This window comes from Python bivittatus, unplaced genomic scaffold (genome assembly GCF_059951505.1).
Source record: "Python bivittatus isolate LINGU-HERP-01145 unplaced genomic scaffold, Pbiv_v1 ctg000020_np1212, whole genome shotgun sequence".
NCBI lineage: Eukaryota > Metazoa > Chordata > Lepidosauria > Squamata > Pythonidae > Python > Python bivittatus.
In genome coordinates this window covers 4,004,079-4,148,257 of record NW_028277030.1, presented here as the reverse complement: position 1 = coordinate 4,148,257, position 144,179 = coordinate 4,004,079, and the positions used below count along the sequence as shown (strand labels likewise).

Here is a 144,179-nt window from a genome sequence, read left to right as displayed (position 1 = left end):
AATCTACACAGGACTGTAGGCTACAGTTTTCTCTGAAGGCTTTGAAAACAGTGTATATCCAGGAACATAAGCCACCAGAAGAACTGCTTGTAACTAATTAGGCTTTAGATGGATCAGACTTTACAGTAATATTGACTATTATTTATTCAATGTATATCCCATCTAGATAGCCATCAGGAAACTTAATTTCACCCAATTGAGTGTCTTCCCAGAACACAGCAAAGGTTCTTGTTTTTGTGGCAATAAACAAATTGCAGAGCTGCCCATGGTTTGCTAGTCACACCCATTTACAGAAGGCACAGTAGGCACAATTGTAGTTCTGTGCCACTAAGCCATATCATGGCTCAAGGGATCTGTGAATGCAGCTCTAGTTTATGTGTGTGCATCTTCAGTTTGCTAGGGCTTCCACAGGTGAAGACCCAGCTTGTTTCATGAACCTGAAAGTATAAAGCTCAGTGTTAGGACATGGAAAACCAGTTTGTTTGATATTTTTAAACCAATTATCCGGATTCATACAAAAGATTCCACTGAGATCAGGTTAATTTATCTGGTCCAGTTTTTCCTCAGATCCTATGTGTGCATTTCTATAAAATTTCTTGTGCCTTTTGAGGTTGTATCATACTGATAAAACCAATAAAGTAGTACCTTTGTAATTTTTAAAAAATCTATTTCTTTATTTTTATTTCTGAGCATTTCTGTCAATTCCCTCTACAGAAATTAGGACAGACGACATTGCTTTGGACTTAGTATTTTCTATGGACCTCATTCCCACATTATTGCAAAACTGTCAGTATTTCCTGTTGTCTTGTTTACGTATCTTGGATGCCGTTTTTCTCTGGTTGTTTTGACTGGGAAGCACTCACTCTTTTAAGGAGATGATCTCTGAGAGCTCGAAGATGCCAGCCACCTTCCTTAAGAGGCTGACTGATACTGGGGGTGGGAGAGAAATGGAAAACTTGGGAGAAAGAATCTGGAAGAAGGTACACCCTGAAATACTATGTAGTCAGTCCTACAGATAAATATATAAAACACGCTATGATGAGCATTCTAAACTTGTGGTTGCCAATTTTCTTTGGAAGCTGCAGTGTGGTAGAAGTGGCATCAGCAGATTAAGAGTCAATCCCAAATCCAGATGACACAAGGCAGTTTTACTTTTAGTGCCTGATTTGGAATAAATATGATATTTTTGTTTGTTTGTTCTAAATAAAGATATTTTACCAAAATTGGCACATTGAGCTTCCCTCCCAACTAGCATTTCTATAATCAGAACCATTACTGAAGGATTGCCTTGAAATTGCTGAAACCCTACAATTGCAGAAAGGCATCTAATTGCATGTGAAGGAACCCCAAAGCTGCTGGTTGTGAAGCAGAAAACAGGGATGGAAAAGAGCAAAAACTCAGTGGAACCAGTTTGGTCTAGCAGTGAAGCACCAGGCTAGAAACCAGGAGTCTGTGAATTCTAGTCCCGCCTTAGGCACGAAAGCCGGCTGGGTGACTTTGGGCCAGTCACTCTCTCGCAGCCCAACTCACCTCACAGGGTTGTTGATGTGGGGAAAATAGTAGGGATAAGGAGTATTAGGTATGTTCGCCACCTTGAGTTATTTATAAAAATAATAAAGGTGGGATACACACACACACACACACACACATACACACACACACCCTGGAAATGTTAAGTGGAGTTTGGGTATGAACAGAAAAAAATGACTAAAGTTATGGAACAATGAATGGGGCTTTGAAGGCATCTGATCATATATATGTAGGCAAGGAGCAAAATATATTGTAATAAAAGAAACAAAGAATGAACAGTTATTTGTGGCTTCCAAAAAAAAAACAAAACAGATGCCACTGTTGTATATTCAAAACTCAACTTTATGCACACATAGTTGTCTAAATGTAACATTAAAATTTTAGAATAATTACAAACTTGTTTTCACTAGGGCTTAAAACCCCATTGACTATTGATCACCAGAGAGTACCCAAGTGTCTTATGGAAAAGGCAACATCAGTGACATGCTCGAATGAAGCACTACAGGAAAGGTTCTGTCCTAAAAAATGCATTTTTAGGGACCAAAAGATTGCATTTCTTGAAAGAAGAGGAATTCATGATGGAATTGCATAAAGTCACAGGAATACAGAAACATGCATGAAATTTAGCCGGTAAAGAAATGCATCAACCGTTTGACTATTTAGTGCTTCAGGAATTACATTACAGGAAAGTTGCAGAGAAAGAATTAAACATGGTTTCTGCAACATTATCAGTTCTTCTAAGTTTCATTTTATACATTTTTCATTGGAGCTGATTCTCTTCATTCCACAATTGCTAAATGTTTCCATACTGTCCAAAATATCTGAGGTATGCACAGAGCAATCTTTTTGCAAAGCATGCAAAACCGCTTTCTGCCTTAAAAGTTATTGAAAGTTCTCATTTTAAAAAGATAGATTTTTATATATATAGTATCTTAAATAAAAAGCCACAAATGAAGCACGTGATGAAATGTGCTGTACCCAAAGTGTAAGGGTTGATCTAAAGTGTCTTTTTCTAGTGTTTCTAGCCAAAGCCAAGCTTTTTTGTCTAAAAGGCAGAACTCTCAGATGCTTCCTTTTCCAACTAAGGAGAAGACTTCCAGCACTTCAGTTTCCACACTGTGCTGTTGTTGGAAATGTCTTCTTGCCATATCCTGCCTCTAAGTCATGCCTCACTTGGAGTGATGACTATAATCTTCTCTTGACATTACGATGTTGTGAAGCATCTTGAGGGTATTTTGAGCAAAGGAATGCATGTTTGGCCACATCTTTGAGCTGACAACTCAAAAAACCTTGCTAGGGCAATATATTTTTCTGTGCAGCTAGTTTCCATACCAAACAAAATTTTGTAGTAATTGGATGTCCCATTTGAACAAAATTGTTTACAAGAAATAAATCATTCCTGGCACTAAGAAAACATAAGACCAGGGACTTGCAAGAGAAGCATCATTTCATCCTTTCATTTCTCATAAAAGTAGCCCTAAACATGTGTCTTCTATTCTCATAAAAGTATGACTTCTGCTTTCAGTCATGGCTGCTTCATATCTATACCCTGTTATTATCATGCTTACTGAAATACATAGTTGTATTTGGCTGCAGTGCACATCTGCAGCCTGAAAGTCTAGTCTAAAGATGCTTTGATTGAGTTAAACTGGGACCAGGTTGGATACAAAATGGCAAAACTCACTTTGTTGACTTTGCTGCCTGGATTTGGGGCTTAAAAAAATCAGTTCATGATTATTATCATATTTTCATTTACTAAAGCAAGAGTGAGGAACCCAAGGCTCTCCAGATGTTGCTGAACATCAACTCCCAGCAGTCCCAGCCATCATGGCTATGCTGATGGATACTTGGAGTTGTAGTTCAGCAGTAACTGGAGTTTCATAGATTTTCCATCCAAATGCTAAAAAGTTTTTTTCCCAAACTGTTAAGAGATTAAATACATATGAAATTAATTGCAAAGTTTCGTGGCTGAGTCAGAAATAATCAGCAGAGAGGGTCAGAACCATAGCACTGGGAATCATCTCCAAGTTATCAGCAAGCTCAGATGGGCTCCCTCAAGATGAACTGCTGCAGCAACAGTTCTGCAAAGTTTCCTCTAGAACTGCAAAGCAGGGTGTTTTCCAAGGGGCAGGAACCCTCACCTCATCCCACCTCTCACCTATGAGATTCTACACACACACACGGCACCTTAGTGTTTTCACTTGCTTTTTTATGTTCTTCCTTTTGCTGTGAAAAACTAACATGGCCTGGTGAAGAGTGAAGTAAGGAGAGGAGATTGGCTGCCTCCCGGTTTTGATTCTCCTACTATTGGCTGCTGGAATCCCATTGGCTTCTGGGCATCAAATCCCTTTGGCTGCTGGGCATCCCCCATTGGCTGCTGGGCATCGAAGAGTAGTAAAAACATGATTAGTATATGGGGTTGGAGGCAAAGCAGGTACCATGTGGAAAAGGCCTGAAAATGATAGATCACTGGAGTCCCTCAGCAACTGAACTCTCTCTCTCTCTGAAATTATTTAGCTCTCTGACAAAGGCAGTGCTGTTATTTTTCCACCATTTTAAATGAAATGATTTTTTACAGGTCTGATGAGAATGGAAATTATAATTTTAAATACTCCCATTAAGCCAGCCATCCTGTTGTGACAATCCAGCTTGAAATTGTGGTGAACTTGCATAGTGTTTTTATGTTATCTGCATTTTTGGTAGTATTTTAATTATGTAATTATCTAATATAATTCATTTCTATTTAATTACTCATTGTAACATCTTATGTAGTTGCTATACAAATACTTTAAAAAGAATAATAAAATGTCACACAAAAGCCTTAATTTGTGGGTATGGAAATGTACTTACCATTGGGCACTTCTATAAATAGCTCTCACATCTTCCATTCCTTTAAAGCTTTCAAGAAACCTTCCTTTTGCTTCACAGAGGTAGCTAGTTAAGAAAAATCCTTTCTTCCCCTATTTTGTTCTTAAATAGACAGCTCTCTGACCTATAAGCCCAATGTCACAATTCTCTTGTTTTCCTCTAGGAAGAGGTAAAGCTATTTTTCAGCTTAATCTGCCTATTTATTTACTTAGAAAACTTATATGGCCACCCAGCTCGCACACAGTGACTCTGGGGTTACAAAGCAAAATCCCCAATACAAAAACTCATCAACACTCACCCAACCCGAGGGCTTCTTCCTGGGGGCTAGCCATTTACTCTTGGGGGCTACATTGGGGGGGGGGCTCATTGCATGCCAGTGGTGCACAAGACTGAAACAAGTCATGCCCCCCCCCATTGAGCATCCACATGGTTGGCAGATGCCAGAACAAATCCTACCAATATGTATTTTGTGTGAGTTACCACTGAGGCTGTCACATCTGCTAATATGTAAGAAACATGGCCGTCTCAAGATTGTCTTAGGTGGGGGTGGGAACTGTTTTTAATATATTAAATAGTATGCCTTATCTGCGCAATACAAAAATTAACTTAGTAGCCAAAGGGTTGTTGTACAAGTATAAGCTTCTGGCATCCTTGGCAGAATACCTCCCTTAGCTTTTGCAACCCTGACTTTAACTGAGATGGCGGCTGCAATGAAAATATCGCCCAATATCAGTTTTAATTCATTTTATAAATTTTACAAAGTTCTCTTTTTCCTACGAGTAAACTTTGTCTCAATGAATATTCAGTAGCCTGGAATATTAGTAGCTGTAAAAATGCAGGTTTATAGAACACAATTTGTTTGTTTTTGATGGGATAGATATACAATACTCAGTTGTTTAATATAGCTTTGTCAAAGTCTTAGTTGTGGGGATTTCTGTTTCTGTCCAGCTCTGGCTATTCGTTGTCCTTGACCTTAAGGGAGTATGAAGAGCCAAAATGACTTCAAGTATCACTCTTGGGGCTGGGCCATATCTGTGAGCCAAGAACCTGAAGTTGGGGACAAAGCCAATAATCAACATTGAAAAGCAAGAGCAAAAACAAGAGTGCAAGATCAAAGAACAGGCCAGAAGAGTCAGAGATCAATTCAAACCCAACTAGGAAGTGCAATGGAGGAGCAAGCCAGTTATATCTAAAACAACAAGCTCAAAAGCAAGCAAGCCTTACATAGAAGGTGAAGACTACTATGTAAGTGGGTGGGGTTGGTCTATAGCCTACATTTATTAATCTGTGCCATGTACAAATCAAAGGCTCACTACACAGGAAAGTTGTATTTGAGCCCAAATGGTCACTGCTTATGCCCCAGAAGTTCCCCATTCATTCATTCATTCATTCATTCATTCATTCATTCTCTCTCTCTCTCTCTCTCTCTCTTTCTCTCACATCAGTCTCTATATGTAAACATATATACACACAAGGGCACATAAAAATGCACATGCATCCATCAAATATAGGGCCTAGCCCCTAGTTTGTTCCTCATTTCCCTCCATTTCAGCTCATCAAGTTCCAGTGAGCTTCTCCTTCCAAATCAATGTGATTGTTGAACAAAAGAGAACAGAATAAGCTTTAGCTTGTCAAACAAGGGTTCTATTGCTGATCTACAGATAGCCCTCGACTTACATCTATTCGTTTAGCGATTGTTCAAAGTTACGATGGCACTGAAAAAAGTGATTTATGACCAGTCCTCGCACTTATGACCATTGCAGCGTCTCCAGGGTCACACGATTGTGTTTTGGGCATTTGGCAACCATCATGCATTTATGATGGTTGCAGTGTCTTGCGGTCATATGATCACCATTTGAAACCTTTCCAGCAAGCTTCTGACAAGCAAGGGGAAACCAGCAAGGGAAGTCACAAGTCATAATCACATGATGTCTCCCTTAATGACCCATAGTGATTCGCTTAATGACTGCAGTAAAAAAGGTCATAAAATCAGGGGCGGTCACATGATGCCTCATTTAATGACCGCACCACTTAACAATGAATTTTCCAGTCCCTATTGTAGTCATAAGTCAAGGACTACCTGTATTGATAAACCCATTGATTTGACAGGTACCCTCGTCCTCTGGCACACTGAACAAGTAAGGCATTCGGTCATGCTCATCTTCAGTGCTTCTCCTAAAGGAGGCAGTCCAGTTCAGAAGACAATTGCTGAGCGTACCATGGCAGAAAGTATTTATCTGAGTGATGCATAGCCCAGTTACCATACAAGGCTTCCTAGGGCTGGAGTGCTGCTAGTTCAACAAACGGGTGATGAATCAGGTTGAGGCACCCTTATTAATAGTTATGATTAATTAATTACTTGTTTGCTGGCGGTTAAAAAGAAAGATTATGTACCTTTTCATCTGAATATCCAGCTAACTTCTACAATAGCCACCAGATACTGAAAACAATTCTTTTCATAATTAGAAGCGAAGAGCTGTTTTTTCCTGACCAATCCGATAGCCAATATAAATATTGGCACATCCAATTTCATGGCACATCTCTTACCATTCTTCCAGTAAAAGAGTTTGTCTGTTGGGTCACTCATGGTAAAAAAAACAAGCAAACAAACTCCAACCATTCTGGTGGGTAAATTTAGTAAGGCAGAAGGAAGTGGATATTATTATTTGTTAAGTGGCTTCTTAGCCTTTGAAGCTGGAAGAACCCGCCTCATCCACCGCACAGCTTGGGTCAATTTCTCCACAGTAGAAATTGTCTTCCTTCAAATGTCATTATGTGAACCCACTGCCCTTTCAACAACCACAAAGGATGTATTTTTCATGATTCTGTAGCACTGTACCAGTTGGATCATGTGGCCATATGAGAATGACTGCCAAAATCCATTTCTGTAATGTCTATGAATCAGATTACTGTGGCATAGCACTGTTGACAGTTTAAGGCAACGTCAATACATGAAAGATAAATCTACTTTATTTGATACAAGTTTTCCTGTAACAACTGGCTTCTGACTTGTGTAATGGACAAGGAAAAATATATTTGTTCATATTAGAGAACTGGGACTTTGGCCAGACAAACAGAATCTATAGTCTAAAAGGCAATAAAACCTAAAACTGGTAGTGCAGAATACCCTTTAAATATGCTATTTTGCTGCAGCTTGAAATAATCTCAGGTGTAAGGAAGAAACAGCTTATAAAAAGAGGTTGTTAATTATGTGATCTCCCATCAAATTCAGGATGAAGTGCAATTTGAAAATTTAGTTCAGTATACAGTTTGTTGTTTTTAAGTAGGCATAACCCTGTGAGTTAGACAAAAAGGTGGGTGATAAGAAATGGGGACTTAAGTCAGGGAAGCGGTCCCTCGCTGGGAGGGATGTACATATGTGTGTGTGTGTGTGTGTGTGTGTGTGTGTATGTGTAACATTTGGCGTAGTAGATGATGTCCCTGGTCTCTGCCAAACCAGCGCATTGCTAGCCATTCGACCCTGTTCTGCTTATGTGATGGAGTTTGAACTCCTGCTGTTTCCCCACCCACCCACCCACCCACACACACACCCACCCACCCACTCACTCTGCGCCCCGACAGACATAAACAAGGATGCAAATCTGTCTTTTTTTTAAAAAAATCAAATCAGCTTATTTATTTTTTTCATTTCAAAATTATTTTAAAATAGTGATGCTACATGGGGGGGGACTTCCATTTTTTGTGTGTTCACTCATTCTTCCATTAATGGCAAAGAAAAATGAAACACTTGTGAATAAATAGTGGACTCTTTAAAAGAGAAGCGCTCCACTGCTTGCTGCCTTTCACGAAAGAGTTAAAATAGCGTTCGCCATTCCACTGAGTGGCAGATCCCTCTGTCCCTTATCGGTTTAATCTCTGTGGCTGATGTGACATCCTTGTTCACACAATATTGCAAAGTAATCGAGCAGGTCAGTGGTTATTCTAAGCTTCACCCATTCCTAATTTCTTCCTTAGCCTTCCTGAATGAAACTTTTAGAGTTAAATGGGTTGCTTATTAGGTAAAATAAATACAGAAATAATGTCAAATTAAAGCAAAACAAAATGGTGTGGAATTAAATTCAGACTGACACTGAGCAAACAGTTCTGGGACGGTATCATTAGATGCTTTTTGAAGTCGGCACGGACAGCTGCGGGTGGTTCCAATTAGTTCCAGGCTGAAGGCTCTGAGCAGCAACGGGCTGTGGAAACGCTGCACCTTCACAGGGAGCGGAGCAGCGCAGCACCACGGATGTCCCGGAAGAATTGCAGGGGGGTTCTGATGCAAAGAAGAAAATATTTACAAAAGAAAAAAATGACACACGTATCTTTGAGGTTCTTGCTGTGTGATGGAAAGGCTAAAGAATAGGCACGTCTGTTTTTTTAAAAAAAATGAAACGTGTATGAAATTTACATACTGCAGGGCAAATAAATATTGATCAGGAAACCCTCTTCTTAAGGCCTTGTGCACTGTTATCAGCATTTCCCTCCCCTTCCCCCCCCTTCACTCTCCAAACCAGCTTTCCAAATGCCTCATGACAGAAAAGCTTCTGTAGTTACATTTGGATTGGTCATTTATAGCTTTTTAAAATGTGTTCTCCGACTTGGTGGATGAAACGCTGAATATTTGCTTTAAATTTAATAGCTTTGAGCTGATGTGAAAGAAGGAAGATGCCGCCAAACCAGTCTCAGAGCTTGCCAACCCAGGGGAATGGGCTTGATATTCAGAGCCAAAGAACAATCTGAGTAATTGAAGCTGTCTCCATCCAAAACGAAAAGAAATGAGCGGATTAAAAACCGTTAGTTTAATAAAAAAAAAAAGAAGAAGAAGAAGAAGAAACATTTAAGGTGCTTACAAATATACTAATGCATTAAAAACATAGGAACTGTAAGTCAAGGCACCTTCTTCATGTTTGCCCTCTGTTATAAAATTTTGATAAATTAATGAATAAATGATAAACAGGAGATAATTCTGCACTCTTTCAGGTTAGGTATTGGGCTTGCACAAGACTTGGCCTTCACGCACCTTAATCCTGGAGCTCTTCTGCTGCAGTTGAAGGATATACTGAAGTTTAAGATGCAGTGGGAACTATTGCCATTTTTGGATGGATTCTTGGTCATTTTGCAGCAGAAATGGTATAACTTTGGTAGAAAGTTGGGCATGATACTTTCTAAAGGACTATAGATGGGTAAGCAGGAACCTCAGGAGCAGTGGACAGCCTTTAATATTGTATCTGCTTTGCTATCACATCAAAAACTGCAATATGGCAGTGTGAGGGAATTATTAAGGGGGGGGATCATATTCATTGATTTCCTTAATTTAAATTCAGTGTATACTCAGTTAATCTTTATTTATCCCTGGTATGCGATTTCAAAAGTCAGTTACAGCTCTCAGCCTCTAAAAAAAACTGCACGTACATAATTTAGATAATCACCCAAATTTGCAGTTACATTTTTAAAGCAGAAATCTGTTAGCACTGTATACAGGAACATGAAAATGAACAAGTGGGGTGGGTTTTTTGCATTTTTCTTTTTAAATTTGAAGGCGAAAAGCTTGCATTTCAGCCAGTATTTTCAGGATCTGTGTGTCTAAAATGCTCTTTCTAGGATGATATAAAATGTATTTTCTTAGCCTTTTCACAAAGTCTGGGCCTAGTCTTTGCTCTGTCTAGCAGTAGCAATCTTTGTTTGGGGAAAGGGATCTATTGAAGTGTCAATTATGGGAACTGGGGCTGTGGTGCAACAATGGATTTAAATAGGAAATGAAAACAAAGCACCATTTTTATGAGTACTGTACACCACCAATGCTTTCTCCAGTCTTCCCAAGGAATGCAGGGGTACATCAAATCAAAGAAAGCGAGAGCCCTGCAAATCCCATGAATTGCTGGGTGCATTTACAAAGTTCAAACAGAAAATATGTTACTAAATGTCACCTTTACCTTGGTATTTTGGCCACCTTTATTATTTTTACATTTTTGTGCTTTTAATGAAGTACGGTAGTCACCACATGGATTCTCTAGACCCAGTTATATATGGTTGGAAAAAGTTGATTAGAACATTCATAACGTGGTTCAGTCTCTCTGCTTTAACCACCCAGGTACTTCTCTGGCTATGCAAAGGGACAAACAGAAGAAAGACAGTTGTCAGTGTTCTTCCTCTAATATTTTATAATGCTGGAGGATTTTCACAGTGCCAATGCTTTCTCCAGTCTTCCCAAGGAATGCAGGGGTACATGATCAGCACGTTGTGCCCAGCAGACCCATTTCTTCCATCTCAGTTGGCAAGAGTAGGGTCTTATTTCAAAGGCTTGGCTGTTCTTTAAAAAAAGAAATTAAAAATGTTATTGCTTTAGTATACAGAAAGAAAGAAAAAAATCTACAAAAAGGAAAGACAAAAGAAAGAAAAAGGGAGAGACAAAAGCAAATGCTCAATTTTTAAACAAACCATTAAACCTTGGCCACGCCGAACAATATTGATCACCCTTTCCATTACAGAGCTACTTCATAAGCAAGCCAAGATTGTAAATCTGTACTGGCACTGCTTTCTCACTGTAAAACTGTAATCTTTTTTTTTTTCTACGCCTCATGTGTAAACCCACAGCTCTTCATATATTAGCAAAGTCTTTTGTTGAATCAGTCTCCTCTAAAACTCATAAAAAACATACTTAATACTTTTTTGTTAAAAATTATGGGAACTGGGGCTGTGGTGCAACAATGGATTTAAATAGGAAATGAAAACAAAGCACCATTTTTATGAGTACCATTGATTTGTTAAAATTGTATATTCCAACTGTTTTTTTCCAAACTTCTTCCAACTAATAAAAGACTACCTTAATAATACTCTTAAGTTGTCCATAAAAATACTGTAGACTTAGGATCATCCAAGGCAAATTTCAGTGTTGATAGTAATTTGAGAGTTTCAAATGTTACTAATAGATCTGGACCAAATTGTGAAATCAGAAGCCACTGTCATTCTACAGTTTTGGGCAACCCAGATTCCACTTGCAAAAATTCAAATGTTTTGTAAAAGTCAGATAGTAAATTGATTTGAATTATTAATACCCATATCAGCCCATACATTTTGAAAAATTATCTGTGATTTCCAAACTGGGATTATCCTAAAGTATACTTTATAATGTGAATAAGGATAAAAATTGTGCTTCCATCCAAAATCTTCCTGATATACTTATGCTTTTAATGACTAAAAGAATCAAGCCTCTCCCATGATATCAGATAGTTTATTAATAATTTCTATTTGTGCAAATAATGGTTTTGGGATTTGTTTGCTTGGATTCCAGAGAGAACTCGAAGTCAAAATGCATGCCAATGATGCACCTGAAAGTCAGGAAAATTACTCCCTACCCCCAAAACATCATTTGACAATAATAATTTTGACAAGGGAGATCTAAGGATTTGTCCTTCCCATAAAAACTTCATAAATTATCCATCCATGTGAAATATATTAAAGCTATAAACATGGGATCCCTCTAAGTATTTATATCGGTCTTGAAGTAATAGTCACTTTTACAACATTTATGTCTCTCCATAAGCATATTGGAATCATTAACCATCTATTTATATCAGCATTAACCTGAGATAAACAGTTTGAGATATTAAAATCTACAATCATTTTAAAAAGCTTTGAGGTAATTATTCCAAGGTATTTTGGAGAATTCAAACACCATGTGAACCCCCATTTTACAGGTTTCCAAAAATACATTGGAGCCTGTAAGAAGGCTTGTTTAATGAAGTAACCTATTAATTTACCAAACTGTTGTATTATATCAATGCAGTTTTAAATGGAACATTCATTATGATCAATTTTAAGACCTGATATACCATTGTGATATAATTAAAGTTTGTGTGCAATCTGAGTGACTTTTATGTCCAGAATGTCTTTCAGTTGTCTGATGTAACAGGCCAGGGGTTCCAATATCAAATTACACTGAAGAATTGATAAGGAATATCCATGATGAATTTAATGAGATGTTTTGATCAAAGAAAAAATAATTCAAGTCAAAAAAAGATATAGTATTCTCAATATCAGGTTGAGAACTTAAACCTGGAGAATATGCAGCAATGGCAAAACTAACAGTATATATACATAACCAGAGTTTAATTAAATTTAAGCAAGAATGGCTTCCATATATATTACATATTATGCAGCAAGGTAAATACAAACATTTAGAGTATGATTTCCAAAGCTTATGCCAACAGATACAGTACTGCAAATTGGTTGGAGTACAAAGAAGGGGGAAGTCAGAAATTAAATATTTTCCTATATTATTTTTAGGGCTGTTTTTCTTTTATTTTTCTTCTTTTTTTAACACTTGTGTACAATAATATAGTGGAGATTTTATCATTAAGGTCAAAAATGTATACTTCTTTTTTATATCACAAAAATAACTTAATACACTCTGCTGGTATCTTTTACTAATGTTATCTTGAGCAAAAATTGTATAACCTCAGTAATTATCTGTTTGTTCATAGATAATACCTTTTTTGAAAACACACCTTTGTTTTAAGTAAAATAAAAGGATTATGAAAAAACTAAAAAAAAAGCACAGAGTTGTTGATATATCTTGTAAAAGAGGGAAACGAATATATCTATCTATCTATGTCTCTATATACTATATTATTGCTAAATAAAGTTTTACATGATAAAAATTGAAATTTTAAAAAAGAAATAATTCCATGTGTAATAATCTTGGCTGACAGATTAGAATATCACATTGTAACTCCAATTAATAAATAAAGAAGTAAATCCATATTTGGCCAAAACTTGTCCACAATTTTAATAGCAACATATCAAAAATAATATTGATATCTACTATTATCTAAGGCCTGTCACAGTTTATAAAGCCAAATAGTGCAGGGTGGACAATCAAATGTAATATTATCTGTAATCTACATATGTGTCAAGGTCACTGTTACATAGCATGAATATTTAACAAGGAAATCAGCAATGGCTTGCACAATCAGGAGAAACTTTACTAACCTAACATACAATCATATAAGCCTCACTAAAAGAAATTAGAACGTTTTTTATTCAAAAAAGCAGCATTATAAACCTCCAACAATTCAGGAGTTATAATAGGATAGATTGAGTAGTTTATGTTATTTCTTGAAGAGATAATGATGCAGGTAAATAATCAGCTTGATCATATGTAATTTTTAGAAGAGCTATATTATTTACAAAAATCTTCCTATCTAAAATTTGAATCAGAATTTAAAAGTCAAGTATAAAATTTTTTAAAATGTGATTTATTGAATCAAAATCATTACGTACTCTGCCCTCAGCTTTCTTCATACTAGAAATTTCAGTGTTTCAATGAAGAAGCCAGTAATTTACTAGGTCTTGTCCTCACTTCCAATAACTTTGCTTTATGTACTTTTCTATATTCTATATCAAGTGCATAGAAAAAATTAAGTTTCAATTTAACCGACAAAAGTTACATATAGTTTTAGTAAAGATTGTCTTGCAAGTATACTCAAAAATTCCTTAAGTTTATTTTCTATATTTTCTTGTTTACATTTTTTATTCTTCTTTTTCCATGTAGCATATCTAATAATTTAATGACACATATATGCTTTAAAATACATATTAAGTTGGTGTCATTTTTCTTGGGTATGTTTGATGACAGCTACAAAATAGTGTTTGCAGACAATGAATTAGATCATAGCAGATATTGTAGGACTTGATTCCAAGGTTTTTCTTTATTATGCTGTATTCTAGTCTGAGGAGCCTGGTGATCAAGTGGGTTACATGGAGACTATAGATTCTGAGTATGTTATTACTGTTAATATCACCAAGCCACATTCTCCACTACATATGCTTTTTTCTGCAAAATTGAGTTGACAGTTCTACCTTACTTCCAAGCTATCCACAGACTATTATAGTAGCCTATGCACTAAAAGGACAAAATAGCTAAGATGATGATGATGATGATGATGATGATGATGATGATGATGATGATGATCATCATCATCATCATCATCATCATCATCATCATCATCATCATCATCATCTTCATGAAGTTGCATGCTTAAAAGTCTTGCTGTGGGAAAGCCACTACAAGTGGTTTTTATATCCTATAAAAACACATTTGAATCCATCAATGTCTCACCTAGTCACAGAGGTTCCTTGGGGTTCCTGTTGCTGCCGGAGTCAAGAGCCCAACTAGAAGCAGCAATTTTAAGAATGCTTATAGATCTTTAAGGGTATTGCTCCTAAAATTCCAGATCCCACTGGTCATTAACAAGCAATCCTGCTAAAATGTTCAGGCTGCAGTTATCTGCTGTTTCAGGTCTCCATTGTTCTCATTCCTACATTACTATTCAACCTGCTGTGCTATATCCAACAGAAGTATACTGGCCTGTTCTGCAGTAATCCATAAAACATCCTGTAACCTATAAAACATGTCTTGAAAACATTCTGTTTTGAAAAGAAGTAATTGAAAAGAAGTATATCTGCCTCCAGGATCAGAGGCACTACAATTTCATTTCCTATTTCTGGCAAACAAAAGCAGGAGGGGATTCTTGTCCTCATCACTTGAATATAAATTTTCTAGTAGTATCCGGTTGGCCACTAAGGTAAACAGAATGCTCAGGTAAGTGGGCCATTGGCCACATCCAGCAGGTAATTTCTTAAAATTTTCTTTTATAGCTCCCTATAGATTATTAGAGTTTGCAATCAGTGTTGAATACTTGTCTAGGACTTTGGTTAGACAGATACCTCTATCACTCTGCCATTTTTTGTACTTGATTTCTATGGTAAGGAGCCTCATCACACAAAAAGGATTTTTAGGGGCAGCTCTTATGTAAAGATTAACAAATGGTTAAAGTTGCTGTTGTGAAAAAACCCACCACACTTATTGTATCACCAGAAGTACATTGAGTGGTATCACAAAGAGAACTCTGAAGTTCAAAAACTGGAAAATATGAATGGCAAAATAGTTTAAGACTGTCAACAGAAATAGAAATATCTAGAAGATAGCTCTTTTGGTAATGTCAGAGATGTCTTTGGAATGTATCAGTAGGCAATTTCTTCAGAGAATTGCATTCCCTTCTCCATACACACCCTCCAAAGACATTGTTGTTGAAATGTTTGGAGGTCTTCAGGAGCTCAGGATACAACAGATGAATGAGTGTGTGCACCACTCTTTTCCCCACCCCAGAGGCACGCCCACATCCCAGGGCCCACATTCCTTGTGGAACACATTCTCCCTTTCTCTGAATCAGCAGAGGAATGGAAACAATGGTCTGTGAGTTGACTGGAGAATGAGACATTCAATTAGTTGCAAAATAAAAAACAGCTGTTGAAATATAATAGTTGTTATTCTGAACGCATGAACCTGAAAAGATACTATTTATTTTATAAGACAAACAACATTTGCCTTCTGTTTGATCTCAAAGAGCATCTACCACTGGAAGTTGTCCGTTCTCATTTAGTCAATTCTCTGCTGGAGTGGGCTGTGCAGAAGCTATAAACACAAAGCAGAACATATCACTTTCCATGTTAATTTGACAGTAAACAATACTAATTTGACTTTGCAGCTGTTTATTGATAGCGAAATAATACATTTCAGTGCAGAGAACAGTAGCCAGTGAATTGGTACTGAATAGTTTATAAAACCCAAGGAGCCAGGTTAGCCACAACCTCTCCGTCTAAGGAATTCAACATGCAACACCATGGGTTTGTGGCTTTCCTTCTGCAGTGTAACAGGCAGAGGTGGCTATTGCTTGACATCTGTAATTTGGATTTTCCTCCTAGGTCTCTTGTTTAGGTTTTACTGTTCCAGCATAGTTCAGCTTCCAGGGTTGATGACAATGGGGAATCTTCCACTGAGTCAGCCTTAGACAATATAAAACCATTCTGTCTGCCATGCAGACTGAAAAGAAAGGGGAGGATTGGCTTAATTTAGATGTTATTCAAATAGTTTGGTGCTGTTTTCCTGTGGATGTATCTTGCAGTGCTCCAGTAAAGTAAGAAATTAAAACGTCCTGTGGAAGAGGTGCATCACTTGACATATTTCCAACCTCTATTTATAGAGTAGATGTTGGGACCTATGATCTTGGATAATATATCAACCTATCCAGAATCTTATCAGATCCACGCATACTTCAGCCAAAGTAGGAAACACATTTTTGCCTAGGTTCAGTACTCATTTGCCTACACCATTCATTGGGCATTGTGCCATAAACCAAAAACAGCTGCATTGCATGAAAGGTGTCTATTGAGCAAATAATACCAGATCATTCAAGCATGTGAGCCAAGTTTTATGTTACAGCAGATAGCAAGTACTTCATTTTTCCCTCCCTTCCCCTGCTTCTCAGCCTCCAGCCAAACTAACCTCCGGGAAATTATTTCCTGGCCATAGATGGAACAAACTTAAACCCAGAATATTCACTGCATCTGTTTGAAGACCAGCCTCTGAAATTTAATTTCTGGAAAGACATTGAACCAACTCTACATATTTAGATATCTGCCTGATAGAAACCCTTCTATTTCCTGAATTGGACCTCTATCGTTGACTTCTCAATGGACTTCAGGGCACTGAAGAGAGAGGAATTAACACGGAATTGGAAACAGGATGGACAGGGCAAGTAGCTCATCAGAGCAGGATCATCTGAAGATTTCTGTCACATGAAGATGTTACCTAGCCGGGTTCAGCACTGAAGAGGTTACCTGGCCAGGTAATGAAACATTTGCAAGAAAACAACCAAGCTCAGAGAACCCCAAGGACTCCACAGTTCAGCCCTGAGCTACAAATATTCTCTTCTATTGATTTCTGTCACAATCAGTTCTGTGATCACAGAGTCATTTTCAATACAACATCATAACTTTTTCTTTAAAAAGAATGTTTGCCAATGACATGTGTTGATGGCATAAATCCATTGAACTCCTGATTGTAACAGCAATAATCAGCAATGACCTCACCTTCAGAATCCTCTTGAGGAATAGTAATTATGAGTCCAGTGGTTAAGAAAGTAAGACAGGAATACAAGCCATTCTTTTTACCCTTTTGTTACATCTTCCATGTGACTTGAGTATCAGCGATAAGCAAGGTGATTCCATTCTATCATGTTTAGTTTCCTGAGTAGTATTATTAGCCATACCTCTGGGATGAAAGCTAAGCAAGATAAATAATCATGCTGCAAATTTATGTACGAGCCAGTAAAGTAGATTTTGGATCTTTTTTCTATTAAGGGAATTCAGATGTTTTTAACTGGGATTTATCCAGAAATTTAACATTGTTTTATCAGATACATCTTTTCAGGAAATTATACACCGTGGAACAAAGAAAATGAGAGACATGCATGGAAATCTCTTGCAATAAATCTATATGTGATCCCTCTATAAGACAACTAAGAATGTGGCAAATATGATCAAAAGCCATAGAAGCTGCCAGACAGTGTTTACTTTCCTCCCCGTTCTGGTGACTGAAATTCTTTAGATTTGCATTTCTTTTATAACAGTTTTGACAAATGTGTCTAGTCCAAAGATACAGAAATGTAACAGTAATCATAGATTTCTTTGCTGTCACTCTCTTCGTGCAAGCAGTTGCCAAGTTGCTGGACTGGAGCAAAGGACATCTTGACATTGTTCAGTGCCAGATTCTTGTAAGGGAAAAGAAGAGACAAAACCTGAACATTGAGAGACTTCAAGTAACCATAATGACAGAAGGGTTTGTGTCCTGTTCTTATAGACCATATAGCAAATCAGTTTGGACCTTATAAGACAATGCTGATGCGCCTATAGAGAAAATGACAGTTTTTTTCCCCTCAGATTCTGATTTTTTTTTTTAAAAAAAAAACCATCATGGGAAAAATCATTACTATGCGTCCTCACTTGTTTTTTTAATATATAATTTTATTAAGAATTTTGATAATAATAGTAAAATCTAATACAAACCAAACTTAAAGAAAGAGAAGAGAAGAGAAAATAAGGATAAAAAATGTGAGAAAAAAGAAAAAAGAAAAAGAGAAGAAAGAAAAAAGTAAACATACAGTATAATAAAGAGAAAAGAAATATATAAAGAAGTGACTTCCAACCTTCATCACAAGTATAAAGAAAGTTCACCCCCTCTAAGGTCACAAACAATTATCTCTTCATCCCATATCCTACCTCTTATCTAGACAAATCCATGAAGCATCATCTTCTGCTCCCAGGGTCATTGGACTCTGACAGCTCAAGGACAAAACAGCCACAACCACCCCATTTTAGAAGGTTTTCTGGATTCTTAATGGATGAAACGATGCTTTAGCCCCATTTAGCCCCTTATTTAGGGCTACCAGGGCCAACATGAAAGAATCTGAGTAACCGCAAGAGATAGGAAGGTACTAGAGGTGCTATCTAGTGATCAGATGGGTTTTTGCAGCCCAGATCTAGTAGACCTACCTCAAGTGTTCAACTCCCAAACATAAAATAGGACTTTTTTTTTCTTTTTGGCCCTCTACAGCCACGGGGGGGGGGGCTTTTTGAACCCCTAGTTCAAGGAATCAATGGGGGACGCAGTCTTTGTCATTCACTGGTATAAACCTCATAGGCCTTCTGTCTGTTAGATTTGGCAGCTTGTTACTAAGGGATACCCCTATAGGACTCTCAACCAGAGTACTTCCAGGCACCCCCTCTACTCAAGTGTTGATGCAGTCAGTGAAGAAAACCTCCTGCCACTGATACTTCCCTCTCATGCATTCGTGTTCCATTTTGCTTACACATGGATAATATAGTCAGAGAGTGAGTCTGCTATTCCATGAAGTTTATGTGACCTTAGTTCTTGGTTAGCCTACAACCATTCTAATTTAATTTGTATCTTTTAAGCGGGGGGAGGGGGAGGAGGGAGATGATCTGGCACTTTTTTCTTCAAAACTCTTTACCTACTGCAGGTTTTAATTTAGCAAAATTAATGGAATACATTAACTGACTGAAACAATAGTTTTCCTCTGAACTCTTCTCAGTGCAGATTGTTGCAGCCAGACAGGCCACTTTTGTAAATGTTAAATATCTATTCCCACATGCATGGGTTCCATCATGTTGAAAAGGATATGATGCTTTAAATATTTTTTTCCTAATGGCAAGCAAACCAAAACAAAGATTATTAGTATCAATTTAATAAGTTTAAATTGGGAAGGACATTATTTTAGAACATTTGGGGCTGAACATCTTCTTTCAAGAATCATTGTTTCTTCAAAGTCCATTATCTGTTTACTTAGATAAACATAGAACATTTCACTGACCCAGTGCAATATCAGTGATCTCATATGTAAAACCTGGATACAGACTGTAATTCCTGTTCTCTGAAATGTATTTTGGTGTAATTCCCCAAAACAGAATTCTGAAATTTCACAAGCTGAATTTAACAGATTTGCAAAATCATGAGGGTGCTCCTACACAAGGATTCTACACCAGTTTAAATGCGACTTCAGACCACTTCTCATGGTTGATATTTATGGTAGAGGATGAGTCATTTGGGTCATGCAACTCTTCTGTGCAATGGCCCTGATTTCATAGTCGTGCTGCATTTCTCTTGAGAAATGAAAGCACAAACCTAAGCATTAATTAGCTTCCTCATTTTCTTTCATATCTGTTATTGTTTTGCCACACTACCTCATACATTGATTGTGAGTATTCCCTCTTCTGTTCTCATATAAAGATCTGAAATCAAGGGCAAGGATAGACCAAAAGTAGACATTTTCTGGGTGGAAATTGCAGGGAAGCCATAGCCCAGTTTTGGACATGGCAGGTTCTCCTTTCCTGCAATTATGAAGCAAAGGGGCTGAATGCTCATCTGTCAGGGATACTAAGGTCCCTTCTAGCTCTATGATTCTACAGTTCAGCATAAGAGATATGCTGGAGTTAACTTCTAGTCCATTTAAAGTTGTTTTCCTGAGATCTGGCTTCAACAGTCTGCAGACATAGGACTCTACTGCTGGAGCTAAATCTGTCAGAACCTGCCCATTGTCTGGAAAAGTGTGTGCTTTGGAATTTTTAGAAAATAACTGGTGCAGGCTATCTCAGGATGCGAAGACCAGACCTAGTGCTATGCAGCCGCTTGGGCCATGTATTTTGCAGGGGCTTGTTTGTTTTTTAATTGAGTGGCTGGATTTCCATCTTGTTTATTGTACCGTGCTATTTAATTTTTTATTTTGTTTTGTTATATTGTGAGCCTCCCAGATCATTTGGGAGTTGGGCGGCACCTAAATCAAATAAATAAATTTGACCAAGCAACTACAGGTAGTCCTTGAGTTACAATAGCAAAAGGGAACGGAATTTCCATTGCTAAGCAATGCGGTCATAAAGTACAATGTCATGTGACCACATCGCTTAGCAATGGCAATCTAGCACTCCCCACTGCTATCATTAACCAAATCCCACTGGTTGTTAGCCAAGGACCCACCCTGATCCAGGCCATTCCTGGCTTGGTCCCTCCCATCCCTGAGCCTCAGTTCTTCCACGGTAAGGACTGCCTCCCCTTCAACTCCCCCCAACCACCTATTCCCCCCATCTCTGCCGTATTGGCTGCCCTGCACCCTGCCTTGTGGGGGAGTAAGCAGACCCAGAACTGTGCAGCTCTGGGGCTGCTTGCCACACTGCAGCTCAGGGGCTTCTTAGCACGCCATGGCTCTGGAGCTACAAAAAGCTCCTGAGCCCCAGTGCAGCATGAAGCCCCAGTGCAGCAGTGCAGCACAGGCCAGCACAGCCAGCACTGTGGCACAAAGCCCCAACCACTCCAGGAAGCCCTCACCACCCTGCACTCCAAGGCCCCTACTGCTATGTACTCTACCACCCCAGCTGACCTTTATCGTCTTCTTGCTCCTGTTGCTGACCAAGTATCCCTGGCCTGGCTCTTCACAAGGCCACGCAAAGCCTTCTTCCCAAGGTCTCATGAGGAAACCACTGTGTACAACTTCAGGAAGAAGGCCTCATGCAGCCAGCAGCTGCCTCACGACGGGCCAGGCCAGGTGTGTTTGGTCAGCAGTGAAAGAAGACAGCAAAGATCAGCTGGGAGTGGCAGAGAACAGGGAGGCGGGGGCCATGGAATGCAGGGGGCCAAAAGGGCATAGATGGTGGGGAGAAAGGCAATGGGGGGAGTTGAAGTGCCCCTGCGATCATAAGTGCAGGCAGACCGCTAAGCACCCAAATTTGATCACATGACCACAGGGGCACTGCAATGGCCATAACTTCAGGGACTGGGCGTAAGTACCAATTATTCTGTGCCACTGTAACTTCAAACAGTTGCTGAACTGTTTCTGTGAATGTTCCTTGCACATGAAAAACACATTTGTCATGATAAGTTCACTAGAGAATATTTCTATTGTGATTAGAAAAATACGAAGTACAATATTTTCATACAATATTTGCTTATATTTCTTCAGAAAAAAATCCTAGGAAATGAATGTATAGGCATGAATTCCAGGGCCAGACCTAGACCTAGATTCAACCTGAACCAGCCTCTGAAGAAACTTCTGAAGAGGAAGAAAATGATAATTCACACATCCCCTTTCTTTTAGGGAACCCTGCAGGTGGACCAACCAAGGAGCCTTCAGACTGGCCCCTAGTAAATCCTTTAGGCCCACCAAGTCTTGTTAAGGTTCATAAATCACACCTCCATTGTCCCGTAGTTTTCCTGTGGGGTCAACTGGACTTAATGGGAGTATTGGAGATATGACAGAACATGGTTGCTTTAAGCAGTAGATCTTTGGGGGTAAGATGGTGAGGCATCCCAGGACAGAACAACAGCACTCACCCTATGCTGACATTTAACTTGCTTTTCCTAGAGCACAGGGGATGTTCTTCTATCTCCAGCATTGCTAATATTCTGCCAGTCCTTTAGCAGCTCAAGAGAACATCCAAAGATCTTACCTTATTTTAGATTTACCAGTTCCATTGGTTTCTGTATCTGAAACTGGAGATGGTGAGATGCTGTCTTTTCTTTCAGATAGCATCATATATTAGGGTACCCCTGAAGTTGGTTTTAAGCTGCCCCGAGCTTCTGAGAGGAAGAGCAGAGCACGCTTATAATGTATAAAATGCTTATTGTTCTATATCTATCCAAATTCATATTTATAAAAAGCATCATTTTGATTCTTACTTACTTGGTTCACGTATTTCCTTGAGATGAATATCTTCACAGATGCCTTACCTTGATGGCTATCAAGCATTTCCATTTTAGGCAATACTTCCCTCAGACGGTTTCCACTAGAGTGCCCTGAGCATGTGCATAGAATTCCCACCAGAAATCTAACTCACACTAGGACCCTGCTGACAGCTTAATACTGTGACAAGGTTCAGTCATGGACAGGAATGCAGCTGGAGCTGGTCTGACCTGGAGTTTTCTAAACAACACACAATGACGATGGAACGCTTGACAAATAACCTTTTCTTGGCTAGCCTGCTTAGATCCATCAGCTCTAACCAGCTGCCATGTAGAGGCCACATGCCACCGTTAAAATGCTAAATTGAGTGGCATGGCCATCAAAAGCTCTGAGAAGGGACACTGCGAGTTATTATGATTGTTTTAATAATGGCCTTGCATTGCATTCCTGCATATTTGTGCAACACTAAATCACCTGGTTGCCCATCAGTGGCCCTGATAAATCAGAAGAGAAATACAAATTTGGGACAGCTGTCAAACCTGACTCTCTACTAACGTATTGCAAAGCTTAAGGGGGCACTGGTGAAGGGCAGAAATCAGCCAAGGGAAGAAAAAGGAGAAGAGGAGGAAAAACAAAATACAGATATGAAAGTGACACATCAGGAGATGGACACAGGCTGGGCTGTTGAGCAGTACAGTGGGATTTGCTGCTGCTGTATGACTGTATCACAGTTGGGATGGGTAAGCTCAAAATGAAAGTGGCAACAGAGAGGTGCCATTTTTAGTGTGTACATGATTGCATGTGAGCATGTAGAGAGCAGTAAAGGTCAGAGCAGTTTTGATGTTCTACCTCAGAAGTAGGATGAGCTATAGGTCCTCCTAAACATTAACTCCATATTGGACCAGTGTTGAAAGATTCCTCCCTCCCTATAAAAAATACCCTGAACCAGGGATGGAACAAGGTTTGAATTTGAGCCTGCTGAATAAGCCAAGAGGCTACATATGGAACTAGCAAATCCTAGGGCCATGAAGGATGTTAGTGATTTAAGATTATGCCTGTTGACATCTGCATCTCAAAAGGGATCCACAATCTTAATCTACAGTAATAAAAAAACCTATCACAGAGAAATAGTGAAGGGTTTTTTTTTATGATGATGGTGGTTTATGTGTACCACTATGGCATTCCCACCTATTTGACTCTTCTTCTCTCTTCTTCACTGTTTCAGAAAAGTTCAGCGATTGCCCTGACAGAAGGTCACAGCTCCTGTTTCCTCATGGCAAAAACGATTTGACAGTGGAATGGATTTATGGAGGGAGGTGGTAGCTCTTTGGCTGGATGTGTTCAAGCAGCAACAGGACAAATTTTCTGTCGGAAATGCTTAACTGGATTTCTGAAAAGAGCAGGGACCTGAAATCAATGGCCTGAATGGTCTCTTCCAATGTCTCCTTCTATGAGGTGACTCACTCCAAATGGGGATGGCAGCAAGATAGCAAATTTGGTGTGAATTGGAAAGAGCATGCATCCTCAAGCATCCCATTGTCATTCTGCCTATGCAAAACCGCAAGATTTATTCAGATTTTTTTTTTTTGCAACACAATATGTAAATTATTTGCATTACAGCTTATATCCTAGAAAACTGAATGAGGTATTATAGTAGCTTCAGCAGAATGGGATTTTGATATTTAATGTCATGGTTTTGTAAGGGATGGAGACTCCATTAAGCCTCTGATACTAGGAGAAAAGTTAGATCCCCTTTGGAATGTTTCCAATTAACAAGTTTGATTTTGGTATTTACTTCCTTCTAATATATTATTGGCACCTCTACACTTTTGGGGTAAGAGGTAGTAACTGTTGTTTTACAGAGCATCCCATGCCTTCTTAAGATTCTTGGCAGAAACCCGTAAGGAGGGTTTTGCTTGACAATTGTCACAAGGAAACAAGAAAATGATCACTCATGTAGAGAACTTTGTGAGAATATATCATGTGGCAGAAAGCATAATTTAGGGATGATTCCTTCTAAGGGGAAGCCAAGTTGAACAAAACTTTTTTGCCTACCACAACAATTGTGGGGCTACATGACTAAAATGTCAGCAATGTTGCAGCCTTCTTAGGTAATGAAAAATCATACTGCTGCTGTAAAACTTGCATCCCAAGAGCCAACACCCAGGAACTTGTGCACTCTTGGAAAATCTCTACAGGGGGCTGACAGAGTACTACCAAAATTAGGGTTGATTGTTCAGTACCATGATGGATAGCCATAAGCTGCATCTCATGGAGCGCTTCTGAAATAATTTGTAAAAACCGTTTAGGAGCATAATGGGGCTTCAAAATAGCATCTACCTGCAACTCTTTGAACAATTGTATTTTTTTCCTGGGATCAAGATGAGCTGTCTCTGGATGCTCTGAAGCCTCTTTTTGGATCTAAATCCAAAGTATTGCACAGCCTTAAACAGAGTAAGTATAACATACTTGCATTGATCTTTTCATTAACCCCATGTACTACATGGAAAGCATAACCATTGAAAATACATGTGTAGGAAGTATGTTAATATTTCACTGGGGTTCTTGCCATTTTTCTTTCTCAAGCATCTACTTAAACTTTCTCTGCTCACCAAAAGGAGGTTAAGCTGCTTTCTGTCAGCACTAAACTCACTGCTAAGAAGTGTCGTGCTACTCCTGGGCCCTTTTGATTCATAGTTCCTTGCCTAGATATAAAGGAGAAAAGTGATATTGTCAAGGAAGAATCCTTTCTTTTAAGAATTCCAGATGATCCACTTTGACTTATTCAGTTTAGTTTAGTTTTTCATTTTTTCTGATAAGAAACCTCAACATAATATAATTTACTGCAAAGCTAAATATTACTGGGAGGAAAAAAACAGAAATGGTTGAAGAAGACTGACAACTGCTTGGTTAATATGAGAAAATAAACCATTTTATTGAAATCATTTAGTGCTTAATCAGGAAAGCGGCAAGTACTGTAAAAATCTCAGTTTTGGAAAGCTCTGTTTTATCTTTCAATACATACATATATATATTGACACTTTAAAAATAGTCCCTCCTTTTTAGATACAATCATGGAAACAAATTTTATATTTAGTTTCAAAGCAAAATGAACTCAGCTGTTCTAAATGTAAAAATACATTGTTTTACTGTTGGATATCTTATTTTTCAAATATATTACTTACAGTAGTTCAGATCTGTCAGATTATAAACATGTAGCAATAGTTTTAACGGCAACTTGATAATCCTTAAAACATCAATGATTTTATTGTATCAACAAGACCAAGCTATCCAGTAATAAAATTCCAATGTGAAACAATGACAACAACAGCAGGTTTGTGGCAAGGTTGATTTCTACTCAGCTTATGTTAAATAATGAATTTAACTTTTGTTCCCTTATTTATTTAAGCAGTCTCTGAATCAAGCTTGATGCTGGTGACTGTATGATGTATCCATGTAGTTTGCTTGACAATAATATGAAAGTTGTTTGCCATTCCCTTCTCCTGAGATATATTTTTAACTACCAGTCTAGCCAACAGCCCAACCTGATCCTTCCTTGCCTCTGAGCCCATTTGTGTGCAAATGTCAGGGCTAAAACCATCCTCTTCTTGTATGCTATCATTATTATGACTCCAAGGGACAGAAATTGTCCAACATTGTGTTACTCCAGCAGGACGCATTTTAAGGGCTCACAGCATTTGGCCATTTCATCTGATATGCAACTAAGATTGGTCAATTCCTTCCCTTCCAACTGTCAGCAGTGCTCATAAAACCACTACCCAAAGCTGTTAGATCTCATTTTATTTTCTTTGTTGATAAGTAACCATTTTTTTCTTATCAGTCTTAATTACAAACAGTAATTTAGAAATGGCTATATATAGCTCAACTGCATCACCCATTCCAGAGCAGAGGCCTATATTTCACTTAGAAGGAAACTTATTATACACAGATACGGGGTGTTCAACTTTTAGCTCTTGGTTTCTTCCTTAGTTTGCAATACATTTTTCAGGTCACAACTTTGCTTATCCCTCCTAAAAGTAACTCCTAACAAAACTATCAGAGAGACATTTTTACAATAATTAATATAAATATTTTAACTACCCAGATTTTCTCCAATTATATTTACTTTTAAGCTTTATAAATACACAAGCTGGAACATGATAGCCAACAGGAACAGGTCTATATCAGCTACAAAAATATTTTCCATTATCAGCCACAGCAATTAATTTCCCCATAATAAATTCAATCCATCTCCCACCTGCTTAAACCTCCAAGTTTAATACATGCTCCTGTTATGCTTTTTGTGTTGTTATAAAATGGAGTTATGCTGTTGTTATAAATAGAAAATATGACTGGTGACAAGTGCTGCACATCACTTTAGAATCAAGCCAACTTAGAACGTGCTGTAGGCATCTATTATCTCTGATTGACTGGTAGCCAATTTGCCGTGCTTACTTTCTAAATAATATTTCATAATGTTCTACAGCAGCAAAAGTTTCACATATGTTGGCAGTAAGGAGGCCTGGAAATTTATTGATAAACATTTTTTCTTATCAGACTTAATTACAAAGAGTAATTTAGAAATATATATATATATATATATATATATATATATATATAGTATATCACCCATTCCAGAGCAGAGGCCTATATTTCACTTAAAAGGAAATTCATTATACACAGATATGGGGTATTCAATTATTAGCTGTTGAGTTCTTTCTTAGTTTACAATACATTTACAATTTGGCATTGCTCAGCAGTTTTCATTAGAGATGGGCCCACAGGTTCCAAATGAAATAAAATACTCCTATGATTAAGTGGCTATTAAGAGAGAAAATTATATTACTAAACTGTATTTTTAAAAGTCCAGAGCCTCTGAAAACAGTATTGAAAATTTCTATTAACTTTGAGCATGCTCAGAGTTACTTCTTTCCATTAGTGTAAAAGACCAGACAGATTACATTTATAGCATTTTTTTTCAAGCTAGAATATCTGTTGAACAATATTTAACATTTCTTGGCCAACTCCTTCATATGGATTAGTTTTGTTACAGCCAAAAAAAAAAAAAGTGCATAAGTGAAGTGAAGAATATTTTCCCAAGAGTATACTATAATTAGTAACTTTTATCATCGTTCAGAGTTTGCCAAGCACTTGAAAACCAACCATCCATATATTTTGCAACTAGAATAATCTCAGTTTAAGATAAGAAATTAATAAATCCATGTTAAGGTGCGATTGTATAATCTCTAAGGGGACATCTCAGATATTCTAGGATTATTCAGAGTTCACACCCTGAGGTAGGAAATCCATGTTGGAAAAGTTATTCTCCCCTGTCTTATTTTTCATGAAACGGACAGAAATGTCCAGTTCCTGAACAAAATCTGTTCCACTTGGCTTCACATTAATAAGGGACATTTTTCCCCCAAATAGTTGCCAATCACACTAAAACACTTATGTCTGTCTCTGTATCATATTTATTTTGTTTTACAGCCTTTATTACTTTATTTCTGTACCTTTTCTATAAACAATGAAACATGTGAATTAATTGTATAATAACAGTGATATTCATCTGCAGGATGTTGGTGTTTCTAAAGTTGTATTAAGATAAGAAATCACTATAATGCTTCAGTTCTGGTATTGTTATAGGGATCAGGAGACTCTAGCCCTCCAGATCTTGCTGAACTACAGTTCCCAGGGTCCCTTGCCCTATAGCGCCTACCACATGCAGTCAGTCAGTTTATTAGAAATAAAGTGCCACATAACTCTCAAAAGTTTGATAGAAATATTTTGGGAAGCCAACCATGGTGCCTTTTAATTTTTTTAACCTACAAGGTGGGAATAGTATATAACTTCTTGTGTTACAGAAGCTGTCTGAAGCTGTTTAATAAACATCTATTATTTCTGGAAAGTTTAGAACATTTAAAAATGGCTGGATCTTATGCCATTGAGGGCTTTCTGTTTCATGCTCCATCTCTCATAATGACTGGAAAATTATTTGGCAATATCCTGATATACCATGGCACCTCAGTTCTTATTTTGCAGTAAATTATTTCTATCTTCCAGCAATCTGGCCATTAATTTTTTGTATATTTCCATTAAAATATTTTAAATACAATCCCATATGTTGCTGTCCCAAAATAAGAACTTCTGGGTTCAATAGGAAAAATCCAAGAAAATACATCTTTTGACATTTTTCTGTCTTCTTGATTTGCCTTTCTGTGCCTGTTTTGCCCCTGTCATGCATTTCAGAAGCAGGGCCCTAAGAATAAAGTCCCATTCTTGCCAAGGTCATTCAAAAGACATCAGTCCCTGTCAGCAGCTGCGCATTCAGTTTGACCACCCACCAGGGAGAAAGCCTTGGTTTGTAGTCCTATATTCTTGTATGCTTCCACATGAGTTAGGTCCTGGCTCGTTTGGAACCCAGTGCTTGAACAAGTCACAACTTTCCTTCTGCATTTGTCTCCCATCGGACAGAAGGAGACTTTCAGAAGATTAGGTCACTAGAGCCATGTGGAGAATAATCCAAATCACTCCCATGCCGAGTGCTTCAGATAATATAACTTGTGAATGGGATGGATTTCTCTCTTAAAATGTACACAAAACCTAATATAATACTCACATTAGATCTTTAAATTGCCTTAGGTTATAATAAGTAAAGTATCTCCAGTTATACTCAAAATAGGTTATTTCAGTTCCTCTGTACTAGGGTTTTGGTTGCTCATTTTACTAAATCCATCTGATAGTGACTAGTGTATGATCTACATACAAAATAGCTCTAATACTTAGTTTGTGAGTATCTTGTATGATTATACTTCCAAAATTAAAAAAAGTTGTAAAATGAAATTTAGATTTCCTGGAACGACAGTTTCTTTCTGAGTCAGACATGACACTTCAGATATAAGTAATCTATTGTTTTCCAACTAAGAATGAAACCCCATCAGAGATAGCATTATTTGCTGTGGACAACGAAATTTCTTTTTATAGAAAACTACAGTTACTTTTCCTTGCTGGTAGTATTTTCTCCTCTAAACAAACTTTACTTTTCAAATCATATTTGGATCAGGGATCTGTGATTAAGAACATTAATAGAGTTGGAGTCCAGTGTCATTCTGCCTTATCCATGATCTTGTTATATAAACTTATTTATGTTGTGCAGGTAGTCCTCGACTTACAACCACAATAGGGACTGGAAAATTCATTATTAAGTAGTGTGGTTGTTAAGCGAGATATCACATGACTGTGACTTGCAACCTTCCCTGCTGGCTTCCCCATTAACTTTGCTTGTCAGAAGCCAGCTGGGAAGGTTGCAAATGGTGATCACATGACTGCAGGATGCTGCAACCATCGTAAATGTGTGACAGTTGCCAAGCGCTTGAATCACGAACACGGGACTGCAGGGACACTGTGATGGTTGTAAGTGTGAGGACCAGTTGTAAGTTACCTTTTTCAGTGCCATTGTAACTTTGAACGATCACTAAATGAATGGTTGTAAGTCGATGGCTACCTCTAATTGATTACTGACTTTGATTAATAATTTTCAGCATATCTGTTACAGCCTCTTGTTGTTATGGCATGGTTTGAAAGTGAAAAATTTGTCATTCAGTAATATTCTTCTTGTACATACAGCACTTTCTTCCACCTATGGGTTCATATTTAACTTTCAGACTAAATACTATAACACTGGACTACAGTAATCATTGTTATCACGGGCTTCTAAGTATTTGGATTCATTGAATATCTCTCAAAATGTCTTATATATATAAAAAAAATATTGTTGATGCAAATATTATACAAGAAGAATATCTAAACATTGAGGCTGTATTAGAGATCTACTTCCTACATTTATAGAGGTCCATATTCTCCTGTTTTTCATTAAGGTAATGAAAGTCATTTATTGAATATATATATATAGAGAGAGAGAGAGGGAGGGAGGGAGGGAGATAGAGATAGAGATAAGATATAGAGATAGATGAATCAGAGTTAATTATTGATGCAAAATAATGTCAGCCCAACTCATGGCATTGCCTCTACTGAGGATCTCAAATTGGGGCAGAAAACCAGTTTGTGGCTCAGGCAGAGCCTTCATAGTTTTTAGGCATTTTCTCTTCACCATTAACGGGGAACCACAGGAACCCTAATGGTCTTATGATGACATCACTGGAGGATGTGAGACTATACTCCTCTACATGTTATCTGACAGTAAGCTCCATTGAACTAAATAGGACCTACTTCTTAGTAGACATTCATAAAAGTAGATTGTAAAAATGCATTCCTATGCATCTTTACTCAGAAACAAGTTACACTGGCTGAGTCCAATTATGGTGTTGGAAGGAGCTTGGCAGTTGGAACTACTGAGTGAGTTAGAAAGTAAACACAGCTTCATGGATTCTCCAAATATACATACAAGAAAAATGCACAGCATTAGAAAGTTGTTCAAATCTTGGGACTGCATATTTCCAGGAATTCAACTTCCTTAAAAAATCAGATAGTGCTATACCACCTTAAAGACCAACAGATTTATTATACTAAAAGCTTTCATGGACTGGAGTCCACTTTCCCAGATGTGTCTGAAGTGGACTGGAGTCCACAAAAAGTATGCTATAACACATCTGTTAGTCTTTAAGATGCCAACATGTGTTTTTATTGTTGTTGCCGTGACAGGCTACAGAAACCCCATGGAAATCCTTGCAAAAGGTGTTTACCATGGAACTTATTTCAAATTCCTTGAAATGTTATGGCCTGGCTTTTTAGATATCCTAGACTGTCAACAGCTCAAGTACTCCATCAGAAAAAGGTGTTCACTAGCAGTTTTTAAGCTAATACAAAAACAGAGATCAATGTGGATCCCAGTTAGGAATGAAATACTGTGTGAAGTTCTAGTGTCTTTGAAACAAATATCTAAGAAATGTTTGGCTACAATTGACATTTTTACAGACATTTGGTCTGCATTTTCTGAAACATCAATGATTAAATCCATATTGTTGGCTACTTTCCCCTCTGATCTGCATCTTTCTTTACATCTTGTGAGAAATTTATGAACAAAGTTATTGTTAATCCATACTGTCTGTCTCACCATTTAGATTCTTTTCAGAAATCTTACTTTGCCAATATAGATAAACAATCTTCAGCAGGATTAACACATACTACTTCACATTCAGGAAAGGAAAGGAAAGGAAAGGAAAGGAAAGGAAAGGAAAGGAAAGGAAAGGAAAGGAAAGGAAAGGAAAGGAAAGGAAAGGAAAGGAAAGGGACATAACAAGGAGTTGAAGTTCTGTCTGAAGTCAATCAAAAGCTGGAAATAAACACATGTTAGAACATGTGTATATTTCCCCAATTACTATCTAAGCCTTTGGGATATGCTGAATTGGGTAGCCATTTTTAAGAAAGCTAGTTCCCCATAAAAATTAGTTTAAATTCATATTTTTAATAGCTTGCTCCAACAAAGAAGCAAAAAAATGTGAAAATAGTACCAGATCTCAAATCAGAGCACTAAAAACTCAAGCATAGTATTCAGTATTTGAATCACAGGAACCATGGTTTACTTAATTATTGGAATGGCATTACAGTAGCTGTTTACTAAACATACAGTAGTGTGTACTGTAGCCAATTCTGACTTGTGTGTGTAAGACTAGGATCTTAACTTTCTCTTAGCAGCATAAAATATACTTCGGGCCTTTAGCAGATAATTGTTGTGGAACAGGATGACTGTAACATAGTTGTTATTAAAAGTAAAAAATAAATATGCACCCCCACCAACTGTCAACATCATTCATTTAATTTAGTTTACCTTTTTCTGCCAGAGGAATAACACTCACACTTTTTAGTACATGCATGCTTCCTCAACAACTGTACACCTAGCAGTTCCATGTTGTTCATGTTAAACTTGTGAAACTGCAATACACAGTTGTTCTCATTCCAATAAACTGGATGAAGGGATGTTTAAATCTGAGATGAGATGAGATGAGATGAGATGAGATGAGATGAGATGAGATGAGATGAGATGAGATGAGATGAGATGAGATGAGATGAGATGAGATGAGATGAGATGATGAGATAGTGAAGCAGCCAGTTTTTAGGAATATTAAAGTTTCTGGCTCAGTTAGTGGACAAATCTGGGAAAATAGCTAAATAAAGAGAACCAGGTGGACAATAACTTATATTTCAAGGAAGAAAGCTTTGACATTCGAGGAAGAGGAGAATAACAGCTAGGAAGTGAGAGAATTAGAGGATTTGGTAGAAATCTTTTGTGCTCTTCACTCAATGATATATTTAGATTTCTGATAGAGTAGAAGGAAGTAATATGTATAAAGTAAAGAGATTATCAGATGTTTTACAGACTTCAGAACTCCTTGTATCAGCAGCCAATTGCATGATAAATGGCTAGGCAAGGCTATCAAAATCAGCAGAGGGAGGGCTGCTTCCAAGAAGTGCTGAAGGACATTTTAAAATTATAGCTAGGATAATAAGCATTCCTTCCATGGCTGGAAGAGCTTCTTCCATTCCCAGAAGGCCTTAGAACAGAGTTGAGGAACTTCCTGACCCTCAGAATGTAGCTGGACACCTGCAGTCATTACCCATATTAGTGAATGTGAAGGAAGCTGGGAGTCCAATAACATCTGAGAAAGAAAAGGGACATAAATTCCCCAACCCTGCTTTCAGTTCAGCCGAGGACCCTGTGAGTAAAAGTTTTGACAAATGTCTTTTCTGCCTGAGAGGCATTTTTGAAGATTTCCCTCCAAAGGGGCTTCAAGGAAAGCTTCAGGGGACAGGAGGAAATACAGACTGCTTAACCTGCCTATGGCTGCTTGTTGGAAGGAAGTATGAGCATTCCTGAGAGTGGGATCAAGAATGAGTGAAACTCTGTTACTACTATAACAGAGAGTTATTTAAGAAAATACATGATGGGAATAGGCAGTTATCTAGTTACCTAGATAACTATGTAGATAACTACGTGCTATCAGAGTTCAAGGGAGAAGAAGTGATCTGAGATCAACAATATTTTAAACCAACAACAGGCAGTGTGGTAGACAAAGAGGGAATCCAGAGAAAATCTCTACACTCCAAAGGTTGGGAGGTACTGAAGAGTCAATGCCACTGACTTTGCATTTTAATCCTCTCTCCTCTGCTTGTTTTTTTCAGACAGTGCTCAAGCAAAGAGGCAGTCTTAATTCCAACCAAAGGGGAGCTGATTCACATATTAATGTAATTAATTTGATTCCTTATCCCTTGATCATATATGGACAAGCGTGTGAACTTTTTGGATTGAATCAATTTTCTTGGTCTTGGGGGAAATAAAAATTATAACTATGCCAATTAATTTGTGTTTTCTCATTTCATACACGCAAGCCTTCACTTGATATCACAAATAATAAGTCAGTAGCCTTAAGTTACAAAAGCCTAACTGATTAGCAATTTCAGAAGTGGAGCTTGGTATTAAAAAAGGAGAAATACTGATATCGCTATTATTTACATTTTTAAAAAGGCCATGCTTATTATAACAGTTTTATAGGATCAACTGTTTCTGAATGCTCATTTGGAAAAGCCTGCAGCATCCCTTCATATATTTAAAATAGAAATAATTCCAATCTGGTTTCTCTTCTTTTTTACATGAATAGATTTTTGTGATCTCACTAGACTTTTCTGGCAATTACTTGTATTTTCTGAGCCAGCTGATTTCTCAGCAGTTTCTCGATCAGGAGCCATTGCCCTCTAGTCTAGCCTGTCTTTAATTTGTCCATTCAGAAGGAAAACTGGAGAGTTCATGGACTTTCAAAAAAGGCATTACAAAGTTCAGTGAAAACAAAATGCTGGATATAAAAAATGGACACAGTACAACTTTATTTTATGCAGCCAAGATTTTGGATGGAAAAGCTCATTTTAAATTATTGTGAATTCCAGAGGAACTTCATTGCAATCAATGGGAAGTATAAGAGAATTGCATCAGAGTAAAAGGAGAAGCTGATGGAATCTGTGCTGTCTTAGCTTGCTTACATAACTGCAATGTTAGGGCTATTTCTCCAGCTACTAAAAAAAAACAAAAAACTTTTGAATCCTTAGATGTTTCAAAGAAAGGCTTTTACTGTGCCAGCTCCATGCCTTATTAATAGAATTTATGGGTGTAACCATCACCTCTCCCATTCACACTGCTTTCCATTGTTTCTATTATCTTTTTGCTTTCCACAGAAATATCACTTAAGCAGAACAAGATGAAATCACTATATACTGTGTTTCATTGCCAGCCTACAGAGCCCTCTGTATGGAAATATCCTCAGGACGCATCACTTTTTGAAGGTTGAGGGTTGTACTTGGTCTTGGGAACACACTGGGGCTGCACTTTTCCTGGACCAGGAAAAAAATATGGCAGAATGAATGAATGAAAATATATTCATTCATTCATTCATTTATTCATTCATTCATAAACACACACACATACACACACATACACAAACACTTAAAATGTAAATTAAGTTAAAACTAAATTAATTTGATAACATTTATTTAATATTATTTTAATCCTCATGTAATTTTTTAAAAATCCTTTCCCACACACTGAAAATTCGAATTCGGAACCAACTTTGGGAGGGGACCTGGGCACAGCATCCAAGGCTTTCAGATGGTCCATGGCAATTCACTTTAGTTTTACATAAAAACAGATATATTTCAATATATCTGCTCCTTGATATCTGGAATTGTGCATACTTATTTATCGCATATATATTCCATCATATATTTTCACAAGACTGGAGAGCATGAATGTGATTTCTTCTGATCTGCCCCTTGAACTTCACAGCTGGCTGGGACGTGAGGCCAGTTTCCTAGTCTTATACACCACATCACTTATGTATACGAGCCTGGTCTCACATAAAACATTTACCATTATTTTACAAACAAAAATCTTTCTTTTTCTGTATGGCTTAAAGAAAATAATAGAAAAATTGAATGTCTCCTTTATTGAAGTTAAAGGAGTGCAAGTGGATGTTGTCCAACTTACTTGGCAGTCCTGCTATATCATATTCAATTTTTTCTCTTGCAAAGTGCCAGAGAATATGAACTACAACCTCTACATTTCATTACAAGAAAATAATACAGTGGTGAGCAATTGACAGAACAAAGCAGTCATTGTCTTAAAGCACAACTCTTTCTGCAAAGGCTGCATGTATCACAAAATAATAAAGTTCAGAACATTTGTGAGATCACTGAATGTATCATGATATAAAATAGGATGGACTGAGGTTAGCTACCAGTGTGAGGTCATTTGTTATATATCTGTCAACATGGAAATGCAGAGACAAAAAATAGCAATGTTTTGGGGAATTCTTATGCAGCATCTAGCATTATTGGGAGAAATCTTGGCATGCTCCTGATGATAGCTTGATTCGGAATCTGAATTTACTTATCTTTTTAAGATGAACTGGGTCCCTGTTCCTTCTATCACTCCTTCTAACATCTCCCAAGTCATGAAAACACATAAACATTTTGAATCACTATTTCAGTGCTTCAGTCTTTGACATGGAAGAAAAGCAGATGCGTGAACATCTCTAACTATAGTATTCACTCAGTCTTGTTCAGTGGCATTTTATTACTTTTACCTAAACATAGGTGGAAAGATTGTGCTTCCAAAGAGGCCTTTAAGCCTTTCTTTTGAACCTGTAGAGATGAGCAACCAGTACCACACCAGATATACTTGGGTTATGATTCCCATTAGCTTTAATACAGGCCATGCTATCTGGGGTGGATGGAACACATTTTGGAAGGCCCTAAGTTATGCTAAATAGTCCTTAAGCAACACTCTGCTTAAGATACACATTTTCTTACCGTCATCCCTATTTTCCCTCCAAATTTAAGGTTCCCAACCCTATTTGCAGTGTATTTGCAAACAGATCATAGTCATTGTACCTGAAAAAAGTTTGCAAAGAAACAAGGTAAAATTATATTTGCCTTTATATTTTTAGTCAAAGTATATGAATAAAATCAAATGCTATCAAAACACCGATCATACACTATTTATTCCAGTTTATTGGTAAATATTTCAGAAATGTTTTTTCCTATCCTTTACTATCCTACATTTTCTCTAGGAAAAGGGAAGGGGTTTTTTCCCTCCCACCACTCCAGCCAAATCATAAATAATAAAACATAATAGTTTGGAGTTCTGCTTGTGCTTTCTCTATTCCAAACTGTCTTCTCCCAGTATTTCATCAGTGACATATCACTCAAGATGCCATCTAGCAAAGTTACCAACTTTATCAAAGTTATCAAATACCCATCCATTCATACATACAAGTTTGAAGGCATTTATGGAGAAGCATCTATGAAACAGGAATTCTGTGGAGAAATGGATCTTGCTGATTCTGATTAGGATTTGCAAAGCCGTTTAGCTACTTCTGCATAAGCTATTTCAATCTCTTTGTCTGCAGCGCAAGTGTTGATGAATTCATCCCGAGCATAAGCATTGCTCAGGTATTGCCAAAGTCTCGTCATCTCTGCTGGGAATTCATAATTTCGGTATTTCTTTGTTACAATCTAGAATGAAGATGGAGGTTTTTATAAAAATTCTTGGTTTTATTAAACACAGTCAAAAGGAAATAACATTTTACAATGGCTTTCTTGAGCTTGACACAAGGATGAATTTTGCCATCGACCATGGTTATTTTTGTTTTAAAGTCACGATTAATGGTTTTATATGTTTATATCTTGGTTTTTAATTTGTTTTTTTATTGGATTGTTATGAGCTGCCCAGAGTCACTTAGGTGAGATGGGCAGCCATACAAATAAAATAAATAAATAAACAAATATACAATATCTATAATGAAAGAATAAGAGCCAGTTTGGTGTAGTGGTTAAGGCATCAGACTAGAAACCAGGAGATGGTGAGTTCTAGTCCTGCATTAGGCATGAACCCAGCTGGACGACTTTGGGCCAGTCACTCTCTCTTAGCCCTGGGAAGGAGGCAAGGGCAAACCACTTCTAGAAATATCACCTAGGAAGCTATAGGGATTCATCCAGGCAATCGCCAGGTGTCAACACTGGCTCAAGGGAACAACAACAACAAAAAAAAGGAAAATAAGAAGGTAGTACTGCTAATATGAAATTATGAAATTATTATAGGTCAGATTTGCTTATACATACATGATGATGAGACCAATATGTCTGCATGAGCAGTAAGGGCGGACAGAATTACAAAACCAGTGTCATGCCATTGTAACCCAGCTACTCTCACCCTTTGTACACACATTGCTGTATCACATGCATGTACAAAGAGAGTAGGACTTGTGGCGCAACAGTGCTTTTGCTACTTTGATGAAACATTAATAGTACAATAAATTAGAAAATGTAAGACTAACCATGGACATGATGTATTAATTTTGATAGAAAAGAACTAAACCAGGAGAGAGTTAAGTATGTGCTTAATTCTGACAATGAAACCAGTAAGCCTTCAAGAGTCTTAACTAATAGTTTCAAATCAGTTTGACTAAATGATAATAGTATTAAATGTTTCTGTTATATATAATTATCTTTATCTATGGAAACCTCAGTAATTAGAAAACACATAGAATGAATACATTTAGACAGACTGGTTTACTTTACATAATTTATGTTCCTGAACAGCATGAAGAAGTGTCTGTGCTGAATTTACTTGCCAAATACCAATGTTAATTAGATGCCTTTTACAAGATCTGAAGTATCTTCTGCCCTATTTACATCTTTACACTATAAAATCCTTTAAATATGTATTGTGACTACAGAATGATAACCATGGTTCTGTATAATTTCAAGTAAACAGGTTTTGCCAATTATTGTGCATCCTCTGTTTTCTTTGATATGCCTCCATTTGCCACTACTGTCTAATGTGTGGGTAAATTGCATAATTTTCACAATAACTTTTATGTTCTCAATCATTCATCTTTTAATTTTTTCTCCTAAATTTCAGAAAGAAAATGCTTCACCCATAGAATGCTTTGAAACCTTTGGCTTATCTTTCACTGAAAAAAGCCTAAATGATGACCTTTGGCCTGTTCCAAAACATGAAGCCAAACCTCCCCCAAGCTCAACTCCTTCCAGATGTGTGGACTTAACTGACAGAATCCTCAACAAGGTCATGCTGGCTGAGAAATTCTTGGCACTGATGTTCACACATCTGGAGGACAGCTAGTTAAGGAAGGCTCTCTTAGCCATGCCAAAATGTTTGACATGACTTTCTATTTTAGTCCAGAATCTGCCATAAACTCCTGTAAAAATAGGTGTTCAGAGATTTTTCAAAATTGTATATCCTGGAAAGGTTATTTCAGTCTCATGTAAAAATATATTTAACTTGGAAAAATATGTTTGAATTATGAAGCTGCATGAATTATGAAGCCAGCATTTTCCAGGATGCTTCACTTGTCAAAAGGGACATAGAATTATAGAGATGGAAGGGGCCACTTAAGACATCAAGTCCAATCCTGTGCAGGACTTCAAACTGAAGTGTCTATAACAAATGGCTGTTTCACCTCTGTTTCAGTATATCCATTGAAAGGAAGCCCACTGCCTCTCTGAGTAATTAGTTCCATTATTTAATTGATCTTGTCACAAAATGTTCTTTACACCCTTCTGTTACTTGAAGAATGTTGTCGTATTCCAACACAGTGTTCTATTCTCAAGACTAAACATTCCAGTTTCTTCATTTTCTCTTCATAGGACTTGGCTACTAGTCCAATGAACATCCCTGTTCTTATCCCAGGGATGAAGAAATATCCCAGCAGAGAGTACAAAATTTACCTGCAGTTCTTCTGTCTGACCAGGACAGAATGTATCTGATGTATCTTCCCAGGTTGCTCAGTTCTGTGCCTCTATATGTTCTGTTCATCCCACATATGATTGAAGAATACTACTGATTTTGGTGATTATTATAATCACCATTATTATTGTTATGTTATTTTATTGCTTTTTAGGCTGACTTTTATTTATAGCTATAGATTTTAGGTGCATGCAGAGAGAGAAACAGAGAGAATTTTCTGGCTCTAAGGCCATAATAAAATTAAGATTAAGAACTATCCCTGTTCTACTTCCCTGAACTTGTTCCAATTTGTTTGGAACTTTTGTAAAGAGTAGTGGCCAGAACGGTATGCAATATTTCAGGTGGACTCTGACCACCTCAAATATTAAAGTGCCACTTCAAACATTAAAGTGCCTCTCTATAGATGTAGAACCTATATTTTTTTTCAGCCATATCACACTGCTGACTCATATGCAGTTTGGAAGTAAAATCTCCTTAGAATCAAGCACAAGTCCAGATGACTTAAAGGACACAGGTATACAGTTTTCTTGGCAATTATATGGAACTGTCTAGACTACAGCCCTGGTGTTCCATGGAGGTCTTCCATAAGAACATTATCTAGGAATTATCCTAGTTAAATTCTGAGGGCAGACAAGTTTCCATCTACAGATATTAAAATGCCTTTCCTTTCTCAAGCTCACTGCTTAATGGTGCAATAGTATTTGCTGAGTGGGAACTAATGGTAGGATATATTTTTTCTGAAGACACTCTTATTCCATCCGTGATAGGAAAAAATGGCTATTTAAATATTTGGATAGGCTTTGGGTAGATTGGCAGGCAGCACTGGAGCCAATTAGGGATCCATAACTATTGCTTTGAAAATCTCAAGTAGGATTAACAGCTGCGCTCCTCAATCAGTCCTCCTACTTCAGTATGTTTGGCTAGTGCCTTTATGAATAAAGTTGCTATAGGCTTACAGCTCTTCAGCTCATCCAAAGGAAACCTAATTATTTATGTAAGGCTATTCTGAACTTCTCTCTACTAATAGAAGTGGAGAACATGTAATATAACTGGACCTTGATAGCAACTAACTACTGTTGGCATTTGATTTTCAGGTCTATAATGAATATGAAAGCATTTCACCTTGACCACATGAAGCTTGGGCAGGAGGTTACAGTCAGCAAGGGTCAGCTCATCCCCATCAAGGAACTTGCGTTTTGACACTCTTTCCTCTTCTGAGTTGCTTGCATCTATCTCTTCGGGCAAAGGATTTCTCAGATAGTCATCCAGCTTCTTCAAAGCCTTTGTTAACCCTCTCTCAAGATCTTAATAATTAAAAAGAAGAAGCCATTAAAATCAACTTTATAGTGAGGTCTGTGGCAAAATGGAGAAAGATTTGAACCAGAATAGTGACAATGTGTAATGGTATGTGGGAATGATCTTGGGAGAAAGGGGGAAGAGATGGTGCCTAGGGAATGGTCAGATAAGAGACAGCATAGCCTGCAGCTGCATAGTGGGTGGTGCAAGAGGCTCAGAAGGGACCCTCCCTGAGTTTTGGGGCTGTAAAGGTGATGGTGGGAGAATTGTACTTTGAGACTTGCAAGATCAGTGTCAGCCTTACCAGGCAAACCAGACAGGAAACACATCCAGATAAGCTAATTCTACTTTATTGTAAAGCTACATTAACAGAATCTTGCAAGTCTGAAAGTACAATTCTCCCACTGTCACCTTTACAGCCTGAGGAGCATCATCTCTTTGCCCGGTCTCCCAAGGTCATTCCCACATACCATTACACAATGCCTGCAATATCGGAGTGGTCTAACCTATAAGCATCCACACTACTGTTGTCATGATTACCAATACTTTGAGTTGCCAAGGAATGAAAACAGAACACACCAAAGTAACATACAAAAAATGTAAAACACATTGGCTATGCAACTTTTTTTTTAAAAAAGTAAATCAAATTCAGGTCAAAACACAGATCAAATCAGTCAAATTGGATGAGGAAAACCTACCATAAACTTCAGTATTTTACTTACCTTATTAATTTATGGCCAGAGCCCAAAAACTGTACACAAGAAGAAGCAGGTTACAAAGGAAGATTAGCAATTAACTCTATAAATATTCTATATAATATAGAGTATATAAATAGTTTATAAAAGATTGAATAAAATAGAATAAAAAATATAGAAAATGTGTGTGTGTACTGACTTTTAACTAGCATAAAAGTCAGACCCCCAAGCTTTCTAATAGAAATTCCAACCAAGCAAAACTTAACTAACTTACAGTTAGCAGGGAATGTTGCATGTAACATGGATATAACTAAGGCTGGTAACCTACTGAATACATCTCTATGGTATTAAAAAGCATTATGTGGAAGCCTTGATTGACCAAGGCTATGATTTTTGTGGAAGTTAAATTCTATGGATCCCTCTGGTGATGACTATAGTATATGGAAGATTGTGAATTGAAATGTAAGAATAGTAAATGGTAAAGAGCATAAATTAACACATGAAATGAAAAAAGCAGAAAATATTTTGTGACTGTGTAACAAAGAAAAATGGGAAGGATGTAACAGTGAAGATGATCTTATCTTGTAGAGTGGAGTTGATGAAAATAGGCAGAGAAACTTTCATTATGAATAAAACAGCTAACTTGTATGTCAGAAAGTAATAAATTGGTATCCTCTAGATTGTAATGGGAATGTATCAGATTAGGAATCCATAGGTTGATAACAATTCTATGTTACAGTCCAGTGAATGATGATTATGGAAGAACCAGAAACTAGTTTTGAGAAAACCTGTTCAACATTCTGAATGAATCCCATGCGGGGGGGGGGAGATTCTGTTAGATGAAATAACAAATGGGTGGGAATGAGAAAGAGAGTACAGATTGGGCTATTTGGAGACCCAAGGATGAATACAAATGGTGATTGGGAGAATTTGCTTAGGAGATGGTTTGTTTGTCTCGGATATAAGCATAAACCTATTAATATATACATATGGCAAAGGAATGGATATAAATCTAAAAGCATGATTGATTTGATTGTTTATGATGAAAGACTGAGGGAACTGGGGAAGAAAGAACCAGGGGCAACAAGAGATTCTGAATGTGGAGTATACCATTTTGTTAAAGTTGCAAGATTGGATCTTGGGAAAAGTTTTTTTTAAAAAAAGAATGAATGAAACTGGAGTGAAAGCAGAGCTATTGCAAAAGGAGAGAGTCTTGAATGAAAAGCATCAAAAGATAGATTAATCTCTCAACATAATGAATACAAAGTAAACATAAAGAAGATGTAGCAGCTGCTTGGAACAGAATGCTCTAGAAGTGCGCAGGGTTACACTAAAGAGAAGAATGAAAAAGAATGTTTGGTGGAATGAAGTGAAAGAGGATGTGGATACGAAAAAATGCCTATAAGAGAACAAATGCTGCAAATAATGAATAAAATATTTTTTAGTGTGTATAGAGAGAACAAGATCATTACAAAAAACTAAAAGAGAGCAAGGAATGGTTAAAATTAAGAGGCAGAGAAAAGGCAGAGCAATTTGATGGAAATAAAAAATGCTTTGGAAGTGGCTAAAGAGAGCTAAACAAGGAATCTTAAACAAGGTGAATGGAATTAAAATAAAAGTGATGAAATTGGGATGAAACTGAAGTTTCTGAAGTTTCAACTGAAGCAGAAAGGAGTCTTTTGGAGATTTATATAAAGATGGTAATGAAATGTCAAAGGATGGAATTGAAACAAATGCTATAAATGCTAATATTTGGGGGGGGGCATGAAAAGTAACTCATAAATGATGTGAAAATGTGGATATATGTAAGCCTGCAGATGTAGATAGTAATTTGTCAAATGCTAAAATACGGATATGGTTTGTTCAAGCAGTGGCTGTGTGACTTGGTTAACACGCGTGTGAGGGATGAATCTGTGCTTGATGATTGAAAGAATGTTGTCACTGTTGTCCTATTCGGAGGGGAAAGCCAAAGTGAATACAAAAACTACATGGGAATTAGGTTGTTACATGTGCTTGGGAAGACGTTTGGAAGGATTCTGATCAAAAGGGTATAAGAGGTGACAATGGGCAAAATTTGGGAAGTGCAGTATGTCTTTATGCTAAGCAGAGGGTGTGCAGACCAAATTTTTGCTCCTCAGTGGGTCACTAAAATGTTTGAATATGAGAAAGAAATTTTATTGTATGTTTGTTGGTTTAGAGAGAATTATGATAAAGTGAATGGGGATAAATTATGGAACATTGCCCAAATATGGAGTGAAGGTTGGTTGCGGAATACAATAAAAGCAATGGGAGCAAAATATGAACTTAGTACGAGAATGGAATACTATGTAAATAAATTAAAAAATACCAGGGAAAGTTGTGTGTTGTCCTTTGGCTTTTTAATGTATTTACAGTATGACAAATGTCAAAATGAATTATTGTAGTGAGGGTAGAGGTGTTTCGGGTGTGGACAGAAACATGCATGTACTTTTAGATGCATGCTTTTTCAGTGAGAATAATGGTTTGCAATGAATGTTACACAGACTGTATAATGTAACAAGGAGCATGGACTTACATATCAATGTATCAAGGACCAAGTAGTTGTATTTAACAGGGAAAATGGAGTGGACAACTGCAAGTCATGTTAAATGTCAAACAACCCTGAGTGAGATGGGCAGTGACTAAATTTGAAATGTAAATAAATAAATAAGTAAAGTAAAGTAAAGTAAAGTAAATAAATGAATCTGTGTACCTTGGTAGACTAAACATGGGAAAATGGATGGAAAAATGTTAAGATGTGCAAATGTAGAAAGACTGTGGATGGTATATGGTCTGTTCTGAGGAATGAATGTTTTTCTAAAGAAGTAAAAATGGCTTCTGCCCACTTTGTTACATGAGAACGAGAGTTGGATGTATCAGGAGAAATGTAAAAGGAAGTTGTATGCAATGGGAATGGGGTCCTTAAGAAATATGCATGGTAAAACAAGGATGGGTTAAGAATGAATGATGCTGAATGAATGTGGACTGAATGCAAGAGCAAGTGATTAATATTAAAGAAGTACATTCAGGTGGTTTGAGAGAATGAATAAGGATTGAATCATAAAACAAATATATGTTCATTCCGCAGCTGGAAAATTTTGCCACCCTACTCTGATCCCCCCTCTGATATTGTACTTCCTTTGAGGGAAAATGTATTTCCACTCTGCCATAAGAGTCAGCCAGCTGAAAATGTTGGAGTATTCAAAATAACCAATCTCCTTCTCTGTGATTTTGGTAGCCTTCTGTTAGAGCCGATGTCAAGACCTATGTTTGTTGTTGCCGCATCAGTTACCATGCCAAGCTTCCCAGCAACAAACTGGCTGGATGTTGTATCCATTCCCTCCTTGCAGAGGCCTTGGGATGTAGTTTCCTTGGATTTTATTACTCACCTACCACGTGCCAAGGGCCTGGATGCCATTCTGGTGGCAGCTGATCTTTTTCCACAATTCCTTCCCTCCTCTCCTGAAATAGCTGATCTGTTTATTCGACAAGTTTTTTGAAACCTTGAGTTGCATAATCATCTCATTTCTGATAGAGGTACAGAATTCATGGCATACTTTTGGAAAACCCTAGTTCAACTATTGGATATAAATCTCCAGCTGCTTTCTGTTCATCACCCACAGTTATAGAAGCATCCACAGGGAGGGGTCAGGGGGGAATTATTAAAGCAGCAACATGCCATTGTGACACAAGCTTATGCTTTATTATTATTATTATTATTATTATTATTATTATTATTATTATTTTATATGGCCACTGAACTCACTCATGGTGACTCTGGACAGCTTACAGGAATAAAAATCCCAAATACAAAACCCACTACACCCACCCCACCCTGCTGGTACAACAACACATTTACACTAGCCACTTGATGGGCTCCGGATCAACCTGGGACCCCCAGGCCCACTCGCAAAACCATCTCTTCAGGGCCTTGTGGAAGAGCATCAAGGTGGGAGCCAGTGTTATCTCTGCGGGGATGATGTTCCACAGGGAGGGAGCCACCACGGAGAAGGCCCTTCTTCTTGGTCCCACTAGATGGACCTCCTTAATAGGGAGGACCCGTAACATACCCTGCCTCCCCAATCTGGTGGGTTGGGCAGATGAAACTGGGAAAAGGCAGTCCTTCAAATAATCTGGCCCCATTTATACATCTATTAAGACACTGCATGCACATATGAAAGGGGTAGAGTTTGCTTTATGATAGCATGATCCTTCTTCCATCACTTTGACAAAATGCTCCAATCCTGCAGATATTTCTCCATAGTTGGATGGAAAAACATAGAGGACAAATGCCACCTTAGAGCAATAATGCCATTGTTGAACAAATCACCAACAAGAAATTGGCCTGATAGTCCACCTATGGCTGAGTTTGCTTACCATAATTGGGTTCATGCTTCTACTCAGATGTTGCAATTTCAGGCCACCTTCAGTGACCGCTCATGCTTGGAAAAGTTGGAAGGCCAAGAATTTACATCCTGGAGCAGGCATGTATAGAGCTTGATTTCTGTGTTTAGCAGTGGGCAAATCTTCTATGCATACATAATTACTATCTTGTCTGCAATAAAGCAACTTGTCTAGCCATACCAGGTCTGTGAGCTTCTGCTGCAAGCAAATTCCCGAGTAAGAGGTTTTGTGTTGGGAAAGATTTATTACTGAGCCAGGCATGAAGTCTGCCAATTCCAGCCTAAATAGAAATTTAAATCCAGATTTCTATGGCTGTAGTCCAAAATTCTATCATTGCCTGACATACTGGACATACTACTGCAATTCTGGGTCCTCAAGACTGCAACAATAAGCTTCTGCCTTATGCAGATTAAGCACCACTGGGATATTGCATCTGTACTGCATTATAGAGTTGTTATTTTTGGACATATTTCAAAATGCAAACTAGGTTTCATTTCCCTTTCCAGGACTGCCTTCTCTTTCTAAAATATGATTATGCAAAATGCCTTCTTCGCATAAAAAGGAGCACTGATACCAAGTGTATTATTTGTTTACCATCATTTCATACCAAACAATTTGAAGAGGAATATGTGATGCTACAATTCTAGCCACTGGAATGGTAATGTTTTACAAAGAACTTTCAATACCATACAATTGATCCGGCATCCAATTCACAATAGCAAGATGCTATATAAGAGTCATGACCAAGGTATCTCCCCTGCCGTGAAGATCCTCATTCATTCATAAACAAACCTGTATTAAGACTGGAATTCTATGTCCATTCACTTGGGCATGATTCCCATTAAAAAACATTAGCCATAATATCTGAATAATGCAATTATTTATCAGTAATTTTTAAATGGAAAAAACCCTGAAAGAAAAAGCCAAACTGAACTTCTAATTCAGATCTGAAATGATGCCAAAGTCTAAAATTAGATTATTAAAAAAAATCTATTGGCTTTGTTGAGGATCCAGGCTTAGAATGATTGATTTCAGGAGGCTCTTATACATAGAGCAGAATCCATAAAGTGTCATACTCATATTCATGCCTGAAGGGGCACACATGGTCTCTCTTATCTGGCTACTAATGAAACAATAAACCAGAAGAAATGGATATTTTAACAATTCTTGAAAAGCACCCAAGAATCAAGGAACAAGCAATCGGAAGCTCCTAGAACCCCTCCCCAAATTGTCCAGGGGTCTGAGCCTCTTGCTCAAGCACAAACAAAAATTGCTACAGCGAAGGCTATTCAGTAAAAGGAGAGGGAGAGGCTCAGCTCTAACACTCAGCCACCGAATGGCATTTTGCCCGGGTTTTTGGATGCAAAGTTTCATTCTGGAGGCAGAAGTTAAGCCGAGCAAAGCATTAGTGTGTGGAGAGATAAAAACTGACAAACTAAAGAGGTCAAGCTGCAGCCGGTGATCTACTTTTTCTACAACTGCATCCTATCCATGAACATTAATGTTTGCGTATGTGTGTGTGTGTGTGCTCACATGTGTAGGTGTATCCTTTCTAAATTTAATTTTTAAAACCTAACAACATTGAAAATCTGGATCAGGCCAAAAACTCATCACGTCCAGGATTCATTTCTCCATCTCACAGTGGCCAGCCAAATACATTCAGGAGGTTCACAGACATGGACAGGCAGCCTCTTCCATCTTCAGTTTCTAGCAACTAACATTTAGAATGGGCTGCCTGTGATTTCAGAGACAGCAGTCCACCTTCAGGGCCCTGCTGTTTTTCACGGGCCAAAAAATGCTTCCTTACAGCCTCTTCTGCAGGAAAGATAGGACTGTGCTTATGGTATGGAGGATAGACCAATTGCTTTAAAATGTTCTGGGGTTGCTAAATGGGGAAGGGAGGCTATTAAGATACCCAAACCTCCTGGAGTTATTGCTATTGAAAAAGTAGAAGTATGAAGGTGTTGGCTACCTTTCCCTCCTGTTAGCCATTCAGCTGGATACTGGGGGAGGTCGAAATCCAACAGCACTGACTCTGGCTGAAATGCATACGCATAAACCACAAGCTTCACCGGGTTGATAGATTTCAATTTTATGAAGAAACTTATGAGCAGGATCAATATGTTCTCACCATAAATGCAAGAAGAAAGGGAGGAAGGCAGGCAGATAATTTGGGGGAGTTAAAAAAAAAAGCAACAGCAACCCATTTTAAAGACTCAGAGTAACCAACTCCTTCCTCCATGCCCTTCCTCCTCTCAGTGTTCTTGGAAAACAAAACATGTTCAGGAGATAGTCTGGATGTCAATTAGAGGGGTAAGCAAAACAAAAATCCAAAAGATTTTTGTGGGGGGCATGTGCAGGGAATGCTCTGCTTGGAGCGCTGGGATTCACATTAGTCCCTCCACTGCTCTGGGAAGAAAGAAGATAATGGCCAATGTGCCTGCCCCCCAAGTGGGAGAGCCAATACATTTTACCGGTGGGGGGGCCTTTCTGCAGTCATGCCAGCCTCTCTGTCTCCCTGGCCTCCTTTCCCATATTTTGAGCAAAGACCAAGTCTGTATAAGAGAATAGGGTTGAAAGAGAGAGAAAAAAAGAAAAACAAAGAAAATGCTCTTTCTTCCTTTCTGTTCTTGAAACTCCTCCCCTTTCAGAGCCTGGTGACCTCACTAAGGCTTGGACCTTGGACCATATAACGCCACGGCCAGAAGTAAGTTATAGGAGGGCCCTGCACTCCACATGTTGTTGCTGGTCATACTTGTCACTTTGAAAGCAAGGCTGAAAAGGGACTGAAGTGTTGCCAGATTCTCAAACAAAAGTGTTACTATCTCTTTTTAGTCAGCTCATAAATTGAATTTTTACACTGACATTCTCCTGTCAGAATAATTTCATTCAGCTGCATTTTTCTTCATGAGCCACATATTAAATGGTCATGATGGCAATGAACCTAAAATGCTATTATGAGAGCAACCCTGGAAATCCTAAAAAATCAATTGGGTTTTAGAATAATAACACCTGAAGAATGAAAGATTTCTCTAACAGTCAGGAAGAAATCATATTATTTTGTTTTAACCTCCCTTCCAAAATCAACTTATTTATTTAACTTAATTTAACTCAATTTAATTTTTGAAATCCTGGCTCAACCATCAGTGGCCCTTCTCTGTTAAGATTTTTGTCTACTTTTGACCATCTGCTTCATATTTCCAGTTGGAGATTGCCAAATGGAAGTGGGATGGGAGCAGGAAATACAGAGCCATGCTTTATACTCCATGTCCTGAAGCAGTGATCAAGAGCGCCCATCTTCTCAGGAGACTTTTAATTTCTTGACAATACCTGGAGGAGTGCACTCTTTCATCTTTACCTGTGATCTGATTCCTTATTACAGTTCAGTTCTGAGGCACCCCTGTTTAACTATTACATACAAAATGAGAAACTTCACAGGTTGCCATCGTTTTTAACTATCTCAGCTCTCAGAAGCAGTTCGGAGACTAACCATGATCGTCTTCCCTTCTGTTAGCTTAAAATTCTATGGAGCACAGAAGCAATGCTTTGCCCCAAGATGCCTTAGATCTGGCAGCAACAAAATTCGTTTCCTCTTTTCTCCCACTCCCTCTGCACAAGAGAAAGAAAAAAACTTTTTTTCCCCTTTATTCTATTTTATTAAATGAAAGCAAAAATAAAAATAAAAGGGAGGGAGGGAGCAAGGAAGGAAGGGAGGGAGGGAGATGGATGGCCCACTAGCATGGGCATTGCATCCCTGCTCATCCCCTGCTAAAAATACAGGAGGGAACTGACTCTGCCCCTTTGTTCAGGATATTGAAGGGGAGCTGCAAATCCATCAAACTACCATTTCCCTTTCAAGACCTGAAATTCACAGCTAGGAGGGAGTGTGAGGCAACAGTTCCATTTGATGGGAAAATTAAGCAATAGCATATCAAAACAATCAGCGAAAGGTCGTTTTGCAGAAGTTTTAGCTACATTGCAGGCGAGCCAGAAATAAATCAGCTCAGTTCTCCAAGAGTGCTGATATTGTGGGAACACCAAGATCTGGAACTGCCTTAGATTGCTGCAGAATCCTAAGGTGGAAGTTGGTTACTTGTGAAAGGCTGAGCAAGCTTTGCAGTACACCTTCTTTACCATTTGGTAGGCCACCACAAAGCAGATAACATTGGCCTTCAGAGATACCTTTGTCCCTAGGTCACCAGTTTACCAGTGAACCTTATTTTTTAGTATAGAGCTAGAAATATTTCTCATGAGGGCAATCCAATGAGCTATTTAGTGAGCCAAAAATAACACATTTCTATTCTCTGGGTGTAGAAGGAGGTTTTGCTACAGTACAAGTGAATTATCCCCAAATCACCAATCTCTATGATGATAGAGGAGAAGGTATTACATTAAAAAGATATAAAGTTAAAATGTAAAATAGCCCCTTTTTTGGAAAGAACAAAGACCCCAAACCTACCAGATAGTTTTCTTTGACTAGATTTAATGGCCCTTCAGTAGAACTAAGGAGGCTTCTTCTAAAAAATGTAAACACTCCCTCAAATGGAGCTCAACATCTACACTTTCCTGGAGGATTATCTGCAGTGATGGTTACTGGCTTCAAAATGGGGGGCACAGCCAGGCAATCAGAGTCCCACACCCTTTTACATGTGTGCAATGTATACAATCCAGTTTCTAGTTTCTCTAGGTTACCTATTTATTTATTGGTTTTATATATACTACCAATTACAGAAAGACTTGTGGCAATTTACAAAATAAAATACCATACAGTAAAAAGTAGAATGGCAATAAGTAATGAAGTATCTAAAAGGCAGCTTACATGATCCAGCCTATGTGCCTCAAACAATTGGCACAACAGCCAGGTTTGGGAGCATTTACAAAATGCAAGGAGGTTCATGTATGGGGCAGTGTGGTCGCCCACAGCACGGAGACATCTTCTCCCTTGACTTCACATGGGGTGGAAATCCTCAGTAGTCCCTCCCTCCAGCCATCTACCAGACAAATCAGATCTTGATGGTAGAGGCCATAAATTACTGTAGTCAGGGCATCCTGAACCAGGGAATTAAAATGTTCTGAGGAACAATGCAATAGAACAAAACCTTACAAGGGTTAGAAACTCAAGGGAGCCTTGACAATGCTTGGAATGAAAAAGTGAACAAAAGTAATAGTGGATTAAACTGTCATTAGAATTCATTTTTAGACATTTGTCTGTGTATTCATGAGCATGAAACTGAGCAAACTCAGGGAGGCAGTGAAGGACAGGAAGGCCTGGCGCAATATGGTTCATGGGGTCACGAAGAGTCGGACACGACTTAACAACTAAACAACAACAACAACTGTGTATTCAGGGACACCTAAGCATTAATTACTTCTCATTATATTCCTAACCCATTCTCCCCCTGATAGAAAAAGTTAGGAAAGGGTTGTTACAGTAGGATGTTGTTTAGTGTTTTTGAGAGAGAGAGAGAGAGAGAGATGCAGGAAATGTGGTAACATAGCATTTTATATAGAAATCATTGCATATTGAAAAGGTAGACCCATCTTTTCCTTTTGTCCCCTAACAACTGGATTAATGGAACAGAAGAAGAATGAAACATTTCTGTTCTTGTTGAAATTGACCAGAGAAAATGGTAAAACTGTGATTCTTTCCTTCCTTTTTTTTTGAAATGGGCCAGAAGGAGCAAAGAAGAAAGGGAATCTACTAATCAGGGGCTATGGTAAATGTGGTCTGGACAGAATATCAGGCCATTGCTATGGCCAAAATAGAAGAATGGGTTATAATAATGGGTTAAGAAAGAGATTTCTTAAACCAGCTTCATTTCTCTCCTGTTTATGTGCAGGAATCCAGCAGTTTAACGCTGCAATGTGGAAAACGCCTCATAATATGCAGATGATATCCAATCTTGCTTCCCCTGGCCATCTCAGCACCAAGAAGATAAAATCAGTTAGTAACAGATTGCCTAAATATGAAAAATTGAATAGACTGACAGCTACAATTTAATTTATCTTGGATGAAGCTGGATAGTCAGTGAAGACTCAGGTTCACAATTTGGATGCATTCTTGGATTTAATGAAGATGCTCAGTATTTTTCTGGTGATCTGAAAGACTTTTAGAAGTTGAAGACATGCTAAGTGTGATCTGGTTATGGTAACAATTATCTTGGCTAAATTTCACTTGGACAACCATAGCACACTCTGTGTGTGATTGTCTTTGAAGTGTGTTCAGAAATGTCAGGGGATCAGTGTGCTGCAAATGGCCAACTAACCTATTACAGGGGAAGTATATAATGCCAATGATCCACCTGCATCAGGGGCTACCCATTTCTTTCTGACCACAGCTCCAGTAGATGGATATGCTCTACAAAACCATTAGGTTGAGAAAAGTGACATTCTTGAAATTTATCCAAGATAAATAAAGGACATACTATATAAAGGACAAGCCACTTTAGGTAGGTTGATGATAAAAAAAAAAAATCATGAGTCAATTTTACAACAAAGTCTAACAAAGGTGAGTACTCTGAATTCAGTGCAGGAATTGCTCCTTATTACAGCTAAGTGTCACGAGAGTTTGTCACGATGGAGACAATAAAGTCTGTCATAAGAGAACATTATTTTTTAGTGACGTCAATACTCCAGAACCATTTTTAAAGAAAGGCAACTAGTCTTCCTTTCAATCTGTAATGATCTCTGTAAATCTATAGGCTGCTTAATTGTCACGCAGAGCCATGTTCAACAAATTATGACCTGTGTACAAAATGAATCATGAATGCTACTACCTTAGCCCACTGATTGATGCTTTTTCTTTTTATTGCTCTTTTCAGCCACACAAAATTTATCCCATAACACATACAAATGAACTGGATGCAATATACAATGAGAGAAAGAGGGAAACTGTTCATAAATATTCAGTCTCACACAAATAACCTGAGATTTCTTCTTCTTTTTTTAAAAAACAAAAAAGTTTAAAAACCAAAACCACCTCTCTTGATCACTTCCAGATTCATTGCATTTGATATTGCATGAGGCCTATTAGAATTTTCTGATATGCATGGAATAACAAGTTGGAAAAGAAACGCAAGGTTCAAAAATAGAACAATTCCATTTGATCAGTTAACCAGATTTCAAAACCACATCTTTGTTAAAGCTGAAACTAACCAACTAATATTCAGATTTAAATTTGCCCCATTCTGGCAAAAATCACTGGTCAAAGCTGACATTTATCCCCAACTCAGCATCTTAAGGTTCCAGTTAGGTTCAGGATGGCCAACTTCGTAGTTTCAGAAGCAGCCAGTTCTCCTGATGTTGGTTGGGAAACAACATGTAGCAGAAAGGACTTTAATCATGGAGTACATGTGCAAAGGCAGGGAAATGTTTTATTTTATTTTGAGACTTCTTCTCAATCTCCCTCCCCTAAATGGAGCAGTTAGTACATATTATAATAGCTTTCTGAGTTATTTTGTATTTTAAGAATTTTTGTTAGAAATATCTTATATTCTATTGCATTGAGCTCTGTTTTGTGAAACACCTAGAATAGTATAGCTGGTATAGAAATATAATAACTAAAGAAAGTGCATATATACATTAATGTATTAAATACAAAATGCAAAAGTTGGGCTATTCTTATCCTAGAACAACTCCCCTTGTAGAGTCAGGGCTACCCAGATTTCTTTGCAGGTCAAACCAATTGTGGACAAGGCTCTGATTCTGCAGCAATGATTATGAAATGTAGGGCTGGTTTCTCCTTTTATAGTCAAGTATAAAAATAAAGCAATATAAAAGTTACGTGTGAACCAGCCTTTAGAAGCTTTTTTACATGCCTTCTACAATGTTAATTAATAAATTAGAAGTTGGAAAAACTGGATAATATTATAATAAGGGAAACTTCACATGTGATGTTGAACACAGATTGTTTTCAAAAGGAAAATAAAAATAATTTTAAACCAAAGATTTCCAGTTCTATTAACTAAAATGGAAAAGCAGGGTGTATTTTTAAGAAAGTGTTTTAATAAGATTGGAAATTTACAATAATTGCAATTATTATGCTCACACACCAGCATATCCACATCAAAACAGCTTAACTTTTTATACCATTTTCTTACATAGGCAAAGAAAATGTGTTTATATGACTGACTGTTACTGGGCATGTTGTAATCCATGGAATACAATGGAGTTTACTTCTAAGTATACAGATTAGAATTGAATGCTACAGCTACTTTTTCCTCCTCCTCCTCCTCCATTTTTATTTCAGATATTTCAAAGATAAAGATTTTATTTTCTAAATTTTAAGTAACCAGATAGCCACTCTGCATAATTGGTTATACGTTTATTTTTAAAAGAAAAGTGTCATTTTAACTTAAGTATAAGGTAAAACTAGTTTTGTGGGGTTCAGGCCAAGATGTGTCTAGCCCAGTTCACTGATATCATATTTTCATAATATGCATATATCCTGGCTCTCTCCATTTAGCACTACAGTCTTTGAGCCTTCCAAAAATATGATGTGCAGCCCCTGGGGATAAAAAGTTGCCCATCCTTTATATAAGGCATTGCCTTAGAAGGAATGATTGACAAGGTCAGCTTTTCAGAGGAAGTGATTACATACTGTATATACCATCTGAGAGAGAATTCAAAAACAAAGGGCTAAATAGATATAATATCAGCAGAGTTCTAATTCATGCATAAAGCAGAGAGGGTAAATTTTTAATAGAAAAAGCATATATGGTGAAGGAAATTGCACTCCCTTTCTCACCCCTCTACCCCCAATCATAGGATTTGCAGAGTTTTTAATAAGTGCAAGGAGGGTTTTCCCATTGGGGCATTACTCAGCAACTGAACAACTTCATGTGATCCCCGTCCAAAAAACAACTTGTCTGGGCTTCCAAAAGCTAGGTTTGCCCCAAGGGATTCCTGTGGAACTATCACTAAGCACAAATTAGGCTTGAAATGGAGAACTATCTGGAGGCTAAAGCATCTTGAGGCAAACCTTGAATTTATTCTAGCCCACACTCGGCCTTCTAAAGAAACTGTCACTAGCAATCTTGGTTTGTTGGTCTGTTTCTTTAAAGAAACCGTGTTTGATAGTTTGTGCCTTTATCTGCTTCCTTTCTTTACACCACATACCAAGTACTAATGCAATAAAGGAAAATCAAGCCCTAAATATAAAGCCGCTGCAATTTATAAATGAAAGATGATCATTACAGCATTCCAAATTAAGCTGCTGTGTGTTTACACAGTGTGCAGTGTAATTTAAATGATCAAAGAACAACAGGGGATACCTTGAAAATCAGGCATCCAAAGAAACTAGAATTTTTCTAAACATGCTAGAGAGAATGGAATCACTGCTAAGGTGTTTGGCCTAGACTATGCTGCCCCCTTGAGTTCTAGCAGCAGGCAGAATTGCTTTTAAATCATTCTGGCAGGGTTTGAAGGGCTCCTGTATTTCACAGGTTTATATTATTTTTAATGTACAAAGAATAAGGCTATATAAGATGATACGGAACCATTAAAAGACATTTTAGGGGATGTTATGCTTCTACATCTTCCCTGCTGGAAACCCAGAATATTTGGCATATAGAGTGGCTCATGCCACTTATTGCAAGCTATGCTCTAACGTACCATTGAAAGGGTTTTTTTATGACTCCATAGCAGATCATACTTCATACTTTTACACATGCAAGAAAGTCACAGGTATATACCAAACTACCTGACAGAGACCAGCAATTACAGTTTTTAAAAAAGCATTTCTCAGTATTGTATCATTAATATTATATCCCCTGTAGTCCAGTTACGCTTCCCCACAGTGTCTTGTATGTGTGTGTGCACGCATGTGTGCACACATGCACATATGTGTGTGTGTTCCTGGGAGAAAGGAAGGAATGGAAGAATACCTGGAATGTATACCAAAAGTATATACTCCTAGCAGTGTCACCCAAAGCATGAAGGTCATCTCAGCTGCCCAGCTAAAGCAAGCAGGCACCTACTAGATATCACACCACATGATTTAAGAAACTGGAGGTAAATGATCACTTTAGTGACAATAGCAAAGGCATCATTTCATACTGCACAGCAGAAGACAATTATAAACCATTCCTGTATTTTACCCAGAAAACCACATGGATAGACAGTATAAAGTGATTGACAATGTAGTGCAGGATGATGGGCCCCTCAGGTCAGAAGGCACTTAACATGCTACTAAGGAAGACCAGAGGCAGATCACAAACTGCTCATGTGCAAGTTCCAAGACAAGTAAAGTGGAAGAACAAAGCCAACCCGTTTCCACAATATGGTCTTCAGCATATACCCATCATTTTCAAGGAGAACATCAGGAATCACTTTGAAGTCCTGAACTTCATAGATAGGGAATTAGAGGAACTGTGAAATGAAATCAAAGAAGTTGTTAAGGATAAGTGTGGAAAGGAACTGCTAAAGACCAAAGTCATGTAGTGTCTGCCTCCTGGTGGTCAATGTAACTGCCAAAGACCATGGAACAGAAGAAAGCAAAGAGGGTATCAGAACAAATGGCATAAACTGAGGCCAGCCATGAAAGCCTACACCAGTATAATGGCATAAATTGTCAAGAAAGAAGAGAAGCTGAAACAAAGAAGGACAAAATCTCAGGAAGGAACCTAACAAAGCATTTCAGAGAACTCTTAGAAATGACAAGAAGCAGTATTACAATGATAGTAACTGATTCAAAGAAGATCAAAGATGGAAGGAATATATTGAAATTCTGTTCAATAGAGATGTCAACATCCAAGATACCTATTTACAAGAACTTTAGTACAGGAAGATGAAATTAGGTCAGCACTCTGGTGACTACCACGTCAGAGAGTTACAGCAAGTGATGGAATATCTACAGAAATATGGCAAGCAGCAGAAGAAGAATCAGTAAAGGTTCTAATCAAAATATGCCAGCAAATCTGGAGAACAACATAGTAGCAAACAGATTAAGAGGTCAGTCTACATACCTATGCCAAAGGAAGAAGACTTAACAGAGTATGTAAACTATCACACAATATCCTTCTTTTCACATGCTAGTAAAATAACCTTAGGACCATTCAAAACAGATAACAGCCTTACATGGAAAGGAGATGCCAGATGTTCAAACTGGCTCTAGAAAAGGCCAAGGAAAAGAGACTTTATTGCTGATGCATGCTGGATAATTGAGAAAGCCAAAGAATAACAAAGAGATGTCAATATGTGCTTCATTGACTGTAGAAAAGTCTTTGATTGTGTCAGCCATGTCAATCTGTGGAATGTCCTTTGGAAAGTAGGAATCCCAGGACATTTCATGTCATCATGAGAAACCTATACACAGGAGAAGAAGCCACAGTCTGGACAGATCATAGTTATACAGACTGGCTCCAGGTCAGCAAAGGAGTGGAACAAGGCTGTATACTCCTTCCTTATTTATACAACCTGTATGCCGAATATATATTGAGGGAGGTTGGATTGCAAAATAATGAGTGTTATTTAAAATAAGAGGAGGAAATATCAATAACCTGTGCTACGTTGGTGACACTACTCTGATAGCTGAAAATGCAAACAATCTGCAAGTTCTAATAATAAAAGACAAGGAGCACAGTGAAAAAAAGGGGACTATGATTAAATAGAAAGACCAAACTAATGACAACAAGTACAGGAACCAGCCTTAGAATCAACAGCGAAGATACTGAAGCAGTGGATAGCTTCTGCCATTTAGGATCAACTATCTACAGCAGATTTCTCTACTATTTCTCAAAGTGTGGTCCAAGGACCCCTCAGGGTCCCCCAAGACCCTCTCAGGGGTCCACAGAATTAAAATTATTTGCCAGCCTATGTTGAAAAATAATACAATATTAAAATCTCATCAAACAATCATGAGAAGTAGTGGTGGCAGTGAATGCATCAATTTTAATTTTTAATACAGTAAATACTGATAAATATAACCCATACAAACAAAAGCTCTTTTGGGACCCTCCGTAATTTTTTAAAAGTGGGAAAGGGTCCTGAGAGAAAAAGTTTAAGAAACACTGATCTACAGTAAAGGAAACAGCAGTCAAGAAATATGCCACAGACCAACACTTGGTAATGAGCAATGAAGTTCTAAGAAAAGACATTCAGATGTTGTGATGTCTCTTCCAGAAAGATCAGAGTCATGCATGCAATGGTTTTCCTGTGATATTCTACGGAAGTGAAAGTTGGTTTTTCAAAAAGCAGGATAGAAAGAGTATTGATGTTTTTGAATGTTTGTGTTGGAGAAGACTCCTAAGAATACCGTGAGAAGAAAATAAACAAAAAGATCATAGAGCAAATTGATCTGGGTTGGGAAAGATCACCCTGGAGAAGGTCTATCTATGTGGTCCTCAGGAGTTGACACTGACTTGATGGCACATCAATCAATCGATAACCATGAGCTCCTGCAGGCAATTTTCTTGTTTGGTTTTATTTTTTTATTGTAAACACCACTAACACCTCATTTGGACTGATGTTAATTTCCATTCGAAGGCAGAAATTAAAAGCATGCACAGAAAACTCAAGACAGGAACGCACTAAAATCCTCCTCCTGTCCCCTTGGGCAGACAAATGCAGGGAATCATGGAAGTACTACAGCAGCTCAGGGGCAGGTTTTTTAACATAGGTCCCAAATTCAACCTCCAACATCTCTGGATTGGGCAGAAATGACTCCCCTCTGAAACCTTTGAGAGCCAGTTAGTGCAAATGGGACTGAGCTGGTGGAACAGCTCCCGATGTTGCTATTACAGCAGCTTAGCTATCCTATTTCCTGGTGGGAAGGGAGGGGTAATGGCTGGAGACAGAGCTGCTGAAAAGCATGTACGCCTTCAGAGGGACACCTTGCCAAATGGATGTTAATCCTTTTGTGAGCACCTCAGTAGGGCTCCTCTCTCTTATCTTTGCTGTCCTGCCCCGTTACCTCTTTCCCTTGCCTCATTTCCATCCCCTTTTTCTTCCCTCACCTTCTCACTGCAGATGCAACAGCCACCTCCATTTCCCCAACCTCTGTTCTGTTCAGTTTTGCATCTTTCTTTCTTGCTGGATGAGGTCTGTGTGTGCACTTGTGTGTGTGTGAGAGAAGGGTTGGTTATGCACTTGTGGATCAGTTAATTTATAAACAGGATATCTCCTTCTGCAGATAATTAAACAGGACTATGTAATTGGAATTAAAAAATATTTATTTGTCCTGGCCTTGCTTTTTTGTGTGTGCAGCCTCTTGTGGTTGTATATAACACATACATACATTCATACAGGTTGTTTTCTGCATACTCTTCCTTGGGGCAATGAGGAACAGTGATAAATTCAGAGTCATTTTCCTTTTGGTTAAATGCAATACGGGCAACATAAGTGCTATAACTTAGGTTCATATTAAATACAGAATACATCACAGGTAAAAATATAAAAATATTTTCAAAGGCACCAAAGAAACTGAAAACTGGCAGCTGAGATTTAAACATATTTATGATTAATGGCTCAAGATTTAGCCAAGGCTCTTATTTATTTATAATTTATGATGCTATGTATTAATTTACCGGAACAGAGGCTATTTTATATATTTAATTTATAATTTACCATTCTGGCTCATGGAAGCTTACATCAATTATCAATTTCATCAATGTTCTCATTCTCTCCCCAGAGGGCCTCATAATTTTTTCCATGTAAGAGCTAAAGAATAACCATAAACCAAAGAAAAGGAATTAAAAATGAAAAACAATTCCTTTCTACACATGAGCAGTTTATTATTAGTTGCTTTCTCCAGCCAAAGCTTTCTGAGAGATTCCATTCATTTTCCCATGCCTACCTATAAGTTTGGACATTCTCAAGTCATGAGCAGGCCAAAAGGGAAATGGATGATCCCCCGAAACCCTCATCTCTTTAACATTGTGTATATGTACTTGCTAGAAAAAGCTTCAGTCTGCCATGTTGTTGTTGCCGTTGGTGTTGTTGTTACCTTCTTAAATCTCAAAGCCGTTCCAAATGCCTTGTGGCAGTCTACTGCTTACCACAAGGATGCCAAGGCAAAGTTCGTTATGGTACTCTGTGAGACTGACCCCGGAAATAGAACCCCAACCCCCAGTAGTGCTCCAGGAGGATCCCACACTATCAAAAATTGCTGAGAGATCAAACAGAGGCTTGATCTGTTTCTTTCCCATAGGAGGCCCTCCATCTGTGCATATGTATATGTGCATATGTGTATGTGTGTGTGTGTGTGTGTGTGTGTGTGTGAGAGAGAGAGAGAGAGAGAGAGAGAGAGAGAGCGAGAGAGAGAGAGTGAGCGAGCGAGCGAGCGAGAGAGAGCGCTATAGGCCTTGACCACCAAGGTGAAAAATGTGGCCAAAAAAAGACCGTCAACCAATATGTAATTTTTGAATTGTCCTCCTTGTTTTGACCCTCTGGCTCTCTCTGTTGCTTGCTGAATAGGATCAATGGGGAGAAGGCTGCCATTTTCGTGTGTCTTGTCCCTCTGGCCTGGCACCGGACATGCACATGTGACCCTGAACACTTCACCTTCATAAGTCTTTCGTTGCTGTGTTCTGCTGTGCTCAGACACTCAACAGAGAATAAAACACAAAAGTCCTGAAAAATATTTGGGTGGGAAGAGGGAGAAGAGACATCCATGTTTGTGCTTCAGTGATTCAATTTGGAAAAATGAATGTTTTGCAAGGTCCGAAAATCAAATCCGTACACTGAAACCTCAAACTCTTTTCCTGAAAATAAAAATGCTTAGGTTCTGACCACCTTAATTCATTATGCACACACTCCTCCTCAAGGTTGCCAAATCTAAACCCTGGCAAGGATCCAGTAGTGAATTTCTCCAGGCCCAGCTCTTTTCATCTCAGGCTGTGGTGACAGGAGAAATTGTACTTGGTAGAATTCCCCATTCCATGAAACTCCGAAGAGTACAGCCCTAATTAGACCTACTAACCCAACTTCTAGTTATCATAAATGGTTTAGGAAGCTGATAACTGTGATATACACTGTGGCTCAAGCACTGCACTAAGCCAGAACGAAATTGGTTGCCTTTAGCTTAACACGTTGTGTGAATCTGGATCTTGTGGCTAACTGAACAAGCCATAGTTCAAACTAATCACGGCATAGTCCCATGCGTGATCCCAGTAACTGCTTAATTAAGGAAGTAGCATAAGCAGAATCTAAATATTTGTAGAACAGTATCCTTTAAATGCATCCAAGTCAGCAGACCTAAACTGGAGTAAAGCTCACGCAAGTACATGGGGAATCGTGTCCCACACCCTTTGGCCAGCATCCACACTTTGCTCTATATAGCAGCAGACAATTCTTCCCTTTCTGACATGGCCACAAGATTTGTTAGAACAACATGAGGAGAGGGGAAAATTTTAATCCAATGTTAATTAATGATTTAATGTTCTTTTATTTTGAGGCCCTTGATTTGAATCCAGGCCAGACCTGAAGATTCCTCTGGTCAGACAGCTGGAAATTCCACTGAATGAAATCATGCAGGTGGTCTTCCAGTTCAGTTTGCAGTGAAAATAGCCCAGTGAAATACCTTAATGAATGCGGCCACCCACACTGGGCACCCTTTAAGGTAATTTCAGAAGCAAATTGAAAAACAGCCTCCAATGAAATCAAAGGGCTAGTTCTCCAAGCCAAGGTAAGTGCAGCATTAAGAAGAATAAGTCAACTGGAAACAACTTGTTACTATATACCTTCCTCCTTAGCAGCAAATAAACAGTATTTAAAATATGCCTGATAAATACAAATAAGTTGTAGCTGTTCAGTCTATTTAGTGCTGTTTTAAAAGGCTACATTTAGCTGCTACACCAAGATTACACACTTTGGTCTGCTAACTGTAGCAGCAGAATCAAATCAAGGATATGAAAGGGTGAATTTTATTGTGAAAACAGTAAAAGCTATGTGGGCCATGCAGCAAGATGGGTTTCAGCTGATTCTGTTAGTCCTACAGCCCCTCTCCTTCATTCTCATTTCTCACCGGACCTGCAAGTGGTATGCCAGGCCTTGCTCCTTCAAGGGGGCTGACTGAACCTGACCTTAATGTAGCTCAACATTCACAAAAAACTGACCTATTACTGAGAAGTGGAAGCATTTTCACTGCATGTGTGCATGGTGTTATGTTCTTCCCTTAACCATCTTGATATTTTTATTCCATTTTATTTTTTGGACTTTCTCAAAATTCTGCTACACATCCATTCTCCTCCTTATAAAACAATAATTATTTGGTTCCCAGCTGGATAGAAGGAAAATCATTTAACCACTGTTAGTCTGTAGTGTGGATAGTTCTTAGGTCTATCATACTGAGAGCCAGTTTGGTGTAGTGGTGAAGGTGCTGGCCTAGAAACCAAGAGACTGTGAGTTCTAGGCCTCCCTTAGCCACGAAAACTGGCTGGGTGACTTTGGGTCAGTCCCTCTCTCTCAGCCCAACCCACCTCACAGGGTTGTTGTTGTGGGGAAAATAGGAGGAGGAAGGAGTATTAGGTATGTTAACCATCTTGAGTTTTATATATAAAAAGGTGGGATAGGAGAAGGAGAAATCAGCTGACATTCTAAGAGAAGATTCTGAGAAACCGATTTCAAGTAGCCTCCTGTTTGTATCTTCTCAGAATTCTTTGTTCTTGGATCAGAAATGAAAAAAAAAAATTCTAGTTATGTCAACCACAGCACTAGGACTATATAGAGAATGTCAAAGCATAGTCTATGATGGTATGTGGTGAAGATCATGCCTTAGGAAAACCTGTTATTAAAATGATTTGGGTGATGTTGGGGGTAGACGGAATCAAGTTGGCTGTAATTGAACTGGCTTGAAATAATAAATATGCACACTTTCTTTAAACACAGCTTGCCACAACTTGAAAATCTGGAATCAATTCCTTCACTTTCAAGATGCTTAAAAGTTGTGGAACTTTGATATGTGTTTGCTTCTGGGTTTACAGTCCTAGCCAAGCTGCTCCAGACCTTTCAACTTGTATATTTCAAGGCAGAAAAGCTAATCAAACAAAAGGGAGAAAGGACTGAAAATCCAGGAAACTATTACATAAATTCCTGTAGACCTCAACTGAGCGAAAGGAATTTTATCATCAGCAGCTACTCCACACCCCCATTTCTCCTTCTGAATGTCTACCTTGGGATCTTGGTCTCTTAGTCCTCTATGCTCTATCAAACTGACTTCCAAAGCGAGTGTCTGTCTACAGCCAGTTTTCACCCCTTGCTATCAGAAATTCTAACATGGATTCACCACCACATTCATATTATTCCCATTTGAACAGAATTACGTTCCTTCTTCTACCATCTGAGGATAGGGGTGCTTAGAATGTGCTGAGAATTTGCCAACATTCACAATTTCTTCATGAAAGGGGGTAGACAAAAATTATAAATAAAACATCAAATAATGCAGAACATGAAACTGACAAAATCCTTCCTTCAACCCAGGCAAAAGAGGAAGCCATTGGCAAGGGAGTTGTGCATGACATCCTCCATTCTCAGCAGCATTCTGCCTCTATCAGGATAGTTTAAGAGCCCCCCACAACAGTTCATAATCTGTTTTAAGCAAGGTTCCCCCAAAGGTCTGGTTGGCTGAGCGGTCATTATTCTGTCACAACCCTACAGTTGGTACTAGGAAGAAAAGTAGCTTAGAAATCTAGCAATCAAAACCTACATCCAAATTACTGCAAGAAAGCAGCATGAGAAATGAACAAAACTAAAAAGATGATTTGCAAATGCCCACTACATTTTGACAAATAAAAATATTTTTTTTCTTTTATCTATAACATATACTATGGCTACGTGGGCCAACTAAAAATGTCCATTCAGTTGACCATTTTCACATACATAGTACACTGCCAAGAAGTGAGGGAGAACAAACAGGTGGTAGTGTCCACACTGAGAAGGCTGAGGATTGGGGAGCAGAATGCATACACTGGACATGAAGAAGCTAAGAGAACACCAACTGCTAATAATCAGAGAAAAACAGCATCCCCGAGAACGGCAGATGATGCAGTTGCAGCGGCTTCTCCTCTCACAACTTACTGTTATTGTCCTGCTGCTTTGTGTTTTTTATAAATGCAGAGAATTTGGAGAATATATCTATGCCTGCAGTATTAGATTCACGATGCTTGGCTGCAAGCTTAGGATATCTGCAAAAAGAGAAAGTTGGTTTTTAAAATAATGTTCCCGAGAAAGTAAAAACAAGACTTCACAAATACATGCACACTAAAAAGATACACTATTAAAAGACACGTTTTGTTCCTGGCAAGTGCTGTTTGAACATGAAGTGACATTTCTGCAGATCAATTATTGTTTTAAAACTGCTTCTTATCTCAGCATGTCAGCCTTACAGGACCCCGCTGAAAATGATTGGTGCCACAGGAAGCCAACCAGTTTTAAGTCACACCACCATGGTTTTATGACAAGGTTAATTGCACCAAGGCTTAAAGTCAAAGGAACCGAAGAACTGTAATTTTACATCAGAACAAGCCATATAACTTCAAGTGATATGGAGGAGTTTGGCAGTAAACAGCTTCATTTCATTGTAAATGTAGCCCGTTGCTTAATTCCCTCTGGAGAAAATCAGTCCAAGCTATAATAGTCCTTTTCAGAGTAACAATACAGAGAGCAAAGTGGGGCTTCCAGTATGTGTGCTCTTAAAGAGATGTGTGATTAAAGCTCTATATAGAAATAGCATGCTGAAAAGTGCATTGTAGTTCTTAAAAAGTTGCCTGTGGGCTGAGGATCAGAATCTTCAAAAGATTAATCACTTTTCAGCATCTGCCTTCAGCTACCACCAAAGACTATTGAATAAAACTTTGCAACTTGCAACCCTTGATATCAAATGCATCTACTCTACAGACCATACAATAAAGTGCTGGTGGGTGATGTCATGTTATATACTTGGGGAAGAAGTATCCCACAATGCAGCATTACATAAATACTCATATTTACATATGCTGGGTCTAATATGCTTGAATGATGACATTCAGCTACTGGAGAAGTGAACTAACTATGTAGTCTATTTAGATGATAGAATCTGAGTTTATATCTCAGTTGGAGGCCCAGTCACTATGGTTTAATTTGAAACAAGATACTGCAGATGAAGATTTTTGAAAATAGGAGACCTCATGGCTAGGGTTTCTGGCCATCAATACAAACTCAGATAAATATGAGTTCATAGGATGCAGAAAGGGGGAAAAGGAGATGGAGGCTTAGAATTGTAACCTGATTGACAAGCTATGAGAAAGGCAAACTAATTATTAACAAAGGTACTAGTACATTCATCATTTACTGCAATATGGCGCCTGGCAATCTTATCATAATTCTAATAAAATATTCTAAAAACAAAGTTAATGTATCTTACTTTGGAGGTGAAAGGGTTTCCTCCAAAAATTCCTCAATCTTGTTGACATCTGTCTTGACTTCTCCGTTAAAAGTCAGGAATGGTGGGTGGGTTCCAGGAGCTAAATTATGTAAATCAGCTGGCTTTCTGGGGAAACCAAGAAACATACATTAAGAAAACTTTAATCACGTATGCTGTTACTGGTCATATTATCCCCCTTTTGCAATAATTCACTTCTTTGTCTTTTTCTGGGTGGCATATCTTAATAAGCCCCATGTAATTAAAAAAAAGTAAGATTTTCTTATCATCATGAGAAAATCAAGATTCCTAATAAAAATGGGAATAAATTAATTTCAGGTCATTACACAAAGGTCCTTCCCAAGAAGGCCAAAAACGTATAAAATTACTTTAATTGATAACATTTACCTTTTCAGGTCAACTGTGGTTACATTGAATACAACTCCTTTGAGCCAAAGTATCATGAAAAGACGCTGTGAGAATGGACAGTTCCCAATGCTTTCTCCATCTATGCCAGCCTGGAGATAATAGGAAATCGAGATGAGATTTAAACAATCAATTGCTTTAATTAAGAGAAAAAAAAGGCTTGGCTTAAAAATAAAAGCAAGCACTGGATTCCTCTAAGATAACTAAATGGATTCCTTTGATTAATTCCATTCTGTGCATATAAATCCATTTTTTTCCAAACAAAACTCCCACTGGTACAGAGGTATAATTACACTTCATTTCCAGCCAATGTATTATAAACTGGTAGTGAGCATCCTCAAGACTTGGAGAGACTGGATAGGATTCTGTAAACAGCTATTAAGCATTAGGCTTGAAGTCAAGTTCAGGCAAAAGAAATAAAATGAAGGGAAATTAGGCTTTTTAGAAAAAGAGAGAAAGAGAGCATTTGTTTTAAAAAACCCTACACAAATGCCAAGACGTTAGATGTCTACATTGACCAGTAATTGTTGCTACTTCCAAGCTGACCAATCATTGCCATTGCTGTCTGTTCACAGGTCCCTTTCCCATTTCATTTGGCACACGGGGACCCCGGGAGTGGCAAATAAAAAACACTTTGTCCCCCCCCCCAGAAGACAGGAAAAGAACTTGTCATTTGTCACCCCCTCCCCTGTGTGATGAACAATTTATTGATTTGTCTAATGTCAACAGAATGACAATCCTTTGACAGCTGGTGTCTGAATGTTGCATGGATTGTAAACAGAAGCTCTTGGAAGCTGACCAAATAGGAGTGGCGAGGGAAAGAACTCTGATCAAAAGAGCAACTGAGCCCCTGGAAAGTAAACGGAAGGCTTGGGAACCCCGTCAGCGGTTCAAAAACGGTGTCAGAATGTGAGGTGGGGTGAGGAGAGAGAATACTTGAATGAGCGCTTGAGCTAAGTAAGCCTATTGAAGGCAAAAGCGATGTGGTAGAGATAGGCCAACATATGGATACATTCAGAAAGGTGGAGAAGAGTCCCTTGAAAGTTCACGCAAAGAACCCCTCTCCTCTAGGAAGAAGAAGCAGTGGGACATGTCTGGATGTTTGAATGATGGTACAAAGAAGAAGGTTCCTGAGGGGGAAAGCATCATGAAAAGACATAGGAGAAGCACACACAAATATTAGGGTGCATGCTAGATGATTCACCGGCACAAATAAATTGTTGTATATGGGGCATTGTTGTGGTGTGGTAAAACTGTTGTTAGGAAGACCTCCCTGTTTGTACTTACACTTCTGCATCCTTACTCCTGCCTGATCCAAGCTCTCTCATGACCTGAGATCATGCCTCTCTTCCTGCCCTTTGGATTTGCGATGCTGTTAGGAACCTGCTCCACCGTTTTGCTAATTCACTCTTTTGCTAGTGCTTTCGGCTCCCAGCCCTTTCCCCACATGCTGCATTCTCTCTCCTTTCTCCGGGTATCATCAGTCTGCTTTTGGTTCACTGCTCTTCTCCCTCTCTGTCTAATCTGGCACACCCTCTGACTTGTAAATTTTCGCTATCACACTCTATGGAAGTTTGCTAGCTGAACATGCACTGCCTTTGTCTGAAACATTCTTCTGGTTCTCATGAACACGCTAGCCCTGTCTTGTTTACTAATACAATTTTGTACTGATAAATTGGAGGTAGAATTGGATGCTCAAAGCAAAATTATTAGAAGGATCTCTCTTTTATGTATCTTTTTCTCCTTTCAAAGAAAACATGTGGTTTTATTATTAAATATTAAAGGCAAGAAAATTAGACAGAGGTCAGTTTGGTCCATGAAAGCAGCAGATCACGGGCTCAAGAACAGTAAAACAACAACAGTAAAATAAGACAAGGAACATTTGTATTTTTCATTCAGTTGGACCAAGCTGTATTTGAAATATTTGATCCTAGGTTTTCCAAGTTATATTTTTTCTTTTCTTTAATTATATTATTGTAAAACATACCGTATATAATACATTATATTATTTTGATATAGTGGTATTTGTACAGTATTGTCTAAAGATTATTAACACTCTAATGTTTAGATAACTTAGGCCACTGAAGATAAAGAAGAAATATTAAATCAGTATTAATTATTATTTAAAATGACAGTGTTAATGAGCATAAGATTATTTAGCTCTTTCATTTGGAACGGAATATAACATTTTAAATAATGTTGCAGATTGCATCAAAATATAATAAAAACTTCTCTCTTAAGCTGATTACTTAGTATTAAGGTCTTCATTGTATTGTTACTTAATATTACTTGAAAGTTATATTCTAATTAGATATAGCACTGTTGAAATCCTAGCAAATAATAAAAAAGTGTGATTTCTAATACGGAGGAAAAAGCTTAATCTTGCTGCAGGAGCAAAATCATGCAAGCAGATTGTCATACTGTATGGATTGGCCAAAGACTGTTTAGGAATAAAGAAGAGAAAGGTTGGAAAAGTATGGCTTGAACTTCTTTATATATATCCTGCATTTTCTATGTTTGGTTCCTCGCCCCCCACCCCCAACTTTAGAATTTATAACAGTCAGAGACCAGCATACAAGTAAAGCGCATAACATATTCTAAGTCAAACTCAAGTTAGTTAACTTCTAAAATACTGTAAACTATTGACATCTCAAGATAGCAAAAGGACATTTGGTAACATTTTCTGTATCCTCAGAAAACAAACAAATCAACCCAGAGTTCTCACTTGAGAAGACCCAAACAACCAGGCTCAGATTATCCTACTCTGGACACATTATGTGAAGACCTAACTCCCTGGAGAAGACTTTAATGCTGGGAAAGGTGGCAGGAAAGAGAAGAGGACAAACAGCAGCAGTGTGGATGAACTTGGTTACAGTGGCAATGGATGCACCACTGGAAGACCTGAAGGACCAAGTTAGGGACAGGTTGTCATGGACCATCTATGTGGTCAGTAAAAGTTGACACTGACTTGATGGCACGTAATCAATCGATCAATCAACCTACATACTTATCTGGTGATATGCACTGAATTTTAACCAAAAAAAAAAACACCCTGAATTTTAACAAAAAAGAAAAACGTATCATATGTAGATCTCAAAAATCCATATAGAATGGGCATGAGCGATAGCATAACTCCTGCAGACAATTTCTTCAGCTTTAGGTGGGCAAACGTGTTTGGAATTAGAGATGTTACTGTATTTTTCTTCCAAGATCACTGAGGGTAAAACATTGGAGTGGGCCAAAGAGAAATCTTATTCATGGTTTGTATGGAACATATTAAACAAAGAGTTGGCCAGAATACAGTATCTCCAGATTACCCTCTACCAGGGACAAGTGAGAGCCTGACTTTGATTTTTTTGGAAATCCAGTATCAAATACCCATTGTTTTATAACAGCCCATGCCTCTTGAACCCCAATTAAGGATTAAAGCCATATTAATGTGGATTGTCCTTTTTTGCTTTCTTTCATAATGACTTAGAGCTACCCTGCAGAGTCATTTATGCAAAGGATCATACACAGGCTTGTTATTTAAAAATGAAGGTTATCTTGTTGGCTTCTCTTTGGTTGTTTTGTCAGACATCTCAAGTTCAAAACTAATGAGGAATTTTTAACTTGCTGAAGATAACTTTATATAAGACCAGAAATCAAAGAACATCAGGGTTGGGGGGGGCACTTATGCTGATCTTTGATCAATTAATAAAATTTGATTTGATTTGATTTGAACTTCTCCAGATTTGGATAAAATTTACTTTCCTGTATGCCTTTTCTTGGAGAATGAAATCTGAACGTTTCAAAAAGGGGTAGGCTTTTTTTCTATAAACATCCATTTGTTTATTTCTTTCCACAGTAATGCTATGCATCTCTGTGCATTCAACATACACAAAAAGTACTCAGCCACCGGCAGGCAAAAACTGCATTAGTACACTATTATCATCTGAAGCACTGCTCTAGACAAATTTAACCCCAAATTTAAATCAAATGCAACTAGGGTCAGAAGGATGAAGGAAAATGATTTATCTAATTTTTATACAAGACAATTAGAAACAACAGCAAGTATAAATATTAGAATACAAGGTCTTGGGAAGGATTGAAGAAGATTACACAAAGCTACTTAACTGCTATCACTGCCACAACTCTTTCAAAGTTTCTGCTCCTAGAAGAGTCAACTCAGCTAGGAACAATTCCTTCAGACATATTATTTTATTGACCTTCTCAAAAGGACATTGCAGAGTCTTAGTAAAGTTATGTTCTGAAATAGTGGCTAAAATTTGTGGGGAGTGGGAAGACACTGTGGAGTCCTTGGTGCTCTCTGGGCTTGGTTGTTTGCTTGCAGACATTTCATTACACAACTAGGTAACATCAGGCACTATGATCTTGCCTAGTCAGGTAATAAGACATCTGCAACCAAACAACCAAGCTCAGAGAGCACCAAGGACTCCATAGTTCAACCTTGGGCTACAGATATTCTCTTCTGGTGGGGAGAGATTCTTAAACCAGGTAGTCCTTGTCAGAGAGTTTGATTCCTCATGGAGAAAAAAAAGCATAGATTTGTCTTATTGTGGATTCTCAACTCAGTCCTTGAAAACACTGTGGTCTGAGGGTTCTAGAAGAGGTCGAGCAACATGTCCTAGATGGAGACTTACAGAACAACAGGAGCAGAATTTATTACTGCTGTAACATTTTTTTTTTCCACTCCTAAGAATGTTTATGACATCTTTGCTCTTCCTCACCGTAGAGCATTTACTCTCACCAGGCTCCATGCTTTATCATCAAGGTCCTGGAAGGAAGGTAAAGTAACCTTCCCTTTGAAGACCAAATCTGTCCCTCTGTAGAAGGTGCGCTTGAATCAGTATTACCCATTTGCTGAGCTGTCTGTACAGGGCCCTCAGAATTAATACCACCCCTTGTAAACTGCTCTAGTTATTCTAGGAAACAGAATACATTTTTCCTATCAGCTGATAAATCCTTTGAAAACTCAAAAAAGATAGCAAAATATATTATTCAATCATGATCACTATAAATAAACTTGGTATAAATAAGATCTGATAGATTGCTTTCTATGTTATAAGGCAATTAATTACACATTTTACCTTTTAAACACTTTAGTTTTATTGTATGTTTTGCTGTTTGATGCCTTAAACAGAATTTTGGCCTGTAACCATAAATAAATTTGAATTGAACTGAATTATCTGGCTGCTGGTCATCAGACTACATTCTTCTCCTCTTTCCTTGCTCCCCACTTGATATTTTCTTTCTATGGAGAGCTGAGTGGCAGTTCAGAAATATGTCGAGTGGACAGGAAAAGAACTGAAAAAGCACCCTTTGAAGCCCTGAAATGATTCCAAAGCTTTGATAGAAGACATATTGGAAGAGGGCAGAATACCTTTGATGTGTCCACTTTGGTTCCTAACTGCGGCTTCATCCAAAGCAAATGGATACTGCAAGTAAAGGTGACTGTGTGTCAACTATGAAATGTTTTTTGGTATTGGCAGCCACAAGCTCATGCCAAGGTCAAAGCATGCCGGTATATCCAATGCTCTGTCAGCTGCAGACCAAAGGGATGGAAATGAGGATAGAGAAATGTTTGTGTTCCTCTACTCTCTCCTAAAATATAGATCCCCTTGCAGGAAAAGAGAGATTGATTTAGGGCAGCTCTCATGCTGTCTACATTTCTCTTATTTGGGGATGTGTCAGGAGGCTGCACAAGGTTCAGATCCAGAGCTCCTCCCATCCTATCCAGGGCTCTGGATCTCCTTTCATAACTTTCCAAGGTTGGAATTTTCCAGTCTCAGAAAGCACCAGTTGCAGAAGGGAAGAAATCTCTAACCTTGGGGGGAGCGGGGGACTCTCCACTGCTGTGGTCTCAAAAGCTGAAGAATGGCAGCCTAGACAGCATTACCTGTTAATTCTCAGCCACTGAATACCAATTGCTTTCAACCATTAAACAGTATCAAAAGATCACCCTTTTATATAGCACTGTAGCATTTTTCAAGTTGCATGTTGTTTAATTGCATATACATGCAGGTACACTCCTGTCCAAAAGTTGTCAGAAAAAGAGTGTTAAAGAGTTTCTATGGGAAAGGGAAAGCTGCACCCTTCCAAAACATCTGTTTCAGGAATAAAGTGTGGGATACATCGTCCCCGCCCACCACGTCATTTCTTTAATGGTGTAGAATAGAGGAAGGATCACCTGGTGTCCTACTTTCCATCTCTGTTCTGCTGCTGCTATGTTCTAAAAGGATTAAAGCTACAATAACCAAAAGCTACTCCTTTTGCCACTGTCCTCCTAATTACTCACAGTACTGTTCCCAGAAAGTTCTGTGGGCTTTTGACATGGATAGATAGAGATAATGTTAATTCTTGCTATTATTCATGTCTTTCTCTCCCTATTTTTACTTGCCCTTTTTTCCAAATCTGCCAGTTAACTGCTTTTTATCTTTGCTAATATTTCATAAAGAAGCATCAAGTTATAATTCTGCTAGTTGAGCTGAGTGGCACGCACCTTGCTGTGGTCTGGACGTAGGGATTGACTAGGAGTGTGCTAGGTGCAGACGAAACTGGAAATTACCCACAGTAGTTTTCCAACATAAAGAGCCACCACTGAGCAAGAACCTAACAAACAAAAGATCCCTAGCTCCAGACAGCCATTGTCTGGGACTGAGGCTCCTTTTCATCCCACCCCTTATATAAACCAATGAGGTTAGTAACCTTTCTCCCCCTGTTTACACCCCTCCCATCTCTGCTTCCAGGAATGTTCTCTGCACTAATTCGAGAATTAACCTTAAAGATTTAGCTCTAAAAGGAAAGGCTTGTTTTTTTTAATTATTTTTCCAAAAAGGCCCCTTGGGTGAAGTGAATCTCTCCCATTCACAAGAGCAGTGTCGCTCCCATTTGAACAGATGAAACATTAATGCTAAATTCTTGCAGAAAAAATGCAACCGATCTGATGGGTGGAAAATCTTCAGTAATTTTGCTTGCAGTTCACTGTGGAAGATTGATGGTTGCTGCTTGATTTTAAGAATTGGGGGTTAATATTTACTACAGTTTAGGTTTTTGTTAATCAAAGTAATATTGCAGGCTATTCAGAAAATAGCCTGGATTTGAACACTTTCTCTGATTGCTGATTACCTGCCTGGGCTGGGAAGTGAGACACTGTCCTTAAGCAGTCCTTTTTGTACTCCGAGAGTCAGTTCCAGAAGGTGGCAGCAGGAGACCAGCGCAGAACGTCATGGCATCTCTCCTACGGATTCTGCCAGTTCAACCTCCTCTTGTCCAAAGATTCAGGATGAGGTGTCAAGAAATTCATATTGCTGATAGCCATGCTGCAGGGGCCGGGGGGCGGGGGTTCAAATCAGGGCCTGATGCAACGGTTAAACTGTTGAACTAGTGCTAGAAATTAATAATAGGCCAGAATGAGGGCTAATATTAACTCTCAACATAATATTAGCTCTTAACATTCCATTCCATTCCATCCTGGCTATGCGATCAGGCCTGGGGGTCCCAGGGGACTGGGGAGATTTTACGTTGGCTCCCTTATTAATTTTATCCCCTCCTGTTTTGTGTGTTTTTTCTGTTTTTTATATGTAGCTATATGTATTGATCTTTTAATTGTTGTACGCTGCCCAGAGTCACCTTGTGTGAGATGGGCAGCTATATAAATATGATTAATTAATTAATTAATTAAAAAAATATATATAATTAAACTCAAAGTAAAAATAGAAATTCTGTTACTAGGCTCAAGCAGGTTTGGGGTAGGATTGCACTCCCTTAGAAAGGTCCATAGTTACTGAAGTTTTATTTGGAATTTTAAATATTTTATTTAAACTCTTCTAATAAATACTTTAAAGTAATCAACAACATTGAATTAAGATGGGGTAAGGATTAACTCCCTAAGAAGGGAGCAAGGATTGTTATAATTGGGATTAACAGGTATAAATTAACCACCCTTCTTTTTAGCTAAGCTAAAAATAATCAATATAGTGCTTTATACACAGAAAAATCTCTGATACAGGGTAGCAGAACTGAGTCCTATGAGGAAACAATCTCTCCTGTCCTTTTCCAAAGACTGAATTATACCGTGTTATAAATAGTGGAAAAATTGAGAAGATTTCTACAGATTTAAAGATAACAATTCTAATACTATTCAAGGAAAACAACTAAACACTGGAAAATAAAAGAGACGGAAGACAATACAGTGGAAATTTGCAACCAATTGATTGAATCAGGCTTTTAAGACCCATGCAAATAAAAAGCAGAAGTATAGGGAAATAATTTATGGTAAGAAAATAGCACCAGAACCTATAGGAAATGGCTACTTGTTCTCAATTATTTATGGACCATCTCTCATCCCCTGCAAATACACAACTGCTGAAGTTTCCTGCTGAGACACTGAGTTGAAATTCATACTAGTTTTCTTCCCCTAGAAAGCATAAATAAAGTTTTCATTTTAGAAAAACTGATACATCATTTTATTTTATTATTTACAGTTCAGGCCAACTGCAGTACAGTCAAAACAGTGGAGCATGTTTTGACACTTGGTGAACAATGGTAGACTGTTACAAAAGCAGGATGCTTCAGTACCTCACAGGTGAAGCAGAGGAACAGGAAATTAGAACAGACTGTGGTTTCCTCTCCCTCACCCCCACCCCCATCCCCATTTCAGCAGCAAACTAAATCCAAGGCTTTGGGAAAGAATCATTGCATGTATGATTCACTGATCTTCTTCCTCCTTGCATAGGGTAACTTGCTGTTTGGAGTGTCATGGCAGTCACCTGTCAAATATTTATTGCAGCTACTTCACAGCCACATTGAAGAGATGCAACTCTGAATGGCAGGTTTGAAAGGCTGCTTTGCAAAGCACCCCTCCAACTGGCTTGTACAGCCCTAATATATACTCGGATATATACTGTATATAGATTTTCCTCTTTGGAGAAAAGGTGGTAAAGTAAAAATGAATACTTATTCATAAGTATATCCTATGTTTTCATGTTTTTTTTAATGTTAGTCAAAGGATGTTTTCAAAAGGCATTTCAGAAAGCAAAAAGTAAATTGGTCTAACTGAATTTTGCCATGGTGGAGGGGCAGGAATTTGGGCAACAATTTTTCTATTGCTTTCTAGTCCCCATTTTCCAAGCACATTTTAAACAACTGTAGGGGGTGGTCATACATACTTTGCAACTGCTTGGAGTATCAATGCATGCTTTGTATTTTAAAAAGGAAGAAAAACAAAAAGGCTAATTTTAAACACAGTGTAAATTGTTAATATTATTAACTTCAACCTGAAGGTCACTTTATTACCTCAGTCCCAGAAAAAGTCCCAGTGTCCCTTGGTGAGTGACTGGAACTCTGGTGATTATTCAGTATTTATTATTTATGAATTATTATTTTTATACTGATTTCTAAGAATTCTCTGCAGGTAACAAAATTATATAAAACAAAAACATCATATAAAAGCATCCTTATCCTCACTAAACCTGGCATTTTATTACATGAGCTTCTCTTCAGCTCTTCAAAACTCTGCAAAATAATTACGCCTTCAGTGCCCTCCAGAAAACTGTCACAGGATGCGCCATTTGAATCTCAGGAGGAAGAGCATTTTGTCATATACAGAGAAGCAGCAGGCTCTTGTTCCTCCTTCACCGATCTGATTTGAGAGTGAGACTCTTAGCAGCTCCATTCTGGCTAAACGTACTGGATGTGTTTCTACTATTTGGAGTAGACAGTTCTTCAGATAGGGTTTAACCTAGCCTTAGTAGAAAGCTCCTTGCCTCATATGAACTACAGTGTGACAGGGTAGCCAGGCATAGAAAATTATGCTGGAAAATCTAGATAAAGGAACCAGATTCTCCCCCTACCCAAATCAGAATAGCTCTGAAGGCAATGCCCAGGGATCAGAAGAGAGGAGCTGTGTCCACAGCAACCTAAAGTGATCCGCTGAGCCTACCCCCACTGGGTCATCTGACCACAACACTAAGTAGCTGGTGACGCATGCCAGCTTCGCCAGTTTGTTGCTAAGCTGGCAACAAGCCTCAGCCAAACTGCTTTGGGTTGTTGCCTAAAAGGTCAAACATGCTTGAACATCAGAACAGCTAAGCACAACTGCCTCCAATGTGGGTTGGGGATGAGATGATGGCAAGGTCATCAGGACATGGCAGAAAAAAGTGGTTGCCAGGTCACATTTATATCATAGTTAGGTGCAAGTGGGGAAAGGCTCAGAGACCCATGGGCAATCTCTGCAAAAGAGTTAATTCCGAATGGTCCAAAGAACACCTATTTGTAAGAAGGAACAGAAAGGATGACCATTGTGATTCTGCACCCCATATCACTGCGATGTGGATATCACACTTTAGCTGGACAACGGAAAACCTAGTGTCAAGAAGAGGCCTAAACATCAGCATTTTCTCTATAGGTTAAGTAAGTACACAGTGGGCATTATTGTCTTTATTTATTGTTATAATTTTTACTTTAATTTGAAGATGCGCTGAGTTGCTAAAAAAAAATCACTCTTGATATGAGAACGAATTGTAGGAGTGACTTTTGGCAGAGGTGCTTCACTGTGGCAGTGCAGCCTTCTTTTGTCTCACAAAGCAACTCTGGAATTCACGACCAGCAGCCTTGTAAAAAAAATTATGCACATCTGAAATTCAATTAGTGTTTAAAATCCCAGGGCCTCTTGCTTTGCGAGCATCCTTACAAATATGAATGAATCTCAGTCACATTTCCATCATTTTAAATACTATTTTGGACTAACTGAAATTAATGGCAACCAAGTACTGAAATTTAACTCTGAAAATGTAATAGGAGAAGATACTGAATTATTTATTGAAATTCCATGACACTGCTTGCACAATTAGAAACAGCCTGAATGTGCAGCTATTGCAAATACTGAAATAGAATGATTTATTTACAATCAAACAAGCATTTAATCTGGCATCCTTATCTCAAACATTTCCTCAGAATTCTATCCTGATTTCACTGTAATTTGCTTTAGACAAACTATGTTTCAGCTTTGAATTCTGAAACCTAAAGGTACAATCCTGTTGTCCCTAACATGTGCTGATTTAAGAGCCTTAGGAAATAACATGGTTTCCTCACAATCTGTTGCCTTTCAGATGGACTTCAAGTTCCAGAATTCTCAAAGGCTTGGAATTCTGGCATTTGAAGTTCAGCACATCTGAAGGGAAATGCCAGATTGAGAGTGCAATGAAAATTATGTTTTATTGCAGGAGATATGCAGGTATAGCAGCATGGATAAGTTCATAAACTGTTACATTTGGCATATTATCACTGCTAGCACACTTGCTCTTGTTGTTTTTTTTTAATTAATTTTTATTTTTTTAAAATTTACAGAATAAAAACAATACAAGTTTAAAGAAAAAAGGAAGGAAAAGTTTAAAAAGTAAAAGAAAAGTGATAGGTAAATAAGAAATAAAAGAGACAGAAAACAGAGAAGGGGAGAGGAGGGGAAGGAAAGGAAAGGAAAGGAAAGGAAAGGAAAGGAAAGGAAAGGAACGGAAAGGAAATTAAAGTAAATGAAAGGAAAGGAAAGGAAAGGAAAGGAAAGGAAAGGAAAGGAAAGGAAAGGAAAGGAAAGGCTTCCAATCTTCTTTACAGCAGTCATAAAGGCATTTATATTTTATCCTCTCTCTCTAAGGTTACATCGTGGCTCCCTTCTTTCCATAAGCCCATAAACAAACAAACAAACTCATAAATCACAAGGTCATTTTTTCCCATTTTCAGCAAAAAATCCATAAAGGGTTTTCAGTCACTAACAAATGTAGTTATTGTCTTTTCTGTAATCAAACAAGTCAGTTTTGCCATCTCTGCAATTCTGTCATCTTCACCAATCATTCCTCCATTGGGAGTATTTCAGAGTCTTTCACTTGTTCTTGGTGTATTATTGACAAATAGAGTAGTGCTGTAGATGGAACAGAGGAGGAGCAAGCTTATGCCAAATCAAGCCTTGGCTGTCCTAGTATCAACCCAAAAGACATCAGGAAATGGCTAATACCAAAGACAGTAGAGAAGGAAAGATGAATACAATAAACATCAGTGCTCCTCACAATTTTTCCCCATTTCCATCAGGTATGATCTGACATTCAAGATTATTCTCAAACTGTGTGCTTGATCCTTGAGACTACATTCTTGTTCAGAACAAATTGAACAACAAGATCTTTGCTCATTTCTCCATTCCACTTCTATTTTCAGTCTATTAGCACTCCTCCAGTCCACTATTAATGTAACCAAGGTGTTCAGAGATAGCCTTGACAAAGCAATGGTCTTCTCTTAATGGCCATTAGGAAATCATTAAGAGAAAGTAAACAACTCATTCCTGGGAATGCAGGGAATGTGAGACTCAAAATAGCCCTGTCTTGATTCTGTTTGGCATGAGGGGGCAGAGGGAAATTCTGGCAGGCTTTCAAGATTCTGTTATTCTTCCCTACAACAATAAAGTAGCATTCCTGGAATCCTTGCACCGGCTGTTTCCTGATTTGGTCTACCTCAAAGGGCTGACAGCTGCGCCCATAGAACGTCCTTTGGCCTGCATGCACCAGGCAGATTCCACTTAAAGCAGACAGTCCCAAAGGTAACAAAGACTTGAGACTTAGAGGCTTTATAAGTAATCATTAGCATTTCAAGTTGGTCTGGAAGCATACTGGCAGCCAATGGAGCCCCCACAATATTGTTATCACTCTATCAAACTAGTTTGCACTGGTCAGCAGGCAGGCAGGCAGTTGTGTTATGTATCAGTGTAGCTTCTGAGTCATCTTCAAGGAAGCCCCATGTAGTGTAAATGGCATGTGGAGATGACAAGCGCATGAATCATTTTAATCAGAACCTCCTGATTCAGGAAAGGTTGCATCTGGTAAACCAGCCACAGTCTCCAACAGGTGCTCTATTAGCAGCAGCTGTGAGTCCAGGAGGACCCCCAGATGGCAGAACCGCTCCCTTAGGGAGACGATCGCCCTATCCAGAGCTAAAGTTGGAATTATGCTAGATGAGGAATTAAAAAGCATTTGGGAATTAATATTAAACAGTGCCTTTTCGCATGCTTTTACTACCCATGAGAACTTTCTACTGCACAACAGTTCCCTGTTTAAATGTCAAATGATGTTTCATTGCCCACTAAAAGATCCTATAAATGGTGCTTATGTAATCACCTATAACAATGCTCATTTCAATAGCAACACAAAATACATTTCCTCTTCTGATATTCACCTGCCTCTCCATAAAATAATTTATCCATTCAGCCACAAAAAAAGAAAATACTAGCACGACATGCCAGTTGACTCTCACAAAGGGAATAGAGATCTAGAAGAAAACGGTTAACAAAAGCCAACATTCATCGAGCAATTGCAGCGGCACTCAGAATAAGCAGGTAAGGTCAGGCAGACCCACAGGTATAAAGAAAAGCTCCTGAAAGATGGGCCACAAAAATAACCGTAAGGATTAATTGCTTTTAAGGACATAAAGCATAAACACCCCGCCATGCTTTCTAAGATTACAATAAAGTGTACAATGATGATAAAGTGTTTTTAGCCAAATATTTTTAGAACTGCTTTGGGCTCCATATTTTACATTAGAAGATAAGCAAATTGTTTAAAGAATCAGTTCTTTTCCTTTTATCAGCATTTTCAAAATATTTACCTTGCTTTTGTAAAATAAATGTTATCCAATGTTGTAACCAGGAAGAGGCTAGTTAAAACATTCTGCCGGCTCATGAGAACAGCACTGTTCAGTTATCCAGAAATTTGCCATGAGCCTCCAGACTTCCCTACTAAGATTATTTCTATTTTCCAGTCCCTCAAATGCCATTTGAAACCAACCCATTGTCATCTTCACTGCCACTGACCTCAAAACATTGAGAGTAATATGAGCCAATTGGTCCTTGTGTCTAGGTGTCAAACGGGAGAATGCAAAGCATTCAATCAATGCTCCACCCCTGTTCATGTTTTAGTTAACGTGGTGTGAATTTGCTCAGAAAGGACCCATGTGGAAGCACCTTAAGATAGCTTCAATTTCTCAGGCTCTGTTGATCCCTACTTAGCAGCCTCACAGAGCTCCATTTCACTGAATTCAATGGGAACTTCTCCTAGGAGCCAGATGTCTGACCAAAGATGTTGCAGGCTCCTTGTTTTATCATATGTTATAACATTATGATTATGACATGTTTAATGAACATGAAGAACCAGATCATAAACCCCCTAAAGTGCATAGGTACCTTAAGTGGATACAAAGGGCTGCAGAGACTTACCCTCTAGATGTTGTGAACAGTGTGGAACTAGTGTGTCTGTCTTTCCCCACCTCCTGGTCTTAGTATGTCTTAATTGGAATAAGGTTGTTCTAGAAAGGAATTTTTGGGATTGTCATCAATATTTGAATGAATTCTGGCAGCCGTGAAAAAGAAGAATGACGTGCTAGACAATATAAGGGAAAATAGTAAAAATAAAGTGGCTAGTATATTTCTAATTATCCCATTGAATATTAAGGAACTTTATACTCAAGTAACAATTGAATGTGACCTCAGACAACCTTTTCTTGTTGCTGAAATTTGGATGGAGTAAATTATCTTCTCAGATTATATACAGGCAATCCTCATTTAGCAACCACAGTTGGAATTGTTAATTTGGTTGTTCAATAAAATGGCTGCTAAGTGAAACTGTAACTGTGCTTATGATCTTATTTCAGCTTTTCTTTGCTTTATAGATCTGTGAAGATTGTAAATGCAAGGATTGGTCATAAATTTACTTTTTCATCACCACTGTAACTGCTAATGGTCACCAAATGAGGCAGTCGCTAAATGAGAACTACCTGTACATCAATTGATAATCCTCTAGGGTCGGTTATATTATACTGTAGACTGTGTTGATTTATTTCATGTGCATCACCTACAGTTCTTACAATGACTGGGGTGGCTTATAAATTGTTTCAAGAAATAAAAATAAATATATTTGAGTAAATTACATCACTGGGCAACCTTTAGCACTGTAAGAGAGAAAAATATTGTCAGTGACTATATTAAGGGTTATGTACTCTGCCAGGTTGCCCCATCACCAGTGTGGGCCAGCAACCATTTTTGGAGGGCAGAAACAAGCATCACCTTCTACTCACCTCCCACCCACCGACTGTGCCTGTGACCCCTGAGCATGTTTTCCTGCATTGCTTTCAAAGCAGTGTTTTCCTGCTTCTGTCATCTCAAGAACTGGGTCTGGTTGGCCTGCTGCACTTTACTTTCTCCTAGCCAGGCTGCGTGTTGATTAGCTACTTCCCAGTGGTAGGAACGGCCCCTCGCCTCTTCTTCCTCAACAGAGTCCACTGCAGCCTTTGCTATAGCAACCTGCCTCACTAGTCTCACAGTTATCACATCTGGGCACGTAGAGAAACACCTGCTACAACAAGCACGGCAGTGGGCTTCAGTCAGAAAAAGCAGGAAAAATGCAAGAAAGGGATTTTTGTTTTCACTTTGGTTGTTGTGCCTGCATATACTGTGTGTGCATTTGGATGCTTTGATTTTGTGCACGTGTGTCCATATGCATGTATGTATGTATGTGTGTGTGTGTGTGTGTGTGTATATGTGTGTGTGTGTGTATGTGTGTGTGTGTGTGTGTGTGTGTGTATATATATATATATATATATATATATATATATATACACACACACGCATACACATACATCCACACACATAAAAGTATGTCCAGTAAGACCCACTAACAAGAAGGAAAGCAATCGGCCACTTCCTTCCTGAACAGAAAGGTGGGAGGGGACAGCAGCAGGGGAGTTATCCAATGGAAGGATGCGGTAGTTTTTGTCTGGATATATACACAAGATACCTTGTAAGCATCGCAGCCTGGACAGAATTTTCTTAAATCAGTGTAGAATCAAGCTGGCATCAGCATAGGACAGGAACAGCTTAAATGTGCAATATAGACATGCCCTAAGATTGATCTCATTTGTAGCCGATTTGTTAGCAGTGTGAAATGCTCACCTTTCTGAATGAACAGAATTATACTCTGTTATCAGGATTTAACATATTGCAAGCCTTTTTCCATTTTCTTCACATAAATCTTTGGCTCACTTACAGTCCAGCATGTCAAAAAGCTGGACTCTAAAAGACTCTGAAAGTTCCCTTTTTCAAATGCAAACATGACATGAAAGGGTATCCAAGTAATAAGAAGAAAACCCCATTTCCAAGAGTAAATAGAATTCAAGACTGAATCTGAGTACTAGGAAAGAAAAAGAAATCTGCTGGAAATTTCTTTGAAAGTGCAACGGCATGATCCATCAATATGGATGCAAGCGTGTCACAGACACGCCCTAGTAGCGCCTGTTGTTCCTGGCCCAACATTTTGTACAAAGCAATAAAAAAGTCATATGCAGAATGGCCTATAATATGGATGCTTTAAAACAGCAATACGTATTGCTGGTGGAAGGAGAGAAAAAAATATATCATAGTGGTTAGGAAAAACATTTATTAGTGAAAGTTGGGTTTTCAGGAAAGGAAGGTTTGAGGAGAGATTTTGCTTCCATTTTCGCTATTTTCACCTTATCTTGTCTATTTGTTATGTTTGAAACCAGGCAAACCCTAGAAAATCGTCACTATCCTTTATGGGGGTGGGGGGGGGGAGGCAACGTTGTTTCCCTAAACAGCAGTTAAGATTGACCCCAGTTCCAGGTTTTGACATAACAATTAACCATGATTAATTGCCAAAGGTAGGAAAAGCTTCTAATCTCCTCGCTGCAGCTGCATCCAGAGGATACCTGAGCCAAGGGTTCATGCATGTCATGATAAACCACGGTTCAGTGTTACATCTGAAAGAGGTCCTTGGATAGACAAAAAGTCATAGGATGTATTAATTATACTGACTAATGTTAATTAGTTTGATTAATGAACTAGGAATTGAAAAAAAATGAATAAAACTTATTATTGTGTTAATGTCCTCCTTCTCTTTCTCTCTAGGAACAACTACATGTGGATATAAATTGTATCAAAAAGACCAGTTGCCCACATTTTCTATGCATCCTCTACTAAGCTTTAATTCCTGTTCCAGGGGCAGGTCATGACAGCAAGATTTTGCTGATGGAATTATTAGCTTTTTCTTATTGCTTTCTTTCCTTTTTACGTTATGTTAAAACCACATTCAGGCACCAGGTAAAGGAAGGCCTGTTGAGACGTAAACATGATAGCAGAGTTCACACGCTGCACTAAGTCAGGGTTACAGAAAAAGGCACAGCTAGCTGAGTTTCATATCCTAAGCTAAACTCAAACCACATTATGGCTTAATGTGGTATATGAATCCAACCTATTGTTTTGCCAGACCAATATGTTGTATATTGAAAGTTATAATATTGAAAAGTTATATATTATAAAAGTTAAATTATAAAAGTTAAAGTGGGCACTCTGTCTCCTACAGCTGTATCATTCACTTGGAAACAATATAAAAGTGGTTCCCTGCTGCCTTCTTCTGCAATGTTTTTCCAACTTCCCTGTCTAACCTATGGTCCTGCGATTACTGGGTGCTTTCCCATCCAAATATTTTTTAGCTTTTTTTTCTGATCAGTTCTGCTTAGGGTTTTTTGAAATCAGCCAAGGTCAGTAAGTTAGAAATCCATATAAAGAGCAATAATCCAAATAACCTAAGCATTTAAAAAGCTGATTGTAATATTTTATAAGCAAATTGCTGATTCCATTTTCCCCAAAACATATTTGCAATTCCCAAGATTTGCACCTTTTTTGGGGTATCAGTTATACTGCCCATTGATCACTGTTACTAAGGATTCAGAGGTGCTGATATTTTTAAAACATGCTTCAGATCCATTAATTCTTGAATTTTTGATTTGCTCCAGAGGACCGCCTAAGCAAAAGGTAAAGATCCACCTGGCTAAGAAAGTTGTCACTTGCTGACCCTAAGCTAACTGGAACACTAGGAACAACTCTAGCTGGTATACTAAGTGTAATTTTCTGCCAATGTCTCTCTGATTGTTGAGTCACTATGGAAAAGCTACCCTAAATATTTCTGAACTACAGAGAAATGGCAGGAAAAAGTTCCACCTTTATTGGTAAATAGACAAACTGTGGATCACAACCCAAGAAAACATCCTCCATCTAATACTAACATGGCAACTTCAAATCCCCTACATCTCTTGCACATGGAACTTAAAATAAAGCTGTTTCATTTTCTGTTCAATTTTGTGCACCACATTAGTAGTGAGGTTCAGTTTTGGAACCCTTATTGTACTTTAATTCCTAGGTAAAAGTTCTTCAAAGGTTTTCAGAGTTGCCCAGTGGGGAAACAGTGAACTGAAATCAGTTTCTTTTAATAATAATAATAATAATAATTTAAAAAATGATCTCTGCTACATACATCATTCTCTATTCAAACACCCAGTATTATTCAAGCATGGCCAGGTACTACTCTTTTCAAATCTGTGTGTATGTTTGCAGGCATAGGAGGGGATCTTGTAGCAAAGCTGGGCAATAATGTGCAGGTACTCTTGAACAATTCTTCCCTTGAGGATGTGCCACCAGTCTAGATCAGCTTTGCCACATGTTCACTACATGTTCATTACAGTGTTCAGTATTTTCTAACATTAATTCAGACATTTTGGATGACATGCCATGACCCACAGTGGCATATTTATGTCTGCCATTTATTTCAGTGCGGTTCTCAAGTCAAATATCATGTCTCCTAATCCTGGCATTGCCAGTCAAGCTGGGGTGGCATTCAACTGGTTATTCACTGAGCTACAGTGCTTCTTGCTGATCCTCCTGAATATTTTGGGAGGCAATGTCAGATGATCCTGGTGACATTTACTGTTCTGGAATGACTCCTGCAATCTGTAAAGTTACACACATCTCCTTGTGACATTGACTAGAGCTTTACTGTCATCTCTGTGCTATGACAGTAAACAGCCTGAAGTGAGGAGGTAAGTTCATGCAACACTATCAAGCAAGCAGATGCATTCACATCAAGATAAAATCCATGGCAGCCAATAACAGTTGTTGCGGGAAGATGGAAAAGAGCACTGGATTAGGCAGCACCTCTTGGTGAAAGCTCTGAAGCACTTCTTCACACAGCACCGGGTCAAACTCAACTTTATACCACAAGATGTGATGATTACTATCAGCTTGGGTACTTGTAAAAAAACAAACAAACAAAACAGACAAACCCATCGAAGTCATCATAGTGGCTACCCACTATCCAGTTTTCTTAGAAGAATCTCTTCTTGCATTGTGTCTGCAACTTGGCTTCAAAGAATCAGAGCTAGGACACAATCAGTCACATTTTTCTCACAATTCTAAAAGGGTACCAGAATGAAACGAAGTGATGTCATTCAAATAGGATAAGCCACTGTCTACAGAGTGATGCTTGTAGATTATTTGGCAATATTTGACTACTCAGTTGACTAGATTTAGCTTCTCTAAGATGGCCCATCAATGAGGCAAGGGAGAGAGAGCATTACTTTTAGCTAACATTCTCCAAGGTCGCCGTTGTTATAGCTAGAGGTTTTGTTGGCTGGTTTAGTCTAACTAAAGGTAAAATTTATCTTTTAGTTTTGCTTCAGTGCCAACTACCAGCCGGCCCAGATTTATACCATTATAATAGGAGCAGCTTTAGTTTCACTTGTAAGGGGCTCTTGAAAAAATGCTAAGTAAACCACATAAGGTGGCCATTTATGTATTGGCTTTGCTTCTTCAGTGGGATTCTTGCAGTTAGATCCAAGCATACAAAAATCCACAAATTCTTGGTGTTTGTTGCTTCTAAATGCAGCAGTACGGAACCATTTCTATATGTGTGGCCAATCTGCTGGCTTCAATTTTTTTTTTTATTTCCTTTGAACACAGTTTTATTCTGTATTTCAAAGTTTTGTATCTCCTGGAAGGAAAAAAAAGGGGGAGGGACTCAGCAGCTATATATAACAATAAGAAAAGGTGAGCTAGGAGTATTAACATATGATTTTTTTTCCATTGTAGACACAGCTAGCTGAGGGTAACATCTTGTATGTCAATAATGATAACTAGCCAGAAGTTCTCCTAGAGACATCAGTGTCTACCAAAATGATATTCCTCAGCCAGCAGAGATATTTTGTACCAATAATTCCATGCTCTTCCTTCTGCCAAGAGGGAGGTCATAGCAAGTTGCGTACATCACTTGAAAAGGAGTTCTGTATCCCTTTCTGTACATCTCTGCCAGTGGTCATGTTCATACGCTAGACAAGCACAGCTATATGCTATGCTTCTGTACCCCTATATATGCCAATAAACTCTTACTACAATAGTGAAATACAACAGGACAGTTTATTATTTATTAAGCATTTTTTGTAGAATAAAAGAGAAACCAAAAGAAAAGAAAAAGTGCAAGAAATAAGAGAAAAAGAAACTAAAATTTAAAAAAATATAAATGATTTCAGACCTTCTTTTCAACAGATAGTTACAATCTTATTATTCCTCTTCCCTCTTAGATGTTATACAAGTCCCTTCAGCCTCATATAGCCATGAATCTAAGTATGCTTGGAGCAGGATATAAAACTGGACACAGCTCCATACTGTCTATGCAACTGGTCCCATTCTGTCATCAGACTTTAAGTGCTTTTTCTTCTTGCCTGTCCCAGTTCTTTCTGTTCCTTCCAACTCCTTTAGTAGCTTTTAGATCCTTGTCGTAAGAAAACCAGTGTGTGGTGTATAGGTCTTCCATCTATGGCAGGCAATATACCACCAGCACATTCCTCCCTTTGTTTTGTGCAAACAAAAATGTATTTCTTGAAGTGTGTATATGCCAGTGATATAAGGAAACTGAGCTTTCAGTATGCAAGACTCTTGGAGAATTTCACTGGTCAGGCTCTTCCTGCCTGAGCCATCTTAGCTCCTGCCGTAGAGGGCACTATGCTGTTCTGTTGCCAGAGATTTCATGGGAATAACTAACTCCCCATTGCATGGAATGGCTTCATCCTACACTTCTGGGGTGGCTGTGTGGTTAGAGACCAATATGCATCTGTGGGTTTATTTTTAGGATTTATATCCCATCATTCCACCACCAAAGAACAAAAATAGAAACAACAATTGAATTTAAATCATAGGAAAGACATAAGAACAGGATAAAACACACCAATGCCAGCAGTATAACCAGGACACAGTTTTATCCAACTCAGCAATCAAGCCTGCTACTTACTTAAGGCCTACCTAATCTATATGCTGCTAAAACTCTCATCTGTTTGGTTGTTTGTCACCTTCAATTGGACAAAACGGTGCATCATAGGGCAACAATTTTTCAACCAAGGCACCTCAGATGGGCTAACTTACAGAATGTGTCCAAAATCCAGCACCCATTATTCCCTTGGGATTGAAATTTGGGAAAGTTGCTGCCACTTCAGTGTCACTGCACTGCTGCTTCAGCACCGCTGCCACATTCAGCAGTGGTTACATGATCCTCCTTTCCAACACTCCCTGACAGCTTCCCACAAGTCAATGGGGAAACCAGCAGGAAGTCTAAACTTGATTGTGGGAGGATGTGCAGGTGGGGGAGACTGATGACGGAGGGAGGGAAGTAAGGGAAGGAAGGAAGGGAAGGAAGGAAGTGGGAGGGAGGGAATGGAGGAGGAGGGAGGGAAGGAAGTGGAAGAGAAGGAGGAAGGAAGGAGGGAGGAATGAAGGCAGGGAGGAAAAGAAGGAAGATTTCTGACACTCCCTTGCAGCTTCCCAAAAGGAAAGTCAATGGGGAAGCTGGCAGGAAGTCAGAAGTCGCTCCTGCTCCCACTGCTTTTTTGCCTGGCTGTGGTCATTCTGTTTGTCGGTTTAGGTAAGGAAATATCTCTGAAACAATGACTCAATGGGTCACAGGTTGTCTAGTTTTCCTTAAAAGCAGGGGGTGGGGGGGTTGCACATCAGCTGAAGGGTGGCGCAGAAGGAGCTTGCCTGGCCTCTTAATCAATAGCTCCAAACCCTAAGCACTGCCATGGCAAATACATTATTCACAATGTCTGACCAAGAGAAAGGACCAGGCTCGAAGAGGTTCAGGACTTGGATTTTTCCTCTGGAACTAGAACTATGTAGATTGCAAATAGGCTTGAAATTAATATCGGGATTTTGACCTTATGTGGTAACACAGTTCTCCAAGGAGCAGAAGCATCTGCACCATCCCTGAAATGGGTTCTGCAAGGATAAAATGCTCATATGGACATGCAGTGGGGAGTATTTGCATTGTTCTTGTGGTTTACAAAGTAATATTTAGATTCAGTTCACCAGCCTTTGCGCACATATGATTGGAAATGATACTACACATTTTGCACTCCTTCCTCATATTCTGAATGAGCTAATTTTTCCCCTTATCTGCATTTTCTCCCTTGCTCTTCAGCTTAGAGGGCAATATACTATATACCATCCTTGTTGTTTTTCATTGTTGTTAACATTTTTATCTGAAAACGGTTAAAATGCCACGAAGTCTACACTTCCAGCAACGCTCACTATTGTCCTTGTTGGTTATGCTGCCGAGAGAAAAAGTTCACAATGTCTGAAAGATCATAGGCTTTCTCTCCCCTCACCGCCCCACCCCGCCCTTGGCATGGTTGCCTTTGTCTGACAGCTAGCATTTTTTATTACCTGATGACTGGCGACGTATGTGATAAGAGCTTGCATGTGTAAATAGGTAATCAGAAATATATTGTTAAAAAAACGTTTCACTTTACCTCAGTTGGCATTTTTATATGAGGGAGCAGTCTGCATAATCAGCTGCCACTATTTACGTTTTGAATAAAATCAGATTATATACGTGCAAGTGTGAGCCCGTTCCACGTGTCGCATTGCTCTCCATGCTAATGCAGTAGATGTTTGACTGCACACATCAAGGTTTCCCTCCAGCATCCTGCATGGCTCCCTTGGGCAGAGGTGTGTGATGCTAAAGGCTTCTAGAGTGCCTCAGGCTCTGCTTCCTTTCCCCAAAGCAAATTCAGAGAGGAAACCACCGTGGCTGGCCTGGCATCCGAGCGAGGATACAGCACGGGAAGCAACAAAGACTAAAGCCAACAGCAGGAGGGAGAGCAAACAAGAACAAGGAGGGAAAAGGGAGAAAGTCTGCACCAAGACACAACAGGACACTGGACGCCGTGAAAGTCAGCCGGGCCACAAGGAAAGGGCTGCTGACTTGAGAAAGTCTCACCTACCTTGACAAAGAGTTCAATTTCAGGGTCCTTTCCTTCTCCATTGGTAAGAGATGAATCATTCATTTCTGATCGCCCCCGGCAAGGAGTTGTTCCCCTTGCTCTGCAAAGCAAGAACAGGGTCCAGGGCCAAGAGCAGCCCTGCCTCCTTTTCCCCAGAGGACTTGCGAGGCTTCCTGCTCCTTCTCTACACAATCCCTTTGCTCCTGCTCCTGCTTTTGAAACTTCCACTAACCAAGACAATAATTTTCCTAACAATGAAACGGTAAACAAAATAAACCAGAAAGGACAAGAAAGGCAAAGCAGGAGAAGCTTACATTGGTCTTGGGAGCAACAAGTGCTACAGTGCTGTGTTGTGTTTCTGAGTGCTCATCTGTCAGAGCTCTGGCTCATGCTGCCAGCCCAAAATAGCCCAGTGCAAGAGAGGAGGGTGGGGTTAATGCACAGCCCGTGGTACCTCAGCACAAACCATTTCTTTTAATCCCATCCTGTCAAAATACTGCTTTCTTGCACTCCCCTTTTCAGCATTCTTGCAAGCAGCACTTTTGCCGAACAGTAGGAGAGCCTTCCTCAAGTCTTCATTTATTCCCCAAACACATTCAGTTGAGGTAAAAAGAGCTTGATTGCTCTGATGGCTGCAAACGCAGAACATTTTCCTGGCACAGAAAGCTAAAAGCCAAAGGCCTCACTCGCTCCCCAAAGGGTGCTAATTGAATGCTGCTATCAAAGAGAACCAAGACCCAAAGGTCCAACTGGGCAGTAGGGAATGGAAGGCAACGCGAATGGGAGAGAGGGAGGTAAGCAATTACACCCCGGATTCACAACAGCCAACTTAGAGGTGAGAGATAAGGCACCCTCATGTGGCCACACTTCCACAGCATCCCATCTGCACAAATTCTTCCTGCATTCATGATTTGTAAGATTAAGTCAATCAGTTCTGAGTGATTCCTTCAGCCTGCAATGCTCCTGATACTGGAAGAGGGGCAAACATCTCTGCTCCATCCCTTCTTTTTCCCCAATCAAATGACTGAGCTCTGAGGCAAGTTTCCAAGTCATTCTCCTTCCCTTTGGTGGCTGCCAGTAGGGTTATGAGATGTAGGCTGCAATAATTCAGAGTTGGAGCTTTCTGTCTGCAAAAACAATTAAGCTTAGGGTTACGTGGTTTGTTTTTAAGGTGGGGCTGCATTTAATTGTCTAAAAAAAGCTCCTTATCACTGTCCTTCTTTTTGCTGTGCCCTCCTTTCTTAAGGCATTTTAATGGCCATTCTAAATGGTATAATGAATTAATACGGTTTCCTTCTCAACTGATTCCCGGGGCTGAGAGTGGATGGCACAGTATTGCGGTGGTTCTCCTTCCTGCAGGGCCAATTCCAGTTGATGGTGTTAGGACAGGAGAGATCTAGCCCTAGACTTATGTTTTGCATGGACCCTCAGGGCTCCACACTCTCTTCATTCCTATTTAACATCTACATAAACTGCTGGGTGACATCATCTATCAGTGTGGGGTTAAGTATCATCTCAGTTATATACTTTTATCCCTGGAGAACCAAGTGATCCTGCCAAGGGTCTTCCTCAGTCTCTAGAGGCTATGGGGGTCTACATGGAGAAGAACAAGCAGTGAAGCTGTCAGGTTCAGCCAAGAAACTCCACGAGACAGTACTGGAACAGCTCAGTTACTTTATTAGCTTCCACCTGCAAGACAGAATCTCGCCAGACTAACTCTAATCCCAAAGTCTGCAACTAAATACAACGAATTCCTTAGGGTGGTGCCAGTCTCATCCTCTTCACTTTCTCACACTCAGGCTGTGGGCTGAGGAAATGTTTCTCCCCGTGACCCTGAACCTCTTCGTACAAGTCCTCCATCACAGAAGCCTCCTGAATCGGAAGCCTTTCCATCTTTAGGTCTGGATAGGGTTTCATTCCCCTAGAGAGAACTGGTGCACAGCTTGGCTGTCCTCTTGGATTTTCAGCTCCTGATTGAAGAGCAAGTGACAGCCATAGCCAGGAAAGCCTTTGCACAAATCTTTCTTGAACATTGATTGTGCCCATTCCTGGATCAGGAGGCTCTTCTCATAGTCATTCATGCTTTGTTCATCTCCCAGCTGGACTATTGCAATGCACTGTACATGCAACTGTCATTGAAGACCATCCAGAAGCTGTAACTGAACCACAATGTGTTGACATGGATCATTAAGGTACACCAATGTAATACTCTTGCTTTGTGAACTGAACTGACTCCCAGTAGGCTTCTGAGTACAACTCAAGCTGCTGGATTCCATCTATAAACCCCTTCATGACATAAGGCCAGGCTATTTGTGGGACTGCCTATCTCCAATTGTTTCTGCCTATCCCACAAGATCTGAAAGGTTGAGCATGGTCTGGGTCCCCTCTATAAAACAGTGTCATCTGGTGATACCCAGGAGGCAAGGCTACTCTGGAACAGCATACCCCCTGAAATTTGGATGGCCCCAACCTATTTGCCTTCCAAAAGACCTTGAAGATCTGACTTTTCTCCTGAGTATTGAACCAGGGTGGTGGATAAGCCCATCTATGGTGGGTAGAAATGGAATGATTGTAGGCTGGCCTCAGTTACATTATCCTTGTGTTGTGGTTTGTTTTATGTATTGTGTATGCTGTTGTGGTTTTCAATCTTATGTTGGCCACACAGAGATACAATTTGCAAGTTGGGCAGCCATAAATGAACAAGTGAAGCAAGCTGATAGGACTTTTCATGATTAACAAAGTTATTTGCTGCTATTTCCATTGTTTGGACTAAAACATCCTGCCCCCTGTGTGTGTGTAGGGAGAGTGCATCATGAACTAATGGAATTCCCACAAGAAAAAGGCTCTAGCTAGCTTGGAACAGCTACCTCAAAGCATTGTTCAGGTCTCTTGAGAATGGGGTAAATGTCAAGAGTGAGAAAACAATATCTATTCTCTTCATCTCATGCATACTGCTTTAAAAAATTGTACTGGAGATCACTATCCTGCTTTGCTTGTTCTTTGCATGTTCCATTCTCTCATATTATAGCCACTTTTAAAGATGGCTTTTTCTTTTGTTTTTCTTTTTTCTTTTATCCAAAGCCACTGAACTAAATGCACACAGTGAAAAGAGGATAACTTTGCTAGGTTTGCAACTACTTCATTTCATTAAAATGTTTGACAGGATATTACCACTTTAATTTGGAATCCATCACTGCTCTGAAAAAAAAAATGACATTTTTGTAAGATCTCAAGAACAATCTGAAAGCACATCACTGACTCCTGATGGTCCACCAAATAAAGATAACATATGTTTTGCAAGTGATATCTTAGACTTCTCTTCTATAAAGTGGTACCTCGAGTCACAAACGCTTCTGTTCACGAACAATTCGGTTCATGAACAGCACCGTTCGCAAAATTTTGCTTCTGTTCGCAAACTCCACATCGGGTGACGAACAGGATCCGCGGCCATTTTCCCTGCTGTGACACGTGGTCGTGGTTTCCTGTAGGGAGGGGGACTCTCCCTCCAAACAATAACCGCCTCCCCACCCGCCTTCCTGTCCTCCACGCCAGAAGTCGCCTCAAGCAAGGTTAGTGTTCTCTCTCTTCATACTGTACTGTACTGCACTTTGTTTCATATTTTTGTGGTTTAAAAAAAAAATACATATGATTCAGAACGGATTAACCGTATTTATATTGAACCTTATGGGAAAATTTGATTCGGGTCGCGACCAAAATCGGTTGGCGACCAAATTCGTAGGGGTCAGAACGGATTAACCATATTTACATTGAACCTTATGGGAAAATTTGATTCGGGTTGCGACCAATTCGGGTCGCGACCAGAGTCGCGGAATGAATTAAGTTCGTGACCCGAGGTACCACTGTATATTGGTTGTTGACTTCAAGGTTCTATCTAAATGACATTGTTGGAATAAGACATTCAGGGTTTGGGGTCTGATAACACGAGTACATGGATGACATCCTACTTTTCATATCATTACACTCCTCCACAAAAACATATCTTGGCATACTATTCCTATATATAGACATTATTACTGCAATGTATGAACAAGCTGCATCAGAAATATATTCAATTAGACTATACCAATATTACAGGCCCTCCCACCTCTGCTTTACTCTGTTGTCCCTTGCTGAACAAGGTATAAATATCCAGCTCATTTTAATCCTAACCAAACAGATCCAAACTATATTCTGTAGTCTGTTTACTAAACAGAAAGGCTTTTTAGGAATTGCACAGGTCAAAATGCTTATGGGGGTCTATGTTTCCTCTGGAAACAGAATTTTAATTAAGCAGTAGTACTAAATTAGAAATTCTTTTACAATGCTAGGATTCAGCAGTTATCTAAGCTCAGTAATTAAGTGTCTGTTGTTCTTGAGTTCCTCCCTAAGAACTCAAGAACTTTAACTTGAGCAACAACTTACCCTATGCTTTACAGAGAACGTCTAGTAGCCTGATAAGAAGCAAACAACATTCTATTATGACTGCAGAAGAATTATTTAAAAGATTCAACTAAGTCATTACAAAGGCACCATTTAATTGGTATCATGTTGAAAGAATGCTGTTTCTAGCACAATTTACAAATTTCAATAGAATTCACTTTCAGGTAACTATATCTAAGATGGCAGCTTCTTAATCAATATTGAACAATGCTTACACAGATGTTGTATTTGTTTCAGAGGGATTCAGTACTAATTGAAGAACAATAAATCTTTGTTCCAATGTTGCTCACGTGGAACTAACTAAACTGAAGATCTTCTGGATCTTGCTTGTACCCATCTACATGCTAAAAGGATTAATAGAAGGCATGCTGGACTGCAAATCTGACTTACATTAGAAGCACAGTGCGGCACCCTGTATAAATTTCAGAAACATGAGTTACTGCCATTGAGAGACCATCAATTGAGCATGTCAAACTTTCAAGGAGCTTCATATTTTAACTTCCCTTATCAAATTTCAATTCCTCTGTCCATTTTGCTGCTTCTGTTTTCTATTGATGCCAATTCCTGACTTGTTTCTATAATAACAGTGAATTGTAAAAAATATCAGCAAATGTCTGCCACATTATGGTAATAAATTTTACTTTGGTCAACACACTGAAAATAATACAATAGGAAACAAATAGTGCATTCTCAAGTTACTGCAAGAAATAACATCGTTTAGCATAGCCAGGGTGTTGCCTTATCAATCCAGAACTACAAAGGTTTAAAATTACACACCACAAATGAATATTAGGGCGACCTTTTGAAAGGGTTTCATTATAGTTTCTTCTCTAAGGAACAGACAACTGAACATGATCACATCAACCTATTAATAATAAAACAGAACAGCAGCTCTGGAAGTGGAGTTGTAACATTTGTGCAGGAAAGCTTTATTGCATCTAATCTCCCAGCTTTTAATGAGCAATTATATGTGAAAATTCCCCTTCTAGTACAAGCTAATGGGTGTAACATATGCTTATGAATGAATCTGACACATACTCAAAGGGCCTCTATATCCAATAGGCACTATTTTAGAAATTATAGGAATTTTATGGAATAGCAACTGCTTTGATTAATCACTTCGATTCAGTCAGAAATGTACCACTTCTTATGGTCATGTAAGTCATGTCTAAACAGGGTTGATAGCAATTAAATGGCTGCTTTTAAAAAAAAGAGAGAGAGAGAAAGAATTGCACATAAAATTACTGAAAGTTTTTCAGTGATTTCAGAAGCACCACCTAGAAATGTTTCCTGCTCATAGAACTACTAATGGAAAGATATAGCTATTTCTCATTTTTATCTGTAATATATCTCATATAGAAAGAGGTAAGAAAAATTAATGTAGAAAAACTTGACAGGATCATATTGAAGGATGTAGTTAACCTGACTGTCTGTAAAATATTGTAAATAAAGCATCCTAAAGACATGAATATGGAAGTTGCCTCCATTCTGTACTATGTATGTATGTATGTAAGAATTGGGGGGTGGGGGGGAACCGTCGCTTTCATCTTCTGCATTATGGACACAAATTCACTGGTCATGTGCAGTGAATGCACAGGATTGTTATCAATGTATTTATGAAATAAAATGTCAAAAGCTAATTGTTTAGAAAACAATCAGTAACAGATTCTACGGCAGCAACAAAAACTTTGCCTTATGCTCATGACTTTTTTTGCAGCTGTTTACTGTGACAGTTTGCAGAGGGCGCTCTTTTACTATTTTAAAAGATTGGTCTGAAAAAAATGAAGAAATGCAAAGATGGGGGAGCCTACGCCTGGACATTTTTTGTACAGTATGGCCAATTTCTCAGTGAATAGTTTATCAGTAACAGGACTGAGCTATCTCATGTAGCAAATAGGAGTTCATAACACGGAAGGAAGGAAGGAAGGAAGGAAGGAAGGAAGGAAGGAAGGAAGGAAGGAAGGAAGGAAGGAAGGAAGGAAGGAAGGAAGGAAGGAAGGAAGGCAGGCAGGCAGGCAGGCAGGCAGGCAGGCAGGCAGGCAGGCAGGCTCCCTCATAGAAAATGAGCAGCATAGAAATATTGCAATTTTCTTGGAGGATGTGGCAAGCTTGTGAGCCCCAAATTTTGGGATCAGACCTGAGAGCCAGAGAAGAATTCACTGCTTTGTGCCAAGTTAAGATTGCCGTATATGTTTTTTTAAAAAAAGAAGACAACGACGACACTCTGAAGTGGTATGTTTTACTGAAGAGGTTGTGCCATGACAGCAAGATGGCACACAGTCATGGAAAGAGAAGGAAGCAAGTTGGAGGAGGTGGTTGGGAGTAAGGCTGTGCTACCCTCTTTAAAAATAAACAAGCAATCCCAGACATTTTAGTCCTTCTTAAATTCCTGGCTGAATGAGGCATTCAGAATGTAAAAACCGGGCTTGTCTGTGAAATGCCAGGTGTATGGTAACTCTATGCCAACTCTTCTGATCCCCAAACCTTTTTGAAAGGCATAGCAGTCTGTAGTAGAGCCACAGTTGCATTATAAGAAAGGAAAGGATGAAAATTCCTGTGGCTTTTAGGAAATAGGTGTGTGACCACTAGGGCCCCAAGATCTGTGTTCTGGCATGCTGATGGCCAAACTCAAAAAGGAACTGAAGCCATAGCTAGAAATATGTACTTCTTGGCATATAACATTAAATAAAATAAACAGTCTTCTTGAAGTAGTGACTAGAAGTCGTTTGCTTCCAAGAAATCCAGGAGGAGATGATGAAAGCCTAAACAGGCTAGGTAAATAGATAGATCATTGCCTATCTCAACCCACCTCCCCAAACTGAATCACACAGAAAACCCGAAAGCATTCTGTCATCACATAGGGCATTTGAAATGAATGTACAGTAAGAGATAAGCAATCAATTCCAAATTATCACTAAAGCTTAATTTTATATAAAGTTCACCCACAGATATTTTCTTCTTGTCATCTTCAGCCTAAGCTGAATTTCAAGCCTTTTACCTAACCACAGCTTAGATATCAGCAGTTTGCCATGAAATCTGGCACCATTGGCATATGAGAAAGAGATTCTGGGAGCTACCCCAACTTGAGCAGGTTGGTCACCAGTGCTGTCAGTGATGTAGCTCTACTGTAGCTATCAGAAAAACTCTTTCAGTGTCCTAGAGAAGCCTTTCCCAACCTGGTATTCTCCAGATGAACTGCAACTACAGCCGTATACCCTGCTGAGAATTCTCAGAATGGTTACTATATTCAGTATCTGGAGAGCACCAAGTTGGGGAAAACTGAATTAGAGATACTGGTGGACATCCTTCCCTTTTATCATGTACTACCATTGCTAATTCCTGCTGACAAGTCATTAAAGAACACCTGCAAAAAAAAGGGGGGGGGCTCCATGAAACCCATCAGTATCCCTAGCCCTCATTTGCTTTTAAGGTGACTTGAGGGTTTTAAGAAGTGAAACGCGATCCCATTTTGCCTCTCAAAAGCTCTGAATGGCATCCCAAACTGGACCTTGATTCAGCCCATTTTTGGAGAGTGGCCCTCAACATGCCACCTTAAACCATGAAATGAGAGAAGTTGTGCACCCCTGCTTTAAAGGAAATGAGTCTAAGTGGTTTTGTGGATAAAGGGAGGCTGTAGTGGGAGAGGTGTGTAAGTCCAAACTGAATCAGCTTGGAAAATAAACTGAAGAATTGCACTGAAAATAAGGTCATTTCTGAGTTCATTAAAAATAAATAGGAAGAAGCTTGCCCAGAATAAAAGAAGTTGTGATTCTCCATAGGATTCATGTTGCTAATCCCAGAATGTTGGTGGTTCAGATTGGTGTAATACTGAACTATCCAATCTGAAGCAACAAACTCGAGATACTGTAACTCAGTTACAGTGGAGGTGATAAACCAGGTTGGCATCCCAGTGAGAATTAAGCTTGTTCTATCAGTGAATTTAAAATTGTACAAGCCTTGTGGGTTGCTGATTTAAGAAAAGGAAAGCCATATTTAACAAAGCGAGCTACTTTTCTGTTTTTGCTTTATGCATTATGAAGAAACAAACACATACTTTTAATTGTCTGATATACTGTGATCTGGTGGGAACGGTGCTGCATACCTTTTCTAAATGAATTGTCCTGCATGTTGATTTAGTAAGATGTATTACCTTCTTGTTTTCCTTAGAGATCGGACCTTATTTATTTTTAATGACACACCTTGATACTTTTGTGCTAAAGTTTCCATACAGTTTGCCACACTAATTAGTTCATTTTATTTCCTCTACCGAGCATTTCCAAACAGTCTAACATGATTGGTGTAACAGCACATGATTCAAAAGCTTTAATTTTAATGCTTGGGCAATCATTTTATTTCTATTCAGCTCCAGCTCGAAATCATTTATAATTTAAAAATACATTTCACATCTCAACACATAGCATAAGGAACCACTTCAGCCAGTAATGGACATAGATAGCTGATAAACAGTCACTTCAGAAGCTGCAAAATAAATAAATGAATACTACACAGATAATAACAAGGAGCCCAAAGAGCTAAAAAGGATCAAAAAAGACCACCCATCTTATTGTTCCTTGCATACTTTCTGTTGAATCTCTCCTACCAAGAAAATGAGAAATATATCAAAAAAGACATCAATGTAGGTATTTTAAAGCAGGAGTGTGCAGCCTTCCAGCAGCTTAAGCACCATACTAGTCAGTGTGCAACATTCCCCAAGAATGAGAAATGAGTTGGCAATTAGGAAAGCAGTAAGGAGCAGGTAGATACGATTGGAGGGGGGGAGGCAGGATATGTGCCAGGGGGCAAAGCTATGTCGGGTGAGAAATGCAGGGGAGATAAAGTTGGGGGACAGGGGGATGAGTAGATATTGTAGGCTTCACTGGGCACTTTTTGCACCCCTGTTCAAATGGACCATGCATCAACCATATTACAATTTCTACATGACTGTACTTATTAGTATGTAGGAAAATATATTCAAGTCATGTGCTTGGGAGATGGCAAGGCATAAGTCATACGGCCAGGAGTGGGTCTTGCCTTCTGCATCATTTCTTCACCATCACTGTCTTGCACTTGGACTCCATATTGGCAAGGAGTCTGTCAGATGTGTATTTCCAGTCTGAGAAAATTCGTGGGGAAAAGTTATTCTAGCCAAGGCAGAAGCAAAAGCAAGATTGGGGCAAGTAAAAACTTGGTAGTTAAGCAGACAATTGCACTCTTCTCCTTCACAGTTGATTTAGGTGTCAGCCAACCATTCAGAAAAAAATGTAATTTAAAAAGCTTGGCAGAATCCTGTTTGTGTTATCACAAATCATTGAGTAATTCAGAAATAGCACTTCCTAGCAGGTTTCAAGTCATTCCCAATTGAGAACACCTTACAAAGATCTAGAGTGCCTCCAAGAGAGCACATCACTGCCTTCTGGACATCACAAAAAAAAGTGCCAACCTCCAGGTTTTAATCTTCACCCCAAAGTAAGTAGTAACTGTTAGCCATGGTCAAGTGAGAAACTTGTAATGACAACTCCAGAAAAGCTTAGATTTCCAATGCAGTTCCAGAAATCAGGAGGAATATGTTCAGGACACTCAAGATTCAATACATCCATGAAAAGTTGGGGAGTGGCATGAAGGAAGCTAGAATGAGGGCAAACATGCAGGTTGTATTCCACGAATCAGAGTTCAAAGGAGCAACACAAGATCAAAGAATGGTCATGGCAACTATAAGGGGCAGGTTTTGGGAGCCAGTAATAGTTTGTTTTAACCACAGCCTATTGAAAAAACCACAGTAGCTGGATTCACACAGTAATCTATGAACATAGTCACTTATTTCTTCTTAAATTCTTCTCCATAAGCTGATTGCCTTCACCCCAAAATTTATCCAATTAAGCATTTATCTATCATTATGAAAACAAAGGCACACATGAAGTTTAATTTATAAATCTGAAAATCTGTTCCAGGGAGCAGCATTATGATCATCATAAGAGCTGGCTAGTACTGAACATGAGCACATTACAATTAACAAAGTAACTTAGCCATTATGATGATATAAAATCTGCCTTCACTAGCACTATATTGTCAGGCTTCACACCAGAGCTAGGCAATAAATCTGAGCTTTCTGGACCTTTACCTCCTCACTCAGAAGAGGCTGACTTGGCGGAACAGTTAGACACACTCACAACTTCAGACTCTTTATTGCAGATAAGGAAACCATGTGCATGCAGATGATTTGCCCTCTGCAATGCAAAGAAATCATAGCCTGCATGTAGGTTCAGTTCCAGCCCTTCCCTTTACCACCAAGGATGGTTTCTAGGGGCAGCAATCTGAGATGAATCAGAAGCTGTGGGAAAATGATAAATTGAAGTAGCAAGTCAGGTCAAAATCTGGAGGTAGGGTAAAGAAGGAAGCTAGAAGTGAGAAGAATATTTGAGCCGGAAGGCAAGTTAGGAGACAGAAAAATGTCCTAGCTTAAGAACAAGACTCAACTAAAAATAATCTTTCATTTCTTGTCCAAGCAGATCCCATGGTCAATCCAAATGGATAGAGTTGGTCCAGAACAAGCTTGTGGTTGATCACATAGTTTTTCTTTAAAATACAGATGTATTTAAAATATTTTTGCTCCTCTTTTTTAAAGGACTTAAAAAGCATTCCTTCTGGCTCTAATTCTCCTGGCGTCCTCTGAGTTTGGCAGAGGGACAGTTCTATCCAACATGTTGAGATTAAGGCTCTGCAACAGTTTTGCAACTTGAATTAAAACAGGGTTCACGCACTGTGCTAAGCCACATTTTGTTGAATAAAGGACAATCAGCTGGGGTGACACAAAATGCTTGGCTGTACATTATAATTTGCAAAGCACAGTGGCTGGGCTCATACAATATGCTAAACAAAACCAAGCAAACAATATCAGCATACATCAGCATTTTCATTTATATTAATGCAGCACTAAGCTCAGTAGCATTAGTCCAGGTAAGTATTTGCATAGGAACCTATCAAGAAAGCCCAGGGCTTGTAAATTAGACTGGGAAGTTGAAAAGGCAATGCAAAACTTTTGAAACACAGCCAAGAAAACCACATGGATGCATTCATCAGGAATTGAGCTCAGGGGCGGCTTTTTATATGTGAAGAAAGCCAATTTTTAGCCCCAGTGGCTTGCTTTCCCTAATAGAGTACTTTCACTGCTCTGGAGATTTTTATGGTTTAACCATTAGTAAAACAGCAAGTTAGTTCTTGAGATACAAAAGAAACTCTGCTCCCTGTCCAAATGTCCGTTCCTGAGCCAGCAAGAAGGAAAAAACACAAGCCATCAAAGCTTTTATTACATAAGACTTCACTAATTAAATATATAATTAACAGAACATGAAACAAAACAGTAGAGTGTTCAGAAAGGGAGTACCAACTTAGCCTTTACAGGAAGAATGGGATATATCTGCAGACAATGCTTCAGTTAATGTACACATGGCAGATTGGGCTTTATCTGGTTTGGGCTCAGCTGGTGAACCCAACCATTGCAACTATTTATGACTTAGCATGATACATAAAGGGAACAGTATGGCTTATTCAAGAAACCATGGCTTAGCAATGTGTGTGAGCACAGGTTCTTTCTCTCAGCCATCACCCGAAGTCGTTATGAGGATGGATTCACACAACACACTAATATGGGACTGGCTGCCAAGGGGTACACTGATTGGTTTGGGAGGTAGCAAAGTTGCTGGGGCCATTTCATGCACATGGGCAAAGGAGGAATTTGCTGTTTTCAAGGCCTCTCTCTCTTTGTAGTGGAGTCAAGACTATTTTATGCTTGCCCCACACTTTTGAGTGCTTTCTGTCTCAAACTGTCAGGAAACTAACATCCTGCAGTGGAGCTGGAAGGTGCTTTGGAGGTGGTAAATAAAAGGGCCCTGTAATATAGCTTGTTCTATTTTGGCCTAACAAGTCATGTGAAGCCAGCCATCATGTATGCCCTATTTTGTAGCTTAGCACAGTGGGTGAGCTCAGTCATATTTATCCAAATTCCACATCAGAACAAGCTATGGTTTACTGAATAAAATACCATTAGCTGGAATTACACAATGCACAAATCATAACCCAGGATTTACAAATTACAATGCTTGGGTTGAATGAAGCGCTTACACATTTTCTGGCTTAAAAACCCTTTCTGCTCAGGTTTTCTCTCGTCTTTCAAAAATGTGTTTTATTTGAAAAGTAAAAGTAAATAATAAAAATACCCTTGAGTCAGAATTTATGAGGCTAGCAAAGGAGATTTCATTATCACTTTACTTGGCTCTACCTTTCATGTCACTGATAAGACATCAGTTGTCATTGATATGTCAGATCTAAAAAAATAAAATAAAGTTGCCCACATATCATACATCATTTATTTTGACATTTTTAAAAAATCTCTGAATTCATTTAAAATGAAATGTAACTTTTATAAATGTGGTGATACTATCACAGAAGAAAAACACAATATACATGTGCAACAGTTGGCTTTTAAAACAACAAAATGAGGCGGGGGAAGCATCTGTTAACCAAAGGGGGAAAAAAGGAAAAATTATGTTATGTTCAGTTTTCAATGTTCAGTGACAATTACTTCTATATATTTGTTGGCAATGACTTTCAGTCTACAGTACTTTAATTTTAAGCTGTTTAACCATGCTAATGGTGACCAACTCATCTAGAATTATCAGTGCTTAACAAAAACACTGTGCTTCAGATCCTGGTCATTAATTACTGAGATATTTCTGTCCTCCCTGTTCTGCAATGCATTCCAGGTAGTATACAAAATCATATTAAAGAAACACAGAAAATCCTTCAGTACGATAAAGCATATGTAATGCAATAAGAAAGCATAACAAAGGAGGTCATAACTGATACAACGACAACGTTGTAAACTCTCAGATATCAGGGCGAATGAAAACATCTTCCTCATGTACCTAAATTGTTGGTGCATGCTGTATTTCTGAGTATTTTGCCTTTTGCACCAAATGGATTAAAGTTGTGTATGTTATTGGACACAAATAGCCTAGTAATCTGAGCCTGAATTACCAGTTTGCTAATCTTCTCATGAATGCCAGAAACAAAACATCACAGAAAAGAGGAAGCAGCAACTGAAGACTGTTACAGAAAACAGTGACATAAATATCATTATAGCAGATGAGATTAGCAAAAGGAATAGAAAAACAGCATTGCCAATTGAGGTGGAGTCATGGGGAAAAGCATGTAAAAATAATGAGACCCATATCTGTAGCACATGGGTAACAAAAGCTCACTATATGCTGAGAATATGGAATCATCCCAAGCCCAGGTTCCTTCAAATACTGGGTTGTGGTCTCTCAGATTGTGTTCTAGAATAAAAATATTGAGCTTGATTATCTTCAAATTCAATATTTGAACCTAGTTTTAAGAAGAAAAGGAAGAAATCCACTATTTCTTCTTTCTGTAGTCTTAGATGACCCTAACTGTGCAATCTCAGATTGTAAACAGGATTTCTTCAGTCTCTGCCATCTCCTTTCAAATTAAGCCTACAGCTATCTTCATACTGAAACCATGGAGTTGCATGTGTAAGTATCTTTATCAGTACATGACAAGTACTTCATTTCATATTAATATTATGACATAATCAGATTTGTGTAATTTCTTATGTTAATTTTTGTTTCATGTTAAAATTATACATTACAAGCTTATGTTGAAGATTTGTTGGTTACATTTAGGTTCATGTTTTCTCCAGGAACATGAGATGGTGGGAATGCCACTCTGACCTCCAATTTCCCCCTCCCCAGCAATCCTGTGGGGTAGTTTGGGTTGAAAGAGTGATGGACCCAAAGTCACTCAGTGAGTTTCCCTGGCTTGTGGTGAACTTAGATCTCCCCTTTCCTAGTTCAACAACACCTTAGCCACTGGCTCTTTTCACTTGCTTCTTCATTAAAATTATATTCTTCATCTTAATGGTGCTGTTTGGCTTTCTGGCAACTTGCCATATGCAATAATACTTCCATATAATATCCAATGGTGTAATACTGCAGTCGTTTTATCTTTTCTCTCTTTCTCTCTCTCTCTAAACTGAATAAGGTTCTTCACTGTGAAGTTGATCAGATTTGTAGGGGAAAGCCATTGAGAACCAGTACTATTTAACACATAAAGCCCTGTAAATATATTTTACCTGGCTCAGACATTGTATTAAGTTATAAAGTGATTTGTTTGGGTTTGGCTTAGTGGGTGAATTTAGTCATTGTGGCTCATGAGCCACAGTTTAGTCTAGCATAATGTGAGAACTAGTCAATTATGGTTTCTTCAATAAACCATGGTTAAACAAAATAGGGCTGAGTAATGTGTGAACTACGTCCCTGAAAGATAATGACAGTCTTAAAACAGGTGAAGCAAACTGCTCCTTCTTTGGCCAGGGCATGTTTTGCCTTTTCAATGATTCTCCTTTTGGGAAGAAAGGGGCTAACTTCTCAGGGGCACCCGCAGCACAAGGGCAAAGCATTAATCACACCTTGGCATGGCATATGGTTTGTTAAGGCAGAAGTAGCAATCCATGCGAGCCACATGCAGTCCTGAAATTAGTTTTGCCATCCTCAGAGCCACCTGGGATTGCACCAATGAATGAAGATGCATTAAGAGGCAGGCAGCAATGCCTGCCGCAGGATGGGAGCAGCCCAGGCACTGATCTGGCCAGAAGGCGATCATCAACAGTCAGCAGCCCTGCGAGATGTCGGCATTCTCTCCTCCTGACCTCCTACCCCTGGATGATAATTGCATGTAGGAGCCTCTGAGAAGCAGAAGATACTCAGCTTACTGTAGGTTCTAGTTCAGCAACATCTGAACGGCCTAGTCAATATGCAACTTGAACCTGTAAAATAGTTCAACTCTTGCTAGGAAAGGGAATTATGCCCTTCAGAAACAGAGAGTAAAAAATTAGGAAGCACTTTTTTCTGTTGTTCTTTATATTCATAACTTTAGTAGGAAGTAGTTATTTCTCCTTGAGCAATTGAATAATCAATCATTAACAATATGATGCCTCCATTTAATATACAAATGTTTTGTTCAGTCAGTTAATGTTAACTTATTTTACATAATAAACATTGAATTAGGGATCTTATAACTATTCATGAAATTATGGAAGTATGATCCATGAACAGAGACTCTAATTTGGGAATCATTTCATTTTGTATATAAAACATAAGCCATGGAAACCTTTGTTTATGTCTAGCAAGCTCAAACTTGCCTCAAGCACCCAGAAACTATTTGTTAGTCTTCCAAACAGTCTCTGAATAATGAACTGGTATGATAAAGGACTGTCTAGGTACAGAATGGAATTCAGTCTTATCTCATGGTTATTCCAAAGTAACCAGGAATAGAACTGTGTTGCTAAAGATCTTTATTAATATTGTTTTCCCCCAACTCTTTGGTAAAATATTATATTTATTATACTGTTTAGCAGAGAAATAATCTGAAAAAACATGATTTATTAATTGCTACAGATAAAATGCTTAAGAGCATATCCACGTGACAATCATGAGTTTTAGATAAATAATGTCCTGGTATAATTGAGAAGAAAGTTTTCTGTAACAGCTGAGTAGACTATAAATTAGCATGTGCTTACTGTACTTAAATCTCACATGTTCGGATTATTCTATTTCTTCAGCAATAACCTGAATACTCTTATCATCTCTGAAACAAACCACATTTTATAGAGTTGCACTGTGAGCTATTAAAACATCAGAAATAAAATTTATTCCACTATCAACTGGAGGGAACATTTATAAGTTTTTCAGAGCAGTGCACATTAGTTTCAAAACCTGGACAGAACTTGTCTGGTTTGTTATTTCTTGATGGTAAACCAGCCCCACCCATTATTCTCCATCATTTTTATCCTAATAGTCTATAAAGGTGTTTCTGTTTTTACAATTGTTAATTATATTATGGAAACACTAAAGAACTGAGATACCAAATATGTACCAAGGAAAGAAAATGTTATGCTTCCCTAAAAATCTAAAATGTGTTTCCTTGATGTCACTAACATGAAGCCTTGTTAAATTCTATAGATTAACAAAAGTTTAATAGATTAGATCTATTAACACTTTCATGCATCCTTTAATAGAAATACAGTAAAATGGAGGATAGCCATCACTTTCACATTTAAAAAGGTGATAGAACTTCAACCACCAAACCATTCTCAGCCTTATAGCATAGTGAAAGGTAAACCTGTTGAAATTCCTTTTTCTGCACTACTATTTAGAAGCAGAGGAATTCTGCTTGTACCTGATAACTTAGTTACTATCTCAAATTATGGAAGAAGAACCCAAAAGTTTACCAAAGTTCTACTCAGCTTACTTATCCTGTGACAGAGATTAATCTGTAGAAAAAAAACATATTCTCTAAAACCATGCAAATATCTCCAGGTAATTTAAAGTACAATCCCAGGTATCTCTACTGGGAAGCAAACTCCATTAATTTTAATGGCTTTCTTCAAGGATAGCGAGTACAAGATTGCAGCCAGAGTAATTGTGTATAGAGGAGAGAAAGCAGGATTGCAAAGACACATTCTGCATAATTTATAGAATAGGTCAAGTTCCGAACATGCAGTCAAGGAAATGGCTTTTGCTTATTTTTCTCCTCTATGAGCACCAACAAATCCATCCCCTTAACATCTGTACACTTCTTCTGCAGTAACTGAATGGCAACAAGGGTCTGTTTTTACTCTGAGAATAAGTTAGAAAGTTGATACTTCTTCTCATTCTACACACAGTGTTGGAGAAAGCACTAGATTGACTTAAGTACTGTAAAAGTACATGCTTTTCCAACAAACAATAAACTCAGAAAAGGAAAAAAAGCTACAATAGAGCAGAGAAATGACCTGAAAGTATGCATGTGAAGTTTGTAAAGGTATCACAAATCTCTAATATTCTGAAAGAAGCTTAAATAATATTTTTTTTCATTCAAATATTCAAAATGTTTATCACAAATTTTTGCATGTTTTCTCAATGAATCTTATTTCCTGAAAAACAGAAGTAGAATTGCAATTTTCATTAGCTATGGGCAACTGCTGCCATTTTGATCCTGGATAGGGATGAGGCACATATTATTTCTTATTGGATCAACATGGTAACAACATGCAAGAATATGGTTCAATCCTTCACCAGCCAGAAAAGTAAAATTACAGTCCCATAATGAAAATATTGCTTTTCCCCAATTGTCAAGGAAAAGCTATGTTACATCTGAGCCTACATAATTGTATTTATACCCAGCAAAAGCACTTACCTTAACAATAAGGAAAATCTTATGTTCTTCTTCTGGAAAATTGTTGTTTTCTTCTGAATTATGGTTGCAGGGAAATCTGATAGTTCTAGAACTTTTGAAAATGCTCTCAATATTCATTGCTCTTTCAAATGCTCTGTCCTCTCTATCTTTGTCCCAGTATTGCTGGTCTTCAGGACCATCTTGAGGAGAATCTGTTTCTTCTCCTCTGTCAAAGCCATGCTGGGAGGAACAAGAGTTTTGCTGGCTGTCTATGCTATTCTCACATCTGATGTCCATGCTGTCTAGCATGGCAATTAAACAAGGAGATGGTGAATCTCCACTACTCTGATTAAAGACTTCTTCACATTCTCCTTCCTGTAAATTTGGAATCTCATAAAACCTAGCCTTCTCTGTTTTTTCATATGCATTGCAAAGTTCCCCATTTTCCATGTCAGACAACTCAATGAATTATCTGTTCCTCCGGGAATTCAAATTAAGTTGGCAATAGTGTAGTGACAGATAAAAACCCTGCTTAAGAGCAAGCTGTGCTTAGAATATGCTTTCTGAATGTATAGTTACACATGACAGGTTTCCAGCAATCATTTACAGAGCTTTAAATCAACAAACTGCACATCCACTGAAGACTCGCTCCTTTTTAACCCTTGCACAGTTCAAAGTGCTTGCACTTGTTCTTCAGAATGATTTTGGCTCACATGTTCTCAGCAGACAGAAGGCAGGGCAAATTATTTTCCTTAGTTCTCATCTGTTTTGTTAATATCAAATCTGTGGAGCTTTTTTTCCCCCCAAGGATCATCATTTCTTCTCAAAAAGCACCCTGGAACAATAATTTAGATAATGGAAAAAAAGTGTGGTGACCAGTTTGAAGAGCTTTTCCTAGTTTTGCCAAGAATTTAGAGCTCAGTCTTCATAAAACCTGAGGAAAGCAGCCATAACATGTGAAATTATGATTCATATTTAGCCATCAAAATAATTTCCTATGAACTTAAGAGCTATCTTTCAGAAGCAGTTTTCACTGCCCAGCTTTTGAGGAGATCACTGATACAAAAACGAAGTTTTCAAGTTTCTATTTTTACACATATATATATAAGTGTGTGTGTATGTATGTATGTATGTAGTCACTATCACTTTGAGACAGCAGAATCAAATACAAGACCATCTGGCTTGGGCAAGGAACTGTCTGCCCCCAAAGGTTAAGTAATTCATTGCTAGGGGTGGAGTCAGCAATTTCCTAATATATTCTAGTGTCATTCTGATGTAGAAACTTCACTAGGAGAAAATTGGGATGGCCATTATTTATTATATGTGTGCCTCCAACAGCAATTATATGTGAGAATTTAAGGGACTAGAAACTGTTAATATTACCTTCTTAAAGTTTTTCAACTGGGAAAAGGACTCCATAGAATATATGCCTTCTTTTTGCCACATTCCCATTCCAAGAAACTAGAGCCAGGAATCTTATAATATTATTGTCTGAGCACATGATATTCCAGAAATAATAACGTATCATTTCCCCTGTTGTTATGAATTGTTGTCCACCCATTTAAACTGCATGCATGCCAAATGATCACATATTAATAGGATATTTAATTTAGAGTCAAGACATACAACAAAATTAATTAAAATGTACACATTGGAGATAGCTTAAAATTGGGTTCTTTTAATTGGGAAATTAGCAATCAGAGCAAAGTACTATATAATAAAACCTACAAATAGGCTGACCTGTATGCTAATGCAGCTAATAGATGTAGAAGAGTTTCATAGCATAGAGAAAAGCAATTAAGTGGAGGAAGAAGAGACGGGCCAGCTTTAGTTAAGGAAATAATATGGCACAAAGAATTGGACAGAGTCACAAATAATGTAGTTTGGATCTAGACAGAGAAATTAAATTAAAAAAACATAATTCACAGACACTGGTATACCAATTTTTGCAGTTACCAGTAAGGAGAAACAAAGAAGATTAGAAAGAGAAAGGGCTGGAATTCAATACTGTTTCAAAGTAAAGAGTAAGGGAGACTTTTCTACAAAATCTGCCATAATCTGGGAGTTTATGGTATGGCCCAGAGTTATAAAGATTTCTTAACAATTATAGAACACTTTATGGTTGTACTTTAAAGTACAATCCTAGTAAGAGCACAGGAAGTGGAAGCTTAGGATAAGAGCAAAGCAAAAACTTGTTAGAAAAGGTTCCTGAATTTAGGGGAGTGGATGAACTGAACTGTAACTGCAACAGATTTTTAGGTTTAGAACAAAAGATGAAAGGCTATCCTCAGTGTTAGTATGCTAGCCATGAGTGATGAATTGAAAATTGAGGAGATTTGTACATATTCTTGTATAGGATACTAAGCTTAGCATAAATGAATGAGTGTTAAATATGTTTAAAGGTGGTGGCATTGCTCTTGACATATTCCTTTGCCAAGGCTAGATTAAATGTGCTTAAGTGTGAGGCCTTGATTGTAATAGGAGCTAGGTATAGATGAGGGATGAGTAATAGTCACCCACCAGATGGTTGAAAATAGATGTGGTTGAAGACAGAATAACCATCAGTGAGCAAAGGTACAAATCATAGTTCAGTAATACATGCTCATGACGGTGGAGGGGGGATGGCAACCCATAGAGACTGATACAGAGGACTGTTTTCAAGGCAACAGAACATAATGGACAAGACACTGATCTTGCACACATGCACACAAAAACATTAAGCTCTTCAGTTCAACTCTCCATAGGATTAAACTTTTCCTGGCCACGGAAGGCTTAGCACAGTCATATAGAAAATGAAAGGGGACAAAACATAGGATACCCTCAGGGGAGGATCTAGCAAGGCATATGTTAGCTCTCTGAAGCAAGAGTCTGAAGTCCAACTAGCACATATGACACTGGAGAAACTTTTCACTGCCCAGAACCCTGCCAAAGGAAAACTACGTCCTCTTCTGTCTCATAGCATGATTGACTTTGGGCTTGATGACTAACTTATTTCTACATTTAGCATACTGGATGGTAGATCATGACTAGAAAACTATGGATTTTGGCTGGATAGCAGAGGAACCAGACAAGGTAATAGCAAACAAGCTATGTTACATACTATATTTGACCACTAGATGGAGATATACCAATACCTTCAGATGTCAGTTTGATGTAGTTAGTTTGTAAAACTGTTCTGCAACTATCCACTTCAGCTGACAGCTAGTTCTGTCTTGAAATAACAATGCTTTGCTGATTTTTTTTTTTTTTCATTGGTGGAAGCTTCCCACTTTAATTTCTCACCACCTTATTTCATAGCTGGCTTGCTCTCCCTGGTTACCTAGCCCATTATTTGATACCTTGGTACTTGCAAATAGTTCATGTTTCAATGGATTTGATTCTCGGCCAGTATTTTATCTTTAACTATAAAGTCATGGCATGAGTTTTCTTACCTACATGGGGCTTTTTCCTGAGGTGCAGAGCCACAATGAGCTAGCATTTCTCTTTTTTAATACTTAGTGCTGAGCGTGTCCAGTCCACCTATCCCCCTTGACCTTACAAAACATCAGGCAGTCTATAACTCTTCCAGGTATTTTTGTGAAGAAAATTAAAAATTACTGTTGTGTGGTGTACTGGTGAAGTTGTTGGAGCAGGAGCTGGGAGACCCAGCTTATAGTCTACCCTCAGCCACAGAAACTCACTAGGTGACTTTGGGCCACTCACTCTCTGTCTTCCTAATCTGCTTCACCAGGTTGTTGTGTGGAACAATAGGAGGGAAATGCTATGTACACTATCTGCATCAAAAGGTGGACTATACCTCTAGTCCACAATAATATTATAACATCTGACCTAAATTATTAAGAATAAATTAATATTAACATTTATTAAAATATCAAAATATTAAATTTAAAGAAAAGGTTTGAGAAGACAAGCCTTTTGCTGAAGAATTTTTGCTAGCTACATATGATCATTTGATGTATGAAGCAGCATCCATGGCTTGTATTTTCAAAGGAAGCCAGAGGTCAGAAGCCAGGAAGACACCATAGCTTCTGACTGCAGTACAGTACTTTGGGGGGAAATAAGTTAGGGGATCCAACTGTCAGAGACTGAGCAGATTTCTTGGGAATTTCAGACCAAGTTGACTTATGAACTTGGTTGTTAGCACTTATAAATGCTTATGACATGATACTATAACCTGAAAGTCTGACTTGATTAAAAACATAACTCTTTGGATAAAGTAGACATATATACAAGTCATTATACTTCTCGTATGTAAAAGAGGACCGAATAGATACTAGCAAAATAAGAGAAAATGTGCATGGGAGCAAGACTACTTTGAATGGAAGAGGTACATAAACATTTTTTGCTTGTCTTGTGCTTGACTCAGATTCAAAAGTTGGTATACTTGCTTGATCCTCTTGGCTGTATCTTCCTATACGGTTCCCAACTTCATGATATATTTCACTGAGACAGATGGCATTAAAACATCTATGTTGTTTACTACAAGTTTGGACAGGGACACCATACATTTGTATAAATGGCACAAATGCAACGCACAATCATTCTTTTCACTGCCACAGGACGCCAAACTGATGTTTTCAGTGCTAGGGATTTCCCACTGATCTTGGCAACTGGATATATTTTAGCAACATGTTTATAAGTGTGTTCAGGCAAGGATTCCTAAATCCCCTGTTGATACTATTGAGAGATCAACCCCTGTTGATAGTATTGAGAAATGAGTACTCATTTTCCTGGTTAAGGAGGAACATGCAGATGTTCTGAACCTGTAATTTTCTGCAAACCATTCTCCTTTTTCCCAGGCTCTGAGAATTCCAAAGTCACTTAATAAACCTAATCCCCTCAGGCGGTCTCCTTGTCCTTATTTTAGAGATAAATAACAGCAGAACTTGATTCATGAAATAAATGTTTATTTTTCATGTAGAAAGTCTAGGTACTATTGGAAGGATTGCTAGAGACTACTTGCACCCCAGATTGTTCAAACAGAAGCTCAGTTCTCCCAGGCAGTGTTAGGCAGAGTGCAGATATGACCACATTCTACGCCAAAAATACACACCAGCGTTAGAGAGATTTAAATAATGCAATGTCCTTATCTTGTTCTCCAAAGAAATCCAGCCAGAAGTTATAAAATATATCTGGTTGTTTATTGAGAAAAATAAAAACTACATAAAATACAAGTTTCATGCAAAACATATAAAAATCACTTCTTCTCATATATGTGGCACCCAAGACTTATCCAATACACAAGTTTAACAAAGTCTCTAGCCAAAAAACTCTCAGAGAAGAGGTACACTACTTAGTTATTAGTTACTACTACATAACCTATAAAACTGATTACATGATGACTAAAATCCTACTAAGCAGTGAGGCATATAATCACCCACAATTTATTGACACTATGCACCTCCCCTTAGGTAACTAGCATACAGACACCAATTTTTTTTTTTTTTTAATCTGCGCTCAGTCATTCCCGACTCTGCAGTGACTGCTTGGACGAGTCCTTTTGCAGTTTTCAAGGCAAGGTGTTTCGGAAGTGGTTTGCCAGAGCCTCCTTCCTAGAGCAGAGCCCAGCTGGCAAGCACAGGAGGCGGGGTTTCCATTGCTTCGCACCCTTTTCGGGCGTGCGCGGTTTTTCGCGCTTACCAGCAACTGCTCCCGACTCTTTTGCAAGGCGCTGCCAGCATTTTTCCTCCCACCGGAGTGAGAGTCCCCATTTATCTACTCACGTGAGTTTTCGAACTGTTGGGTTGACAGGAACTGGGGAGGAAACAGGAGCTCACCCTGTTAACGCGAAGGCTGGACTCGAACCGCTGAAGCGTCGACCATTTCTGGCCGGCAACTTTCAGCGTCCTTAAGCCGCTGCGCCACCATGTCCCCCTATACAGACGCCAATAGGTGGCAGTAAATAGCAGTATACAGTACGTGCAAACCAGAAAAATAAATGCAGATGGCCTGACTTTTGCAGTCAAAACAATTGTTTGGAGATAAGCGATTTGTTCTTCTTCCCATGGGAATATCCTAACAGGCAGCTGTGTTCCTTGCAAGTACTTTTAACACCACAGCTACAAACAATATGAACAAGGTAATTTTAATTTTGGTATTGAGGAAGAGTATGACTTATTTTATCTAAGCTGGAAATTAAAATACCAAAATGGAAATGATAGTGGAATTGATTTCCTAAAAAAAAATACTGAGGAAGTAAGTGCAACTACTGCTTCCTAAATAGGAAGAGGGCTAATTACAAGGATGGAGAATTTTCTAAATTTACAAGAGATTTTTATCAACATACTGCCCTGAAGGGGCAAGCATAGTTGATTACATTTGATTTCAGCATTAAGGACAAATTAACAACTTCTCTGTCTCTATCCCTAGTCATAAACCCTCAAGCTTTTGCCATCAAACCAAAAGAAGAAAATTGCACATTGCAGTATAATTAATCCATATATGACATTTTGACTTTCATGAACCAGAAGTGTTTTTCCCACCAAGTATCGGCAACAGGAAAACTTGTTTATTAATTACAGCCAAAAAAAAAAAGTTTTAGTTTTTGGAGATGTGGAGACAAACAATTCCTTGCAGAATTAAGAATCCAACTGAACAAGTTAAGCAATTTAGTTACCTTGGGGAATTCAGTTTACCAGCTTGAAGTATTGGTTGCCACAAATTAATGATATAAAAATGAAAATGTATCAAATAACAGTTGGATTAAGTTCAGGAGTGGAGGCAGATAGGTGGAACCTATGCTTAAACTGATTATGAGCAAACTTTTACAATATACACTGTCTGGGACAGTGGTTTCGGGAACAATGATTGCCAGTGAATCAAACCGCTTACAAAATTGCATTCTGATAATTATTCTGGGAGTCCTCAAATTCATGCCAGCATCTTATCTAAAATTAGAAACTGGCTCCCTGCCATAATTATAACATTTAGAAATTGGTGCTATACTGTTGATTAAAGCTTAGACAAATACTCATTAACAGGGACAAAGTTTTCAAGAGCACAGCATTCAGCTGGGTATCCAGAAATAGTGCCCCTATATCCTAAACAACTATGCCAAAAATATGGGTTGTCAGATTTTACCCAAATGATTGCTCTGACACTGAAATGCTTGTTATGGGAATGGATCTTAGATTTTCTCTACAAATGGAGTTTTCTTTCCCCAGACAGGAAGGGCAGTATGTTGATAAAATCTCTTGAAATATAAAATACAGGTAGATTATTTAATCTACATCTTAAATTTAAGATGTAAATTTAATTTACAAAAGGCTGTTTTTTAAAGATTTTTTTTAACCCACCTTTATTATTTTTATAAATAACTCAAGGCGGCAAACATACCTATTACTCCTGTCTCTTCCTATTTTCCCAACAACAACCCTGTGAGGTGGGTTCGGCTAAGAAAGAGTGACTGGCCCAAAGTCACCCAGCCAGCTATTATTTTTGCTGGAGCGTCTACTGCAGTTTTACAAGGCAGGCTGACCAATGCTGCTTATGAGCTTACATTTTGTCTGTATCAGATGCAACAGATGAAGGATTTACCACATTATTTGTTCTATTGTCCTCTCTCACAAGAGTTTAGGTACAAGTATGTCCTTGATTACATGACTACTTAGGAAAACTAGCCCATTTGTCACTAGATTTTTTTTCTGCTGTTTAACAGAGATATGAGAATTACATAGAGTTGGTAATTTCTTCATAACAGAAGTGTTGGGTATTTTCTGATTGTTTACAACCCCATACACTGTAAAGATGTATCACCCTACCCTTGCCTTCTTATGTATTCTCTTAGTTATAAATATATTCATCTAGGTGAATGTTTCTCAACCTCAGCAACTTTAAGATGTGTGGGCTCCAACTCCCAGAATTCCCCATGCTTATATTTCAGATTTAGATTTGAATGTTTTTTATGCCGAGCTGCCATACATTTTTCATTTTGGGCTGATAATGGATTTGATGTATTCTGCTATATTATTTTACATCCTTGTATTCTAAAATGGCCCTAAAATTTCTGTAACATATGGTTAAACATAAACATATATTGATTTATTTTAAAGTATATCTACACACCTATCATAAAACATACTCAGATAATGTGTAAAATAATAAAACTACAGCAATAATTAGCAATAAAAGATGTACTGTGCAATGTAACTTAGAATAATAATTAAATCTCAGACATGTAGCAAATACTTTTATGAGTTAAACAGTAATAGAGTCACACACATGTTTTATTTCGGGAGGCAAATACTATGACTCCAAGGTATTTTTTTTCCCCTTGGAAAAATCTATGTTATATATCTAAAAATCTATATTTTTCCTATGTTACACATACTGTACACCAAGCGCCATCTATCCTTCCGTTGAAGCTATACAGTAAAGAGTTACTGCATACTTATTTCATCTACTAACTTGGAAACCCTATAATTTGCTTGCAATTTTTACCATCCTGAAAAACTTGGTGGTATTTACTGATTTAGTTCTTTCTTTTTCGTTCTTGATTCCAGATCATTTATAAGCCACTTAAAGAACACAATGTCAGGGCCAACGCTTTAAAACTCAACTGCTTATTTTCCTTTACTGTAAGAAGTCTTTAATTACTTTCCAGGTTTATCCAACTGCAGTTCCATCAGAATTCCTCTTTACCTGTAGCTACTAGATTTCCCTAAGCGCTCCGGCATTTCTGCGTTCCCCGGTCCCCCCCCCCCCGTGCCCAGCATCCTACACAAAATCCCACTAGCAATCTCAGTAGGGAGTTCCGAACGAAATAAGGCAGAAACGTGTTCCGAAATTTGCTGAAATATTAATGTTGGGGTGGCATTATTAAGCAAAAATAGTTTTCTCGGTCGTGGGGGGGGGGGGTGAATGTAATATATTGGACCTGAGCGGGAATACCGTCGCTTTACAAGACTTCAGGAACGGCTTTTTGCTTCGCTTCAGCATTACTCCTGACGTCGCCACAAAGCCGCTCCATAATCCTAAGGCGTCAGCTCGCGTTACTTCCCCCCTCTCGTCTGTCCTTTTTTTTAAGCTCCGCCCCCTACAATAAATCCATCTCTCGAGCGTCGCAAAGCCCCACCCGCTGCCCCTCCCCTACCGTGCACCTGCTCCCCGCTTCTCCGACCCACGCGCGCGCGACCGCTTGACAACACTATCGTCAAGGCGACCAATCAGAATTCGAGAGAAAGGAACCCTCAGACTTAGCCGAGGGCGGGCCGTTCCTTCGGCCTCCGTCGGAGCTAACTGTGACTAAGCCCGCCGGCCGTTGGGGGTTCGCGGCGGCGACTTAAGTGCGCAGGTGCGTCTCGTCTTGCGGTGGGGAAGGCGAAACGACGGAGGGTTGAGCGTTTCCTTCTTTCCCTCGCGAGAGTATTCCCTTCCCCGCTCTTCTTCCTCGTCTCGTGGGTGAGTCTGGGACTCGGGTAGGAGGAGAGGTTCGAGGGGCTCAAGTCCCCCTCGTTTCCGCAGTTCGTTGTCTGGGGGGCGGCCGTGACCTCTGCCTGCCCCCCATCCCAAGCTCCGGGTCGTGGCCGGGAACCGCCCGAGGCCTTTCGCGGTCATCTGCGCGGGTGGAGTCCCCTCTTGGCTGTGACCGCTACAGGTGAGGCAGAGGAGAGAGTTGCCACTGCCTAAACTGGTCGCAAAATGAGGAAGTCCTTTGAGGTTGAGCCTGAGTCGAAGCGATTCGGTATTGAAGCCTTGAAATTTGTGCTCCGTTAAAGAGTCGGAAGAGCCGGGGGTTTTCATACTTATGCAATTGCTGGGCATTACATGCTGAAATCTAGCAGATGCTAATGATCAAATGACAAAGCACTTTCTTTTTGTTCGGTTCCTCTTTCTAGTATGGTTTTAAGTGTTTCCAGAAAGGTGACGCTGATCTGTGACGAAGAAAATACTGCAACTGTAGTTTTGGCATTATTGTTTTGTTTAGCTTGAGATGAATGCTAATTGTTGAAAATATATTGTTGGGAGTTCAGAGCCAAGTATATTGTATAATATAAGCCAATTATAAAATAGCATATTCTTAATATACTATTTTAAATTAAGAAGTAAAACTTGGTTGATGAAGTTCTGCAGGCAAAAAAAGAAGGAATGGAGTAAGAAGAAAAATAATATTCATATGAAATAGTATATTTTAACTGTTCCTATATAACTTTTTTTTTAAACTGCAGTTGCCCTTTCTATTGTTTATAAATCAATGTATTCTTAACGTAACTCTGTAAGTTACCTGCGCTGGATTAGAATGTTAGTTTTATAATTGATTTCTCATGCATTTTTATACTTATCTGTCATGTTTTAATTGACCTGAGTGACATGTTTGTTACTACTACAGAAAATATTTAATGTTTTGTAAACAAGGATTACATCCTGCTTTTAATAATTTGGCAGCTAAACCTCTTGTTCAGGGGTGAAGATTCTCCACAGCACACAAGCCCTTTCCTTACAATTGCCAGTGCTCTGATGGAAGTATCTACTCAGAGACCCCAAATCGAGTGGCATGAAATTGCTGTGTGTGGCCAATCTAGTTCCCATTTTTTAAAGAACGGTAATAGAAAGCATCCTGCAAATTATAAACCAATTAGTTGGCTGTACATTATCCACAAATTATATACTAGACATCTATGTTGTAAGTTCTGTGATTTGCAAGGCCAGGAGAATATTCCCAGGGATGAGCAAATGGTCTTAAGAGAAGGAAGACCCATGGTAGATCATTGTCTGATTTTAGAGCATTTAATACACAAATACACCAGTAGTACAAGTAGCTGTATGTGGCATTTTGGTCTTCAGGGCAACCTTTGACCCCATTTCAAGATATACATGTGGGATAAATTTAAGAATTCTAACAATAAAAGACTGGTTTGATAAGGTTTCTGACAAAACAAGATTCAGAGTTAAATGGAGCCATACAAGACAATTCTAAAACCCAATTATAACTGCCAAGGGGTTTATTTTGGCATCATATTTGCTTAATTTCTATATAAATTCTCTTACCAAATCCCCACAGGGGCTAGATCCACATGACCCCAAATGGCAAAAAGCATCTATCTGTACAGCTCTGTGCTGATGCCACCACCACCACTGACCCAGGTAGGCTTCAGGAGAGCCCTTAAGTTTCATGCTTGATACTGCATGTAGGAACTGTTGATTATTAATAACCAAACAACTAGAATAATGGTTATCTCCAACTACCCTAAGACTCATAAATGGCATAAGGAGAAAACCTACCCTTAAAGCAGGTTAAGTGCTTTGAATATCTAGGAGCTGTCTTCCAAGCCTTCAGTAGGAAATGTGCAGAAATCAACTATGCCTTTTCCCCACACAAAAAAGTGTAATAGTTATTTTAAGATTCTACTGTACACAGGGAAGGAACTTGATTCCAGCCATAATTAAATTCTTCATTGCAAAGCTGGCAGAGAATTATTATGTAGGGTTTAATTAGGCCTAATTATTTTGAACCTCTTGAAAAAGTCTGTTAGACTTCCTAAAATCTCTCTCTATGACCCCAGATGTGTTTCAAACATGGCCTTGAGACTGAGGCCAGGCTGATCAGAATGAAGCCATAATTAGTAAAACTATCATATTAGTGCAGCTGAGGATCCATTTGGTTCCAGTCAAACTATTTTTAGTATCTGATAATCATGTATCATTATGAAACAGCATTATGAAACCGCCCAGAGTCACTTCCTCGTGAGATGGGCAGTATCTAAATTTGAAATATAAATAAATAATGAACAAATTAAAATTATATTGCCTTTCTCTGGAATATTTGTTATTCTTGGGTAGATAAAACTAAAGAAGAACAGTGGATTCAGGATGTAGAGCACCCAAACAACATACAGGTAGTCCTCAACTTATGACCATTCTTTCAGTGACTGCTTGAAGTTACGGTGGCACTGAACAAAGGGACTTACAGCTGGTCCCCAAAGTTATGGCCATTGCAACGCTCCCACTGTCATGTGATCAAAATTCAGGCGCTTAGTACCCCATTCACACTTACGAACTCAGGGACACTTCAACTCTCCCCACTCTCCCCCCCGATCTATGCCCTCTTGGCCTCCTGCACTCCATGGCCCCTGCTGCCCTATCTGGCCTTCACTGTCTTCTTGCTCCCACTGCTGACCAAGCATGCCTGGCCTGGCCCTTCATGAGGCAGCTGCTGGCTGCATGAGGCTTTCTTTCCAAGATCATATACAGCAGTTTCCTCGCAAGACCTGGGAAAGGGCCAGGGTGGGCATGCTTCATCAGCAGTGGGAGCAAGAAGACAGCAAAGGTTACCTGGGATGGCGGAGTGCAGGGCAGCAGGGGTCTTGGAGTGCAGGGCAGCTGGGCTGGGGAGGCTGAGGCTTCCTGGTTTGGCTAGGGCTTTGCCCTGGGCTGCAGCTTCACACCACTGGGGCTTCCTGGGAGGCTGCAGCTTTGCACTGCGCTGCTGGGGCTTCCTGGGAGGCTGCTGCCTTGTGCCATGCTGCTGGAGCTTCCCAGGATGCTGCGGTTTTGTGCTGTGCTACTGGGCCAGGCTGGGGTGGCTGAGGCTTCCAGGGGTGGCCAAAAAGCCCCTGAGCCACACCATGGCTATGTGGTTCTGGGGCTGCTTGCCACCTCACAAGGCAGGGTGCAGGGTGGCCAAAAGGCAGAGATGATGGGCAATAGGCAGTTGGGGGGAATTCAAGGGAAGGCAGTCCCTTACCTTGGAAGAACCAAAGTTCGGGGCTGGGAGGGACCAAGCCTGGAATGGTTAGGATTGGGGTGGGTCCTCAGCTAATGACTAGTGGAATTCACTTAACGGTGGCAACAGAGAGTGCCAAGATTGGCATTGCTAAGTGATGCAATCACATGATGTCACACTTTACAACTGCATTGATTAGCAACAGAAAGTCGTAAGTGGTCGTAAGTTGAGAACTACCTATATCCCAAACTATAGGAATCTATCACCTTTTTAAGAAGAACCAGAAAATCTTCCCTGCAACTCATCTATTTTCATTCTAATTACTTTGCCCGTTGTTTTGAAGTAATGAGCCTGAGAGTCTGCTGTAATGCTTTCCCTTTGGCACTGTTGGGAGGTAAATACAATAAAATTCCAACTTTCTAGAGCTCCTGCAGGAGAGGTTGAGATAATTAAAATGAATCACAGGTTTTATGCTGATTTGCACTAAGGGTAAATCAGCCTTTATTAACCAGTTTCCCAGGTTACATCAATAAATGTTGTAGTGATTTACTTGCTGATGTGGACCAGAGAGTAACATAATTAGTTGCAATGTTTTGCTTTTTTGGCAAGACAAACATGGCTACTGTATCTTCCATGGGATGGATATCAAATTATATTGTCTAGAACAGTGTTTCTTAAACGTTTTTTTCTCAGAACCCCTTTCCACTTTTAAAAATTATGGAGGACCTCAAAAGAGCTTTTGTTTGTATGGATGATATTTATCGATACTTACCATATTAAAAATTAAAATTGACGCATTCACTGCTGTTACCGCTTCTCACAATTGTTTGATGGGATTTTAATATTGTATTATTTTTCAGCATAGGCTGACAATTAATTTTGATTTCACGGACTCCTGAAAGGGTGCTGGGTGACTCCCGGGGGTCCTAGTACCACACTTTTAAGAAACACTGAACTAGAATATAGGAGTTGACATTGACTAACCTTATTAATGCTGTCATAATGTTACTGTTTATAACATGATTTCTGTTCTGATCTAAGACCATAATAAAGTTATTGTATTATTTCTGCTTTTACATAGCCAAAATCTCAATCAGTTTTGGGCATCTTGCAAGATAGGGGCTGGAGGGGATTAAAACTTACTTTTGAGAGCAGGGGAGCTTTTGGGGGGCCCAGTGGATCCTATATGAGTGTATCCTAAATGCATCCACTGTATCCCAGTGGATCCTATGTGAATGCCATATTGTTGACCTGTAGTACAGAATATATGTAGATTCTGTTGTTCATTCAAAACATTTCATATACCAAATTCATCAAAACTGTCATATATGCCATTTAGCATTCAGGCAATCAACTACCTATGTTTTACGCTATCTCATTTTCTTTGATGAGCCTCTTGAAAGTATTTGCAGGCTTGGGATAGAGATATACCATGCTACCAAAAATTATAGGCTTTGCTTTGGACATTAATGCTTTTAAAAGAATATGTATTAGTGTCATATGTTACATTCTTAAATGAGGATATAGTTTGTCCCATTGGGATTTCAATATTATACTATTTATATTAGATTAATCTTTTTTAAAAAAAACAAATACCCTAACTTACGAAGAAAGCAAAAACAAAAAAGAGAGAACCCTATTAATATTAATAATATCCTGCTTGTATTTTTGTAAAACTCCAGGTGGCATACATAATGTTCCTGCCTCCTATTTTCCCTACAGCAGCAACCCTGTGGGGTGATTTTTCTGTTAAATCACTCAAGCTACATTTCTGTATTCTAGCCGTATATAAGTAGTATTTCTTCAGAACTTTAATTATGCCTAAATTCTAATTTGAAGTTGCCAAATGCTAAAAAAAAAAAAAAAATGGAATGAGAATGGATTGGAAATGTTCTTATAGAAAGAACAGTAACTCTAAAAAGTTGTTTTTGATGAAAAATGTGGAGACTTCACTGTCAGTGCCTTTGCAAGAGATTAAGATATAGTAATCAGATCAAGCTCAACAGAAAAGAAAAATAATGGTATTAAAAGGTTGGTGAGAGTAAAATAGTAAGGCTTATGTGATCTGTATCTCAGCATTCTGAACTTCTGATCTTGTAACCAGTTAGAGAACCCAAATACAGGTAGTCCCCGGGTTAAGAACTCCCGCTCTACAGTGGACCCATTGTTAAGAATGGAGCCTGTTGTAGCAAAATTCCAGTTAAATTCACAATGAGTTGAGTTAAATGCACAATGGTTCGAGTTAATTACACAATACTACTTATATGGTACTATGCAATAATACTGTTCCGGCTTACATACAAATTCGATTTAAGAACAGACCTTGGGAACGGAACTCATTCTTAAACTTGGGACTGCCTGTAATATAAGTCAGAGGAAAGCCTATGCTGCTTAATAATAATGGGTTGAGCTCTTGAAATATTGGTAGTGTGATATTCCTGCCCTCAATAGGCAATCTCATATGAGAATATAGGAATCTACTGAAATCTTGTGAGATTTCTATGATTTCATACTAGATTTGGCCTTGTAGAAACCAAGGCCATTATTATGCTAGAAAAGGTTCCCAGCCCCTACTATGTAGGAAAAAACTGTTGAAAAATATGTGGAAATGTGTAGTTATAATTAGCAATTTTCTTAAATAGAATATAAACTGAATTTATTGGAAATTGAGTTCAGTGCTTGGCTAGGATGAAAATAATTCTTTTGGATTGAAATTCTTAATGAAGATTTCGTTTCTTTTTTCCTCCTTTCAGGTATCTATCCTTGTTTACTATACATTTTGAAATCTTATCCAGAATGCTTTTATTAGTAGTACTCCTCTTTAATGGAATAGTTTCTTACTCCAGTGGTAAATCTGTTACCAAGTCAGTACCAAGATTACTTCTGGTGTCTTTTGATGGCTTCAGGGCTGATTATCTGAAGAAATATGAACTTCGACATCTCCAAGATTTTATTAAGGCTGGTGTATTAGTTGAACATGTTACCAATGCTTTCATCACAAAAACCTTTCCAAACCACTATAGTATAGTTACAGGCCTATATGAAGAAAGCCATGGTATCGTAGCAAATGAAATGTTTGATGTTGATACAAAGAAGAAATTTTCACAGTTTAATGATACAGATCCTTTCTGGTGGAATGAAGCAATTCCTATTTGGGTGAGCAATGAATTGCAGGAGAACAAAACAAGCGCCTCTGCAATGTGGCCTGGCACTGATGTAAAAATTCACAATACTCTTCCTCACTTTTTTATGAAATACAATTTTTCAGTAAGCTTCAGTGAACGTGTAGAAAAGATTATTGAATGGCTGAATAGTTCTAATCCATTAGTTACTTTTGCTACTCTTTATTGGGAAGAACCAGATGCAAGTGGACACAAGTATGGACCGGAAGATACTAAGAACATGACTAAAGTATTACAAGAAGTAGATAAACTTATTGGCCTTCTTGTTGAAAAGCTTAAAATTTCAAAGTTGTGGGAGGAAATTAATGTTATCATTACAAGTGATCATGGCATGGCACAGTGCTCCCAGGAGAGATTAATCAAGCTGGATGATTGCATTGATCCTAGTAGCTATGTGCTAATAGACAGGAGCCCAGTTGCTGCCATTTTGCCAAATAGTAAGTATATTCTTCTTTGTGTAAAAACTATTATCCTGGTTTTTCAGTGCTTTTAACAGTATCATTCTCAATGTTGTTATATGTAATTTTATTCTAAAACATACACATCATAAGAAGTCACTGATCATATTTCTCAGTTTGTTGAATATTAAAGATTGCTGATTCTGATTAGAGAAATACTGAATGAGAAGCTTGAATTTTCCATTCTGGATAATTCAACTGAGACTAATAATATATCACATATATTAGTTTAGGTCAATATATAAAGGAAGCTTATTCCAATCATACCATGATTAACACTGCATATTTCTAAAATTATCTTTGTTTAAATTGGTTTTTGTGTATAGAAAAGTGCATGAAATAAGAAAACTCTTATTCTGAGCTCAGCCAAACTTCAGAAAGTTCAGAGTGGCTGTGTTCATCAATACGAACTCCTCATCTTGGAATATTCCATGTTACACATAAAACAAGTATCAAACATTTTGAGTCTTGTACCATAGATACCAAGAGAACTTGAAAGAGATCACTTGCTCTCTCATTCTTTGCTGTAGGGCAATAAAAGTAGGTGAGATGATAGTCCATATTGACTGTTAACTACCACCAAACTTGTAAAAATGCTGATGAAAGAGATAATGATTTAAACTTTAAAAATTTCCATGAGTCATAGATAAGAGAAGGTTTTGTTTTGTTTTTTTTAAATGCATCCTCCCTATTACAAATAGCCACAGAGGCCTAGTGGAAAGCAGCCTGCAGCACAGTTCAGTTTATTCAAAGAGCATTAGCAGCAGCAAAAATTCAGCACTCTGGCTATTTGCCAGCAACAATAAATAATAAAATAAATTTGACATGAACCAAGAGCATACATAGAGCGATGCACTAATGCTCAACAAATGGAACATTTCCATTTTGAAGCTTGCAAATTAAAAAGTTCATCATTATTAAAAACACAATACAGCACAAACCTTCACATTTCCCTAATGCTTATTTGCTTGCATATCATCCATGAACTTTTCCCCATAACCACATTTTTTTTAAAAAAAACCCCTAAAACTTACTTACCTTGCAGGCAGAAAACTGAAAGCAATTTCCACCCTGTCTTAAGTATGTGATAAGCCATCCAGAAGTACCCTGTATGCAAGCAAATCAGCATCTGACTCTGGGCCGATTTTTCCTATCCCCCTTTCCCCTCATCCAGTAAGAGCAGGAATAGAAGTGTTTCTGCTATTCTACTGGCTGTGCTGGAAACAAATATAACACCACAGTGTTTGAGAACTTAGGATGTTTGAAACACTTGAAAGAACAGTTCTGAGCTTGGAACAAAACAGTGTTTTATTCTGAGCTCAAAATACTTGGATGTGGCATTTCAAGTGCAGGACATTTTGGCTTAGAATGTCTTGCACACCCCTAGTTGCATACTTAAAATCAAGAGTGATTTAACTCTTAAGTACATTCTAAAAGTAAGTATATTGAGATAGGACTGGATGAGAGCCACGTCAAACTTACCGCTCTTAGGGAATATGAGTGTACTTTTTATATTTGCAATAATAAATGACACAGTTTATTTCTACTTAATGTTTTCAGATGTGACACATGTATATAACTTAATGAAAAAGTGCAGCCCTTATATGAAGGTTTATCTTAAAGAAGAAATTCCAGACCGATATCATTACCATCACAATAAGCGCATTCAGCCAATAATTTTGGTTGCAGATGAAGGCTGGACAATAGTACAGAATGGGTCTCTTCCCAGATGTAAGTTTTTTTAATGTTTACTAATTAAAATATATAGCTCCTTTTTTGGTGGAGGGAGGATATGGTTATGTAGGGTGTAGAAGCATTAAAAAATTGAAAACTTTTGAAAATACAGCATGCTTTTCAACATCTGAAAGCACTAAAGTTTAGATTCTTTCTTAACTAATAAATTCCACTTAATTCTGTGAATACAGAAATTCAGCACAATAATAAACTGGATTGCCCTATTTCCTAACATACGCAGTTCCAAAATCACCTTTTCTTACTAAATGCAGTGGGTTAGGTTACTTTGTGTATGTGAGTGATGGACAGAACTCATCTGCTCTTCATAACTGCTGCACCTGGTCAGGCTAGAGATGGTACTGATATTTAGAACTGAATGTTGGGCCAAAAAAATCCCCTTTGGAAAATAATGGGCCATTATAAATCAGGCAGCATCTCATTTAGAAGTTTGGAGCACAGTCATCAGCTTAACAAACTAAGGATTGTAAGGAGAAACACTTGGTGTACAGACACTCCTGTTAGACAGATATAAAGTTTATCAGCAGGAAGTTTGGGGTTGAGATCTGGACAGCATTGAAGACCTTTCTTAGCATAATGTTCTTCAGGTGTAGCCCTTTGTGATTGAAAACTTCATTCTAATGGGGAAAAAAAGATCTCTGCAGTCTCAGAATATTGATTGTGACTCTTTTGAGGGGGAAGGGAGATTCAGCAATTGGTTCTGCTAAATCTATAGAAATAATAGCTAATTAGCTTAGGTAGCTAAGCAGGACAAGAACAATTTAAAATACAATAAGACTAAAAAGGGTTGGTTTTTTAAATTTATTTATTGGTTTGGTCTCCTTCCTGCTTACAATAGAATTAAGAACTTAACATGTAAGCTGCTTTGATAACCAGTATTGACCAAAAAAGATATTATATATCATAGGTATGAACAGAAAACTCAAATTTTTTGTTATGGTTATGTAGCCAAAATAGGACCATTGAGAAACAAGAGATTGATATTGTCATATCAGGGAACCCCAAAATTTGCTGAAATAGGAAAGGGGGTGTGTGGCAACTCAAGCTCAGTGGGATGGCTACAGAATATTACGTTCTAAGAGAACAGTATAAGAATATCCTGAAAGAAGTTTATGCAATACATTTGACTATTCTCTGGGGTGACAGAGATGAATGAAAACATTTCATTAGAGTAATAAGTACTGAAACTTAACAAGCAGGGGATGGAAATAACAAGAGATCTTCTCATAGAGATACAGCAAAAAGATGCACAACTCTTAGCCTGACAAGCAGGTTGTTTTAATAGGTGATAATGTTAAACTACTTCCTTCATCCTCAGAGTTAATATATTTGTCATAATCCCCACTGCGGCACTGTCCTAAAATGTAATTATTTCTTTTTTTCTGTATAAAACAATTGTTACTATTCATCCAATAGGGAAACTCTACCTCCTTTCTTCTTAAATAACAAATTGATTTTATTGGAGATTGATTGTTCACTTTTGGCAAAGAATATGCCATTTTAACAATTTAAAAAACAGAAACATTTAATAGAATTGAATATTTAACCAAGCCGAAAACAATAGCTTATTGAAAAAACAGTTAAGCTATAAATCTGTAATGGCAGGGCTATGTTTACTAGGGAAATAACTGTTAGCTAAATCTTTGTAGGACATTAATAATTTTTGGGTTCTTTATTTTTCAGTAGGAGACCATGGCTATGATGATACTCTTCCAAGTATGCAGCCATTTTTGGCAGCTCATGGACCTGCCTTCCGTAAAAATTACAGACTGAATTCAATTCGTACTGTTGATATTTATCCAATGATGTGTCATATTTTAGGATTGAAACCCCAGCCTAATAATGGCACCTTGAGCAATACCAAGTGTTTATTAATTGACCAATGGTGCATAAATGTTCCAGAAGCCATTGGAATAGTTATTGGTGTCTTTATGATATTAACTACTCTGATGTGCCTTCTGATAATCACGAAGAACAGAACTCCTTCTCTACGCCCATTTTCAAGACTTCAGCTTCAGGAAGATGATGATGATCCCTTAATAGGATAACACCCATGTACTGACTTCTGTTTTGAAAAGACAACACAGAAACTTAACTTATATTGAATAATACCATGATGCACTTTAATAAAGATTCACCAAAACTACTGAAGAAGAACATTGTCTCTCTGAAAAAGAAACATTGAATAGAATTGATTTTCTAATAGAAAAATAGAAAATATTTTAAGTTTTTAATTAATAGTAGCAAGACTGTTTATTTCCAAGTGATAAGGAATAAGATTATTTGTGAGTGAAGCTGCTTGCATGTATTTCATGAAGAACTGCTTAGAGATATCTTAACATCTCCTGAAACTGGACAGGAGCCTCTGCAGTAATGGTCACTGGCTTCAAAAGGCAGGCGAGACTAGGCAACCCAAGCCCTGCCCATTTTTATGTGTACAAGGGGGAGCGCTTTGATCATCCAGTCATTCTCACCATTTTGAAGCCAGTGTGTGTCATTTCAGATGCCCCTGAAACTGGTTGGAAAAGATATATACAGTAAGTCATGAAATTATTTATAAAGCAAATGATAATTGTGAAAATAATCCAAGTTTGTTTTCAGCTTTGGGGAGTTGTTGCTGCAACAGTAAATAATTTAATTTAGAAGCTGCTAATAGCTAGCTAGGATCCACAATTCTAACCTATAGTACTGTGCACATCATGTGAAGCTCTGCAAACTGAACATTTCCTTCATTTTAACATTTCCTTCATTTCCTGTGTTGGAAAACTGTTGTACATGCAGGTATAACTTCAATCTACACTGAGCTCAAAGGAAATAGCATGTCACATTACTCCTATAAGTGTCCCAAAGTAGACAGACTGTGTCTTGCATAATTTCTTCTCTAACTATACGCTGCTGACCGATTCTAGACATTATATTTTAATATGTCTGTCTCCATTTAGACAGGTATGGTGTTTTAAATCTATTTTGGTAGGTGTTCAGATGTTTCACGTGTTTGAATTAACACGATTGTATTATACATACTTAAATTTTTAATGAATCTGCAAAAGAAATGATACTTTATAAGAAGAAAAGGGATTTGGAAGGCAGAGGGAACATGTAAAAAAGGCTTTCTGCTAGTTGCAGTTTGTATATGGCTAACAAAGTTTTGTATTATATATTCAATTAATTGACATTTATGTTCAGCAATGAAGATTATTCAGTTTTTTAATTCCTAAGAATTGTCTGATTTAAAGTAGACTATTTGTAATATGCATATAATATGCAGAACTATTTATGATCTTCTGTTTCATTATTCTGAAAGTTAGAGCTCAGGGGAAGTGAATACTTAGTGTATAGGAGGACACATATTTATTCTTGGTGTTTCAAATGTGACCTCAAATTTATTTTCAGTTGCTTTGCTTGCCTACTTTAAACAATGTGGTTAGTGAAATCCTTATAATCTGTAACACTTCATAAAGATATAACCTTATACATTTGATAACAGCTATTGTAAAAAATCTAGAACTACAATATTGATTAGATTAAGAGATGTGCTTTTTAAATAAGTGTGCAACAATTAGTCCTCCCGAAAAGCAGAAGCAGCTTTTCAGTGCCTCCTTTCAGCAGCAGTGATACTGAATGAGGAGCTGCTGACATCAGCAGACATTTCCTGTTCTGCATTTGTGTCTGAGATAAGGGAGCCCATTCAAGCTCAGTTCCTTCTCACTAAGGTGGTACTATTGGTATTCTACTTGTTGGAATAAACCAGACTCTTCAGATTAGAAGTACAGTGGAATTTGGTGTTTTAAGAAGTAAAACCATTTCTCTTCAGAATTATTCAGCTTATTTCACTTTCTCAGAAAAGATAAATTCAGCCTCCTTTCAAAATACCCTTCTATTACATAATGAGAAGCAATGCTTGGTGTTAGTGATCAGAAAGTAAACATGGTTTGGAAGTAAACAAAGGTTTTTTTGCTTTTGTTTTGAAGTTGACATCCTATTAGGAAAGACTTAAATAACTAGTTTTCATATATTAAGGATACTTGTAGCTATTCTACACAAATTTAATATCTCAGGGACTCTTCTAGATTTTGATTCCTGTAACATAGATAACAGGAAACAAAGAGCAATTATGCAACATTAAAAAAAATCTTTTAAATTATAGTCTAATTAGATAATGGGCTTCAAGTAGCAAACAGCTCAAAGAAAATGTGAATCAACTAGGAAAAAAAGCTGTTACATTCTTTATCCCTCATCCCATGGTGATTAATAAGATCACAGGCTACTGTTACACAAAATTTTGCCTATCTTAGGAATGGCAATTTTGTTATCTCTGCAGTTATCAGGGATAAAATAATGGGAAAAGAAATTCCAATAATGAATTATATTATAAATTATTTTTTTAAAAGATTGCAATTACCTGGATGTCTTTCTAATTGGGGTTTTGTGGAAAATCTTTGTTGTCTGATTAAAAACGCTGTTACGTTTTTTGTTTATTTTTTAGTATTAAGGTTCATGCTTTGTTACTTTTAGATTCCAGTACCTTTTTATTCATTCTAAAATTCTTGCCTATCAAAATAATACATTCAGAACAGCCATTATTTTTCCTTGCCTTTCATACATGCTATTCTCTCTCTTACTTCCCAAAAGTAAGTACTTAAAATTGGATAATAAAGTTCCAATTTAACTTTGTGATACTGCCTTTTGTAGATCTTTTGAATTGTGACTCTAGGTATATACTGTATAAATCATTTTTCTGAGCTATTCCCAAAACTATTTCCTAAGTTGACTGTGGGAAGAAAAACATGCATCACAGAGAAATGAATAAAACAGATTTATGTGTAAAGAAAATAACCATTTCTAATTTTACAGGTAGTCCTTGACTTAACAACCACAATAGGGATTGGAAAATTTGTTGTTAAGCATAGTCGTTAAGTGAGGCATCACGTGACTGCACCTGATTTTACAACCTTTTTGTCATGGTCATTTTGCAAATCACCACAAGTCATTAAACGAGACCACGTGACTCTGACTTGCGATGTTCCCTGCCGGCTTCCCCATTGACTTTGCTTGTCGGAAGCTGGCTGGGTAGGTCAAAAATGGTAATCATGTGACCCTCATTCTACTGTTCCATAGAGAATGTGTGGGAAAAGATGCCTTGCCCCTTCTTTTTCTCCTGAAATTATAGCACAAAGCACTTCCTTAAAACCTCGCAACACAGTTTATTTTTATGAGTATACTTACGGCCTCTTCCCTTCCACATAACCGGTAACAAAGACAGGAGCACATATTCTTTGTATATAGTATGAACTTAAACATTATTTGTTCAGACAAAAAAAATGATTGTAGACTGAACAAGCTACCAATCAAAACAGCTCAGTTTCATTACTGGAATGTTTGGTTTTAAGTTTGAATTTACCATAATCTATATTACTCCATCCTGAACACATCCCATCCTAGAATTATATCGAAATAATCCCCTTATTTTTGTGCTTCCCCATTTTGCTTCTCACTCATTTGAGTATCAAAGTGTTTATGTATCCTTTTCATGCTCTGACCAAAGCTATTGCTAGAGGTCTAGGCAACCTATAGTAAAAAAACAAAAACCTCAACCATATAGTAATAGGCAGAACTAGTTTTCAGGAGTAGGTGAAAGAACACACCTCTGGCTCTTTTTACATGAAGCATTCTTATGCTGCCAGCCCCCAAATTAAAGCATTTTATTGCAAATATGTGGAAAGATATTCTAGAGAGTGGATTCTGATTTTCCTTTTCCCTCTTCTGAAATATTCATGTAGCACAAGAAAGGGAGGAGATTGTTGTTACATCTGGCCAACCTTGCTCCACTTGAAGGAGATTTTTTACACAGCACATATTTGCCAATTCTTAAAGTATTTACTAAAGTATATGCTAAAACTATTACTGGTTTTATCCCTTGACACACTTTAACATTTCATTAAATCCTGAAGTTCATTTGTATTTTCGGGCTATTTTGACCTTGCATCTTTACCAACATACTAAAGAACGCTCTGAATATCCTAGAAAGGACATGAATTTAGGGTGACTCCCACTTTATTTCCAGAAACTCGGTCAACTGTTCACTGTTGAAGGGGTAGTTTGAGAAACAGTAATAAACTGAACAGGTTTAGAATGCCCAATTTCATTTCTTAATGGGTTACGTATTCATCCGTTTTAATTCACACTGCAAGTATGTAACTCCCTGTTTTGCAGAATGAACCATGGTAGATTTGTTTTTGGACCTTTATGCCCCTCAGTTGTTACAATTGAGCCAGATCCACCAAAACACCTGTTCTCTTTAGTTAACCTTTCCTGCCCTTGTGCCTTTCATGGGCAAAGCGTTCTTCCATCGGTCATTATGTGGCTATGTATCAGAATGTCCCTAAGAAAAATGGGAATGGAATGTTTGAGGCAGAATGAAATACCTATAATCTATAATTCATCAATAAAATCTGCAATAATGATTTAAAAAATAAGGATGGCTTATGGTTCTTCACCATCCAATGGACAAGTTCAACAACAAAAAAAGGCATTGCCTGCCTAAACAGTTTATAAGGCAGAGACCAAGGAGCAAATCCCCTTCATTGGTCTGAAGTGACTTTTTTTTTTAAAGAAAGTTTGCAGTTCACTATCCTTTCTTACAGTGGAAAAAGACACCACTGCAAACTTATGCTTTGTCCGCAATGCATGAAATGCTGCCAATAAAGCCCACTGAGTTACCAGGCCAGCATCTTCCTTCCCAACCCCTTGGCCTGCTCTTCTGAACTTATTGGTGCAGCATGACCGACACAGGCCCCTTGCTTGAATCGCCCCTTCGCACCCATCCTGCGGGGAAAGCAGATACGCTCCTGGGCCACAACTGGCAAAACCTGAGCTGCATAGCCGCCCTCCAGAGCTATTGGAAAAGAGAGTTACCCTGAGAATATGCCGTTTCCTGATTTCTTTTAAAAACTGTTTGGAGATGCCTGTGGGACTGAAGTGAGATTCTTCGAGAGACATGTTGCACAGCAATTTTATGGAGAAGAATCTTGCTTCTCCCAGCCAAACCAGTATAAACCTATCGGAGCTGTGACTGGAGACCTGCAGTCGGTTCCACCTCTGTTTCTCACTGCCAAAAGTCCTCTGGCTGGAGTTGGGGGACAGTATAGCATAATAAAAAGGCAACATTTATGCTTTTTGGAAAGCCAGATGAAGGAATGCGCTTCATCCTATGGCTACCAGAATTTGGCTGCAATCATCCAGACATCCACTAGGCAGTAGCAAAGAAATCCAGAAAACTCACTCTCTTGGTGGCCTCTAGTGGTAATTTGGATTTTTTTTTTTTTAGCCCCATGCAATCTTCTCCTGAGAGAGCCAGTTTGGTGTAGTGGTTAAGGAATCAGGCTAGAAACCAGGAGACTGTGAGTTCTAATCCCACCTTAGGTACAAAGCTGGGTGATCTTGGGCCAGTCCCTCTCTCTCAGCTCTGGGAAGGAGGCAAGGGCAAACCACTTCTGAAATCTTGCCAAGAAAACTGCAGGGACTAGTTCAGGCAGTTGCCAGGAGTCAAGAGTGACTTGAAGGCAATAATAATAATAATAATAATAATAATAATAATAATAATAATAATAATAATTCTGGATAGTGGACATTGCAATACCTGGAGACAGCAGAATAGAAGAGAAAGAACTGGAGAAAATACAAAGACCTGCAAATAGAAATAGAACAACTGTGGCAAAAGAAAGCAAAGATGGAACCAATAGTTATAGGCACCTTAGGTGCAATCCCAAAACATCTGGAGCACCACTTGAACACCATTGGCATTGACAAAATCACTACCAGTCAATTGCAAGAGGCAGCTTGGAACAGCTTGTATCTTGCGACAGTACCTTTAATACCATCAAACAATAACATCTGCCTATCCCAGATCCTTGGGAAGGACTTGATAGGTGGATAAAAATGCCAAATCCAGTCTAAACAACTGGCTGACTGTGCAACCACCCATAACAACAACAACAACAACTTTCCCTGGAGGTGTTGCGGCAGATAGCACCTGTGGTCTCTGGCAGGCCCAGGATTTCTGCCATCAGCTCCATTTGCTCCAGCAGAGTGTCTTGGAGCCTTTTCCCCACTGCCAAAAGCTATATCGGCATGAAATGTGCAGTCAGTTCCTAACTTGCCCCTGTTCCTCCTGATTTCCCTCTAAACCAGTGTTTCTCAATCTAGCGACTTTAAGATGGGTGGACTTCAACTCACAGAATTCCCCGTGCTGGCTGGGGAATCCTGGGAGTTCAAGTCCACCCCTCTTAGTCCCTGAGATTGAGAAGCACTGCTCTAAGCTGATGGGTGACCAACCCTAACGGATTTCACACTCCGGAGGCTGTCCTTGGAACTGGCAGAAAATAGGAGTTTAAGGCTGGTATAGTTAAGGTCTGTTTAACCCTGATTCCATCCTGGGCTGAGTATGAGAAAAAAGCCATGTAATGAAGAAAATCTTGTTAGATTTGATTTTTGGGGGTGGGGGGTGAAGGTTTGTTCTAGCCTTTTAAAACATCCCCTGGCCTCATAATGAAAGGAAAGAACATGAAGAGCTTTACATACCCTTGAACTCAATCCTTTGCTAAAGTCGTGTTATTATATTTTGGGGTATGTGCAAACTAGCCTAGATAATATAACATTTCTCTCACTTTGTGTTAGAGTTCCTTCTGCCTGTCCATCCTTCCTTCCTTCCTTCCTAAACAGATGAACAGCTTTTAAACCTGGGCCATTATAGGTGTTTGCTGCTTTTTTATCTATTACATCAAATGTGGACACTTAATGTCCACACAATACCATGAATTCTAATGTAATTGGAAAGTAATAGCAAAAATGTGATTTCTGTTTGGTGGACATGTGCAAAGAATATCTGATGTTTCAAACACAGTAGTTTCAAAATGAGGACCAATTCACAAGTCAGAAGCAGTTATTTACAGTATGTGCCTTTCTTTTCAACTCGGGCCAGTGGTCTCAGCCTGCAAGCAATATGGAAAGGAAAAATCCAGTAGAACCATAATTGGTCATGCGAGATGTGACATTGATAGGGAGATGTAACATATCCAGGACAGGGTCCCCAAATTTAAACTGCAACATTCTATTTTTTCTTACAATACTATTTCAAAAACAAAGCAGTAAAGGAAGCAGAGCACAAAGACATTTTATTTTAACATATTTATTTTAAAATTATGCTCCAACTTACATAGGGGTAAAAAGTTGCTAAAAGTAAGGTGCAAAATGAAAATACTGCTGTAAGTCTAACAGTTAATGTTGGGTGGTACAACTATAATATAATGTGTTATGATTAACATTCCTCCCCCCACAAGTCAAACTTATGAAACAGCATTAACAGCCAACCTTCTTGACTGAAGAGAACACAAGATGAAGATTCAAAAATTTATCAGCAAGGTATACAGAAGTTTAATAAAAATGCTAGCTACAATTAACACATACTCATCCATGCTGATTATCTGAAAAGTTCTTAATGATCTAACCTATAAACAAATTAACCAGGACAGAAGTATCCATGTAAGAGGGTGGCATTTACAGACCCATATATTAAAAGGGGCCAGAAACCCCCTTGGGCTAGCCCTATCTCAACCACATCCAGTGGTTATCTGGACACAGCCCTCAAAAAGGCGTCCTTATCCCATCAGGATAAAGTCACTCCCACGAAAGGCTACTGGGATCCTTCTGGGAAAGGTGATGCATGATTCTCACGATGAATGGAATAACCTGTATGGTCCCACAAATTCCACTACTCTTCTGTTGAATATGTGGAGGGTTTGTCTGAATCTTCTAGGTTCAATGAGAACTGGTTTGCTAAAAAATCTATTGTAAGAGACCTTTAAGCGATATACCTGCATTTGTTACTGGAATGTGTGAATTTTCCCCCTTGAGTTTAAGGTGATATTATTTTCTGTCCGCAGTTGCCAGCTGACTAATTATGCCACCCGCCAGAAAAACAGATTCTGTTCTAGACAGCATATGAAACTAAGGTCAGGTAACAAAGCTGGAAAGCCACCTTTTTTCCTTCATCACATGCCTTTCAAACAGTGCATGCTATAGATCCACCAGAGGGCACCATTTCATTAATGAAAAAAGGATTTAAATACAACTAGGTGACCCTGGGCCAGTCCCTCTCTCTCAGCCCTAGGAAGCAGGCAAGGGCAAACCACTTCTGAAATCTTGCCAAGAAAACTGCAGGGACTCATCCAGGCAGTCGCCAGGAGTCAACACTGACTCGAAGGGACCAAAAAAAAAAGGGATTGCTAGCTGGAACTGTGGTTTAGAATAGCAGTGCAGGATGAAGGCAAAGCCCTGTTTGTCCAGTGCTCTACTCCCATAGTGGTCAATCAAAAACTTTGGGAAGCTCACATGTGACCATGAGTGCCATAATATTCTCTTATCCATAATTCCTAAAAAAAAATTATTGAGGGGCACACTGCTTCTTATGCTAATATACAGTCCTCGCAGCAAGTAGCTATTGATAGATGTCTCTTCCATGATTTTGTCTAATGTTCCTTTGTAAGCCTACTCTTTTTGTGCTGTATTCAATGATGAGATCTGATCAAGAAGCGCTAGAACCAATTGTGCTGCATTCAAATTATAGCAGGAGTATTATATGGTGCATATGGTACTATGGCGATGCTATTAGAAAAAGCATGATGCCTCTTGAATCTACAGCAACATTTATTTATTTACTTGTAGCATTCATTCATTCATTCATTCATTCATTCATTCATTCATTTATCTGAGACAAAATTCTAAGAAACTATTGGAGCTGCTTAGGAGGTATTTTATTCAAAGTGGACATTAGCTGCATCTTGTCACAGTCTCTGTCTCTGGAAAGCTGAGGTTTTTGGAGATCTGTATTATCTCCAGAAACCAAATTCTTACCAAGCTATAGTTGCTTTCATAAGTTAATAAAGCAGTGAAAACTAAACAAATAAAAAAATCAAGGCCAATCTTGTGACAGAAGACATTCATCCATTTATTATGGTATACAACCAATCAATATGAATCATCTTCCACAGGAGCCTTGCAATCCTGCTTGAGCTCTCCAGGATGGGTAAGTCTGAGGAATAGGAAGAAATAATAGATTTTGAACACCCCCTCAAGGCCTTCTCTTGCTATGCCTGATGGGTGCCAATCCCAGAGCTGACAACTCTGGCATAAGACTGAGAGGACGTAAGTTTGGAGTTGGGAGAGGCACCTTAAGCTGCCTCTCGAAACTATATGATCACTTTCACTCCAACAGACTTTGGAGGGCCAGAGCAGGCAGGGAACACTCTGAGTGCTCTCTCTCCAGCTGACCAATTGGGGTACAGAACATGCCATTCCCTTAGTATCCACCCCAAATTACTGCAGACCTTCAGCAATATATATCCATTCACTCCCCCATGCAAAGAAGAAAAATGAAATTTTTAGTTCTCCCCCACCCATTTTCAGCACATTAGTTATGAACGTTTCTCTACCGCCAATTCCCAAGACTCCAGATGATTTGATTATGTGCCATCAATTTAGTGTCAATTCTTAGCAACCACATATTTTTTTCTGTGATGATCTGTGCCTAACCTGGTCTTTCAGGTGTCCCATCATCACTATAGCTGAGTCCATCTACCTTGCTGCTGGCCTTCCTCTTCTTTCTCCTTCCATCTTTCCCAGCATCAGAGCCTTCTCTAGAGATCTAGGTCTTTGCATAATGTGTCCTAAGTATGATAATTTGAGTCTCTCATTTGTGCATCGAATGAGAACTCTGGGTTGATTTGTTTGATGATCCATTTGTTTGGGAGTTTTTTGGCTGTCTATGGTATTCTCAGGAGTCTTTTCCAACACTAAGGTTCAAAAGCATCAATACTCTTTCTATCTGACTTCTTCAAAGTCCGTTTTTTGCTTCCATAGAGCATTACAGGGAATCCCATGGCTTGCACGATTCTGATCTTTGTAGATTAGACACATCACGGCATTGAAGATCTTTTTCAAGGCCTTCATGGCTACTCTACCAAGTGCTAGTCTGCAGTGTATTTCTTGACTGTTTATTCCTTTACTACTGATGATTGATCCTAAAGGGCAGAAGCTATCTACCACTTCAGTATCTTCATTGTCAACCAGATGATTTAAAAACTTAAAAATCAACATGTATGTATGTATGTGTATATCAGGAACCAAAGATAACAACAGATTACCACCCAAAACCAAACATCCATCACCATCAGTAATCAAGTCACCAAAAGCCAGCCAGTAAGGAGGGTATCTGACACATCTCTGAGGATAAAGGGTTCTGAGTAGGGGGCCTGCTACAGATGCTTACCTTCTGGTCCATCCTTTGTTGTCTTGTGGGAGCAGGACTGTAACCAGCCCCTTTCTTCTAAAATATATGGGCTGGGCAGATTCCAACTGAAGGAAGTGGTCCCTGAAATAATCTGGAACTGAGTGATATGGTCTTTAGAGGTGATAACCAGCACTTCGACTTGGGTTTGGAAATGTCAGAGTCGTATTGCTGCAAGCAGAAAGATTGCCCTTTTTCATAACTTGGGTTAGAATGCAACTGAGCTAGATAAGCATAAGCACAGCTGCAAAACATGAGTGCTGAGATGATTTTAGAGTGATGGCAAAAGCATGTGGAGGTACCCTATATTAGCAGGAGGATGAATAATGACTTTCATCATTCTGTTTGCCTTCTGATTTATTTGTGTGCTTGTTCACTACTTTTAGCAACAGATATGACTGGTTGATTCACTCAGGCTTTCTCTGAAGCATAGAGATCTTATTAATATTAAAAGGAAAGTTCAGAAGAAAGAAAACATAATCTTTTGGGGAGGGGAGAGTCATCCGAAAACTTATTTCATTGTTATGTAATTCTATACATGTAAGATCATATACTGTAATGTTGAAGAAGCCAGTATCTTATTTTGAATGGTCCTGCCTTTTACTCTAAAATGATTGTCACTCAACCATCTGAATTCATTGTATAAGGAAACAAGGAGGATCTGCAATAAATGGTTGCCCTTAATCCCATGAAATCACTAAAGTAATTTAAATTTCAGTGAGGGCTGAACTGCCTTAATTTGAATTCAAGTAGTAGCTATGCACTGAAAATGCATGGAATTACCTCATGATGGTTGCATTTGTGCATTGAAAAGAACTTTTGTAAAACAAAAAGGTGCATAGTCATGATCAGCACAACTAAGGGCTGAATTCGGACTTTCCAATGCCACTGGTCAAGCTTGATTCTGTTGTTTACTCTGACAATGGCTCTCCAAGGATTCACAACTAGAACCTTTCTGCTCTCCGAGGTCCCTCTCCTCCCACTTCCTTGCAGATACAGTATTATAAGGTGGACCTAGGATGAGTTCTTCCATTGAACAAGAGTTCCTCCTAATTCAGGCCCAGAGAAGAAAGCTAAACTGCACAGTAAGCATAAGGAGAAAAACCTATTTGTAGAAATGTGCCTTGGAGCATGTGGGGATGGTTGATCTGAACAACATATCCAAACATTATTACCTCCACTTAATGAATGACATTTAAAGAATCTTGATTTGTGCAGTGCAATCCTATACATGTTTCCTTAGAAGAAAGGCTTGCTGACTTTATCCCAGGCTGCAGCCTAAGGAGGAAAATCCCTCCACCTAATCCCCCCTCCCTTTCCGTTCTGCAGGAATGTGACATAATTATGGCTACAAAGAACACATTCTGGGCCCTTTTGTTTCTTAGGCTCCATTGTCTCACAGGGAATATTCTAACAAACTAAATACTGGATTATACAGAGAGCCATGGCTGACTTCTACCAAGAGAAAACAGTGATACACAAAACAAGAGACGTTCTTCTTGGGGCAAGTCAGCTGCACACAGAGGATGGTAGGCTAGGACGTCGAGTCTGCGTAATTTGTGGCTTTGGTGTGTTATTTGGGTCTTCCTCTTCCGTTGCATGACTGTCACAGATGTGCACAACTACACTGGGGGTGGAGTCAGTACCTGCATGCAGTTCATATTTCTCACCTGGAAGCAAAAAAAATATTATTATTATTATTATTATTATTATTATTATTATTATTATTATTATTATACATTTATTATAGCCAACCATAGACTCTGGTCAGCTTACACATACAAATTCAAAGGGAAAAAAACAATTTAAAACATACAACCCTGCAGGCAACCTGAACTAAACAATCAAACAGTAACAAGTCAAACCAACCAAGGGGCCCCATAAACATATCAACCCCAGGCCTGGGACCAAAATCAAGTCTTAAGTGCTTTTTGGAACCCTAGGAGAGAAGGTACTGTCCTTATCTCTGGGGGGATAGATGCTGTTCCAGAGGGTGGGGGCCACATCAGAGAAGGCACACTTCCTTAGTCCCATAAGATGACAACATTTAATAGAAGGAACCTGAAGCATACTTACTCTGCTGGAACATACTAGGTGGTAGGAACAGTTGGAGATAGGCAGTCCCTCAGGTATCCAGGCCCTCTGCCATAAAGGCTTTATAGGTAATGACCAGCACCTTGAATTGTACCCAGAAGCCGACTGGCAACCAAGGCAGCTCGGGTAGCAGTTGTGACACATGGCCATACTGGGAAGTGCCCATTACTGCTCACGCCAATGCATTTTGTATCAGCTGTAACTTCCAGATGGTGTTCAAGAGCAGTCCCATGTAGCGCACATTTGCAATAATCCAGTTGTGAGGTGACCAAGGCCTGAGTAACTGTCTGAAGGGCCTCCCACTTGAGGAAAAGGTGCAGTTGGTGCATCAGATGAACCTGTGCAAAGGCCCTCCTGGCCATAGCTGCCACCTGCACTTCAAGCAGAAGGGCCCCCAAGTTGCACAACAGTCTAGAATGAGGAAGTGCTACCCCATCCCAGACCAAGGATGGAAATATCCCCGACCCTGGGGGACCATATGGCCTCAGCCACTCAGTCTTGGTAGGATTGAGCCAAAGTCTATTCTGCCACAGTCAGACCTGAACAGCCTCCAGACACTGGGTCAGTACATCAACAGTTTTACCTGCACAGCTCGGAGTTGAGATGTACAGCTGGGTATTACCAGTGTACTGATGATACCAAATTCCAAACTGACAGACGACCTTACCCAATGGTTTCATGCAGAGGTTAAACAGGAGAGGGAACAGCATCAAGCCCCGAGGCACCCCACAAATGAGGGGCCATGGGCATGACCTTCTTCCCTCCCCTGCCCTTGGCAACACCGACTACACTGATCACTGAGGAAGGAGGTTAACTGCTGCAACAGAGCACCTCCCACTCCTAACTCCCACTCCCACAGCCCACAGAAGGATACTGTGATCAATGGCCTCCAAAGCTGCTGAGAGATCAAGGAGCACCAGGATGGATGCACCACCCCCATCCCAGCTCTGCCAAAGGTCACTAGCAAGTGTGACCAGTGCAAGCATCTCAACTGCCTTTGTAGTGGCCAAAGTGTCCGGCCCATGGGCATGTCCATGTTGCTGTGCTGGAACTGGAAATTGTTCAGGGTTGTTGTTATGATTATGATTTCCCAGTGCAGCCCACATCCTTGGTATTTCCTGATGGTCTCTCATCCAGGTACAGCCAGTTTAGATTCTTTTTGATAGTTACTGTTAGTAGGTGCTGCCACACCCTATTTATTTATTTATTTATTTATTTACCAACCAAATTTCTCCCCCGCCCATCTCCCCTCAATGGGGGAACTCTGGGCAATAATGCAGAGTCACTTGAATGAAACAAGAGTAATTAAGTTAAAGTACTACAGTATCAGAATATCAGTAAAATAACAGTGGACATTTTGACTTAAAATTATAATTTAAAAATTTCTTATGTAGAACTTTAATACGTTATAAATGACCTGAGATACCATTTGTGACCTTGGAAAGGCAGACACCAATTTACACCAATAGAAGATCTATTATTCTAAAACCAAAATCAGAGTCTGGTAGCACTTTTTCAGACTAACACAAAAAGCTTATGCCTTTTAATAAAATTAATTCATCAGAAAAGGTGCTGCCAGACTCCTGATTTTTTGCCACCATAGATTAACATAGATCTCCTCCTACAATATTGTTTACTTCTGTAAACTATGCAATGGACACACATAAATACCATGTTATACAGGAAACCCACAAGTTGCAACACATACCTATATGCTTCCAGCTTCCATCCAGAAGACACCACCAATCTATTGTCTATAGCCAGGCTCTATGCTACAGCCACATTTGTTCTGACCCACTTGACACACATGCTCAACTGATGGAATTAAAACGGGGATTCAGGAGACTGAACTACCCACCCAATGAAATGAACAGACAAATCTATACAGCCAGATCAATTCCCAAGGAGGACCTATTAAAAGCCAGACCACAGAAACAAAACAATAGAAGACCACTGGTTATCACCCACAGCTCAAGCTATTCAAACACATTGTTAATAAGCGACAGCCCATACTGGACAAGGACACTGCACTTTCTTAGGCACTGGACAGCAAGCCCATACTTGCATACAGACAACCCCCCAATCTGAAGCAGATTCTCACAAGCAACAGAAAACAACAGAACAACGATATTCACATGGGAGCCAGATCCAGCAACAAACCCAGATGTCTAGTTCGCCCCTATACACACCAACAGCACCATGACAGGTTCCAATTATTTCATGCAGAAGATCAGAGACACTTTCACATGCTCTTCCTCTAATGTGACATATGCCATCATCTGCCAGCAGTGCCCCTCTGGATTCCACATAGGACAAACAGACCAAACTTTGGACAAAGAAATTAACCCTCACCCCAATTTAAATTTTATAGTAGTCTAACCACTGTATGAATCTGATGGAGTGAGGTGCAGCTCTTTGGTCAGCCTGTGCAGAGTATAAAAAGATGAGGGAGTCCCAAACCTCACTGGAGGACTTCTGACCCAGGCTGTCTGACTGCTGCATGTAGCATCTTCTCCAAAAATCCTATCCAGTGCCCAGTCAATTTGGCCTGGTGGAGGGGTGGTTTGTAAGAGTAAGTGAATGACATAATGAATAAGAATTGGCAATTGAAACTTTATAAATAAACCATTTTCTTTTATTATTTAAGTTTTGTGCCTATAGTCTCTTATCTACTGTTGTAGGAGATCCCAAACCTTTCAACTTTGGTCCCAAATGCAGCCACCCTTACGTTCCAAAGTAAAAAACAAGCCACTCTGGTTAGACCCTGGGAATTTTGTAACAGTTATCAGTGCATATTGCTACCTTCATACACTACTCCTTTTTTATTCGAAAGCTGAACTTTTGAGGAAGGAAGGAAGGAAGGAAGGAAGGAAGGAAGGAAGGAAGGAAGGAAGGAAGGAAGGAAGGAAGGAAGGAAGGAAGGAAGGAAGGAAGGAAGGAAGGAAACCATTTTCTGCAATACCACCATAGGCATGAGGGGCAACAAAGAAGAAAAAGCTAAGTAGGAGAAGAGAATGAAGAAAGGGATCCTGATATAGGGGGCTGAGAGGATGAGGAGGGAGGCAGAAAGAGTGAAAATGAAAAAAGATGGATGGAGAACAGCTACAGTATGTGCCTATGAAAAAAGAAGGGGGAGATAGGGAGCGTATGCATGAAAGAAAGGGAGTCAGGAAGGCAGGCAGAGGGAATACCAGCTCTGTCCACGCCCATGGCAGGCTTCAGCCCTCTGGTCTACTCTCATGTACCCCTCCATCAACATCCTGCAGCCCCAGAACACTCCTGATCACTCTTAAGTAACTGGAAAGAGGAATGGTGAGTCTAGCAATAATAGCAGACAGAAGCATCCATTACATCTGCCTGGCTTTCTGGCCTTCGCTTCCTAAACTTGAAAATATAAGGAATCATGAAACTGACCTGGTCCCAGTTTAGAAACAGCATAAAGGAGGTCATAATTGATGACTGGTGTATCATCAGTTTTTGGTTGCCAACCAATAGGAGGAGAGGCTGGAGGTGAGATGAGGAATTGCTTGGATGGCTGGGGTGGAGCCAAGTGGATGGCCTCTCTGTCATTCTCCAGAGCCTGGACCTTTAAAGAAATGAGGTTGGGGTTGGGGGGAAACAGACATGAGGATATTGCTCTAGGAGAGTGAGGACAGAAGAGTAAAACAGTTTTGCTCAGTCCAATACCCTCCAAATTTTGGGGACCAATTCCCAGCGGATTGTGAGTCTCAGGTTCAACTCATCTGGAAGGCCCCAGAAAGGGGAAGAAGGCTGCAGTGAAGGACAGAAAGTGGATCCACAGATAAATGCTTCTGATGCATGATACCATTTTCAGGTAGTATTGTGTCGCTGTGCTCCCCTTTCCAAAGGGATGGGCTAATGTAGCTGTCTAGGAGGCCAATGGAAACAAGCTAAATCTGTCCTTTTTGGCAGTCTGTGTTGCACTGGATTTGCAAAGAAAGCAAAGGGATGACTTTGCTCTCTGTAGGAAATCCTATAGCTCAAGGGCAGAGAAGGGTGATGTCCAAGCACCCACAAGGTTCCTTGCTTCAGCTAATTTATATATTTGATTATTTAATTCAGAAAAAGAAATGGAAATCTTACACTCTGCAAAATGGAGCAACCTCTAGCATTATCTTTATTGGCAAGAATGCCCCAGGTCCCATAAAGAGCCTATAGGCATTTTTAAACATTAAAAATGGTAGGTAGCTGCAGCCCACAGCTTTGCCTGGGATGTGCCCACTTACCTAGGAAAAAAGACAAAGATCAGCTGGAGTGGCAGTGAACATCAAGGGAGGTGGAACGTGTGAAAGGGAACCTTCACCAACTTGTATTCTGGCAAAGGATATTTTGTGACTGGCCATGCCATTATACTGAATAGGCAAAGCAACCAAATGTTCTCAGCAGTTCAAACGATGGCCATTGTCCCCTAACATTTACCTAGTCATGTTCTACATACATACCTTCCTGGTCTGGAATCAAGAATAAGCTACTGACAGGTGTTCTCTTAAAGGTAAGACTAACTGACCACACTTGAGGACCTCTGACTGGCTTTGGCATTCTGCTCTCTGATGTGCTGGTGCTTCTATGCCTTCTCCTGAGTTTTTCTTGGGTGGGTGATTGCTTCCTGATCTCCAGCCTTCAGTTGCATTTGTGGTGAAACAGCGTGGTAGGGTTCTTTTATCTTTAAATGTGTGGCTTGGTCCCTCTGGTGGTGTAGAGGGTGGATTGATACAAGTGCCATGTCTATGTGGATTGGTTAGACTATCAAAGCAATATTGCTCTGTAGTGTTGTTCAAAAGAAGAAGAGTTGTCCTTTCAGTCTGTCTGTTACCAGTGCACAGATTTTCAGCTATACCGAGATTGCCCAGCAAAAATGGGTGTGTGTTTATTTATTTATTGCACAGATTTAGAGGGCCACCCAACTCAAACAGTGTGACCCTGGGCAGCATGAATATATAAAAATCAGACCACAATGGCTCCTCTGTGTATTAAAAAGAACCCCCATGGTTTCACACTGCATGTAGGGAAAGTGGGAAACACACTAGGGCTTGAGAACAGTAAAGCTCTAAGCCACATAACTTGGTCATATTGACAGAAGTGCTTCATCACCAGCTGTATTGATTCATATTGCCTCTGTGTAAACTTGGTTGGTTGGTCCTGCAATACGGCAAGGTGAAACTGCTTTAAGTGATACCATAAGGAAGATATAGATCATAACATGACAAAGGTGGCAAAACATTGTTAAGAGTTCAGACTAGCAGGTGGCTGCTCCTTCAGCATCAATTATCTTGGGTCATTGCAAAGTCAGTCTAAAGTTAACTCTCTCTAATATTTTGGGCACTTTACCCAACTATATATACATTATTATGGTTTGTATAAGCTCCAATTTCAGTTCTGATATTAACCTGCTCAGAATTTAAATC

At 38.7% G+C, this 144,179-nt stretch overlaps 3 protein-coding genes across 7 annotated transcripts in view; 1 reads left to right on the top strand and 2 right to left on the bottom strand.

Moving 5' to 3' along the window:
* Positions 1–26,305: 26,305 nt before the first annotated feature.
* On the bottom strand, positions 26,306–106,829 carry CLIC5 (CLIC family member 5). Of its 3 annotated transcripts, none has more exons than XM_088133685.1 (6): positions 106,285–106,829; positions 65,422–65,531; positions 65,017–65,142; positions 63,693–63,799; positions 40,390–40,571; positions 26,306–37,013 (listed from the first exon to the last, which is right to left on the bottom strand). In XM_088133685.1, exons 1-6 carry the CDS (start codon positions 106,711–106,713, stop codon positions 36,846–36,848), a joined length of 1,122 nt encoding a protein of 373 aa, XP_087989811.1. In that variant the 5' UTR covers positions 106,714–106,829; the 3' UTR covers positions 26,306–36,845. The 3 variants fall into 3 exon arrangements, with proteins under 3 accessions (XP_087989811.1, XP_087989815.1, XP_087989818.1); XM_088133689.1 differs by lacking the exon at positions 106,285–106,829 and adding an exon at positions 88,594–88,984; XM_088133692.1 differs by lacking the exon at positions 106,285–106,829 and adding an exon at positions 88,908–88,973.
* Positions 106,830–115,336: 8,507 nt separating this feature from the next.
* On the top strand, positions 115,337–130,714 carry LOC103048266 (ectonucleotide pyrophosphatase/phosphodiesterase 4). Of its 3 annotated transcripts, none has more exons than XM_007440682.4 (4): positions 115,337–115,555; positions 121,678–122,543; positions 124,125–124,295; positions 126,000–130,713. In XM_007440682.4, exons 2-4 carry the CDS (start codon positions 121,721–121,723, stop codon positions 126,362–126,364), a joined length of 1,359 nt encoding a protein of 452 aa, XP_007440744.1. In that variant the 5' UTR covers positions 115,337–115,555; positions 121,678–121,720; the 3' UTR covers positions 126,365–130,713. The 3 variants fall into 3 exon arrangements, with proteins under 3 accessions (XP_007440744.1, XP_007440745.1, XP_007440746.1); XM_007440683.4 differs by having other exon boundaries at positions 115,337–115,662; XM_007440684.4 differs by lacking the exon at positions 115,337–115,555 and adding an exon at positions 115,673–115,858 and having other exon boundaries at positions 126,000–130,714.
* Positions 130,715–137,097: 6,383 nt separating this feature from the next.
* Positions 137,098–144,179, bottom strand: part of RCAN2 (regulator of calcineurin 2) — a 15,346-nt gene continuing 8,264 nt past the window's right edge. The window contains exons 3-4 of the mRNA XM_007440685.4: positions 142,168–142,339; positions 137,098–138,329 (exon numbers count right to left, since the gene is read on the bottom strand). Coding sequence (XP_007440747.1) covers positions 138,169–138,329; positions 142,168–142,339 — 333 coding nt within the window. The 3' untranslated portion in view covers positions 137,098–138,168. The remainder of the gene's footprint in view (positions 138,330–142,167; positions 142,340–144,179) is intronic.

Bases quoted from the DNA above. Each gene is read 5' to 3' on its own strand.
- LOC103048266 (XM_007440684.4), top strand. From the start codon at position 121,721: ATGCTTTTATTAGTAGTACTCCTCTTTAATGGAATAGTTTCTTACTCC. The intron at 122,544-124,124 runs GTAAGTATATTC...TAATGTTTTCAG, and splicing joins TGCTGCCATTTTGCCAAATA to ATGTGACACATGTATATAAC. The intron at 124,296-125,999 runs GTAAGTTTTTTT...TTTATTTTTCAG, and splicing joins GAATGGGTCTCTTCCCAGAT to TAGGAGACCATGGCTATGAT.
- CLIC5 (XM_088133685.1), bottom strand. From the start codon at position 106,713: ATGGAAAATGGGGAACTTTGCAATGCATATGAAAAAACAGAGAAGGCT. The intron at 63,800-65,016 runs GTAAGATACATT...CTCTTTTTGCAG, and splicing joins GAAACCCTTTCACCTCCAAA to ATATCCTAAGCTTGCAGCCA. The intron at 40,572-63,692 runs GTAAGTTGTGAG...TTAATTATTAAG, and splicing joins AAAGCAGCAGGACAATAACA to ATCTTGAGAGAGGGTTAACA.